This window comes from Sturnira hondurensis, unplaced genomic scaffold (assembly GCF_014824575.4).
Source record: "Sturnira hondurensis isolate 20B ecotype Veracruz unplaced genomic scaffold, ASM1482457v3 Scaffold0022215, whole genome shotgun sequence".
Lineage (NCBI taxonomy): Eukaryota > Metazoa > Chordata > Mammalia > Chiroptera > Phyllostomidae > Sturnira > Sturnira hondurensis.
The window spans coordinates 2,144,706-2,267,842 of NW_028094846.1; the positions used below are offsets into that span (position 1 = coordinate 2,144,706).

The window sequence follows — 123,137 nt, forward strand, 5'->3', positions numbered from 1 at the left end:
ATGAGCTAACAATAGCGTCGTTAAGCTTTCACCAGGTTGTAGCTGTCCTGACGTCTCCATGAATTATAAATGTAATTATCCCACAGACGGCCTCTTTCTCTAGGCGGCTCTTGCAACATCCTTTCGGCTCCCCCTCCCTCAGGGCGCACCAACCTCTGATGCCTTCCATAGATTGCCAGGCCCCCGCAGGACAGGCTGAGGTATACCCACTACCTTCCCTCAAGTTCCTGCCGAGCTCAGACGTTGGTGGGAAGCAGGTCCTCAGGGATTAAAGAAGGGCTTTAGCCTTTGCTTGCCTCCTTCTGACTCATGTCCCAGGAAGGGAAACTTTCCCTCTTGGCAGGAGGGCGCCTTTTCTCCTGGTGGCTGTGCAATTGAGTAGGCAGCTACTTTTAAGGGCAAGTTCACGCATGTCGCATAATTGATACATTTCTAAAAAGTAGCGAGAGTCCGGAACAGATCTACAAAGTAGTTAACAAAGTAGCGATATTTTAAGTGGAATGTAGCTTTCCGTGGAGGCGGTCTTCTGTCGGTTTCTGTCAGGCTCCTCGGGTCTCTGCGTCCACCCTACCCGCCTTTTTCACTTCTCCCAATGTCTGCTGGGGGGCGTCCTTGCCCCACGGCTCACTCTTCAAGGAAGGAGAAAGTGAGGCTTGGAGAAGGGAGGGGTCATTCCCCCAAGGTCAAAGAATGGATCAGTGACAGACCTGATCCAGTGTCTCATCTCAAAGCCCAGGATCTTTGTAATGTGAATAATACCTGTTTTTACAGAAAGGATTCTAATCATTTCTAATAGTCCCACCTGCATTTCCAAAATCGTCAGAGTATTTTATTTTTTTTCTGGTGATGTTCCCAGAAGGAACAAGCATGGAGAAGGAATTCTTCCAGAGCTTGCTTCCTAGTTGATCATTGCAATTTTTCACAGTATCCGGGGAGCAATTCTGGGACTGAGACCCTTCCCTGGACACCAGGCCTTTGTTCAGAGCCCTGACCCTACCTGGAGTGGCCATCAGAGGGCGCCCTCAGCACGCCCTCCCTTTCTCGCTCCCTCTGCAGGCTGGAAAGGCTGACTACCTGGGCATGTTTTGGTCAGGGCAGAGGACAAAAGCTCCCAGGGGTGCACGTGGAAACAGGTGAGACCTTTTATGACCCGTGCTGAGGATTCACGCGTGGTCACTTCCACTCACATCCACTGGCCAAAGCACGCGTGTCGCGTGGCCGGGCCAAGTGAAGGGTCACGGAAGCGCACACACCCTGCACACCTGAGACCTCAGCCGAAGGTGCTGCCCGAGAGCAGGGTGTGCTACCCCCGGGGCGCGAAGGGCCAGGGCCAGTGTGTTAGCCTGGCGCAGTCCGCGAGGAGCACAGCGATGGCGGCCACCCCTGTGGCTGGATTCAAGGGCAGGGGAGATGGAGTCAGGCCGTCAGCTCCAATAAAGAACCAAGAGGTCGATTTCTTGCGTGTTCTCGTATTTATTTATTAACCACCCACCCACAGAAAGGCATCCTACCGGACTCCCTCGAGGGCTGGCGCCAGTCACTCCCTGTTCAAACGAAGATGAAGTCTGATCTCATTGAGCCTAGAATCTCAGTGACTCGGCAGAGGCGGTGCTCCGACATTGGACATCTGGTCGACTCGGCGGTTCAAGATGAGGACGCCCAGGCAGAGACCAGGGACCCGACTTAACAAAGCCACGTACAGGGGGGTGTGTTCAGTGTCTTGTCCCCGCTCCGGCCCTCTGTCCCTCCTTGTTGACAGTTACAGACTTGCACAAAGGGGGTGGGTGGGTGTCCCAAGACCATGGCTGAGCCCATGGGGAGGAGGGTTCAGAGTCCAGAATTCAGGAGGGTCCCTTCTGAAGAGTCAGACCAATCTGTCACCTTCACCAAACGCAGTCAGGCGCCCCCGAACTTTCCTCCACCAGGCCTCTACCTTGGGCGCCCTGCAGCGGAACCCTCCTGCCCTTGACCGACCCAGCCTGGATTTGGCAAGAATCTCGCTGAGTCACCCCAGAGACGCCCCTACGCACGCCTATCTGTCTGATCGATCTCGCCCGCCACCTGCAAGAATCCTGTTAAATCGGTTCAGCGAGAATCCGGCAACCCTCGCGCCTCCCCTCGGTAAACTCTCACCGGCTGACCCCTCACTCCGTTGGGCCGTAACTCCCCGACGCGACTTCGCGTAGTCCCGAACTGAGTGGGTGGCTCTCCCCCATTTTCGATAGCCTGGGCGGACGCCTGCCTCAATAATCCCCGGAAAAGTCTTCCTTTCCGTTTTGACAAGTGTCAGAATAATTTTTACCCCCAACGCGTTCCCAACGCGAAACCCAGGTCCAGAAGCTCGTTCTGGAAGGAGAAGGGCTTCGGGCTTCTCCACCCACTTTAGTTGTCCTGTCCACAGGAAAAAAACATTTTTAACATCTCGGGGAGAATCCTTTTAGACACTTCCTCCGTCACCGAGATTCCACATCTGGGGTTTAACAGGCAACCACTGCACACACCAGGAAGTTCCTTCTCCCCGTATATTAGCAAGTTCTGCACACGTGTCTGTCAGGATACAGCGGGAGCGTCCCCAAACACTGCGCACACGCACCCCACCCGCCCCCACAGCCCCTCGCTGGGCTGCTCTGCACCGCGCATTTCTTGAAGCAGAAGAGGGTGCCAGGGTGCCAACCACGGGTGAGTGCCCAGGAGCACAGGGGCGTGTGCACCCGGTCACACTCGTTAAAACGCAGACTCGGTCGGTTCCTGCCGCCTCCACCGGAGGTCGCGCGCAGCCCACAGGAGGCCGAATGCACCCGGACGCGCGGGGCGGGAGGGGCGCGCGGGGTGGCCGGAAGCCACGGGACGAGGGTGGGAGCGGGCGCGTCCCCGGACGCAGCGCCTGGTGACATCAGCGCGCTCCGCCCCTCGCCTCCCAACACCCTCAGCTCGCGGCCGGACCCTCCCTCTCCCACCACGTGTCCTCGCGCTCCCTCCCGAGGGGCCGCGCGCTCGGGCCGCCGGAGAGACGGCCGGGATGGCGCTGTGACAGCCGGGCCGGAGCTCTCCGCGCCCCTCGCGCCCCGGCCTGCGCCCCGGCAGTCGGCCCGGAGGTGAGTGCGCGCGGCGGCGCCGAGCGCGCGCGTGGGGCGGGGAGGCGGGGACCCTCCCGGGGCCAGGCGGCGGGGCGGGGGCCGGGGCCGCAGCTGCACGGTCGCCGCCTTTGTTGCGGGCCGGCGGGAGGCGGGCGGCGCCGGCGCTCGGCAGGTGCGCGGGCCGGACCCGGTCGGCTGCGCGGGGGCCGCGGAGAAGGGAACTGGGACAAGATGGCTGGAGGAACCGGAGCGGCCCCGGGTGCGGGCGGCGGCCGGCGGCCAGGCCGCGGGCACCCCGCCTCCCATCCCCGACCCGCTGCCGGGGAGCCGGCGGGGAGGCCACGGCCAAGTTGGGGCCCCGGCTCTCGGATCTGAAGCCTGTTTCGCGCGCCCAGACCCTTCCCTGCCGCCTTCGCGCGTCCTTTCCGGAAATGTGGAAGAAGCCGACTTTGAACTCGAGAGCCGTGTTTTCTCCGGCCGCCGGGGAGGACGCCGCCCGGAGACGCGCCCTCACTGCGCACCTAGTGACTGCCTGCCCCCAGAGGACAGGAGCGCGTCCCTCTGTGCCGGCCTCCCCGCTCCGCAGGAGAGGGCACTGGCGCCCAGCGACGGCGAGGCAGCTCCCCGGGGCCGGGCCGCTGCAGGTTGGCGCACCCTGTCGGGTGTCCCGGCGTCACCCCTCGCTATGAGTCGCTGGCTCCAGAATGACCGTTTTCGGAGGGGTGGCGGTTCTGAGCCAAACCGCCCCCTGGTGCGTGAGCGGCCTGTCTGCGCTCCGACGCCTTCGGCGATTGGAAGCCGACCGCCCTCTGGACCGCGGCCAGGTTTGGGCGGCGCTGGCCGGGGGCATCCTGCCTTTCCCTGCGGTCTTCCGGGATGTTTGCTCACCCCGAGTGTGCCCTGGGATCTCTACAGAGCCGGTCTGGTCTCCACACAGAGCGCTTTTTAAATCTTTTACTTAATTGATTTTAGAGAGGGAGAGGAAGGGCGAGAGACAGAGCGAAGCATCGATTTGTGGCTCCAGTCATTTGTGCTTCCATTGGTTGAGCCTTGCATGTGCCCTGACTGGGGATGGAACCCGTAACCCTTGTGTGCGGGGAGGACGCTTTGACCAACTGAGCTGCCCCACCAGAGCCCGGGGAGCTTTTTAAATACTTGAAGGTCGCTAGGTACATTCTCTGCCTGCAGCCCTTCCTTACACCTTAATTAAAGGTGTAAGGAAGGCACCCTGGAAGGCACCCTTCGAGCCTCCTGGTGCCTGCCAGGCTTCCTCTGGGCCTGACTGTCCCCTGCCTTCATCCCAGCCAGCAGAGCTGGAGCTAAGAGGTTGTGTAGGCAGACCCCCCCCCCCCAATCCCCACCCCTTCAGGTCTGGAAGAGCTCATAGCAGTCTGATTTCTCCAAACGCATCCTGCTTGCAGACATGGAACCCACAGCCTTCCCTCTGAACCTGACCCTGAAAGTGGAGGAAGGGGAAGAAGAGATTCAGAGCCCGGAACTGGAGGATGGTCCCACAGACACGCAGAAGGTCCGCATCTGCTCCGAGAGCGCGTGGGTAAGTCAAGGTGTGGGGGGCCATGCAGCTGAGCAGCAGGGCCCGGCAGCCGGGCTTTGCCTGAAGCCCCACCCCTCCAGCCCCTGCTCAGACTCAGGAAGTAAAAATAGCCCAGCCCCACTCAAGTGTTTACGTGCTGGGGCTTTAAAAGGTGCTGTGGGAACTGAGCCGGTTACCTGAGCAGCCCACCTGCCCACCCAGGAGGCCGGGCCCAGCCTTTCCTGGACCCTGCACCCCGCTCAGGGCCAGCCACTTGGTTGGCACCACTGAGCGTTTGCGGTCTTACATTGGAGAGAAGGTGCTCTGACTTTGGTTAGGCAGTGAGGAAGGTGTCAGGGTGTCACAGCAGGGGACAGGGATCTGGCTGCACCCAGGACACAGTAACGACAAGTGGAGTCTTAGAGCCAGGAGGCAGCGTGGGGGGTCCGTGAAGGAAAAAGTACCTGGGTGGGGGGGTTCTTGCTGAAGGCAGCCCAGGGTGCTCGGGTATCCAGGGTTGGGTGGGGCCTCTAAACTGACTTAGCAGGATTCTTGCTAAAACTGAACGGGGCAGGCTGAGGACAGGAGGGGACCTCACCAGGAAGAGGGCTGGGGGCATCCTGACGCAAGGTCGGGTGAGGACAGAGCCTGTCACCCAGGCTTCCGACAAGACCTGGCTTCCCGGGGCTGGCGTGGGGAAGGCTGCGCTCCCCCCAGGCCTGGGCAGAGGAGGGGCTGGGGGGTGGCAGCTGGGAGTGTGGAGCACCCCCAGACAGACGGACAGTTATAAATCAGTCTAACTATTCACGGTGAACGGTAAATATTTTCGGTAGCAACAAGCTGGCGTTCCTTTGCTTCTGGGCATCATCAGCTTCGTCCCCTCCTGTGGGGTCTGTGACGTCAGTAGTCAGAGAGTACTTCCCACCTGAGGGAGCAGGGAGCTGATCCTTTGCCCCGAGGCGACACGTTCTGGCCGATTGGTCTTTAAACGCCTCCTGAGCCAGACCCTTCCGGGTTATGGGTGCTGCGGCACCTGTGTCCTTTCTCAACCACGTGGACCAAAAATGCAGCCTTACCCCAGGCTGTGGTTCGTGGGCCCAGCGGTGGAGGCTGCACCTGTGCCTGCCTCTTCCGTGTTTGTTGCCCACCTGTGCTCCTCCTGGCTCTGATCCCCTGCAGCTGGGGACACCCAGGAGGACCAGTGGAGCTCAGAGCAGGACCTCGAGCCGCAGGAGCCCTGGGCTTTGAGGCCAAATCAGCCCGCCCAGCTTATATGGGTTTCAGAATGGCGGACCTTGGAGACAGGTGCAGGAAAGTGGGTGCCCGAGGCTAGCGAGAAGGGTACAGGGTGAAGACTGCTGCCTGGGGAAGGAGGAGGGAAATGGCACAGTGCTGGGTGCTGTTGACAAGACCTCCCCGGTGGTGGAGTTGCAGGTCAGGTGAGGAAGACGGACGCCAGCAGAGGGCGTCGTTCGGGGTGTTGCGCTGGCAGCCAGTTCCTGGGGTAGGAGGTGCACTCTGGCTGCAGGGCTGAGGGCTCAGGAGGCTTGCCAGAGAAGGCAAGCCTGGGCCTGGCCCAATCCGCGGGCAGCCCTGCCCCCAGCCACCTCCGCTCCTGGGAACCTCTGTGGTTGTGCCTGGGGCGGGGGGTGGTTGGGGAGTGGAAGAGCCTGTTGGCAGCATCTTCTGGGTAGAGGCGCGGGTCATTACCGAGCATCTTCAGGGCCCAGCACAACCCGCAACAGAGAACCGTCTGGGCAGAAATGCCAGTTGTGCCCAAGCGCAAAGGCCCTGCTCTAGGGCATGAAAATCGGGCAGGCTGAGGACAGGAGGGGACCTCACCAGGAAGAGGTCTGGGGGCATCCTGACGCAAGGTCGGGTGAGGAGAGAGCCTGTCACCCAGGCTTCCGACAAGACCTGGCGGAGGGCGCAGGGGAAGGGCCCAGTGGAAGCCTCGAGGGCAGTGATCAGGGCAGGTCAGGGAGCCAGAACCTGAGCCGAAACCTGAGAAACCTGAGATCCAGGCGGGAAGAGGAGTGAGAAGTGGGCGGGGCCGGGCCCGGAGGGCGCGGTGTGCAGGGCGGAGCCGGAGCTTTCTGTCCCCGGGGGAGGAGCCTGCCGCATCTCCGCAGCTGCCTCCCCCGAGCGGCCGGCCAGTGTGCCTGGGCGCTGGGGGCGCTGGTCCTGCGGATAAGCCCTGGGGTGCTGGCTGCTGGGCCGCAAGGCTGCAGGAAGAGCCTCTGGCGGGCCTGGGCCGGAGTGGAGGGAGGGGGCGAGGCCAGGAAGGGTGGCCAAGGTGGACCGCGCGCTGGGCTGCCCGGCGTCTGAGTCTTGCCCAGGGCTGGCCCTGTCTGCCTCCGTTGTGCTCGGCCGGATAAAAGGCCTCTGTGGAGGGAGGGAGGGCCAACACAGCAGGGCCTGGCGGGAGCTGGGCTTGGTGACTGTCACCGAGGGCAGCTGTGAGGGAACTGACTGAGCCGTGCTCTGTGTGGCCCTGGAGGGTAACATGGGCTTGTGTGACGCTGCTCTGCAGCTCGGGCACCAGCGTCTGGCTGCTGCCTCACTGCGCAGGCGCCCGGATGGATGGACGTCACCTTGCCCAGAGCCCCTGCGTCCCCGAATGGACCACCCCTCTGAAATGGCAGGACAGCCAACTCTGGGTCCCCTGTTATCCGAGAAGGGAAGGGACTATAAATAGGTACAACCCAGATCTGGAATTTCCTCGGGAGAGCACAGGCCACATGGAGTCTTGGAAAAGCCTGGAAGGGGCGGGGACGTGGGGGCGGGGCTTGGGGACACTCGGGGACACTGCGGGCCAGAGGTCCATGTGGATGAAGTCTCAGGGCAGCGGGAGACCCAGCCGTGTGGCCCTCCCAGGATATCACACGCAGGGAGTTTTGTCCACTTTTACTCCAAAGTCTAGGCTGGCTCCGGTGTTGCATAAAACATCACTGTCAGTTGAGATTAGTGCAGGTGCAGTGAGAGAAGGGAGACTGAGAGTTTAGCTAATAAGGTGTTGAGGTGAGGAGCCCAGGCTCCGCCCTCAGTGAGCTGGTGTCCTGGTGGGAGAGGTGGACACAAGGTCCAGTTCTCTCTGGTGGGTGAGAGGATGTTCAGTGTGCTAAGTGCCACCGCAGAGGTGAGCCTGGGCACGGCGGGGAACAGGACATCTGGGCTGAGTCCCAGACTCAGGGCGGGGAACAGGGGACCTCCCAGAGCTGAAGACGTGTGTGGGGGCACAGAGGGCATAGGCCAGGTTGCTGGGGCACAGTTGGGCTTGGAGGTAGGGGACAGTGGAAGCCTGGCCACGAGGAGGCCGCTGGGCTCTGCAGGACTGGGGTCTGGGGGTCCGACAGTGCCCGGCCCCCTGTCTTGGCTGTGTGTCCTTGGCCAGAAAGAAGCCCTCTCTGAGCCTGTTTCCTCCTTGATGAATTGCAGTGGTTGCGGGGACAGAGAGTGAGCTCCTGGGGTGCTCCCTGCGTGTTGGAGCTGGGGGGTGGGGCGGGGGTACGTGGACTGGGGGCGAGGAGGAAAGGTCCACGCATGAATGACTGATGACCAGGTGCCAGGGGCAGTGGTCGGTTGCTCGCGTAGCTCATTTTCTAAGCTGGTGAGAATGTCATCCTTGTCACCACCTGGGCCCGAGATGAGCCTGGGAACAGCTTTGGAAGCAGCAATCGGAGGAGCCGGCCTGAAAGAAGGGGCCCCGTGGTTCCTCGCCGCCAAATGCGGTGACCTTTGGAGGACCTTTAGTGATCACAAGGCAAACAACGGAGTCAAAAGAAAAGCAAACAGTTGAATAAACAAGAGGAGGTTGGTGTGAGTGGCGTGGCCGCCTTTAGCTGCTGGGTGTCCCTCTGTGCTTAGGGCTTCTGTGCCTGGGTCTTGTCTGATGAGTGTGCTCTGGAATGTTCTTACACACAACCCTTTGTCCTCCTGCTCGTGCATCTGGGACAGGCTGGTCACCCTGCGGTGGCTGGCACCTTGTTTGGCTGCCTTGGGTTCAGGGTCCAACATGAGGGCCAGTGAGAAATTCAGATGAGTGCCAGGGAACCTCTGAGGTCCAGGCAGGGCAGGGATTTATCAAATTTACACCAAACCCAGCCCCGGCCGAGGGTCGTGACCGAGGGAGAGAGTGGGCCAGGATGTGGGGGTGTGGGGCCCCTTCTCGAGGGGGAGCTGGGTGTGACCGAGTCTGGCTCCGGAGTGAGGGAGGGTTACCAATTCCTGGTGTGTGTGTGTGTGTGTGTGTGTGACTGGGGGCTTTTCCCCCGAGGTGCTGCGGTCCCTGCCTGGGAGCCAGTGGGGGTGGTAAGCCCGCAGGGCACGGGGCCTTGGGCTCCGGTCCTCTTTCACCTCTGCGGCCTCACAGACGATTCCCCGGGGCAAGGCCCCTCCCGCAGAGACGAAGGTTCGAGCCGCCTGCCTGCACACCCCCATTAGCCCCTGAGAAAGGCCCGCTCTGTCCCAGGTGCCGGCCCTCTTCGATGAGGTGGCCATCTATTTCTCGGACGAGGAGTGGGACGTGCTGACCGAGCCGCAGAAGGCCCTGTACCGGGAGGTCATGAGGATGAACTACGAGACCGTGCTGTCCCTGGGTGAGGCTTCCTGTCCCCGTCTCCTGGAGGCTCTGGGCCCAGAGAATGGGCAGGGCGCCATGTCCCCTGGGTGGCGGAACCCACATCCCCGTCTCCTGAACTTGGCCTCTATGCCCGTTTAACTCCCTGTGTTATACTCAGGCAGGGGTACGAGTGTTGTGTCCTTCTACTCAGTGACCTGTGCTGCTCTCAGGACAGTCCTCATTCCACCCAGGTGTCCCCATCACCAGACATCACCTCAGAGATGTCGGCATGGGTCTGGGCCTCGTTGTAACTCCTGCCAGCCTCAGAAGCTTGGGGACACACCCCTGGGGAGCAGGGGACACACCCCGCTCCAGGCTGGATCGCCAGGCTGCCAGAATGTAACTGCGGGGACCGCCCAGTCGAAGGCTCGCTAGATCGCTGGCTGCTAAAGGCCACTGTTTTTGTGGCCGCCAGGTCCAGCCCTCGTTAGCAGAGAGCCGTGAACTCCTTGGAGAGGCCTGTTTCCCATCAGACATTCTCTATAAGGATCCCGAGCCCCTTTCCCCGTCTTTGGTGAATCTCCACAGTGAGAGGACGGGGTGGGGGTGGGTGCCCTAAAGGACTGGCTTTGGCGGTGCTCGGAACCTGTGTTACTTCCTCTGGACAGAGTTCCCGTTCCCGAAGCCGGACATGATCTCTCGGCTGGATGGGGAGGAGGAGCCTCAGAGTTCAGACCCGTGGCAGCTCCAGGGAGGAAGCTTCGCAGGTACCACGACTACCCGGTTCCAGCCCCCGTCACACGTGGGCTTCATGAGGCAGGGATTTACGTTTCCATGTTTGTTCTGTGGGGCGTGTGAGAGGGGGGCAGGAAGATTTGGGGCTTTGGAGTTTACAAACCTCCTTTCCAGTGCTGTGTGGCGTCGGGCGACTTCCTTGACCTCTCTGAGGCTCCGTGTCTTCCTCTGTCCACTGTGGGGAAGACGTGTCAAAGTGAGAGCCCGAGGAAGCCAGCAGAGGCTGGTGAGGCATCGGGCCCCGCCCGCGCCAGGCTGGCTTCACTTGCCTTCCTTCTGTGGGAAGGAAGGGTTGTAGATGCCACATCATGTTTATTCTAAGACCCACATCCTCGCCACCTCCCTGAAACTGAGAGCGCCTCAAACTCAGGGCGCATCTCGCAGCTGGTGACATCTTACTTTGGGTGAGAAGTGGTCATTTCCCGGAATCGTAGTCGGTCTCTGTGACCCCCTCCCTGCTGTAAACACGGTGAAACCCAGGTCTCGCACGCACTGGTGTGCAAGGCGTGGTTCACCCAGGACTCAGCCGCATTCTGTACTGCGGACGGTACTGTGGGTTATATTTCGCTTCTCGTCCACCCGAGAGTGTGACCCAGACGCGGCCCCAGAGTCCGACGTGACTGAGCTCTGCCCCTGTCTAGCTCCGCCCCCTCGATGCCCCTAACTTGTCACCTCCTCTGCAAAGCAGGGGTGGTGATGCGCTGGGGGGTGGCATCCTTTACGAAGGTGACAGCTCTGGGGGACCTCCGGGGGAGGTGTTCTTGGCGGTCCCACCCACAAAGTCAGGGAACGGGCCAGACTGTACTTACCGGCGCTGTCCCCGCCCCTCCCTGTTTGTCCCCCAGAACACGAAGACCCAGACGTCAAGCCCCCAGACTGGGCCGGCCCCGTGCACACTGTGTCCCTGTTCCCCCCGCCGCCGCCGCCACCCCTGGACGGCTTTGGCCTCCGCCTGCCTCGGGACATCGCCGACCTGCCCGAGTGGGGCGAGGGGTACCCCTTCTACATGGCCGTGGGCTTCCCGGGGTACGACCTCTCGGCCGACGAGCTGGCCGCCAGGTTCCAGTTCAGCCGGGGCATGCGCCGCAGCTACGACGCGGGCTTCAAGCTGACGGTGGTGGAGTTCGCCGAGAGCACCAACAACTGCCAGGCGGCCAAGCAGTTCGGCGTGCTGGAGAAGAACGTGCGCGACTGGCGTAAGGTCAAGCCGCAGCTGCAGAACGCGCACGCCATGCGGCGGGCCTTCCGGGGCCCCAAGAACGGGCGCTTCGCCCTGGTGGACCAGCGCGTGGCGGAGTACGTGCGCTACATGCAGGCCAAAGGGGACCCCATCACCAGGGAGGCCATGCAGCTGAAGGCCCTGGAGATCGCCCAGGAGATGAACATCCCGGAGAAAGGCTTCAAGGCCAGCCTGGGCTGGTGCCGGAGGATGATGCGGAGGTACGACCTGTCCCTGCGGCACAAGGTGCCGGTGCCCCAGCCGCTGCCCGAGGACCTGACCGAGAAGCTCGTCACCTACCAGCGCAGCGTGCTGGCGCTGCGCAGGGCGCATGGCTACCAGGTGGCGCAGATGGGGAACGCGGACGAGACGCCCATCTGCTTGGAGGTGCCGTCCCGGGTGACGGTGGACAACCAGGGGGAGAAGCCCGTGCTGGTCAAGACGCCGGGCCGGGAGAAGCTGAAGATCACGGCCATGCTGGGCGTCCTGGCCGACGGCCGCAAGCTGCCCCCCTACATCATCCTGAGGGGCACGTACATCCCGCCCGGGAAGTTCCCCAGCGGCATGGAGATCCGCTGCCACCGCTACGGCTGGATGACGGAGGACTTGATGCAGGACTGGCTGCAGGTGGTGTGGCGGCGGCGGGCGGGCGCCGTGCCCAGGCAGCGCGGCCTGCTGATCCTGAACGGCTTCCGGGGCCACGCCACTGACGCGGTGAAGAGCTCCATGGAGAGCATGGACACCGACATGGTCATCATCCCGGGGGGCCTGACCTCGCAGCTGCAGGTGCTGGACGTGGTGGTGTACAAGCCGCTCAACGACAGCGTGCGCGCCCAGTACTCCAACTGGCTGCTGGCGGGGAACCTGGCGCTCAGCCCCACGGGCAACGCCAAGAAGCCGCCCCTCGGCCTCTTCCTGGAGTGGGTCATGGTGGCGTGGAACAGCATCTCCAGCGAGTCCATCGTCCAGGGCTTCAGGAAGTGCCACATCTCGAGCGAGCTGGAGGACGAAGACGACGTCCTGTGGGAGATCGAGGGCGAGCTGCCGGGCGGCGGGGAGATGCCCGTGGAGAGCAGAGCAGAGAGCCGCTGAACGCCCACATGGCTGAGGTGAGCGTCGGGGGTGGGTGCCCCTTGTGTTCCGCAGGTGCCTTTGGCCTTGCTGCTGTTTTCCTGTCTGTGCCAGACCTCGGGGGCCCATGTGCTGTGCTGCAGGTGGTGACCGGCGATCGGGGTCGGCTCCTTCCTGGGAAACTCTCGTGTGTGCTTTGCTCGGTGGCCCAGACCTGGGGCACTCGTGAATGTTAACGTAACACCAGCAAGGGGACCATGGCCGGGGTCTTTCACATTGGCGCTGCGCTGCCGAAATTACCCGGCCCTGAAGGAGCGTGGTCTGCCTGCTGGGTTAACGCGATTTTGTCGGAAAAGCCCACATTTTGTTCCTGTTAAGAATCGGGGTGATCCTCCTGGAGCAGACAAGCTGTCAGACCCTGAACTCGGGGCTCACTCCGCCTGGGTGGTCCCACCTGGGAAGTGGGGGTATCGCTCACGCTGGCTTTTCCCAGTGTTTTAAAACATCGTCGTGCTCTTCAGCGTGACCTTCGCGGGGAAAGAGCAAGGAGCGTAACTGCTCACAGCCCTTGGTCGTCTGGAAGAAGGTGTTATAAAATTGCATCTTTGCGCCAGAAGAACAGCGGAGGGCGCACATCTAGGATTGGCGGGCAAAGGCGAGGGGTGGGGACTGGCCTGCGGTGCCCGGAGTCCAGTCGAGACAGGAAACAGCTGAAGCGGAAGAGGGGTCATGGGTTCTCCTGGGGAGGACAGCAGGCGCCACCTCCCCCCCCCCCCCAACACACACACCTTGAGTGAAAACAGCCCTGACAGCAGGAGACACGTCCAGAAAGGATAGACTCATGTCACCTTCCTGTCCCTCCAAACAGTGTCTGGCAGGCAGAGGCTGCTCCTCCTTGGACAGGGGGCCGAGCTGCCTTGAGTCGGCTTCCTGTTAAAGTGTGGTCGGGTGTGTCTGTCTCTTGGCTTCTCCCTTCAAAGGACACGCCGAGCGAGGTCTTGCCGCCCCTGCATGCTGTCCAGAGGGACCTCGAGTCCCCTGCCCCCAAGTCACGTCGAGCTCATGTCGCTGAACCCCATGCCACTGTGGGGTCCCTAGAAGGGCAGAGGACCAAGGAGTTCTTACCGCGAAGTCGCTTTTTTTGTTCCCTGCCCTTTCCCCCCTGGATCTGGCCTCCCTTCCCTCTCAGCACTCACTGCCACCGTTGGGGGTCACACCGTGACTTCTGACGAGTTTGATCCCTTTCTCACTTTACCTTTTCTTTCTCCTCATTAGATACCATTGTTGTGCGTTTTTAATTTCCAAGCTTGTTGCTGCCTTTCAGAGGACTGGGTCGGACACTGCTTAGTGGCGGAGAGGGTGATGCTTAGCTGCCCCCGGTGCACAGAGGCCCTGCTTGTCGGGAGGCCCAGCTCGGTGCAGCTGACCCTTTCCAAACCAAGGAGTCAGAGCCCGAGACAGGGCCTCCAGGGCCTCCAGGAGACCGGCGGGCATTGAACAGCCCCTTCTCGTCATTGGACATCTGACGGATAGAAAAACTACCCTTGCGGAAAGTCTGACGCTGTCTAAAGTCCCAGGTTCACTGACGCCTCGCTTCTCTCTGTCTTCCAGCACATGCCACTGTGTTTGAGACGGTCGGGAAGGAAAGCCCACGAGGAGACCGCCGCAGTGGGGGTGCAGAGGGAGCGGCCCGTCTGGACAGCGCCGCGCTCCCCTGGCGTCTGGCCCCACGCCCGTGGGCTGCCGAGCGTCTGGGCCCCTTCATTTCATCAGAGACCCGATTTGGAAAAGAAACTGCTTCTGCCCATTTCTCCTAGGGGCGGCTCGTGCGCCCACCAGAAGAGACCTGTAAATATGATGAACGGAGGTATTTTCTGGAGAAGAGACTGTTCACTCAACACCAACAAAGCTCGTGTGGGCTCCACTCCATGCCCCTGGCCCCCTTTCTGGGCAGAAAACCTCAAGTCATGGTCTTCTTCCGCCTTTAAAAAGGCTTCCAGGGCCAGAGCCGGCCTGTCCCCAGCGGGACACGACCACGGAGAAGGCCACACTGTAACACGTCCTCTGTGCCCCTCACCCAATTCCTGTTTTAGAGAAAGGAGACACCAGTGACGACGGAATTCAGACGTCCTGGCTGGACGCCAGCGGGTGGCTTTTCTGTAGGTTCGTGGGGGAGACCCAGGTTAACGCAAACGGTGCCGTCTTATTTATCTTCCCGATCAGGTTGGCAGCTAGACTTTTTCCGGGCCTCGTCGAATGGCCCCATTTTTCATTGCGATTCTGTTTAACGACCGGGTGGTGCTTGGCACACCGGCGCCGCTGTTTCTCAGAGGTCAGCATAAGTGGTCCGCTGTCCACATGGTACCAGGCGCCTCACCTCATCCGATGTTTGTTTCCTTTGTTCCTTTAGTGTTTTTCTCACGAGGGCGGGGAGAGGGTGTGGGCCTTCAGCCACAGCCATTTCGAGCCTTGAACCCGCCACCCTCAGGAGAGGCGGGAGGCCTCCGAGTTTTTACACTGTAGCGACTTGCCTCCCCACGTGGATCGAATGTCACTAAAACATTCCTTCGAAGCTCCCCGCGCCGCAGAAGGCAGGCCACAACCTCCCAGACAAAGCCATCGCTAGAAATGCCATCCCACTGCCAGCTGTGGGGACAGGCCTCCGCTGTTCTTCCCGTGCACCCTGCCCGTGCGTGTGCAACGTGGTTCTCGGCATCTTGACACACCTATTTCTACTCAGGTACTCATTTTCCTATCGGTGAACCACCGCTGTCCTTTTTTAAGACCGGTTTTCCTCCACGTGGGGGGAAGTGTCACTTAGTTTCTGGTATCGGAGGAACTTTCAATATTTGAACTGTTTCCCAAACTGGACTGTGAGCTTCGTCATCTCGAGTGGCGTCTGAACCCAGCTACTTGGCATTCCAGAAGTTTCCATTCCCTCCACTTCCACTTAAGGTATCTTTCGTGTTCCTGGCTGTCCCCCGCTGCTGTCCTGTTCGACTTGCTTTGGGAGCATAAAGGACTTTGGGACTTTGTGAGGCCTGATGCTGGGTGCCCGCCCTCGAGCCCCAGGGGTCTGGCAGAGATGAGCAGAAAATGGGTCCAGCTGCTGACGTGTTCCGCCAACACCTCGCATCCCGTGCAGGGTGCCCGGCGCGGGTCCGGCTCTCTAGGCACCTGCTTCCACGGACTCCATTCCGACCTCTGCCTGGCAGCCCCCACCAGCTGCTCTGCGGGGCGGCGGTGGCCCCAGACTGATGCTCGTGGAGACGTAGCCGCGCTCCCCGGTAGGTAGGTGCTGACCCCGACAATAAACGTGGATAAACGAGAGCGCAGGCTGTGGCGGTTTTCTTACGAACTCTTACACCTGCTTGTGTGGTGCAAAGTCATATGTTACACCACCCTGGTCCCCTCATGGTCCGTGGTACCAGGACGTCACCCCCCTGAGGTCAGAAAGTGTCTGCTATTGGGGGGGGGGACCGGGGGGAAAAGGCCTGTCCCTCGCTCAGCCACAGTGGGGCGGCCTGGGGAGCGGCACGTTCCCAGAGTCACATGAAGGGCGCCTGCAAAAGCACAGTAACTGTGAGTGAGGGAAGACATTTCTAGCACGCAGACGGGCAGGAAACTCAGAAATCCATTCCCTACGTTTCTTCAGGAAGGAAAAGCGTGATATTGCCGCCACCTATGTGCCCTTCAACGGCGCGCGTTCAGTGACATGAGCCCCCCGACGACAGGTCGCCGTGCCCGTAGAGCTGGTAAGCAGTGGTCTGTTTTCTGAGAGTGGCCGTGACCAGATTTTCCCCTTTATAAGCCACCAGAATCAAGTTCCCATCCAACCTGTCGGCCACAGCACCTCTCACCTCCTGGAGGCTTTCTGGATGGGGGTCCGAGCCGCGATGGGACAGGCCTTGACTGGCAGAGGACAGGGATCCCCCTGCAGGTCACTGTGAAGTCCCATCCCGGCTGCTAAGGCGATGGGGAGCATGTCAGGAGAACAGGACTTGGTTGGGAGCAGCTGTGGCTGGTCAGGGTGACCAAAGGTGCTGAGCCAGCGCTTGGGGCACCTGCGATAATGCAGGGTGGGCCTCATTGCACCTGGTTTTGCACAGCGAACCTGCAGCTCAGACAGTGGGGGAGGTTCTGGCTGGAAAAAACCAGCTTAATTCTGTCTGGGGCTACTGCGGGCCTCACGGCCTTGCTGCCTGTTAGAGTGTTTTCTACATGGTGCTTGGTACAGAGTCCTTGGCTGGCCCAGGGCAGTGGTGGCGCCAGCCTGGCTGGAACAGGTGACCAAGCCTCTCAGGGGCTCTCCAGAAACCGCCCCACGTGTCATACTTCCTACCTCCCTGCCCTCGAGTGTGGCCCAAATGAGAGGTGAAGGGAGTCCACCAGGGTCCTGTGGACCCGTGGAGCAGGTGGCTGGCTGACTACAGGGATGCGGGTCGGGTCCTAGAGAGGAACCCACCTCGCTGTTAGCATGTGGGTGGAGCCCGCCCTGGAGACCCCCACGGCCTCTGTGCCCAGGGCGTGTGAAATGTCTCGAATGCTTAGCCGCGAGGCCTGGGTGTGAGTTGTCCAAACAAGACCCCTGCATCTGGTGAGGTGCTGATTCAAACTCCTCGAACCCTGACCGCTGGGTCATCACCACCTTGACGTCCAGAGGGCCCTTCAGAGTCGAGCCAGCGACCACCAGGAACTCGGCGGCTTACTTTTCCTTGGTGGTCTTACTCTGTAGAGAGCACAGAAGGAAGAGACGGCCTACCTCAGTTGGAACATACTTTTTCATCTTTCTCATCTAAAACATTCTTTTGAAACATCTTGCTGAAGTCTCACTGCACAGGGCTTTGCAGGTTTCTGTGGACAGCAACACCCCTTATCTGTTTATTAAACGAGTTTCTCCCAAAAGGTTTATTTGTCACGTTTAAGGTACAGAATCGAATACACAGACCCACATACCGACCCACCTGTACCTATTTATACACCAATAACCCACAGAGTCCCATTCTAACACGGCCAACCCCTGACCAGCGAGCGTGGGTTGGAACGGTGGCGCGTACACTCCGACCTTCCGTGAATGCCCGAACTGCTGACCGCAGGTGGGAGTCCAGACTCTTCCACACCGTGTCATGTCGGGGACTGGGGCACCTGCGGATGTGGGCATCAGTGGGGGGTCCCGGACAGCTCAGTGTTGGGGAGTCACAGATTACAGGCGAATTTGTGGCTGCATCCCTCACGCCTGCACTGTTCAGGGCCGACCGCATGACCAGCAGCCCTCTCGGGGAAAAAGCAACGCATCTGGCATCTGTGGTAGACAGACTCTGTTCGCAGCAGCACGGCCAAACGCCAGTTGTTGTCCCTTTACCGTCTGAATAGGCAGAGACACATTTCACAGGAACAGGGGGGAGACTGCGCAGAAATGCAACCTGTCCACGTGGAGCACTCGAACATTCTACAGGAATAACAAACAGGCGGACCTGCCCACCACAGTCCTCGGGCACGTCAACCGCGGGAAGGAAACGCGAGTCAGGAGAAGACAGTTCATGAGGTGGTCCCAGGGCGTCACCTGCTGACACCTCGGGCAGAGCGCCCCCTGCAGGCTCTGCTGGGGACTCGCGCACACAGATGTGGTCCCCTGAGCACGCAGAATTGTGGCCACGGCTTCACGGCTGCAATGCAACGCAACGCAACGTGTGCTCCATGCCGCGTCTCTGGAGGAAAAGTCCTGTTTGCACGGTCCCGTCAGTCGGGGGTGCAGACGGTCCTCGGTGCGGTGGGCGGGGCTCAGCACAGCAGCAGCCCCTCCTTGGCGGCCAGGCGCTGCCTGTGCACCCGGTCCTGCTGCAGCTCCTCGTGGTTCGGGTGCCAGAGCTTCGTGATGACCCTCTCGATGTTGAGGGCGTACACGGTGTGCGTGGGGATGACCTCCCGGTGCACCTGGGGCAGACAGGGGCGCATCCTCAGTCACACTTCCAGAGCCACAGACCTCGCCCAGAGGACACACTAACCCGTGACCCTGGAGCCAGCACCCTGCGAATCCCAAACCAGCTGACGAGAACCCAGGAAACACCCAGGTTCTGAAACAGGAATGAGGGAGCGAGGGCGCTTTTTTCCTTTCTCTCGCTGGGAGGTGGGGGTGGGGTGGGGGTGGTGGGGATTAGAAGGGACCCCTGGGCCCAGGGTTTGAATGAGTTATAGACAGCAAATGGTCCAAATCGGAAAACAAAAGGCCAGGAAGTGGGCCGGCTCCTGAAGGAGCCGAGAGTTACCTGCAAAGCTTCGAAAAGGTCATACATGTTCACCGGAGGCAGGGACACCGGGAGGGTGTCCCCCGAGCAGGCCAGCAGCAGCGCGGCCTGCTGCTCGGCGTCGTCGGGGTGCGGGTGGGAAGCTGGATTCTGGCCGGCGCAAGGAGCGGAGAAGGCTGGGGGGCTGAGCACAGAGTGTTTCAGAAACAGTCGCGAGAATGTGGAGGAGACACCCCAGTAACGGGACAGGGAGACGGGGACTCACTCATTAAGGAGCTCTTCCAGGGAAGCAGGGACCCGTATGTTCTTTAGCTGGTGTGGAAAGGGAGTCTGGGGTTTTCACTTTCAAAGGCAGCCCATCCGTCAGGCAGGAAAGGAAATGTGGGGTGACTATTGACCCCCTCCCTCCACCATGTGAAAGCATCTACTACACTCAGCACACGCAGCCAGACCCGCCCTGGAAATGCTTCTGCCTGGAAAAGTGTCGTGGACCTTAACTCAGGAAAACTGCAAACCACGGTGAGAAGGAAGGTGGCTGGTACCGAACCTACAGAATCACAGAGAAGACGCCAGAAGACGCCAGAAGACACGGCCCTCACACGAGGGGCCATGGGCACAAATGCAGGGTTGGGGAAGGAACCGGGGTCTGGCCAGTTCCCGACATGGGCCCCAGACACACTCTGTGGGGAGGTGGGCCAGGTTCCTGTGCTTTCACACGGGACAGAACCTGCATGACCGGGAGGGTCGCAGAGCAGGGGCAGCCACACTGAGGAGGGGACGCACCTCGGTGCCCAGACGCAGCAGGTTGGGGACTCTGTCCCCAGATTCCACCCTGACAGGGAGCCCCCTTTCTTGGTTCATTGTTCTCTGCAAGAATGACTTACAAACGAGAACAAATGCTCCAGACACACAGGCCCGCAGGAGACGGAGACTAAGGCCTCACCTGTGTAACCTACACGGTGAGCCCGGGTTGGGGAGGGCCAATGGGTGCTGGCCCCAGCTGCGGGCCCTGGGGAGTCAACACGTCCCTCCATCCACTGCTCAGCCTCCCAGGCCCCTGCCTGTCACTCTTCACCAGCACCCCTCCCGCACTGTCTCCTGGACCCTGTCTCCCTGTCCCCGTAATCAGACACCCCGGGTCCAGCATGTGGGGAAATGTAGTCACTTTGGCTTCCACCAGCAAACTCCCGTTACTTTTCTTCCCCAGAGGCTTAAAATTTGGACAAAATATTCTGGGAAGTGGTGGGGTGGGCACAGGGGTGCAGGTGTCCCGGATCCTCTCAGACAGGGCAGCTGGGGGGGCAGGGCCAGGCGGGGGGCCGGCCTGGATCTGCCCAGCCGCTGCCAGGAGCCAGGTGGTGCCACGGGGTCAGGCCACTCCTCCAGGCTAACGCCCCGCCCACCAAGAAGCCCCGCCCCCACCCAACAACCCACCGCAGCACTTCCCACTGAGAGCACCTCATTCAAACCACTTGCAGCAGCCGAATTCTGTGGCTTTACTTCCGACAGGAAGGGCGCCACAACCCACCAGTGACCACCTGAGGCATGGGTGCGGGACCAGACAAAGCACCTCTCGCAGGGGTACCCCAGGCTCCCCAAATCCAAAGCCCAAGCCTTCACAGTGGCTGGCTTCCTGGGGCAGTGCGGCTGCCCCGGATGGACGGGTGCCCACCGCAGACCCCTGTACCTTTCTATCAGGCTGTTGTAGACCACCACGCTGTTCTTCAGGTAGGGCTGCGGGGTCACGCTGCTGCCGAAGGCGTACTTGAAGTGGCCGTCCCGCAACCGGTAGGCCTTCCTTCTCGACACAACTGAGGCCAGTATGTCTTTTAGGTGGTTCTGTAGAAACAAGAAAAATAGCATGAAGTCCCGCTTAAAAGCAAATCCTAACCCTTCCACTAACCCACTTGTGGCCCCTGGCATTTAGTGGCTGGAGATGGGGACAGGCCGGCACCTGGGACCGTGCGAAGGTCCCCGGGGAGCTGGAGCCAGAGCCAGGAGGGGGCGCCAGCGGGTAGGAAGGCGTGCTGCTTCCCCCTGTTCTATTTAAGATGAGCTTGTCCTACAGGACATTTGAAAAGGTTTCATGTCTCAAAACTGGCTCCTGTCTCTCAAAAAGGATTTTCAGATAGCTTGAAATAAAAGCATAAAAATAGGGGAATAATTTTCTAAGAAAAGGGCAAACCTTTAAAACGGGACAGAAAGTTTCGAGACCTAGGATTTACTGGTTGTGGTGCGCCACCCACCGAAGTTCTTCCCTGTGGCTCTCCCACAAGCCCGTGGACGGGGACTCATAGGACAGAAACGAAACTACAGGCCTCAACATCCCTTCGCCTTGGTGGCCGCCAAGCACGTGAGGGAGGGCCGGCAAAGGGGACAGCAGACTCAGTCCCAGCCACTGTCGGCCTGGGACCAGGGGTGGCGTCTCCGTCACCCCAGTGAGGGTGTCTTCCCCACAGGACTTCATGGCACGCAGTGTGACTTCCACACGCAGAAGTCACGTGAGGTTTGTAACTTAGGATCTTGGAGGTGCAGCTGAGGGAGGGGGACCCCGTGGCCCCGGAGCACCCGTGCCTGCAGACACAGGTCTTCTGTCCAACGACTACATGGAAACACGGAGCGGCGAACACGAGTGTGCTGAGCCCAGAGCCCACCGCGCAGACGCCCAGTCTGCCGCTCTCCAAGTGCCAGGGCGCGGCTGCACCCCGAGATGTTCATTCTTAGGAGCCTCAATCTTGGGTTCTACCCTGGGTGACAAGGCACACATCAGACCAAACCTAAGCTTGAAGAAACCAAGGTGCCTGATGACAACTCTGGGGTCAGAGTGACTTCCGGGGGCTTTTCTTTCAGCACCCACGTCCGACCACACACACACGCTGGCGCTCCGCCTCTGCGCACCGACCTCCACGGCGTAGACCACGGCCGACACGGCCTCCTCGGTGACGTTGTCCAGGCCGTGCTCGTAGGCCGTCACGATCATCCTGCCCTCCAGCTGGCCCCGCGTGGGCAGCATCATGGTGTGGGAGCAGAGCTTCAAGTCATCGTCATCTTGGGGGTCCTTCGCCACGAACTGCTGGGCCCCCGAGAGGGGGTTCTGAGGCTGGAACCTGTGCTGAGAGAGGCAGGGTTTCAGGGTCACCCATCGGGGGGGCGAGGTGGGGGACGCGCCGGGCTGGGCAGGGGTTAGAAGAACAAGACAGCAGTGGCGTGTGCAGGGTCACCGAGTCACACGTGTCCCCGGGGGACGATGGAGACATGTTTTGGGCGGGGGGGGCAGTATTCTGACATCCTAATCTCTGACATCTCTGTGATCACTGAAGAGACGGCTCTCTGCTAAAAATAACCACGAAAGAGGAGGAGGAGGAGGATGAAAACTATTTTCAAACAAGCAGGAACATGTCGAGTACACTTCAGGGAGGGAGGTTCTGAACGTGTCATCAGCCCTTTGGGGAAGCCCTGGCCCCTGGCTCACTGGCCCCAAGACGCAACAGCCGATGTGCCAGGCCGACGCCATGCGGTGGTGGCTGAGATGCTATTGTCTACTACAGTAGCAGTTTTCCTTCCAAGGCGTCGTCATTCTAACTTATAAACCCTTTTTTACTATCTTTTCCTGCTCATAAAACCTCCGCCTCCCCCTGGGAGCTTCAGAGAGCCCATTCTATCTCCCGTCCTCTGTGGGGGGCTTGGCCCCCAGCAGCTTTAGCTGAAGCCCAGCCCACGGTAGCAGGAATGTCTGAGGTCTGCATTATTACAAAAGCAATACCTGTATGTTTTTCCATTTTCCAGGTAAAAAACCACATTTTTACAAAAAAACAGGTCTGTTTGGACCAAGGGGACCAGTGCCCACCAGATTGAATATTAACGACATAAAACACAGAAAGGTAGAGATACGTGTTTGTTGACGCTAACCCACAAAGCTAGCCATGCCCAGTCAAAGTCTATAAAAGGGGTATTTGGAAGGAACTTTGTTCCCTAGTTAGAAACTGGAAGAAGTGAGTAACTTTGAAACATGCACAAATTGTACAGCCAAATGCCTCTGGGGCTTCTCTGCTGAGCCCCGAAGGCTCCAGCCCACAGGGCGAGCAGGGGACAGCAGGTCCCCCGGCCCCAAGGACATAAGTCGCTCCAGAAAAATATTTCAGGGGAGAAAGGACAGAGGCACAGCCATTGAGTCACTGCAAAATCATTAGGTACTCATGATAATATTGATGCTTATGCCAAAAAACAATGCAGGCACCTCACCGACTTCCGAGAGTAACAGCTTCCCCGCAACATGACGCCCCCTTTTCTCCCCGACTCTATTACCAGTAACTTCATGACCATTTAAAAATGCAAACCAGCCTTTACCAAGAGCCACCGAAGAGCAAACCTACATCAAATTTCTGGCGAACAGACGACAGCTTCTTCCTCCCCTTCGGTTTCCCAGGTTTGGCTGCGGGGGTCCCCGGCCAGGGCAGAGAGCCGGCCCCCTCTGGGGACAGAAAGCAAAAGCGTGAGAGAGAGCACAGGTAACCGGTCACCACTGTGTGTTTTCAGGGGGGGCTGTAAAAGGCATGTCATGCTCAAGTAGTGTAAATAAATAACAGGTACTTAAGTTCCGAGCGTCCCTACTTCTCCCAACCAAGTCTATTCCGTCCACAGTTTTCCCCAGCTCGGTGAACCCGGCGCACTGCCCTCCTCTGTCCTCAGGACACTGCTAGAGATGTCGGTAGGGAAAGTGAGGGGTGCGCCTGGCAGAGGTGACGGGGACAGTGAGTGGCGGACTAGACGGCCCTCTACACATTTCCAGGACGGGTGCCGGCCACGACCCGCGCTGGAGAACCGACACACTGGGCCTCGCGGCGGGCTGGCCCGGGAGGCGGGGGAGCCCCCTGCCCAGGAGAGACCCGGGGGGACATGGATTCGGAGAAAGTGAGTGTCGGGGGCACAGGGAGGGCTCTGTAAACACGCCCCTTCTCTCCCCTGAGGATGGGCTCCCACAAAGCAGATGGGCAGGGTGGCCTGTTCAGCAGCCACTGACCCAGCGGGCCATCTGTGACCTCAGGCACTCCGCCGGCGGGGGGGGGGGGGGGTGCCAGGCCTGTTCGCTGCCGCCCTCCCGTGCATGGACTGCGGTTAAAGGAACCACGTGCCTGGGGCTCACTGAGGCAGCTGGGCTGGCATCCAAGGGGCCCCAGTTTAGCAGCGGCCCTCTTGCCACCCCAAGGAGAAGGTCACTCTTCCCGGTGAACCTCCAGACTTCTAACAATAACCTGTAGCACCTTAGGCAAGACCAAGCTAAGCAAATGAAAACAGAGGTCCCAGCGGTAAAGAACCCAGACCACACAGGGGACCTGAGTCATTCCCAGCCGCTGACCTCAGACGGCGGAGAAGACACATGGATAAAACGAAAGGAGATTCTGAGGGAGCTGCGGAAGTAAAGACACAAAGGACAGGAAGGCTGAACAGGAGAGTTGAGGAAACCTCACAAAACGCGGCGTGGTGAGACATAAACCTTCCCAAACGGCTGCGTGGAGAGAGTTGAGCATGCGGGGGGGGGGGGGGGGGGGGGGCGAAANGGGTGGCGGGGGGGGGGGGGGGGGGGGGGGGGGCTGGGGCGCGAAAGCAGGCCGGCAGCCGTGAGGGCACAAACCACGAGCTCATCCGTGTATTATTATTGACCGATGGCGTTATTTTCCACGGGGACACCCTGCCAACCTGCTTTTGCTCCGGCCGGCGGTGTGCAAGGAGCCAGCTGGACCCCAGAAGCACAAAAGGATGGACGTGGTGGCCTCTGAGAACAAGTGTCGGTGGGAAAAAGCTTTTCTTTATAAGACCTTCTGTTAACCCTGAACATACAGTTTAGTGTTAACGGAAGAAAAAATCAAAGTAGTACGAGTCCACTATAGTTTTCTTGAAAAAATACCCCCCAAAATATTTTTAAGAAACACAGAAAAAAAAACCCAAACACCCATCATCCTAGCAACATACTGTTTCGATTTTTTTTTTTTTTTTTTACTGTTTCCATTTTGATGTTTGCAGAATGATGAGATTTTTTAAAAACACTCCAAGTTCCCCAGTTTTCTCCGTGGGAAGTCAGTTCTTCCTGCTCACCACTGCAAGGGTCTCAGGCACCCAGACCCTCCGGCACGAGGGGTGGGGGCGGGTCTGCCGGCCTTAAAGGGTTTCCCACAGAGACCTGCTCCGGAGGAATAGAGCTGGCCATCAGGGGACACTTGGCCAGCCACATGGGTGAGGACCACCAGAGACGACAAGCAGAGCTTCCCGGTGGTAGCTGGGCTCCGGCTGAGAGCCCACCCTGGGGCTTGCTGGACAGACAGACGGCCTCTGGTGTTTCCGTTTTTCCCCTTTGTTTTCTCTGAAGTCTGGTCCCTACTCCACAAAGAGAGGCGGATGCCTCCCTGGAAGGGTGTTGTGAGGACCAGTGTGACATCCGGCAGTGTCCAGTCACTCAGCAAATATTATTATTAAAATCACCTTTCCTGCCCCCCGGCCATGGTTCTAAGCCCGGCAGCATGCCGGCCTACATTCAATAATTCCGTTTTGAGAAAAGACACTTTGGATGTCGATGGAGAAACAATGTTGAGTTAAATGTTTCTTCATGTATTTAAAAATAACCAATAATGACATTCACCAGTATCAAAGGCTTTGTTCAAATAAAATCAGCCAGCTTAAAAAAAAAAAGCCCTGTAGGGTCGATGGTACTGTCTCTATTTTATAAATTAAAGCTTAAAACCACCTGATAATTCACTCCTTTCTCTAAGCTCAACTCGAACCCAGTTCTCGACACCCATCAAGCAGGGCTTTTACTTCCGGTCACGTGTCTTTTGGGCGCGTGGCACTTCAGAAAACGCCTGCCTGGGANCAAAGTAGTACGAGTCCACTATAGTTCTCTTGAAAAAATACCCCCCAAAATATTTTTAAGAAACACAGAAAAAAAAACCCAAACACCCATCATCCTAGCAAAATACTGTTTCGATTTTTTTTTTTTTTTTTTACTGTTTCCATTTTGATGTTTGCAGAATGATGAGATTTTTGAAAAACACTCCAAGTTCCCCAGTTTTCTCCGTGGGAAGTCAGTTCTTCCTGCTCACCACTGCAGGGGTCTCAGGCACCCAGACCCTCCGGCACGAGGGGTGGGGGCGGGTCTGCCGGCCTTAAAGGGTTTCCCACAGAGACCTGCTCCGGAGCAATGGAGCTGGCCCTCAGGGGACACTTGGCCAGCCACATGGGTGAGGACCACGAGACGACAAGCAGAGCTTCCCGGCGGTAGCTGGGCTCCCGCTGAGAGCCCACCCTGGGGCTTGCTGGACAGACAGACGGCCTCGGGTGTTTCCGTTTTTCCCCTTTGTTTTCTCTGAAGTCCGGTCCCTACTCCACAAAGAGAGGCGGATGCCTCCCTGGAAGGGTGTTGTGAGGACCAGTGTGACATCCGGCAGTGTCCAGTCACTCAGCAAATATTATTATTAAAATCACCTTTCCTGCCCACCGGCCATGGTTCTAAGCCCGGCAGCATGCCGGCCTACATTCAATAATTCCGTTTTGAGAAAAGACACTTTGGATGTCGATGGAGAAACAATGTTGAGTTAAATGTTTCTTCATGTATTTAAAAATAACCAATAATGACATTCACCAGTATCAAAGGCTTTGTTCAAATAAAATCAGCCAGCTTAAAAAAAAAAAGCCCTGTAGGGTCGATGGTACTGTCTCTATTTTATAAATTAAAGCTTAAAACCACCTGATAATTCACTCCTTTCTCTAAGCTCAACTCGAACCCAGTTCTCTTGACACCCATCAAGCAGGGCTTTTACTTCCGGTCACGTGTCTTTTGGGCGCGTGGCACTTCAGAAAACGCCTGCCTGGGAAGTCTGATCTGCCCCTCGCACTGGTTGGCTTCTCTGACCCATTCAAGGGGAACAGAACTCAGGGAACCTGACACCGTGGACCCTGGGCAGTGAGGGTTGGTGCGGGGAGGTGTGGGCAGGTGCGGGTGAGGGACCCACCCACGGGGACTTCTGGGAGTGAGGAACCGGCCCGGGGAGACCTTCTCTCAACTCTTTATTATGCAACACAGGCTAGCAGAGAGGGATGACCCAAAATACCAGCCGTTTTTAGGGGAATGTGGGCTTTTAAGAAATGATCATCAGAAACACCATAAACCCCTTTTTAAAAAAAAATTCAGCCCTGGCTGGCAGAGCTCAGTGGATTGAGCACGGGCCTGCGAACCAGAGGATTGCGGTTCGATTCCCAGTCAGGACACATGCCTGGGTTGCAGGCTGGTTCCTTGCAGGCCAACTACCAGCAGGGGATGCACGAAAAAGCAACCATACATTGATGTTTCTCTCCCTCTCTCCTTCCCCTCTACATATAAATAAATAGATAAAATCTTAAAAAAAAATTCAACTTAATCTACAGCAGGGAGTACTCTGAATCCACTGTTTAACAAGAGCCCCGGATAAGTTTTATCATGGGGCAAGTTTTTAATTATTTGTTTTTGAGAAATGGTTGATAGAGGTGGCTTGTACCATTTAAGCTCCAAAGAATCAGGGACCCTAGGGTGGGGGTTTCTGTCTATCTACACCTATTTAGGCTGACGCGATAGACTGAATCCCGAGCTTCCTCCCTTCTCCTAACAGGCTGCCATCCACGACCTTTTGCTTCCCCTTAATCATCTGCCAAACACACAGGCAGGAGCTCTCACCTACCTCCCAGGTGCTGACATCTCACTGGAGAACACACCTGGAAGCCCAGGTTTCCACTCCCTCCACGTACAAAACCCCTCCCGACACCCAGCCCTTCCCCACCTCTCAGGACTTCAGTATCTCAAATCCAGATGGGTGGGGAGTCAAGACCAAAAGTCAGCATGAGTTCAGGGAGATGGCCTGCTTTAACAAGGTTTTATACAAGAACATGCACCTACATTTTCTCCAAGCCCTTCAAAGAACGTTGCACTTGCAAACACCAGTGTGTTACTTCTGTCAAAGAATGTGCAACGATATAGCAACATTTCCTTTGAGCCCTTCAAAGAATATCGTGCTTACAAACACAGGTGTGTTCCAGGAAGCCGAAGCCCACTGCTTCGGGGCTTTGCTGCCCGAGGTCCTGCCAGTGTTGCTGCCCCCCTTACCTGGAGCGGACACCAAGATCTGACACCGAGTGAGGATCGCCAGGAGGAACTCGTTGTGCGAATGGACTGAAACAGAAGAGTGCCACAGGTCACACAGAAAATACTTACGTCACAAGGACACCACCGTTTCAGCCCTGCCTCTCAGGGTGTTGGCTAGCCCCTGTTCTGCCATTTTTACACGCAATTTTAAATACCCACGTCATATACACCACTAAAACCAAACTTTTATTTACTTTTTAAGTGAAAAGCCTTTAATGACTGCAAATCTGGGAAAACTCCAGAACAGCACAGCAATCCCCAGGGGACTGTTTTACCATTGTCCTGGGTGAGAAGTCTGTGAGCCTCGAGGTCAAACTCTTCTTTGCTTATCTTCTGCTTGAACCACAGCTTCAAGTTGGCCCAGTATCTGCAGAGGTAGACACAGGACTAAGAACCACAGGCCTTGCTTCCTTCCCAAGTTCACCTCACCTGCTCCAACTCCCAGGGAAGGACGTTTTACTCTCCCTAGTGTCCGTCTTCTTATCCATCAAATGGGAATAATTGCACCTTGCGCACATCTCTGTCATGAGGTGTGATGACACAGTGCATTCAGAGTGCTTGAAAGGTGTTCCGTAAGTGTCCGCTGCTATTATTCAACCGGAGGGTCTGTGTGCCTCCCGAAATTGCCGCCCCTGCTCTTCTCGACTGCGCCCGCGCCCACCCGAGCGCAAAGCCTCCTCCTCCAGGAAGCCCTCCTGGGGCGCCGCGCACCTCGCACCGGGCTTGCTCCCGCTCAGGGGGTCCCAGGGATGAAACGCGCTCTTCCTGCCCCACCCAGGGAGAAGCCCGGGTCCCCAGAGAGGCAGGGAGGCCTGATCTGCAGCACGACAGGCCAGGGGGCCCGCCCAGCGCAGAGGCCCCACCATCCGCGACGCCAGGCTGCCCAGCTCCCGGAGGCGGGGGTGTCCTCGGGCGGCCCAAGGCCGGAGAGCCACGCGCGGAGGCTCGGGCTGCGCCGCGGGCTCTTACTGTTTCACGTTGTCCCCCAGAGCCTCGCTCAGGTTCTTCTTAGCCGCCTCCAGCTCGCTCACAAAGGTCGCCATTGCTCCCAACTCTCGGCCCGACCGCAGGCCGCTCCGCCACGGCGCCCAGCAACCGAAAAACCAACGCGGCGGCGGCTGGCGCCGGAGGCCGCGCGCCCGAGGCCCAGCCCGCTCTCTCCCGCCCTGCCCCGCCCCGCGACGCTCAGAAGACGTCCGTTTGGTTGTCGGCTCCGCCGGCCTGTCTGAAGGGAAAGGGCGGAGCCAACTCCGCTGCCCGCTCGGCCCCGCCTCCGGCCCGGGTCACGTGTCCCCATGGCGCGGCGGGGCTGCAGCGCCGCCTGCTGGGCCGGCGCGTCCCGCCCTTTCAGTCTGTCACTTGCTTGCCCTGGATGAGAAGCTCACCCCCGGGGCCAAAAAGCTCGAGCAGCATCGATTGTATTCTTTCTCCGCTGTAGTTTTCGCGGAGCACTAATCATCTGATGTGCCATCTTTCTCTACTGGCATGATCTTGTTAATGTTACGTCCCCTCCAACTAAAAGGTAAGTTCCATGAGGCCAGGGCCTGCTGCTGAGCCTGGCACGGGCACTGTTGGCCGAGTGAATAAAGTAGTTATGAGGAATGGGGGGAAATGCACAGAGAAGAAAAAGAAAGGAAAAGTGTTTTACCACCTCCCAAACTCTTAGCTGAGCTTTCTCCACCACACACCATAATTTAGAATCATGCCCTATCTTCAGTTGTGAATCTTGGTGAGTTTCTAAACTTAATGTGTTATATGAATATTTTCCTCTGGCATTACATTGTCCTTTTAATCTTTTTTAAAAATCTTTTTAATCTTGCTTTGAGAGAGGGCAGGCGGGGGGCAGAACCAAAAACCCAGTGCGGTAAGAGAGAAACATGATCAGATATCAAACCCACAACCCTTTGATTTCTAGGTCAGCGTTCCAACCCACTGAAACACACCAGCCAGGACTTAATCCTAATTTTAATGCCAGCATAATTAAGATCGCTTTCATTGTTTCTCTATTGAAGGTGATACAGTAATAAACTTGATGCAGAAAGCCTGTGTAGAAATACTATGCGAAGGAAAGCTGTCCCAAATGTTTATTTTCATATGGCTATTTTACTTCTGTATCCCTAAAATCTTGGTCCCGGCTTGATTAATTCTTCCCAAGTCTGTATTTAGTGAAGTCCTGGTGCTTTGGGTGTTTGGGGCAGTAAGATTGGATGTTGATGGAGTTGTGAGATGTCTCACTGTGGAGACTGTCTTTATTATTTAGAAGTTTTATTGAAACACAGTTCTGTTCATGGGCCCAGCTTAAAACCCTCTGAAGCTGTGTAAATGCAGCCGGCCCTTGAACGGCATGGGCTTGAACTGCTGTCCACTTATTCGGGGATTCTTTTCAGTAAACAAACACAGCTGGCCCATTGTAGCCACGGGTTCGCATCTGTCGATTCAACCAACCACGGACGGAAAACAGTATTTTCACGTCCCCAACTGCCGACTCCCAACCAGGGGTCAAAAGTGCCGTTCTCCTCCTGCAGTTGGTGGAATCCCGGAATTTGGAGGATCGAGGGTAGAGTCAAAATTTAAACACGGATTTCTGAGGGCATGGGGGTGAGGGGCCCTCACCCCATCTTGCCCAAGAGCCAGCTGTGCCTAGTTTACTCAGGGTGCGACATAGCTCCACAGGCCGGTGGCTGAAACAACAGACAATTATTTGCTCGTGGTTACGGAGGCTGGAAGTGCAAGATTAAGGTGGCAGCAAACCTGTGGTTTTGGGTGAGGCCTCTCCGTCTGGCAGGTGGGTGGCCACGTCTCTCTGTCCTCATGTGGCCTGTCCTCAGGGGGGGCTGCTAATTAGCTTCTGAGCAGGAGAAGAGGCAGCCACCTGTGGGCACTGCCCGGTAGGTTCCCCCCAGGGTGTTTTGGTGCCTGGAAGGGAATCTCAGCAGCCGCTCCTCACACTTCTGCTGCCTGTTCTCACTCCAGGGCCCTGACCGCGAAGCGCCCCCTGGCTTCTATGGCTTCAGTAAGAACGCTCCAGTCTGGGAGCAGATGGCTGGAAGAGTTCCCATTAAAGATGAAGTGAGCCCTGGGCATAAGAGTATCAGAGGGATGTATGGGCCGTCCTTTACACTTTCCAAAACGCAAGCTGTTGAACTGCACACCTTCAACCCCCTGGAAGCAGCTAGCCAGGCGGCCAGTCGGAAAGCAGAAGAAGCCTTTGACCCCGACTCAGAATGTGGGCGGGGCTTCTCCAAGGCGTCAGAAAGGGCTTCGGTACAGAGATGGAGGTCAGGGGCTGGAGGGATCTTCGGCACTTGGGACAGCTGGCGCTTCGAGGCAGACGCGCCGTCACTGAGTCGCTAAGGGCATAACGAGACCGAGACCGTGCTGGATGGAGATGAGGCTCCAGGTCGCCCTCTGGAAGGAGGGAAAGGCCCAGGTGAAATCCAGCGGGTACCGCTGCAGTCCCAGCGCCCCATGCGCCCCCCGCTGGAGCCTGCGGCCATCGTCCACCCTGGTCAGACAGCGCGGGTGGGCTGGCAGCCAGGACTTCCTCCAAGGTAAGGAGCTGTCTTGCCTCGTTTCTTTTAAAAGTGGTACCGCTCTCGTAAAGACATCTTTTCCGGACGTCCTTTGTCCCCCTATTACGTCCTCAAAGTGGGTGTGCTGGAAGGACATGGAGACAGAAGAGCATAGTGTGGAAGGGCCAGCGCCAGCCGGTCGGCCTGAGGTTTTCATCCCGGCCTGGCTCTGGGACTCTGGGCAAGAGACTTAGTCACCCTGCGCAAGTGTTCTTAGCTGCTGTCATAAGAATTACATTGTAACGCACATCAGAGTGACCAGAGCCCTTGGCACAGTGCACCTGGTAAAAGTCAGTGTGACAGTTGTCATTCTGAGCATGTGCATAGCGATGTTGCTAATCCCCCTTAACACGCAGATCCCTTTACATGTTCTCTTCGGACAGTATGATTGGGGAAGCATATTTTCTTTTCAGTTCTTACGCCTCATTTCATTTTCTGGGTGTTTGTTTTTTACCCATTGGCTAGACTAGCACTATCTGATCGAACGGTCCTGTGACGGAGTGGTCCAGGACGGTAGCCCCAAAGGGCTGTTCAGCACTTGAAATACGGCCTGTGAGACCCAGGAACTGAATCTTTAATGATACTTAAACTTGAACACCCACCTGCAGCTGGTGGCAGCCAGACCTAAGGGTTCAAGGCCAAGCCTTCTGTTCCAGGTGCGTTGGTTGCCCTGGCTCTGACGTTTTCACCACCAAGTCTGGCTTCAGCTGTGAACTTGGGAGGATGCCCTTTACTCCTCGTGGGCTGAGTGTTTCCCGGTGAATTACCGAGTGTGTTGGTGTGTTTCTGTGTCTATTCCGAGGACGGCTTTGTTTTTCTCGTTCACTTTTTCCGTGCGTTGAATTACGCAGATATTTTTCTAATGTTAGACCGCTCTTGTATTTTTCTGGGGTAACTCCTCCTTGGTTGGGGTGCATTTTAAAAACACGCTGATGTATTCGATTTGGTAAGTCTGTGCTGATGGTTCTGGCATCTGTGGTCCTAAGTAACGTGAGTCCCAAACTTCTGACCACTTTTTCTTGTCTGGGTGTAAACATTGTGTCATGGAATGAGTGGGGGCGGGGTGGGGGTGGGGCTTTCCTACCTTTCCTGTTCCCTGAAAGGATGCTTAAAAAAGGGAGGGGGCTTTTTCATTCTTTGAAATTTGGAGAAAAATCTCCATGAATCCATCTGCCTAGGCTCGTTTGGAGAGCGGGACAGGTTTAAAAACTTTTTTCCAATTCAATTCTCTGGTTATTTGGTGTCTCATTTTTTTTTCTTGAGGTTTTGTTGTTCGTTGATGCGTTTTTATGTATAGGGTTCCATTCTCTCCTAGTTGTCTGCGCATTGGTTCTGGCTGGTGAGGACCGGCTTCTGGGGTCGGGCCTCTCAGGATGGTCAGCGCTGCACCTCTTTGAGAGTCTGTGGACCCTGAACACACTGTCACAATTTCCGGACACCTCGGAGGATGGCCTAATTTGCAGTGACTCCATTCCAAAGAAAGCGCAGGACGGCCACGTGAAGAAGCGAGGGCTGGATTGGTCACGTGTTCTCTCATTTTGGGCCCCAGCTTTCCCAGCACTTCTTTCTGAAGAGTCGGTTTAGGCTCCTGGATTGGAAGCCAGGGTGGGTGCGGGCCTCCTTCGCGCAGCTCAAGCTGTCGCGGGTCTGGAAGTCCAGGTCCGGGAGCCCCAAAGCGTGCCCGACGGGCTCCAGAGCAGCCCAGCATTCTCTGCCCAGAGACAGCAGACCCCCATCCGGGGCAGCCCCGGGACCGCAGCGACCTCGTGCAGGTGTCGGGGGTCCTCACCCCCCTCGCGCTGTTTGGGTCCCGGGACCCCTGGCCCAGCGCAATCTCACGCGGCGAGATTCGTGCGCCCTGGGCTCCCTCAAATGTGTGAACCCAGCAGTTCTGGCGATGCATGAGGCCCAAATCCCGCGGGGGGACCTTGGTGCCAGCGCCTGACTCCCAGGGGCAGCTTCGGGGAGACCTTGCGCCCCAGTTGCAAACGCCGCCCCTTGCAAGGAAACGGGCAGGTGGCTGGCTTTGGGGAAGGAATCTCTCTGCGGGTCAGAGCCGGGCCGTGCGCAGCGCTAGAGCTGCTGCCTTAGAGAAACCATGCGAAGGCGTAGAGCAGGTCCCCACCACCACCGAGCGGTCGCGCAGCACCTGGAGGAAGAGAGCCGCCCGGGCTGGGCACGCAGCTCCGCCTCGCCGGCTGCCGTCTGCTCGACCGCCACCAGGGGGAGATGCGCCCTTGTCTTGCGTCCAGGGCTCCGAGGTCTGGGTGAGCCGGTGGCCACCTGACCGGTGCGCATCCCTCCTCCGGATTAGAAGGGGCCCTGGGGGACCCCAGCCTTCGGACTCACCCTCCAAGGCCGTCCAGTGGTGAGGGTTCTCTGACCCTCCCCAGGAATGTCGGATGAGGGCGCCCACACCAGCGGGCATTAGGCCACCCTAAGGTCCCCAGCGGCGGGGACCTGAAAATCATCGCCAGATCCCAGACGGGGTTGTGACGTCCGGGAAGAACGTGACGAACTGCCTGCTGCCTTTGGGAACACTCCGGGGTCTCAGGACCCAGCGGCCTCGGGGCAGTGAGCCGAGTGCTGGAGGCAGAGTCCCCAACTCTGAGAGCAGGGCTCAGGAGAGGGAGCAGAAAGCCCAGTGAGGTCACTTCCCCACCAGGCCCTGGTCAGTAATGAATGACAGATGTCACCGCCTGCCTGCCTGCCCGCCCACTGGAGGCATGGCCAGAGGGCCATGGTCGCTGCCCAGGGTTTACAGAGTAACCCAGTGAGTCTGGAACTCGGCCGGATCCCACCCCAGCTGGTGGCTGTGGGGGCCCAGGGGCCTTTGGAAGGGGAGGGGTGTCTGCTGCCCATTTCGGGAACCTGAGTGGCCAAAGGCAGCTGGACTGTTGCTCTAGCAGAGAACAGTTTCTGTGTGCTTTGTCCCATTGTAACTTTGAGAATAGCGGTTTCTCATCTTTGGCATGAGAGTCACCTGGGGAAATTAGGTCTCCACACCCAGGCCGCACTCCAGACGCGTTCAATCAAAATGTCTGGGGAAGGAAACCCAGGTGCCAGCATTTTCCATGGCCCTGCAGGCGATTCCAAGGCGCAGTCATCCGTCCTGTTTCCCTAAAGCCCCAGCAGGTGCTTCACGGTGCAAGGCACCCGCGGCCCTGCCTGGGCCAAGGGCTGTGGGCCGGCGACCCCCAGCGTTCCTGCATAGGCCGCGTGCTCACCTGGCTGAGGTGAGGGAGGCATGTTCCTCTTGCCTCAGACGGTGATTCCGCAGGTTCACTTCATGAGAACGAATACGGGTGTGTCGGGGCCTTCCAGCGTGGAGGACAGCGGGCCTCTGTCACTCGGAGGAGATTGACCCTGGGCCTAGGAGCGGTCTCCCAGTGTGGCCTGTCTTCTCTGGAGACCAGTCCCTTTGGTTATCCTCGAGCTTTAAGAAAATTCACACCCGCCAGCCTGCAAACCAAAAGGTTGCTGGTTCAATTCCCGATTGGGGCACATGCCTGGGCTGCAGGCCAGGACTCCAGTAGGGGGCGCCTGAGAGGCAATCGATCGATGTATCTCTAGCACCTCAGCTTTCTCTCCCTCTCTTTCTCCCTCCCTTCCCTTCTCTATGAATAAATAAATAAAATCTTTTTTAAAAAAAGAAAAAAATTTACACCCACAATGTAAACTGCGTTTTCCTATAGCGCGGGGCTCCAAAGAGAGTCTGAGGTGGCCGGGCAAAGAGGGGCAGCAGCCGTGTTTAGGCGGACGTGGTGGCTGGGCATGGGGGGGTAGGGGTCAGCGTGGCCACTGGCAGTGTGACCACAGGCAGAGCCAGGAAGTGGCAGAAACATGGCGGTGACCCAGAGTGACTCAGAACCTCTGTGGACCCTGGTACCCCTGTGTGAGGTGGTGGGGGCAGACATCAGGCCTGTTGGACCTGGTGCCCAGTCAGGCCACACCTGTCGTGAGGGGCAGGTGAGGCCTGCTCCGGACCAGCTGTAACCAAATACAGCAACTCCTCCCTTAACGTGGCCCAGAGGTTCTTGAACTGCAGTGAAATGATGTACAAAGGAACCAGTTTTACTGAAGGCTAATTGGTAGGAACAGGAGTTAAGTTCTCAGCAAGGCTGTCCAGAAAATTTGGGGACCGCTGCAGCTCAAGGGTGTGTAGCTCAGGCTCCGGTCACCTTCCCATTCACAGCACAGCCCCACCCCCGCCAGTGCATCAGCGTCTCTTTGGCCTTGGGTGTGGTACAGAGGCCTCAGTGACTGCTGCCCGGGGACAGTGTCTGTGCAGCCTCCCCCCTCGACCCAGCAGCCTGGGTGGGGCCCGGAGGCCCTGGACGCCAGCGCACATCTCGTTGGGAAGCAGCATCTTTGAGCAGAAGGCTCTTCCCTGGCTGGCCCCTCCGTGAGCAGTGCTGACGGGATAGAGCGTGTGCCCCTGTTAATCTCTGCCGTCTTCAGGCTGTCCGGCCCGCAGCCTCCCGCAAACAGAACCCTGGGAAGAAGCGAGGCCACAACCCCAGCCAGAGTCGCTGGGAAACAGCTGTGACGCGGCTCTGCCCCTTTCTCAGAATCCACCCCACAGGCCCACAGGGGCCCGACAGTCACAGTTTCAAGCACTGGGTCACCATAGTGATGATTCGGGCTCCGGCTGCCATGGTGACCGTTCTGTGAGCTAAACAGTCCCATCGATCCTTCCCCTCCTTGCTGCTGTCTAGGAGGTAAACATGTATATTGTGATGTAAACATCATCTATATGTCATAAATCAAGTTGTTTTTTTTTTTGCTCAACAAATGTCCCGTCAAGCATTCGTGGTTTAAGGTGGCACAGTCCTGTGCTCTGTGACTGAGGCCACATACCTGTACGTATAAAGATCCCAAGTCACATGTAGGTTCCGAGGGACAAGTGACTCCCAGATGCAGGGTTTCCAGGAGCCGTGGGAGAGGCTGCAGCGTGGTCCGAGGCCCAGAGGCATGGGGACGACGTCACCCACATGTGCCCTCCTGGGAGACAAGGAAGCACGAGGGGGCCGGCTGTCCCCAGAACAGGAATGACAGAGGCTGTGGGACCAGAAGGGACCGTGTGCAATGTGTGAGCACTCACCTTCACACCGGGAGGTGTGGCAGCATGAACTTCCGGTGCTGGTTCCTTCCCGTCCGCCTAGGACAGCAAAGGAGGAAGAGGCAGAGAGGAGGCCAGAGACCCCCAGGTCTGTGGGGCTTCAGAAAAGAAGGCACCTCACCTAACATTGTTTTTCTTGAAACTGTCTAGAACTTGAGGCAGCAAAGTGGAATTATTAGGGACAAGCCTGGGGGTGGGGGAAGAAGGGACAGAGGTCAGAGTCCTCGTGAGGATGGCAATGGAGACGGATTCCTGAATTCAGAATGAGCAGGGTGTAACCAGGGAGGTGTCTGGGTATGTGGCAGGCTCTGGCGGGGTTTCCCCCGAACTGCTGTGAAAAGAGCGTCCTCGGTGCCCTGGGCTGGGGTCCTGTGCGTGAGGGTGGCTGGGGCCCCTGGATTCTTGGGTAAGAATCCGTTGGGATGCAGGGTGTGGCTGGTGCTGGGTTCCGTCTGCCCAGCCCCCCAGTTCCTGCTTCTGGTGATAACAACACCGTCCCCTCTCCTCTGGGGACACATGCAGAGCCACCGTCCAGTCCAGCACAGGATCTCAGCCTCCTGGGCAGAAGTGGACTCAGCACCTCTCCACCACGATTGGTGGGCATGTGACCCAGGTGGGTCGCCTGCCTTTTCCAGGACAGTGCCCATGAATAGGGCCCTTCATGGGTCTGGAAGACAGCGGCTCTTGGACTGCTAGTGGCAGAGGTCTGTCTCCGCCGGGGGAAGTGTCTGTGCAGGAAGACACAGAGGGTCTGACTCTGTCGAGGCCCGGATCTCCGTGAGTTCTCGCAGCTCTTCCTCTAGCCCTTAGCCGTCCCGGGATCTTTCTTTTCCCTCAGCTAAAGACTGAGCTGCCTGTCCGTCCTTGGCAACCAAACGGCTTTTTACTAATACCACCAGGAAGGAAGGAATGGTGCTTCAGTGCGACTTCCGTGACTGTCCTGCTCTCGTGATGGAACGAGAGGAGTTGGCTGCTTGGACCACAGCACCCACCCAGGAGAGGCTCGGGGGCGGGTGGGTGGCAGTATTGTCCCTTCATCACCAAATCATTCGGTTGAACAAAGAAAGGCCTTTTACAGGGACAGTGATAGACAGGAGTTGGCATACACATGTAATCTGTCCGCCCTCGCTCTGGAAAAAACGAAATGAGCCGGGAGAGTACGTTGGTGCCGCACAGACAGGTAAACCTGATGTAAGAAAACGTCCTCTGAAAGTGAGGGCTGTTTTGTAAAGAAGTGTTTCAATGTCAGGGACTATGGAACCTTCTCTGCTTGTTTTTGAAGACGGAGGGAGTGAGAATGAGAGAGGGAGGGAGAGGTTGAGACTGGGCTCATCTTTGCACAAAAAGCCGGGGACCGCACTGTTCGGTTGCCGAGTTTAAGGACCTAAGTTTTGCTTGTCGATGAGAGATTTGCTTCATTGTGATCCTGTAGCATCAGACTCCTGGCTGGCTTCACAAAGTGCTTGTATCGAAAAGGTGTTAAAAGCACATTTAAAAATAGCTCCCCCTCAAGGGAGGCACATGCCTCATTCCCACTTGGTCCCAAGCAAGAAACATGCGATTTTTCCCCAAGGGGCACCCACAGAATGATGCCCTGAAAACATAATATGGCAAGGTCTAAAGCTTGGAAACGTCACTTCTAAATAAAGGACTCCTGACGCACTTCCTTGATTTGTCCAGAGTCGATTCATACGAGGCTGTTTTGAGAATACATCAATTCAACTCAATATCCGAACCCTGGCAAGTTCGCACTGTTGTGCGTTAGCCGTGCCTCCGAGGGCTGCCACTAGGTGGCGCCGCAGGCTAACTCACTCCCCTTCTCGGAGCCCTGCTGGCTGCCTGGCAACCTGGTTACCTGGACACCTCCCGCCGGCGCAACAGAAAATATAATTTCACCTAAACAGGGGAATGAGCATTATTAGGGTGTCTCTGCCAGGACTTTTCAGAACCTCCAATCAGCCTACTTCTTGATTTCTTGAACGTATATAAAAATGACGTTTACACTAAACAAAGGGGGTATAAAATAATTTTTTCCCCCAAATCGTCTACTTCTGATCTGTCCTACAGGTCTAGCCCTTCCTTGCTTCGTGAATGATACCTAGACTCATACTTTCTCCTGTGTTCCTTGAACCCTCTGCAAATGCCTTATTTCTGTATCGGAATAGTGATTCTTTTACAAGGACCGGACCCTGAACCACATGGAAGGGTGGCGCTCCTTGCCCTCCCCTCTCGTGGGCTCACCTTGGTCTAGAGGTTCGCATTAGGGAGAGAAATGCATGTGCCTTCCAGACTTTTCCCCCCTTCGCCTTTCCACTCCTCCTCCACTCAATAACTCGTTCCTCTCGGGCCCCCCAGGGTCGTTGTGCACCCATGGGGTCCTAATGCGGAGACAGAGGAGCCAGAAAGGTCCTCCTTGGCCGGCACCAACATAAAATGGCCTCCTGCCAAACACGGGTTCTCAGTTCTGAACAAGAAACCACCTAAGGGGTCGAGAAAGCCCAAGTCACAGATCAGGTGCCATTTCTAGCAGGCACACGTGTGCGCCCCCTTTTTTAATAAGACGTTTTGAAATCCTCACCGAGGATACGGTTCTTGGTTCTTGATTTGAGAGAGAGAGAGAGAGAAACTGATATGAGAGAGAAACATCAATCACTTCCCTCCTGCACCTGCCCTGACCGGGGATCGAACCTGCGGCCCTTTGGTGCCCAGGCTGATGCTCCAACCCGCTGAGCCTCGGGGCCAGGGCTCACGTGCCCTTTCTGAAAATACACCAGGTGCCACTACACCGTCCAGCTTCCCTACGTCTTGCCTTCCCTGGGAAGTTCGGTGGCCTGCCGAGCAGTGGCAATGGAATTTATCCGGCGGGCAGCTCCTAAAATGCGGCGGAAACCTGGTGCTCCGTCAGTCCCAGTGTTTGCTTATTCCCCCACCGACAGGACCCAAAACAACCCTGGGCGGCCACGCGCTGTGTGACTTCTGGTGTTTCTGCTGGGGCCGTCGAACATCAGATCGCGGTTAGCCTTGTGTGAATGGTGACGTCTCGGCAACCAAGGGGGGTGGAAAGGGCTTTATTGAAGTGTCAAACGTGACAGCCCAACTCATTTGTACATTTGATACCAAGGAAAAAACCCTGGGCAGGTTTCATCGTGGATGCCACAGGCAAGGCAGGAAATCATATGGCAGGCGACTCTCAGGATGCGCCTCCTCCCCGCCCCCTCCTTGACCCTTGTTCACCTTCCCACGACGACGGAGGGTTCCTCGGGGTATGTCTGAGACCCTGGCCGAGGAGGTGGCTTTTTCGTAAAGCCACAGTGAGCGAGAAGGTTTGTCTTTTTTGGCCTCCCCAGAAGAAATCCGTCCAGCCGCACCGCTGACATACATGGCTTCATGGTCTCCCTCTGCACGGGCGGCTGGTAGTTCTACCGGAATCCCAAGGGCAGACGAGATGCCAGGCTGTTCTCTCCTAAGCAGGTCGCCTCCCAGCCCCAGAATTCCGAATCCAGGTGAGCTAGGACTGTAGCTCAGAAACGCTCCCTCAGGGAGGGCTCGAACTTCTAAAGCACGTCTTCCCAGACGCTCCCCACACAGCGCCAGGCCCTGTCACATCCCTCCTCGAGGGACAGAGCCTGGCAGGACGGAGCAGGGTGTCTGTGTTCACAGCTCCACTGCAGGTGACCCGTCGTGGCCATCAGGCTCACCTGTGTCTGGCTGTGCCGAGCATCAGCCAGACCCGGTCCCTTGGGGGACTGGGAAGAACCCTACACAGTCAGTGGGCCTGGCTCCAGGTTTTAAAAAGTCGCTTGACTTCAGCAGGTCACTTCGCCTTTTGTGCCCTCACAGATCTGACGGGATAGGGCACGTGGAGGTGGTGTGCAAACAGCAACACACAGTGAAAACCACGCAAGTGGGAGTGTTAACCTTCTCACCAGGCCCCAGGCGGAGCGAAGGCTCGGGGGCTGCTGCTGCTGGCGGCTCAGAGCTCCTCTCATCCCCCGCCCCCCCACAGTCAAGACCCCGGACTTGGGGCCTCACTGACCAGCTCCCCAGGAGGTAGGAGGTAGGATCCCGGCAGAAAGAAACTAGGCACTCGGAGCTCCGGGGCCACTGCACTGGGGAAAGTGGGTCTGTCTGCCCGGTCAGTCAGTGTCTGGAGTGTGGGCTTCATTTTTCTCACGTGCCCCACGTTGGCTTCTCAGGGTGGGGGGTGGGTGCTGACCAGCTGGCCAACAGTGTGACGACTTCAGAAAATGATTCATTTTTGCCGTTGTCCCAGTGGTCTCTTTTCTCCCTATTCGAAACTGCACTGAAGGACAAAGGAGGGAAATGAGGAAANCTGTCCGCCCGGTCAGTCAGTGTCTGGAGTGTGGGCTTCATTTTTCTCACGTGCCCCACGTTGGCTTCTCAGGTGGGGGGTGGGTGCTGACCAGCTGGCCAACAGTGTGACGACTTCAGAAAATGATTCATTTTTGCCGTTGTCCCAGTGGTCTCTTTTCTCCCTATTCGAAACTGCACTGAAGGACAAAGGAGGGAAATGAGGAAATTAACTGTAATTCTTGGCGTTGGGTTGGGGTGGGAGTGTCTAGGAGGGGCCTTGGGGAGCCCCCAGTTTTCCTTTTTCTCTGCTCCTTCTGCCACTGGACCCTGGTGAGCCAGTCACCACTGTCACCGCCAGGCCACTAGCCCCCAGGGAGTGGGAGGGACCTCACCGGGACGCTGGAGGAGAAGTTTCCAAGCCTGAGGAGGCCTCGGTCCTGCTGTTGGGGCCACACCAGGGCTGGGATTCACTGTGCACCTGGTGCCCGGCTCTGCTGAAATGGGGGTCACAGTGCAAGGCCCAGCCCCCGCCCCACCCCCTCCATCTCCAAGGCAGGCCAGGGGGCCGTTTTCCACAGCGGTTGAGTCACTTGTACGGCGACCAGCAGTGTTGGGAAACACTGACCCAGTAGATGGGCCGTGGACTTGAGGCTGAAGACCTAAGTGGATCTGTGACATCACTGATGGTGGCGATGGCTTCCTCCTCCAGCTCTAAAGAAAGGCTGGGCTGCAGCCATACCCACGCCCCAGCCTCTAGCAAAGGCTGCCTGCGGTCCAGTCACGCGCGCTGTGTGAGGACTTCATGACTGTTCCGTAGCGTTGGCAGGTGGAGCCGGGTGTTTTCAGCATGGCGTGCCTCGGACTTGTGTGGCAGTCCCCTCCCCAGTCCCCGTGGGCCCAGGCCTGTGCCAGGTGCAGAGCGAGGCTCCCGGGAAGGGAGGGAAGGGCCCGTCATCTCTGAGCCATTCTGTGTGGTGAGGGTGGCCGGCGACCCTTGGGGCTGCAGAACTGAGCCCAAGAGACAGAGGTTCCTGGGAGCATGTCTGGAGGGACAACTGGCAGGCACTGCCAGGCCCATGACAAATGTCCCCAGCTTCCTAACGAGCCTCTGCGTGGCACCACAAGGCAGTTCCTCTTCCAGGGGGCACTGCCAGCCACCTGCACCCACGCCCCCTCCTTCCGCACACCGATGACTCACTGTGACTCACAGGCGAACACAGCGGTGCCCCACTGGGCCCTCCGCCTCCCCCAGCCTCGCTCGCCTCTTTCCTTTTTGAATATTGGCTTTTCAGAGCATGGGGCGCATCTTTAACTAAGAGGGAAGCACAAATGCATACAGTGCTAAAATATCAAAATACACCCATTTAAATTTAAAAAATGCCTTTAATTCTCTGGGCTTGTTGTCGTTTACCCACGGCCATATTTTGTCTCCTGTGCAGAAAGCTCCCCCATTCTTTCTCGGGCGTCTTCTCTGTCCCCAGTCCCACTGCAGGGCCCAGGGGACAGAGCCCACGCCTCACGCTGGTGTGTTTTGTGCCCCAGTGAAACCTGGGGAGGAAGCTTCGTGGGCAGCTCTTCCTTTTCGGGCACACCACTCAGGAGAGAAGGAACTAGGGCGCGCCCAGAGAAGTCGGGGTGCGGGCGGCCACCTCTGCCTTCCCTGGTCCACTCAGCCTCTCTCCTGTGTGTGTACCCCGAAATGCCCACCTTCTCTCTAGACTGAAGGTGTGTCGGTCCGAGTGATCCGCGTCACTCTACAGGGGACAACCTGGTCCCCTCCCCACAGGTGACTTTACGAGCCCGTCACCGTCTTTGTATTTCTGTAGTCTGTGGTTTTGTCATCTTTGGAATCTCGGGTCTCCAGGGGAAATCTTTCTCTCCCCTGCTCTCCTCCCCCTGCACCGGACTGCACACGTCCCCAGCTGGGAGACAGTTGTCCCCAGCTGGGAGACAGTTCCTGTGGTCCCTGGAAGAGGAAGCTGATGGGCGGGGCTCCTCGGTGGGGAGAAGCCCAACATGGGGGCTCAGAAGAGAGAAGGGCTCCTGCAGCTCCCCTGTGTCCCCCAGGCACCCGAGCGCGCTGCACTCCCGGGCTGGTGATGAAGGAGCGATGCTTCTTCATCGCCTTTTCTGTCTGAACTGGGCCCAGGCTCTCCAAAGCCAGGGATGCCCGCAATTCCAATACTCAGCACCACGCATGTGGCTTCCGATTTAAGGCCTTGGAAGCACTGGCCCTAGGCTGGACAGTCCCCCCAGCTCTTCCAGGGTGGCTGGGCTAGTTCTCCCCCAAGCTGTGATGGCCGCTGACCCACCTGCCTCTTCTTGGTCTGACTGTACACGGATGACTGATTTGGGAATGTCGTGAATGACACGGGTGGTCCTCTGAGAAGAGGGTGTGGCATCCATCGGTGTTCCTGGAGAAGGCCGGGGAGATGCAGGAGAAGATGCTATGGTCAGAGGTTGCCCACAAATCCAAAGACAGAGAACGGACCAGTGTGGGAGGCGGGGACAGTGAGGCCAGTGTCCTCCAGGGGCTGGAGCCAACCACAATGGTATGGGGGGGGGAGCTTTGATGAAGCGTGCCAGGGAAAATGGAGACCGAGAGATGCTGACCGTCGGCTGGAGTCAGGGAATAGGGGCTAAACGGTGAGACAAAAATAAGGTTTTCCTTGAAGACAAACGAACGTGTAAAGCGTGCACCAACTTCTCAAGCCTCCCGCAGGAGTCCGCAGTGTGGGCTGAGCTCAGCTGGGCGGTTCTTCTGTTGGTCTTGATGCGCGGTGTGCTGGCGAGCAGCCAAGTGTGGGAGGGCAGTCCAAGAGGGTGGCGGGGGCATCGGGCCCCTTTGTGTCCTCACACAGGATGGCCTGGCTTGTTCACTGGCGGGTAACTAACTGCAGGGCTCCCCAGAGCAGCAGGAGGGGACGGGAGCCCCACGCACGAGGATTTCTCAAGTCTCTGGTGATGTCACACTTGTTTCTGGGCCCCGCCAGCCGGATCAGATCACCTGGCCAACCCCAGATTCACGCCCTTCCAGATGGGAAGGAAGGAGGGGCCACTTTTCGCCCTTTATACAAAATGCCAAATTGAGAGCTGTAGCTTTGGGGGGCGAAGCCTATCATGTAGGCGAGAGTGGGCACGGGAAGTTCTCCTGTCTCCCAAAGCACTGGAGCGACCGCCCAGTGAGGCCAGGATACACGGCCACGTCCCCGGTGTGCTCCAATGGCAGAGCTCCGATGGGGCCGGAGGGTGGGGGGTGATGCGTGGTAAACGCCCGGGAAGATGGCGTGAGTTGGTGGGGAAGAAGGCCCGCATTCCAGATACACGGGGGGGGGGGGGGGGGGGAGGCTTAGGTTCGTTTCTCTTCAGGTGGTCGTTGCNGGGGGGGGGGGGCGGGGGGAGGCTTAGGTTCGTTTCTCTTCAGGTGGTCGTTGCCTCCTCTTCTTTCCTCCTCCTTCCCTTTCACACTCGGGCTCCGAGCACTGGTCACGAGGCACCCGAGGACAGCCTGATCGGAGTGGGGAGGGGGGCAGGCTCCGTGTGTGGGACAGCCCAGGTGGGGGCGAGGGGAGGGCCCTGAGCGTCCGAGACTCGGGTGAGTGCAGCAGAGAGAGAAAGCAGCTCTGTCCTCCGAATGTGAAAAGCATCACCACGGAGACCAGAGACCACGGAGACCAAACATCACGGAGACAGCTTCCCCAGCAGGTGCGCTCCCCTCCCTGGAGTTCCAGCCACTCGAGAACCGTCGTGTGGAACAGCACACAAAGTCATTTCTGTGACCATCCAGCAGACCATTGTCACCAAGCTCACGGAAGGCCTTCTGACCCTAGTGAAACAACAGCCGACTGACTCGTGCGTGACCAGGAGGTGATGGGAACGAAAGGCATGCTGGGCCGGAAGCGGTTTCCGTTGTCTGCAGGTGGCCCCCCCCCGATGGCAGTGACAAGCCCGCTGTCCCTCGGGCGGCTGCATGGGTGGTGTGGAAAGGCGTCCTGTAGGGAGAGGTGTCTTCCGGAGCTCTTGCCCTGTCGGACTGGGAGAGGCGTCCTGGCCCAGCTCAGCAGGCTCGGCTGCAGGAGCTCTGTGGCTGAGAAACCCCACCGGTGGGAATATTCTCGCCCGCAGTCATTTCTGTGATGAGTTTCTCAAGCGGGTCAGCCGGGCACCGAGGTTTGGAGTCAGCCTCCCTCATGCGGTCCCCCCGTCCCTGGCCAAGGCAAAGATCGGCAAACCTTCCAAGGTGGTGGCCGGAGAAGGTCCCGGGCCTGCTGGCTCTTGCACGTGCGTCTTGTCCCGGTCACCCATGTCCGATTCCTAGTCATCCAGGGAGATGTCATAAACGAGCATCAGACCACCAGCGACATCCTGGTCGGAAAGTCATTCTGGAGGAGAACAGAAAGACCCCAGTGTGAGGCCGCCGGCTGGCTAGAGAACCCCAGCACCCCTAGAGAACCCCAGTCCTAGCAGCTGGCTCCGTGGGCAGAGTCCCCAACCTGTTCACGACCAGCCCAGCCACACTCAGCGTTTCACTTGGCTGGTAGCTACCATCCCTAAGTCTGGCTAGGTGCCAAAGCCAGCAAGCATCTGGTAAAGCCGAGTTTTACCAGGCACAGAATAACGGGACACAGAATAACAAGAGCTTACAGCGTCACACGAGCTCTGGGGACGGGGCACAGCGGACCTGGCATCCCCAGAAAGTGCCCTCCCTACTCACAGGATGCGGGTCAGTACATCTTTCTCTTGGGAGGGGAATGAAAGACCCTGGGCTGTTTTGGAAGGATTAATCATCACATCAGAACCTTTTTCTGTTCCTGTTTTCTCCCGTACTCTCCCTGAAAGAAAACATCTGGACTGGAATCAGGGAAACAGGATGGTGGGAGAGGCAGGGGGCTGAGGAGGGGCTTGGAGAGTGGGCGCAGAGGCCCCTGGCAACCCGCCGTGGACATCTGTGATTGTCCCCAATGTTGCTCTGAGGTCCAGAGCTCATATCTGGAGCCTGAGGGAGGCAGCCCCCCCGCCCCTGGGGCCTTTAGAGAAAAGGCAGCAGGGTCTGTATACGGCCCCTCACATGAGAGACAGTGAACTGGGCCGGGACCAGGCCTGCTTCCCACAGACGGGCGTCTCCACTCAGTGAAACATCAGAGGAGGAAAGAAACTGCGAGGGGTCCGAGAGCCACAGCCGCTCACCTTCTCTGGGACGTGGACTCTCGGGAGCTGGATACACGTCACACGCCCTCACCCCAGGGTGGGGAGGGTGCACATACAGGCATGTGCAACGCCTTCTGTAGGCAAGCCTCCAAAGCCCAAGTGAGGCCTGCGGGGGTGACGCACCTAGAATCCCTGATGCTAAATGCTTCTTAAAGCTGAATGTTTCCCTAGCACCTCTAAAGATCCAGCTCGCCACCTGCACACCTGGGACGCCTGCCTTTTCCAGCTCCTCAGACCGGGTGGCGCCCTACTCACTTCACCCGTGCCCAGTAGAGGGCGCGGGGGAACCAGCCTGACGCCTGCGTTGCCCGAAGCGGGCCACCCCGGCTCCTCCACTGACCCCTCTGGCGTCCGGGGGGCCACTGCTCTGCTCCCCTCCTCTGGCCACTCAGCCCCAAGACGTGACCCCGCTCAGGCTGCGCGCGCCTCCCCACCTGCTTCTTGGCGGGCTCCTTCTTCCGCCTCTTCTCGGAGGTGCTGTGGCCGGACAGGTCGCGGCCGCGGTCGCGGTGGGACGGCGCCCGGCTCAGCTCGTGCTCGCTGTAGGGCGGCAGCGCGTCGTCGGGGGCGTCCTCGTCGTCGCTGGGCGGGGCGCGCGCCCGGTAGGTGGTCGGCGGCGACCAGGCGTAGTAGGGGGCGCCGCGCCGGGCGGGCGTCTCCAGGCTGCCCCCGCGGCTCGGGTGCTCGCAGGCAGCCGGCAGACTCACGAGCCGCGGCAGCGGGGCGTCCTCGGGGGTCCAGGCGCGCTCGGCGTCGGCGGGGGCCTCGCGGCTGTGGCTCCGCACCCCGAAGTACCGCTCGGGCGAGTAGTCCTCGGGAGGGCCGTCTCCGAAGAGACCTCCGCGCGCTCTTGTCTCCGCGCGCTCGAAGCGGCTCCCGGGCCGGGCATCGAGGCTGCCGTCCGCTCGGCGGGACCGTGCGCCGTAGGAGTCGGCGAAGGCGGCCAGCTCGTCCATGGACACGGCCGGCACGCCCGTGGCGAAGCTCTTCCGAGACAGCATCTCGGACTTGGAGCGCTGCTGGCTGCGGAGCCGGGACACGGGTCAGGGGGCGCGGAAGGCCAGGGACAAGCACCTCGCGTGCCTGGGCCCCAGCCCTGGTCCCAGCCCTCCCCCACCTCTCACGCGCAGGGTCTCCCACAGTGAGGGGGAGGCAGCCGGCCGCCTCATGGGTGTTAGGCATCCGGATGGAGGGCACGAACCCCCTTTGTGGTCCCTGTGGTGAAGCCGCCCCAGCGTTATCTGTGACCCCTGGTGGGGAGCCCCTGGGTCACTGCTCACACCCTCAAGCCCCCACGGGAGGCGTGGCTTGCAGGTCACACAGCTGTAGCCAAGGAGCCTCTGGGCCACTTAGTGATGCCCAGACAGGCCTTTTCCTCCCTCCAAGCTGACCGACCACCGGGCTACCTCTTGGGCGGAGGCCAGAGGCCCCCCACATGGGAGGGTCTGAGACAAAGGCAGTGTCGGCCGTCCTCCAACGCCGACGCCAGGGGGTGTGCGCGGGTGCCGTCTGGTGGGAAGCGGCCCCACGTCTCCGTCTCCCACATTCACTGGCTCAGTGGCCTTGGGTGAGCCTCCCTGTAAGCTGCAGTGTCCCCAGCTTGAAATGGGGACATTTACAGTACCTGCCTTGTGGAGTTACGACAACCAAATGCAACCAGAGGGTGTGTTTGGCCTTTAACTTTTCCCGTGTAAATGATCAAACAGGATGGCGATGACGGGTGGGGTTTTTAGAGGCCATGGGATGAAATGTACTGCGGGGGCAGGGCATGATTAACAGGGTTCATTTAAGGGGTCTAGAGCGCCCACCTCTAAGGGCCTGGAACGGTGACTTCTGCACACAGTCTCATAAGTGGTCCCTTGCTTAATAATCGTGGGAAGGGGTGTTGTCATAGAAAGGGGAGGTGGCAGGGTAACAGAGGTGTCACAGGGGTGAGAACAGACCTGGGTCCACCCTGCCTCCCGCGCCCGCCCCTCGTGCCCAGCCCGAGCTGCCCCCCACTGCCGCCTGCACCTGTGCCTGAAGCTGTCCCGGTCCTCTCTGTTGTACTCCACGGCCGAGGGCCCGCGGCTCGCCCCGCTGCCGCCCCCCACGACGCTTGACCAGTAGTCTGCGTTGCTCTCCAGGTCCCCTGACAACGGGAACTGCTTGCTCCGCATCTGATGGTAGGACTGGCGGAAGCTGCCGTCCTCCTCGTGCAGGGAGCTGAGTTCCGAGATGGCGTTGTTGTCTGGGGGGGAAAAACAGGTGGGACAGAGCTTTCCACGTGCTGGTGGTGGTAGCTGAGACCGGGAGCCTTGGGGTCCTGCCGCCCCAGGGCCCCAGTCTGGTCCTGCCCAGGGCGGGTGTGAACCTGCACGAGTGGTGTTTGTGTGCCCAGCTCAGCGGGAGCCGGCTCCAGCCCAGGCTCCCTGCCGACCAAGTGGGAGGCTTCTCCGTCCCTGCCCTCGGAAAACAACTATTATTGCCCCTCCCAGGGCAGGCTTCCCGGGGCTCGGGCTCTCGGCAGCCACCGCCTCCTGGGGTGTCATCTTTCTTGTTTGGAGGTCCATCTTCTCCACGCGTGATTCTGTATGAGCCATGATGACTCGAGGCACGTTGAGCCACCACAGGGTGGAAGGAGGCAGAAGCCCCCCCAGATCACAGTGTCTTCCCCACTGTTGTCGGCCCAGTTCTGAGATGGGGCCTCCAGGGCCAGTGCCACCCCGGCTGTGGAGGTGCCCCCGCCAGCCCCTTGCAGCCGTGGCCCTGCCCACAGGGCAAGGGGTCCACGGGGCCAGGGGATGGGCATGCCTCGAGTATGACTGGCCACCCCTGTGCAAAGCTCATCCAGGAGCCTGGAACGGCCTTTCCGAATGGCTCCAAGTCCATTTTCAGGGCCGAGGGAGCCCCTGCCCCTCCCCGGGGAGTTCCAGGTGTCTGTGGCCATGGCAGCTGGGACAGCTGTTTGCAGGTGTGGGAAGGAGGGGGGCTGGCTGCACCCTGGCCTCTGGCCTCCAGGTGTGGTCTGGCCCCAACCCCAAAATGTAAGGGGGTGGAGTGCTCACAGCTTTCTTATTGCCTAAGGTGGCCTTGTGCAGAAGCATGTGGTGGGGGAAAGGACCAGAATAGAGATCTAGAAAGAAAGGGAAAAAAACCTATTTATTTATAGAACTTCGAAATGGGTTGAATTTCATTTTACTTAAAAAATAAATCTAGTGACTCTATTTGTAATGTAATTCAAGCCATTTGTTTTCTAAAATCCCTTGGTTAGAACTTCAAAATATTATCAGAATCAACACTTAGCACACATAAGGTCTGCCTGTTGAGCCAGAGGTAAGCCAAGCTCGGTGTGGGAGGTGCAGAAGTGAGTGGGCCCGGCAGAGACACGGCTCCTCTCAGGTCCCTGCAGCCCACTCTCCCCCAAGGGCCACAGGGCCCCTATTTCAGGGTCCACCCGCAGTCCTGTCACTACGGCTCCGCTACGCCACTGCAGCGTGGGCGGAGTCACAGATCATATACTCGTGTACGTGAACTGGCTTGTCCGTGGGCCAGTAAAATTTGCTTATGGGATCGGGAGGCCGGACTTGGGTGCGCTGGGACCCCAGATTAAACCCATCCCGAGAGCAACCCCTAATCACAAGGGGCAAGACAAGTGGGGGTCGCACAGACCTGTGAGCCCGTGAGCCTGACCTGGAACCCCCACTTCTTACGGAATGGGTCCCTCTCTCGCCACAGCCTGACTCTGGGATGAGGTCCTCGGGACTGTTCCACTTCTGTGCCCCACCCAGGGCTGCTTTGCCCTTCAGAAATGGACCCTCTCCAAGTCCAGGGAGCAGTCGCGGGGCCTCATCTCTGTGCCTTTGTCGTCATGACAACCCGCTGGTTCCAGGAGGTGGGGCTGCAGTTCTGGCATCGGCCCCGAGTCTAGGCACTGGCGACGCTTCTGCACCTCCCTCCGTCCCGTCCTCCGTCACACGAGGGAGGGAGACTCACACCTGTGTCTCTTCCAGATCCAGCTCCCTACGGTCCCAGGAGCTGGCAGGCCATGCTCTCAGAGCAGAATGTGCCGCAGAGCCACCAGGCCGCCCAGCGGGCACAGGACGGTGGGCGGGAGAGCTGGGTTCTAGTCTCATTCCATCACTGCCACCCTCTGGTATCTGTGTCCTCATCTTCGGTCCAGGCCATGGCCAAGGTCCCCTCGGACATGGAGATTCCCTGACCGGACGACCTGCCAGGGCCTGGAGGCCATTTCCATCCCTTCAGACAGGAGACACCACCTAGTTTAACTTCTTCTCTGTACTGTGCCAGCTACCGGCCGTCTCCACAGGCCCCTTCTCCTCGATCACCGGCCAGCTCCCTGTCCCCCTCCAGGGATCCATGACAACACGGTTACCACCAGCTTGTCAAGTGCGGTGGCATCTGCATTCCTGACATTCCAATCTGGAGACGGTTTTTTATAGCCGGCGCGGTGGGAGGCGGCTCCGACAGGATGGATTTAGAACCGCAACCCGGGCGGAATCTGTCGTCCTTCGTCTGAACGAAGCTGCTTGTGGCCGCGGCTCACGGTTCCCCCCCAAACTCCATTTCGTTCCTCGTCGGCTCCACCATGACAAGCACGGTGACCTCACGGCCACTCCTGGCCAGTGGTGGGCCAGTCCATGTCAGGCCTGGCCTGAGCTGCGTGTCCCCACAGCTGGCCATTGGGAATCGGCCCCAGAGAGCCCGCAGCATCGGCGGCCAAGTCTGCAAAGACCGTGGAGGGCAAAGGGCTGGGCCCTGTCCCCTACAGTCTCAGTCTTTAAAAACGTTTTCTGACAAGTGGGGCGGCCTCTCGGCTGGCCCGTCCACCTCTGCTGCCGGGCGCCTCACAGGGGCGAAGGCCTCTGCCTCACCAATTCCCTTGGCCCGTGTATTCCGTCCCGTTCCCCAGGGCCGCCCTGCTCAGCCGGTTGTTCGGCGCGGGGGCCTTTCCTGCTGGAAAAACTGGACCCGAAGCTTCCACACGTGAGTCGTCCCCTGGGTTTATCCCACAGGAGGTGGTAGGAAAAGCCCGTCTCAATGAGATGCTTCCACCCCCGGGAGTGCCGAGCCCACCCCGGCAACACCAAGACCCAGAAGGAACCTCGGGGGGACACCATGGCCCTGTGTTTCCCGCCAGAGTCCCCTTGTCCCTCCCTCCCGCACACTGGAAGCCACTCTTTTCAGGGGGGGCCTCACCAGCACCCCTGCCAGTTCTGACCCTGAACTTCAAAAGCTGCCCCCATTCGGTGCCGCCCACCCCCACGGCCCCGTCGCCTACGAATCCCGTCCCAGACCCCGCGAAACGCGGTGCTCACAGCGGCCTCGCAGCCTCCTGGCGGGGTCGAACTGCGCCAGCTCCTTCTCCACGTAGTACAGCACCTTCATGGAGTCCCGCTCCTTGTCGGCCTGGATCCGGTAGCCTTTGCGGACTGCGGAGGGAAAGGCGAGACAGTGAGCCGCCACGTCGGGGGGGCGGGCCCTTGTTCAGGTCCCAGGTAGAAAACATTGTTCCCAAGGGAACAGCCACCCAGACACAGGAACCTACGTCCACACCCGGGAGGTGCCCTCTGTCACCGACTGAGTCCTATCATGGGGGCTTTTTTTAGTCTTTCGGTAACCCCCGCTTCCAGTCTTCCACCTCCCACAGCTCCGCTTAAAGAGTGTCCCCCTGGACCTCGGGTCTCTCCAATGACACAAATAGAAAAAGAGCACTTTCCAGACTGAGGACCCAGGTCACTGTCTTACTGAGCGTCACACCTCCCCTCGGGAGCACCTGCGTGTATGACACAGACCCCTCAGCCTCGGGGGTCTTGACAAAGGGGGCCCGAACCCCTCTAGTGGCCTGGGAGATGGGGTACCGGTTCCATAACCAGGGGTGCATGGGCACGAACAGTGAAACATTGGGTTAAAGGCTCTGTAAGCGTCGGTATGGAAACGACATGCGGAGCCCGTGGGTCACTCAGCAGGGCTCCTCGTCTCCTTCAGCCTTTTCCTTTTAGAAAAGGGGATGTCGTGTTTTGGGTGCGAGCGGCCCAGCCTGCTGCTGTGTGGTCGCGAGCAGGCGTTATTTTCGGGGCCCACTAAACTGAAGCCTCAGAGATAACCCCCTTCCTACATTCCTGTCCCTCAGCCTGTCCGGGCCCCCCAGTGCTTAAATATGGGTCCAGTCCCCCACCAGCCCCCTCGGCCCGAGAGAGAGGGGGGAGGGAGAAGGGAGGATGCGGATGGGGCGCAGAACAGCAATAGTGACAGACGACACTGGGGGCACTGGACAGGTGCTGGGCGCTGGACGTCTTGCCTGTCCTGGAGTCTAGGGTCCCCATGGGAAGGACAGACGAAGAGGACAAGAAGAACCCAGAGTAGGGAGGGGCCTTCAGTGGTGAGGGCACTGTGGCCTGAGGCGTGGTCCTGTCTTCCTGTCTCCCGTTGGGACAGTACCAAGAGATGGCAGCAGGTGACCCGACTCCAACCTCCCCATCACCACCGGGAGGTGGACACGAAAAGAAACCACAGGGCCACCTACGCCCCATGGCTGTGCGACCACCCCATAGACCGAGCCTCCCGCGGGCGCCACGTCCGTGGGAAATTAAACTAGAGCTTTCCGCAGCCCTGGGCAGTCCTTGCTCTTCTCAGACTGTGGCGTTACTTAAGAAAAAAAATGAAGGAATCTCAGCACACGCCCTTCAGCGCCTCCTCCTCCCCGAGGTGACATCCGTCCGCAGTCCGTTGGCAGAGGCAGTTATTATCGGAAACGACTCTATTCACCAACCACGTGGCCTTCTGCCTCTGCACAGGCAGTTCCACTAACGTGCCTCACCCCCCCCCGCCCCCCGCCAGCAGCCGTCTGCCCTGTGACGGGGGGTACACAGGGCTGGGGGTGGGGGGCCGGGTGCCCCGTGGACAGGCCACTGGCTGATCGGGGGACCCCCAAGTCAATGGGGACCCCTCTAGGACTCCATCTTCAGGCCCACAAAGGGCAACTAACGCTTCCCACCCTTTGAATAATCTCTTAAAGGGAGGAAGACAACAAAGCCCAAATTGGCGGCACCGAGTTCTTTGTGATTATCGGGGACAGCGCAAATGCCACCTTCTCTAACAGGCGTCCATTTTCCTGGCTAGAGAGACTCTAGCTCTTCTCCGTCCGTCTCACCCCTAACTTACGTGTCACTCAGTCTGAGTTCCTGTCCCCACCCGTCATTATACTCTGGTTCATTTCAAACTGTTTGTGTAAATGCGTGATCTTCCCACAGATTCTTGAAGGACAGGAATAACTCTGGCGGGGGGGGTGGGAAACGAAACCTTAGGCCTTCGCTTGACACACAGTAGGGCGTGCATGGTGTTTGTGGAGCTGAACTGCGGCCGGGGCGGGGGTGGGGGGGCCAATTCGCTCTTCAGAAAGAGCATTTTCTGCCGAGCTTCCCTCTCTAGACGGACGAACTGTCTCCTGAGGACAGGGGCAGTTCTCTGTGTTTACCGCCGCGTCCCCAGTGCCCAGAGGGAGTGTAGGGATGTTCGCTTTTATGCCACAGTTTTAATTAATTTTTTTGAATTTCTCATTGTTAAAGGGTTTGAGCTAACCCTTTTAGCCCTAGGAAGGCTCCACTATTTCTCAGGGAATTTCTCCATCACAATCAAAGGAAACTTGTAAAACTCGGCAGGGACGCCCCTAAGGCAGGTGCCCCCAGATACAGCCCCGTCTGCTGCGCCCCAGTGTGACGGGCTGAGCGAGGCTGTCTGTGGGTGACTCGGCAGCTGCCAGCCCCGCCCCCACCAACAGCAGCCTCGCCGTGGGCGAGGCGAGGTGGAAATTTGCATGTTCCGTGTGTGCATACAGTAGGCATATATATAGATGCACATCCTTATTAGTTCGGGAAATGACATTTCAAAACCCTACCTGCCTACTCGTTTTTTTCTTTTTTTGCAAGAAGGATGGTGGATTGATCATAAAATGGAGGAGAGCGAGGGAGGAGTAGACAGTCAGGGGAGGACTCCCTTCACCGGGGGGAGCTGGGGCTGCGGGGACAAGGAGAGATGGGGGACAGTCAGTGGCCTGGAGGTCATTTGGAGCTGTGCTCTGAACGACGTGGTGTCCAGTTAGACGAGGGGAGTCGGGGAGGGGACCACAGAAGGACCGAGGCCCGGCTTCTGCTTTGGGCTGGTAGGTGGACGGTGGCAGCTGCTACTGACTTGGGACAGGGACAAGCTGTTGTCCACAACGGCAGGTGGGTTCGGTGTCCCAGAGGTCGGGTTTGAAACGCCCGCGGGAGAGCCAGGTGGGGATGTCCTGAAAGCGGCTGGACAGTGGGACGGAGGACTGGAGGAGAGGTCGGAGTCACCAGCAAACAGATAAGGGCAACAGCCTGGGAGCCGGTACCGTTTCCCAGGGAGGGAGTGGTGGACCGAACAGGGCCACCGGCCTCCGGGCGACATGAGAAAGAGGAGGCGATGTTGCCGAGGGCAGTGTCGGGGGGCGGGTCCGAGTGGCAGAGGGTTTTGAGAAGTCCCAGAGGCCAGGGGGGAGCAGGGTCCATTCCACTGAGCGAGAGGGTTTCTGGGTGGGGACAGCAGCAGCGGGAGGGCAGTCAGCTGGGGCGGGGACGGGAGCGGAGGGCGTGGGGACATCAAACACTCAGCTCTTTCAAGGAGTGTGGCAGTGAGCCGGCGAAAGGGGACAGGGAGGTAACATCAGAGGACCACAGGGTTTTCGCAAATGGTTCCATTTCAGTGGGAGGGGTTTGAGCACTTTCTTTTAGGGTTTTACTTACTTATTTTTAGAAAGCTGGGGAAAGGGGGAAGAAAGAGAAGGAAAGAAACATCGGTATGACACAGAAACATGGATCAGTTACCTCTAATGCCCTGAACTGGGAACCTGGCCCACACCCCAGGCATGTGCCCTGACTGGGAATTGAACTGGCGACCTTTTGGTTTGCCAGATGACGTCCAAGCCACTGAGCCACACCAGTCGGGGCTGAGCACGTGTTGAATGCTAACAGGAAGGAGCTGCGAAGCAAGGAAGGCTGGAGACGTGAGGTGGGACCTAGGTCCAGTGTGGACGTTCCGTAGGAGAGGACCGTGACAGAGCGGAGGAGACGGACCCAGAGCCGGAGGAGGGGAGCAGGTCTGTCGGGTAAGAGAGGTCTCCACCGGCCTCGATGCACGGTGGAAGAAGGAGCCGGTGGCCCTCGCCTCTCCCCACGCGGTAACCAACTGGCTGCCCTACACACAGCTCACCGAACACGCCTGTCCAACTACATAGCGTCCTGAGGGGACCTGAAAACTTACTGTTGCCAGGTGGCCACCCCAACACCGAGGTAGCACGTCACCACGAAATGGGCCAGACTCACATCTTTGTAAGTCACGTTTCTGAACATCGCCCACATGCATCAGAGAACAACCTACATGGAACACTGGTGTCATCAGTGGTGGTGGCAGTGCGACCACAAGGACAAAACGTGCCTGGCGGGGACCATAAAGAACGAGTCTGCCCTGACCCATGAGCCGGAGAATGATGGTGCAGCCGGGCTGGCCGTGGCGGACTTGGTGGTGCATCAGCCTCTCTCCCTCACGGATAGAGCCTTGAATCTTGTTCACTGCCAAGGTCAATAGGAAGGGGCACGTGACTCGGTTCTGGCCGGGAAGACCGCAAGGAGTCAGCGGGAAGGAGCGGGACTTCTAGAAGCATCCATCCCCTCCCGCTTGAGAAAAGCAGCACAAGGAAGACAAGCGCCTGCCTGCTGTCTCCGAACGCACACTGTCCCTAGAAGGTGGCCACGGCCCGGGGTAATGGGAACGCTCGGACGGACAGCACAGGAGGGAAGGAACGAGGCCCTTTGGCGAGGCCACCTAAGCTGTTCTGTTAGCCGGCCCCAGGGCCACCTACTGGGGGGATTCTTGCCGTGTGAAATAATAGGTTTTTCTGTTTTTGAGGCCACCTCTCACTGCATCCGGTCCATGTGGCTGGACGGGCCCACTCGACGGCCCTGCAGTGAGCAGGTGCTGGGAGAGGTGGGGAGCAGGAGAGGGGAGGGTCTGCCATTCTCGGGAGAGGAACCATTTCATGACGAGGCTCCCTAATTAAAAAGGATGGGGAGAGCCCTGGGGGAAGAAGGAGAAAGACTGGGGAGAAGGGAAGCGGCGGGCAGAGCAGGAGCCGGTTCCACCAGTGTCCCTTTAGCCCATGCCATCCTCTGGGGAAGCGGGCTTGGTGTCTTCTCTCTCCAGTCCCGTGTGTCCCGATCGTTAGCTTTTACTCCTCAGCCTGTGACCCCCTTCCCGGTCTCAGGCGTGGGGGGATTCTACGCTAGTTCCAGGGAGAGAAAACACCCAGGTGCCGCCCGCTCCCCGTGGACGCCCACCCCTCCCACGGGCGGCACTGAGGGTTCATGGAACAGGCTGGGCCGGGTACCCCCAGGGCAGAAATGTCCGCTCTCCCACCCTGGTGGCCCAGCCACATCTCGGGACATGAAAGTCACTTGACTCCGCTACTCCCCATGGTTCCCACCTGACTACCCTGTAACTCTGTTTGGGCACCTCCAGGGAGGTGATGCTTGCACGCCCTGCCACCCCTCCCCCCTCCGCCCGGGCCAGTAACCGCAGCTCCCTGTGTCCTGAAGGGGGGGCCTTCCCAACGAGTTCGCCTCCGTGTGTCTCACACACCACTGGACGCCTTGGCCCGTCTCCAGGTCCCCTCCCCTCCGTTCCCCGAAGCTGTCATGGTGGGGGACGGCTCTCCCCGAGTGTCTGTCTGTCCAGCTACCCACTGGTTTCAACTCCCAGTGTCTCCGTTCACAGGCTCCCATGTCCTCCCAAACGACTTTCTTCATGTCTCAGTCAGGGGTCTGACTCCACTCTCCCCCACTGACCACCTGCTTCATCAGCCTGTCACCTCCCCACTCAGGACTCTGTCTGCTGTGACTGTCACCTGCCACTGTGCCAAGCCCCAGCTGTTCTTGGGGAAGGGGGTTCAGGGCTCCCCCATCCTGTGGAGCCAGACAGAGGAGCCGGACACCGTCCAACACACACATTGTGTTCTCCCAGCTCTGGCTCCCGCCCCCTGCCTCCTGGGGCTGCTCCGTGCCCCCTGCTGGGTCCCACCTCTTCCCTGAAGACTGGGCAACCATGGAGCCCGCTGTCCTAGACTCTCCCAGTTCCGTGCTCATTAGCACCTAATTTTTCTAATGAAGGTCCATCCTTTGTCCCTGCCTGGACCACAGTGCCAGGACGTAAACCATGTCCCAAGCTTCTGAGTGCTCCTCGCTGTGTCTGTTAGCCCCGACCTTGGGCAAGGATGAGAACAGGATTTACTAACTTCTAGAGAGGAGACAACTGTCCCAAAGAGGCATCCCTGAGCACATGGCTGTGACCAGCGTGTAAGGTGGGGAGGGGTGGGGGGAGGACGGTCCAGGACCACATTTACCACTGCGGCTTCCTCCAGTGGAGTCACTTGGAGCCAGGGGAGGTGGGTGTGGCTTGTCCATCAGCATGCCGGATGAAGGGGCTCCTCCCAAGGGGACAGGGGGGATGGAGTAGGGGCCGGGGACACGGGACACAGAGGGAGGGTACCCGGCCTTTGCTGCCTTCCCTGCTGCATACACTGTGGGGGGAGAGGAAGAGCAAGAGAGGTTATACGGCCCCGCCCTCCACAACCCTCACAACACACGCCCCCGAGGGTGCACTTCAGGGAGCTCCTGGGTGTGTGCATGTGTGTGTGTGTGCCCACACATGCCTACGTGCACGGGTGCACATGTGTGCATCTCTGTGCAGTTGTGCGCATTGTGTTTGTGTGGGTGCACACACACATGCCTGTGTGCATGCACGTGTGCATACCATGTGTGCACACCTTTGTGTACACGTACATGTGTGTGTCACGTGTCACACCCATGTGTATATAGGTGCACGTGCCTGTTCCATGTGTGCACACACACACATTCTCACATGTCTGCACTTGTGTGCATGTATGCAAGCATGTGTGCACACACACCAGTGTTTCCATGTGTCTGCACTTGTGGGCATATGTGTGGGCATGTGTTTGCATATGGTCTGCACACATGCACATGTGAATGTATGGGCATGTGCACACACGGGTGTGTATTTGCACGTGCATCTGTACTTTGTGGGCACACGTGTGTGTGTACCTGTGTTTCTTGTGTGCATGCATGGGGGCATATGTTTCCACGGGTGTATCTGCACCTATGTGCACACACAGGGCATGTATTTGTGTGTGCCTGCACTTGTGTGTACATGTGTNTCCTGGGTGTGTGCCTGTGTGTGCAAGTGTGTGTGTGTGCCCACACATGCCTACGTGCACGGGTGCACATGTGTGCATCTCTGTGCAGTTGTGCACATTGTGTTTGTGTGGGTGCACACACACATGCATGTGTGCATGCACGTGTGCATACCATGTGTGCACACCTTTGTGTGCATGTACATGTGTGTGTCACGTGTCACACCCATGTGTATATAGGTGCGCATGCCTGTTCCATGTGTGCACACACACATTCTCACATGTCTGCACTTGTGTGCATGTATGCAAGCATGTGTGTGCACACACCAGTGTTTCCATGCGTCTGCACTTGTGGGCATATGTGTGGGCATATGTGTGGGCATGTGTTTGCATATGGTCTGCACACATGCACATGTGAATGTATGGGCATGTGCACACACGGGTGTGTATTTGCACGTGCATCTGTACTTTGTGGGCACACGTGTGTGTGTACCTGTGTTTCTTGTGTGCATGCATGTGGGCATGTGTTTCCACGGGTGTATCTGCACCTATGTGCACACACAGGGCATGTATTTGTGTGTGCCTGCACTTGTGTGTACATGTGTGGGTATGTGTGCCCTGTGCATGCGACGTGTACACCCGTGGGTGTGTTCTCCTAGGCCTGAATCACCTCACAGACACATTCTCCCCCGCTCCCTGGGGCTCCTCCAGCTCCATCGGGAGCGACGACATCAGGAATTACGGTGTTTAGTACCAAGCGACCGCGTCATCAGGCGGCACTGGAAGCTGTGACAGCCGCCCACTCCCAACTGCACTGCCTGTAGGCGGCCTCTGCTGGGGCTGCCGGGGTTGCCTGCAGGGGGGCGGGGCCTCTTCCAGAGAGGCGGGGTAAGCAGGAGCTCCTTGCACAGGGCCCTCTGTGAGCCCGAGAGGAGAGCAGACCCCTGACTCCTCCAGAAAGTGCTTTATTCCTGGGGGCGGTAAACATACACGCTGTCGCTCTCCTACAAGAGGTGGCAGGGCTCCAAACTCCATGCCTACCTGGGCGTGGCCAGTCACATGAACTCGGGACTCCCAGAAGGGGGACTGTCCCTCTACACATCATTTTGGCACGGGAGTGAATGAACTCCATCCCTGGCTGGGTGGTGCCCACGGCGGTGGTCTGCACGCTCTGCCCAGGAGGGAGGGGGTACAGGGGGCGGGAGCATGACCAGAGGCGGCTCCCTTGGGTGTGAATGCCCCAACCTCGCCATCCTGAACCTGCCCTTCCTGTCGTCATCGTGTCAACGAGCACTCCGAACACCGGGTGACAGGTGTGGACAAGAAGCATGGAGAGGTGAATGGTGGCGAAAGGCAAATGAGGATGGTCAGCTCTGGGAGGCGGGGCTCCCGGTGGGGGGCGGGGTCTGGAATGAGTGGCGGCCACAGGCCCCTCCCCAACTGCCCCTGGGCTCCGTACTCACAGGCCTGCGGGCAGCAGCAGGCGTCGGGGCAGCAGGGGCAGCGCACGTAGCAGCAGCAGCTGTGCGGGCAGCACCGGCACCAGCAGATGCCCACCAGGACGAAGAAGAGGAAGACTCCCAGGATCACCAGGCCGACGAACACCCATTCTGGAAGGACGCACAGAGAGCGCCGCGTCAGGGCGGACAGGCATGTGTGTGGGCGTCTCCCCGCGGGCCGGGGGCCTGGGGAGGAAGGCACCTGGTTGCCTGGCACAGAGCCCCCAAACCCAGGGGCCCTTGGGCACTGAGATATGTACACTGGCCAAGAAGAGGGACGTCACCTCACCTCGGTCCTACGGAGAATGCATAGTGACCAGCACAGGTCCCAGAAGGGGGTGACCCCTCCAGGGGAGAGGATTTGCCATGTCGACCACAGTGTCCGAACAAGCACGTGACAAAGGGAGAAAGGCTTGTGCCCGGGGGAGGGGGGCCTTGTTGGCTGAGCTCTCAAGTGGTGGGGTCTGTGGACACACATTTTGGGGAGTCTCGTTAATCTTGTCACTAGAAGTATAAGTCCTGAGAAAAACTTCTCCATGTCCACTTGGCCTAGATCAGAACACACTGAGGTGGTCCAGGTCCCTAGGCGTCATCCATTTCCTGCCCAATGCCCCTGGAACGTCTGTCCTGAGTTTAGCGTCATGGCGTGTACCCGTCCTGCAAACCATGCTGAGAGACAATGAGGGATGGGGGGTTTAACCAGAGAAGACGCTGTCCCCACCCCTCACTTTTGGGACTTGCTGTAGGGCCCGACACCTGTACCCACCCCATGCCAGGAGACCGGGGGGACCTCTGATCTCCCTTAACAGCTGCAAGATTAGAGCCATTTGTTTGATGGAAAATAATCTACCCAAAAGCCCTCTGCATTGGACTTTAAGTACGTGCTGTTTTTCTTAAGTGCGGGTTATTCAATATTCTTTCAGTTAAAAGGACATTCAGTGACATTTTTATTATATAAAGGGTTTTGTGATGAGGGTAACATTAGGGGACCTTCGCTGAGAACGTAATTTCCCAGAGAGAAAGCAACTTCTGTTTCCTGAACGTCCCTCCTCACTCATCCTCCTGAAATGCTGAGTTCCAACTAACCCGGTCATGCTCTCTTTAGAGAGGCAATGAGAAGACCTTGTGCCTGGCTAGGGTGGCCGGAGAGCCTCCTGCTGAGGACAATGGATGGCTCAGGGCTGTGGCCTGGGTCTTAGAAGTAACATAGTCACAGTGTGTACCCTGAGATAGAGGGAGCCCTGCGCACGGGATGAGCTGTGGGTCCGGCAGTCAGGGAGAAAAGACTGGCCGGTGACCTCGCACAAACACTGTAACTCGTGAAAGGGCTCTCCAGTCAAAGGGAGGGGAATCCCGGCAGCCAGGACCAGATTAAAAAAATACAGTAACTCTTTCTTGGGACTGGGGTACGAGATGTCTAATTTGAAGAAGCAATGCAAGGTAACATTGTTTCTTTCTTTCCAGGGGACTGAGCGGTACAAACTGAGCCAATTCCGGGGGAGAAGGGGGCTCACAGAGGGACACCTCCTTGTGTCCCTGGACTCAGCATGAATAAGAGAATGTCTGTATTGCTGGTCAGCAAAGGGGACAGAGCCAAAAGAATTCCTGGAAAAATAATGAGTGAAGCTCAACCGGGAAGACTCGGGACGTTTCTTAAACCTTGAATCAAGTCAAAAGCGATGGCCAGGAATGTTTTGTCTCTCTCTGTAGCTCTGACCCACCAGGCAGCTCTTAAACCTTGGGCAAAACCCCTCCACAGCAAGACGGAACCTGCTCCTACTCCCCGAGATAGGCTGTGCCCTCCCCCGTGGTCCCTTCTGGTCTCTCTCTGAGCCTCCTTCCGTCATGGACTACTGGGCCACACCAAACTCCCGTTGGCTTGTCCAGGCTGGTGCATTCAACTCAAGCTACGTAAAAAGTCAGAGGTGTGCATTTGGGACACGGGTCCTTGACCTACAGTCTGCAGACACTCCCCAAGGACTTAGGGGCCCCAGAAGGCCCTGAAATTGTATACAAAGCAGACCAGGTATGTAGATGTGTACCTCCAAGGAGGGAGGGGTACATGGCTGGAGTTATAAATGGCAGTTCAGAGTAACACAGTTGCAGACTAAATGAATGGGTAAACGTGTAACTTCGGGCATAAGGAATGCAGACAAGTAATGACTCGGTTAAGGTGCTTAGAACTCTGTGTGTGGCTGAGACACCGAGGTGGGCAGGGAGGGGGCTGAAGAACCTGTGGGCCTGGCACGGGGGAACTGGGTCCCCCTCAGCCCATTTTGAATTCCCATTATTCTTTTAGGGTCTAATAACAGGAGATACACAATTCAAAGGCTCTCCCAACGGGCTTAGTTGTTCATCCTGGAAAGGACCCCAGACACATGGAGACACTTGTGTGAATAAACCGAAGGGAGCAGTCAGTGACTAAGACAGAAGCAGACAGATGGAGGGACAGCGAAGCAGGCAGATACGCGAGTTCGGGGACTGAGTACCTGGCATAATCTCCACAGCAAAACTGGGCAAGAGGTCAGCAAGCAGCCCTGTCCTGCCTAGAAGAGGTGGAAGGGGAAGAGAAGGAAAGAGGTTACTCCCCAGGAGAATAGCCTGAAGCCTGGCCGCGGTGGGCGCCGTCCCCACGCCGGACACTGGTCCACGCTCACGGGGGCACGCGGGGCCCATCGCAGCAGCAGCTGGGCTCGGTCCAGAGAATGACCTTCCCGGCCGGTCTCCGGCAGCCGTGTGAGTGGCCCGGCGCCCCACAACCGGGGGGAAGCAGTCAGAGAACTTCTGCTCCAACTATTTACAGGAGGAGGAAATCTCTGCTTTTAGTGGGAAAAACCTGCCGGAGCAGACCGACACGCACCGTCTCCACTCACTCCACTTCCTTCTCTGCACACTTTTTTGGAAAGTCCAACCCGTCTGCACCCAGACACATTCAACCTACATTTCCAAACATCCACAGACACCCCTAAGTCTGTATAAAAACAAAGTACGTGGTAGATTTTAACTTGCAGTTTTCTCACTACATGATTCTGTTTATGGCCTGGAGATCATTCAACGATTAAAATTTTCAAGAGCAAGGAAAGTAAGCTAGGTCGGCCACGCATGCCCCTACGCGCCTTCAGGCTTCAACAGTCCTCTGCCCACCAGTCTACCGCAGGGCTTTCCCACAGGGCGCCCACAGGGGGCGCTGTGTGGACCCAGGTGCCCTGTGCGTGGCCTGGCAGAGACGCTGCAGGGGCCGGTGCCCGCACAGGTGGCCCGAGGCTCCTGCTGGCCAGGAGCCCTTCGGGAAATGGGTTCCCGAAGACCTGGGGAAGAGATCTTCCCCAAACCAGCCTGACCGATAGCAACCGCTCTTGGCACGTTCTCCCATCATGGGGAGTGTCAGGGCCCCGGTGGGACCTGTGCCCGCGCCAGACAGCTCCGCGGTCTGGCTTGTAAACGAGGCGCCGTGGGAACCGGCGAGCCAGCCACCGCCTTCCAGGTTTGGGCTGGCCGAAGGTCCCTGTGGCCCCCGAATGCAGTGTATCTGTGCGCGTGACATGCTTCCAGAACCGTAGAGCGACAGGTCATTCTCACTTTTTTAGTAATCACATCAAAAGAGGAAAAAGCATGAAATGAATGGTGTTTTTTACTTATAGCCCAGATACTGACACTTCAAAGGCTTGGTCTATCAGCTCCATGCTGCTGGGGTCTGGTTCATGCATGTCAGGGGGCATTGATTCCATTCCTGGTGAAATTTGTGGGTGGGGCGCAGAGAAAAAGTCACTCGCCTGTGTGGTCTACACTTTGGGCTGGAAGGTCATGGCCGGGCACTGTCCTCTCCTCCCTCAAGCTCCCCCCGCTCCCCACACAGAAAAGCAGCTCCGAAGGGGGGTCAAAGAAAGGGGAGCGGATCCAGGCCACCATTCAGGGGGCGATGCTGGACCAGGGCAAGGTGTTTTAGGGACTCGGGGGAAAGGGGTTTTTGCTTCCTCTGCTTTTTCTCGGTTCTCCTCCACTATCCCAGGCCAGTGTGGTAAATGCGTGCCGGCCACCTCTCCCACAGGCCCTGGTGATGGTCCCGCATTTGAAAGTTTGTCAGAACCGGGGTTCATTCCAAGGGACAGGAAGCACGCAGCGGGGCACTCAGGCCAGCGCCGGTGTGGTTGGGGGCAGGGAGAGCTCCCTTCCGTCTGCAGCCTGTCGTGTGCGGCCGACATGCTCAGAACGGTGCAAGGCCTCTCAGAGGGCGGGGGACGTGTGAGAGCCACGGGAGGCGCTGGGAAAGGCGTCCCCCGGGGGGGCTCCTGCCAGGCTTCAGCCTGAGCCTTCACGAGGGGCTCGGAGGGGCTCCCACGGGTCTGGTCCAGTTCTCTAGGATGGGAGGTCAGACGGGGGTTTGGGGCAAGGTCTGGGCAGTGATCAAGAGCATCCCTGGTCTCCTCTGGAGTGTTCTCTGTACAGACGTCTCTTGGGAACGCAGCAAAGCGGTCGACAGCTGGCTAAGCATTTGGGAACCTGGGATCTTGGATCTACCTCTCCTAAAGGCATAATTAATATTAATTTCCAGCCAAGGATCAGGAAATCAATACACACTGTTTTTAGCAAGCCAGTTATCACGTACTTAAAAACCCTGGACAGTCAGCACTTCAAAGTGTATCTCTTATTGTATCCAGTAAAAGAAGTTTCTCTTGCTTTTACGCTCTCGTTCTCAAGCCTACCAGTGCTGAGGCCTCTCTAGACTCATTAATTACACTCACAATAGAAATAGTATCGATGATACGAGCTGCCGATCTGTGCGTTCCCACAGGAAATTAGCCGTGATGGTTATTAACTGTAAGAACCCAGACATTCAAGGGGGAACAGTGCTCAGACGTGGCCTGCGGAGCGTGTTGTATTGGAGTGAGCAGCGGACGGGGGCTGGGGGCTCAGCGTGGCACTGCCCGGCGTTTCCATGGTGATGACTACAGGCAAACCACTTCCTCTTCCTGGGCCTCAACTGCTCTCCTGAGCCAAAGAAGTGGCCTGTACGTGGGGAGACCATTTGACTGGGTTTGTCGGGGACAGTCCTGGTTTACCCTGGTTGTCCTGTAGTAATTATTCACAGCACCCCTTATTACTCCCGGTATAGGGAACCCTGTCCGGGACATTTTTGGTTCTCAAATCTGATACTCAGCGACTAGGGTTGCAATCGTAGCTCTCCCAGTCTGTAGGGACCAGCAGGGAATGCAAAAGTAAGGGACGCAGTCTGGGGGGGGGGTTGCAAACGGCAGATTATGCCTCTGGAGGGGCTGCCACTGCCCACATCTGGCCAGCTGTTAGCTGTTGCCCCAGACAAGTGTGTCTTCAAGGTTAACCAGACCCCAGATTTTTTACGCGAAATATCCTGATGTCTGAATGTTTGTGACCAATTCAAGACTTTTAAAGAACACCAGATAAGCTGTACAAACCGCGGCTGGGGCTGTCTGCAGCCCCGAGATCACGCACCGCCAAGCACGCATGAAACACGAAAACTGGATTCCTCCACAGGCTCTGGTGACCTCCACGGCCTTCGGACCCTGCTTCTTCACCAGGAACATTAGTGCACATAAGTTCTAGACACCCAGGGCCCAGTCTGAAGGTGTCACACCCCACGCCGCTGGCTCCTCCCACTTCCAGGGAGCTGGAAGGAGCACGGGAAAAGCACACTAAAGGGGCTTCCGTGTTTTAGATTTTTCTTGACATTTGTAATTGAAAAAACTAAAATAAGGAGAGACTGTCAGGAATGCAGACAGGGGACTCAGAGAGTCTGTTGCTCCAACAGAATGGTGGGCGTCGGGCTTCTCGTTCTCCTGGAAACCACAGCCCACGGCTGTTTCAGAAGCAGACACCACGGCTTCCCACGGTGCCGGTGTGGCCGGCCCCTGGCTGGCCTGGTGATACACTCTCATGGTCCAGAGGGGAAAGTCAAAGGTCTCTGGAATCGAGACCAGTCGGAGTCTGGGGAGAGCGGACAGGGTCACCCCCATCACACCCACAGCGGACAGAGTGAGGATCTCCGGCTTTGATGCCGTGACCTACATTCCCCTGGACTAAAGGCATTTTAACACGTGGGTTTCCGCTGGGATCCTGTTTCTGAAAAGCATTCTGCTTCCATCTTGTTGCCCGGAGATTCCGGAGAAACGCCGCTGCCCATTGGAAATGCTCTCCCCTTCCTTCCTGTTCCAACCGGTCACGTCTACTGAAGACCTGCCCCGGGAGCATCCCAACAATCGGAGCAGACAGACACACGGCCGCTTTCACCAGACTCTGCCAGCACCACGACTCACGCTCGTCCCCCCAGCGTCCAGTGGAGGAACGGCGGTTCCACGTCCCTTGAATGTCTGAGGAAGGGGTGAAGACAGACCCTGCCAGCAGAAGGCCCTGCTTTCTCTTTTCGTAGTTCAAACTGCTGGTAGAAAACACCGTTTGCCTGCAGGGCCTCCGTTCTCCCCGAACCTTGCAGAACCCAGGACTGCTAAAAAATTTATTTCCCTATGAATCAACTGAACGACGCAGGCATACTAATCCTTAGTACAGGCGCACAGGGGTGCCGGTTTCACACCAAAGTGTCACACGTGTCGTAGCCCAGAATATCCACAGACCTCAGGTTGGACGATCAGGGCAGAAGCACATACTGCGGATTGAACAACCTTCACGTCGTCCCTCCACCGTCCCCTACGGCAGTGGCCACCCTGAAGTTCTCCCCGAGTTCGTATTCCTCGGAACCACTACTTGTGGCGTGTCTCCAATTCATTCACTCATCCTCACTCATTAGTTCAATCAACAAAGGCTCGCATGTTGGGCCAGGCACGGGCCTGGAGGGGAACAGGATGGGACCCCCAGACTCGAGACACTCTGGGCTAGCCAGTGCCCCATGTCTGGCATGTGAGTGTCAGAACCCAGTGTCAGCCGTCCACTTTTTGTCCCAGGACTTAGCTGAGGTGAAGCACGTTCTCCCTGCCAAAAGCAGAGGTTTCGTCTGCCTTTCCTGCATTTTTGACCTTGGCTGCCCCCTGGTCCCAGGGCCTTCCCCCAGAGACCTGGTGTTAGCGCTGCACTGTGCCCAGCAAACCCCGTCCTGGCGACATTTCCCCGAGATTCTAAGACTCCCTTCATGGTGGGCCAGGCCCCCCGAGGCAGGACCTACTCCCCTTCTTTCCCAAGAGCACCGCTCGCCCACGTCCGACTGTCCCGCCTTGTTCAAATCCATACCACACACAGCCTCCGAGACTGTCCTGGGCTGACGGCCCCGCGAGCCTGCTGCCCAGGGAAGGAGTGTCTGCCAAGCTCAGAGGGCCACCAGACACGCCCGCAGGGTGCGCCTTCACACAGGGACAGAAAGCTCCGGGGCAGAGACTGCATTCGAGGCTTGGCGTCCTCAGCAGTGGGACCCCTCCACCGCTCCCGTAGCGAAGCCCCACTATGGGCCGTGCTGGCTTCTGACAGGCGTCGGGTCTGAGGCACCTCCACGGAGCTACACCAGCCAGGGCACGAATGTTTCTTTTCTAGGTGTGTGAGGAGAGTGGACGCCTTTCTCCGGCCTTGGAAGCATAAACTTGTTTCTTCGGCTATTTGGAATTTCAAATAGATTAGAAACTTCCCCAGGGCACACCCGTTCCCATTGTTGTTCTGTATTCCCATGGCAACCATGCAGTGATCAGAGCGTGTGACTCTCCTACCAAGGGGGCGCCAGCCCCCTCCTTGGATGTACATATTGATAAACTACGCATCCAAGCCCTTCTCGCACATCTTCTTTCTTTTTGTGTCCTTCACATTTGAGTTCGAGTTAAGTCGTGTGAATAACTCCGACGCTGAGCTCTCTCCATCCAAGGGCTGAGTGCTCTGAGCCCGTCTGCTAATGACCTCTTGGGGCTTTGGGGCGGTGACTGTAAGGTTGGCCCAAATGCTATTCGCAGAGTTCTAGAATCAGATTTGATAGAGCTGTTTTCAGGAACCCAAGGCTCGGAGAGGTTACCGGTTTGACCCAGGTCCACAGAGAGGACTTGTGATCAATCGGGGAACAGAACCTGGGTCTACTCACCCCATTCCTGCGGGTTTTTGCCCCCAATACCTCACTCCCCCTCAAGACTGGCTTGTCCTTTATTTGGACCTGTGCGGCAGCTGCTTCCTCATCCCGTCGTCTTTGCAGTGAGCGCCCCTCAAATGTGTCTGTGGCATCATCGCCCCACAGACTGACACACAATGACGAAAACCCACTGCCGAGTGCTCTGCCTTCGCAAAGTGGGGCAGTGACCCAGCCCCTTGCCCTTGGGGAGTGGACAGATGTGAAACGTTATCAGTAATGTAACAGCTCGCGGTAGCCTGGGGCAAAATGCAGAGGACAGCCAGATCTGCCCCCCGACTGATGTGGAGCAGGGGGGGCTCACGGAAGGAGGAAGCTGAGCTACCGCTGGGTGTGATTCCGGGGGGATTACATGAGCGTGCTGGGCTGGGCTCCAACGTCGGACGGCTGCAGGCACCTTAGATACAAAGACACCAAGGATGGCTCATTTCCTTAACCAACAAAGCCCCCACCTCTCCATGCGTGGTCACGGGGAGGGGGGCAGACAGGGAGAGCACACCCCTTGCGGCGGGGGCTGTCCAGCCTCCGGGGCCAGCCCCCTCTCCGTGCGAACGCAAACCTGCACCTTGAACAGCGGCAGCTGGCTTTGGGGGGAAAAGGGGTGGCTGTCCCCTGAGCAGCTTCCAAGGGCTGCCATTCTTTCTGTGCAGGGCTGAGCCGATTTCTCGGTGACACCCCCTCTCCCGCGTGCAGGCCTCCAGCATCTGCCCCCAGATCCACCGACTACAATGATTCTGGCGGCTGACCTAGCGGCTGCAGCCCGCCCGTCACCACAGCAACCACGGCTGAGGAATGCGCGCTAATTGAAGGCCAGTTTCCTCCCACCGCCATGAGCAACAAGTGAGGCGGCTGGAGGCCCAGCGCTCTGCCGAGCCTGGGGGCGGGGCACCTGGGACCGGGACAGGGCGCTGCAAAACCCCATTCGTTCTCTTAACAACCCAGGCGTGGAAGAACCTAAACGGACGTCCCCTACCCTGCAGAAATCTTAGCGCCCGTTTCTCAGCGAGCAGATGTGCAAAGCACCGCGTGTCGGCTGGCCCCTGGCTTGGAGACTTGCGCAGGGCAGGTTCCCCTGAATGAAACGAAAGGCCAGCGATGGCGAGGGCTCCGCAGGGGCCGCGAGCCGCTCCAAGCTGCTCCCAGCTCCTCTGGAACTTCAGTTCTTGTCCATCAAAGGGGAACCTCATGGTGGCCATCTCTAAAGATGGGGTGACCGCCACACCACTTGGCCTAGACGTTTCCGGTTGATGCAGATGTCCCGACATGAATTAGGAAGTGCCTTCCCTTCCTGCTCTTGAGAGTCTCTGGTTCAGACATAAATCACAAAGTTGCCCTGTCTAGCCTTCCCAGGACCACGCTGATCCTAACACAAGTCTTAGATGCTCCCCAACACCCCCCAGGCTTCCTCCAATGGCCTGTGCGTACCCCTCGCCGTTAGGTCGTGAACACCCTGCAATTAACAGAAAGCCACTGAGAACTGTGGGCTTCCAACAGCAGCCAAAGCATGCTGGGACAGAGCGTCCCGAAACCTGCGGGCAGGGAGATTCCCAGGGGCGGATGGGGTCCCGCCGGCCGGGCACTGCACAGCGGTCCCCGGGAAAACGGGACTGTTGGTAATGGGATTGCCAGTTCACAGCTGCTGGCTCAGCAAGGCCTGTCTGTGGCCTGGCTGAAGGAAAATCGGCAAGGGTCCTAGACACAGAATTCCCTGGGGAGGTTCCCTTGCATTGGAGGTATCAGGGCCGGCAAGGAGAAGCGGGGGATGGGAGGGTGGGACAGGGGAACCACGCACCCCTACTGCGCCCTGACCACACGCCATTCTGTCCTCACGACAGGTCTCCTGCCTAACTTTCGTTCACCACCCCCACCCTGCTATTACGGACAAGGAGACTGGGCTCCACACTGACCCGTCCATGGCTGTGTCGTGCACTGAGCCCTGGGGCATAGCACCCCAAAGCCTGCTCTTCGAGGGGCACCTCATGCAGTACTCAGACTGACCTGTGTTTGGACAAGTCAGGATTTCACGACCCTGGCACTGGGGTCAGTTCAGGCCCGATACTTCTTTGCAGGGTGTGGCAGGCTGGCTGTCCTGTGCACTTCAGGGTGCTGAATAGGGAGTGCCCTACCTGGGGCACAGCCAGCACTGCTCCCCGACATTTCCCAAGGTCTCCCGGGGGCCAAGCAGCCCCCTCTTGAGAGGCGAGAGCCTGGATATGTAATACCCATGCAGTTTTCACCTCTTCTGGTGTTCTCCGATTGCTTCAGAAATAGAATCTTTCGCTTTCCCAAAAGGCAGTGGTTTTTGGAGGGACGAGACAGTGTCATCTGTTGACTTTGAACCCTCCCTGTGCCGGGCACTTTGCAGGCAGAAGTAGGGGTGGGGTTTAAGTGAAAGAGCCAGGCAGCCGATGAACAGTGGGGGAGGTCCGCAGGGCCCTGCGGATGGAGAGAGGGGCCTTGACCCAGTCCCAGGAGGCTCCACAGCGCACTCCCCCCACCCCCCACCCCACGATGACTATCCAGGCCCATTTCGACAGTCACTGGCGGAATCAGGTTTTAGCTGACGCCTGGCTAACTTTTCCAGCGCTTCCTTCTCCTCCTCCTTCTGGTTCTTCTCAAAACCAAGAGGCAGCTAGGTCAGCCCAAGGCCAAGGCCAGGCTCCAGAGAAAGGGCAGGGAGGATGGGCAAGGGGCTGACAGTTTCTCTCTCTTCTGTCCCCACTGTCTCAGCTCTTGTAGGAATCCGAAGGCCCAGGTAGAGAGAGAGGGCTTCCCCCCTCCTCCAAGAATCAACCCCAGTTTCGGTCTTTTGTGCAGGGGCCGTCCTCTGAAGCAGCACAAAGTGCTTCAGATGTGTAGTCACATCTACGAAGGAGAACATGGCTTCAGCCCACTCGGAAGGTGCTCCGCAGAAAGCACCCCGATTCGTGGCCAGAGAGGGCCTCCGTCATCACCTCTCCTGCTGCTGGGAGAGGACTTCTTCTCTCCTCCCTGCCAATTCTAACCCCCTCTCTGTTGGTAAATCTCCCAGCTCTCCAGCAGCCGCTGCTCTCAGGGATCAAAGTTTGAGCAGGCGACAAAGACCTGTGAGGAGGCTGTTGCCATGGGAACTCTGGGAGCCCTTTTAATTGGCAAACCTCCTTGGTTAGCAGCACGGGGCTGGGCCGGCAGAGAGGATGGGGGAGGGGAGCCTTGGCAACAAGTAGCCCTTTCTAAACAGCAGAACAAATGTGGGGAGGGATCCCAACAGAGGCGAGCGCTGAAGCATTTCTGCATGGCCTGGGAAACATGTCCCCCCCCAGCCCCCCAACAGTCCCCGGGGCACAGCCAGTGACCTGAAATAACTGCGAAATGACATGTGGGGTTAGGTGGGCCCTGGCTCATTGGGGCAATCACTTTGTACATTATATAAATGTCTGATTGCTGGGTCGTACACCTGAAATCAGGATCATAGTGTATGACAATGGTCACAGGGGAAAAAAAGCTTTTAATCCCTAATGCCAGTTCTGAGATGTCCCCTCCAAGTATTCCCGGGTGTCTTACTGTTTTTAACATGCATGGGCAGAAAGGGTCTTTTTAGACCAGAGTAATGACCCCAGGCACAGGCATGTGAACAGCTTCACTTGACTGAATTTGTGCATGCCTGTCCCCAGGTGCCACGCGCTGCACTCCTGGGAGAGTCACAGGAGGAGACGGAAGGAAACAGGGATGCGTGCTGGGGAAACTGAGGCAGTCCCGGGGCATGACCTTCACAGGGAGGAATCGGCCTGCTGAGGTTGAAGGTACCAAAAGGCTATGAAGCCTGGGTTCACTGCAGAGACCCGGTCTGGGGACAGGGGGGACACAGAGGGTCTTCAGAACATGCCGCACACTGACACTCGCCAGGCTTGAAGCTGGGAAGACCCAGGGACCTCTTGGTCCCCTAACGCAAAAGTGCCCCTGACCCAGGTCTGTCCCTTGCAATCAAGTCCTAAAGACCACAGCAGTCTGCCGTGGTCACGGATCTGCCGTGGTCGGGGAGATTTCAGGAGCTCTATTCTTCCTCCATACTTTTCTGCTTTGTTTGAAATTTTTACAAGAAATGTGCATCGTTTTCTTCTAAAACAGAACGAGACAGCAGGATCTGAGGCCGACCTAGCCCCATACGGAAAATTAATTCCGCAACCTGTGGACTTTTTAAATAAAGTCAAAAGCCTAGGTGGGACTTGGAGGCTGTCTCGACTATCCTCATATCCTGTTCCTTGTTGAAATCCTGTTAGATAGGGAGCACCTGTAAGTTCCCTCAACTGACCACAATTTCCAAAACCTGTCGCTTAGTGTTAGCAAAGTCTCCCTTAGCTGTGATCTGAACACGCCCGGGTTCACAGCCTCTTCGTCTATTCCCCGGCCAGAGGCAAGAACGAGCATCTGGCCCCGTGTCCACTGGCACCTCGCCCTCCTTTTTCTGCTTAAAGGCCCTTAAAAAAAAAAAACAAGCGACATCAGGCGGAAGAGATCCGTCCCTCGTCCTGTGCAGAGAAAGAAGGGCAAGGTGAGCTACTTTCAGGTTTTGAAATAATGACCTCCCGGCCTGGGCCTTCCTGGACAGCACAGCCTCCCCTGGCGAGCCGGAGATGCCCGAGGGGACGTTCTGCCTCCCCAATGGTAGCCCGGTTCCAGGTTATACACAGCGTGTCCTGGACCCACGTCTGACTTCGGGGCGGCAGGTTTCTGGACACTCCCACCTTCTGCGACTGCGCTGGCTCAGCCCTCCAGTCCCACACGTCTGTCTGAATATTTCTAAGGTCTGTGTCGCAGTCGCATCAATGCGCCCGTGATGCCGCGTGCCTACCCAGCTTCAGAATGGCTGTACCGTCCGCATCGCCACAGAGAGGTGGGGAGGCGCTCCGTGCGGTTGCAGTGGTTGGAAGTGAGTCCACCGAGGCCCTGTTTCTCTACTCGTTTGTTTTCAGGTACTCCGGAACCCATGCGTGGGCGGAGGGGAGCCCGTGCTGGGTGCAGAGGGAGCCATCCAGGCAGGAACAACTAACTGTGCCTTGGAAGTGAGGGTCCCGGTCAACGGTTACGGCAGTTTTACCAAGAACCAAAGTGAAGTCCTGAAGCCGAGCCGGGACAAGCAAACGTCTTCCTGTGACTTCGAGCAGCGACCAGACTATGGCTTCTTCACAGACACACGTCGGGGTCTCGTGCGAGGGGATGAGGCCAGGGACCGACGCACTGGGGTTTGGTCGTCAACCCTGCCTGTTCACTGGGAGAGGAGCCCTAAAACCTGCACATTAAATTCTTATCTTGGAGAATGAGGAAGATAATTCCTGCTCCCCCACCTTGCAAGGTCAAAATAGGGACATTTGGGGGACGACAAATTGTTCGCCGTGCACATTCATATGAGCAGGTAGACACGGCGACGGCCACGTGATAATCCGGGACATCTCGCCTTCTGTCTCCCTTTTCTGTCACAGTGCCCCCGTTTCCTCTGGGACATCAATTCTCTTCCACAGCCTGAGAGATCAGCCTCCAAGAGCCCTTGATCTTCCAAAATGGGCCAACTAGACTCTCTCTCCTGAGACTGATTCTTAAGTGGGAAAATACAAGGTCAGAGAGAGAAACACCGGTTGAATTGATTCACTGCCCATCAATTCTCACTGCACGGACCCTGGAGCACCTCGGGCAGGACAGGCACCGCGCTGTGATCCTCAAAACATTCTCTCTGGGCACGTACAAAATAGCAAGAAGCGGCCCGTGTCTGTGCCAGACCCATCCTCTAAAAAGTCCCCGTTCTCTTCCTCTGCGCAGCGGGGAGCGAAGGTCTCACCGCAGCAGAGCTGAACAGCGCAGGCCCTAGACCAACATCCGGAAGGGAGCGACCGGGTGGGCCTCCCACCCACGCCTCCGACGAGATGCGGTAACCAGCTTCCACAGTAGGTCGCTGAGGTTTGGGGGCTGCCTTTACAGAAGTTAACAAGTGTCCCCTAACACACTGCTATCCTTCTCCGAGACTGATTTTTCCAGTCTTCCTTGCAATGTTGATTTCCTTCCAGCAAGTCCCTTTCGGCTTCAGTTAACCAGCAACTAACTCTGTCACTGCCACAACCCTCGATGGATTCTATCGCTAGTAATAATTCAAATGCCCGGAGAGAGAATGAGGAGCAACGAGATTGAACCACGTGAGCTCACCTGCAACTATAGACGTTTATAGACACTTTATCGGTGAACAAACACAGGCTCCGCACTGATGCACATTTAGAGGCATGAAGTGAGTATTAGTTATGCATTCTGCCCGTTTATCACTGAAAACACATGCCCTTCAGCTTCTGTACAGTGGAGACCCGGCGGGGCAGGACCAGCAGGAAGACCCACGAGAGTGGGCCCTCGCCTTGACGTGCCCAGAGGCCAGCGCTGCTGAGAAGCTTCCACGGTTTGGGGACAAGGCCACGTGCAGTGCCCACATTTCCACGCTCACGAAGTGAAACCAGAACACGGGACCGACGGGGTCTGCCCTTGGCCCTCTTCGATTTGCAGAATCCTCCTGGGTGACTCACCTGGCCGTTCGCGGTTCTGACTGTCACCCTTGGTTCCCACACCATGTCCTCTCATCCTCGTTCCTCTGCTGAGTCACACGTTTCTAACTGGGACTCCACCTGGTGCCCCTGACACCGCTCACTGTAGGCACGTCAAGAGCCAAACTCACCCTCCTGCCCCAAGCCTGCTCCCCAGCCTGTGTGCTCTCTGAGGTGGAGAGCAGGTGGCTGCCCAGCGGGCCAGGGGGCACGGTGACCTTCTGACTCATCTCGCCTTCCCCCCCCCCTCCCCCGTCATTTCCTTTTACACTTTAGTCACTGAGACCCAGCACCGCCTTCTCAGAAACGTTTCTGTCACACATTGTCTCTTGCCCACCCACCCCTCTGGTTCAGGATCTTACAACCTTTCATGCATGTGACCCCGGCAGCCTCCCAAGGGCCCCCTCTCTTCCGGCACTTTGTCTCCAGGGTTCTGTCTGCCCGGCGGCCAGTCACTGCTCCAGCCCTGAGGTCTGGTCTCATTCTCCTGCTAACGTTTCTCCACCAGTCCCCAGAGCCTTCGGGACAAAGTCCCAACTCCTCAGACCTCCGTAGGAGACACTTAACCTTGCTCCGTCCCCTTGTCCATCTTCACCTTTGCGTGTCTTGAGAAAACAAAATTCCTCCTAAGCTGGCCTCTGATTTGACCCTCCGACTCCGCTTTCCTTACTGACCGGCTCTCTGACTTTCCTGCCAGTTTCTGCTCCCCGCATTGTGATCGTCCCCAAGAAGAGCTGACATTTCAGTGACCATCGGCAGCGGGGTGGCTCTGTCTAGCTCAGACCTACGTGCAGAAGACCGCCATGGATTCCCCTGGCTTCCTGGGCGTGAGCAACACACTGCGCGGCCGGCCCGGGAGCCCTCTGCTCGGCGCATCCCTGGGAGGCCAGGTCCTCATTCGTCCAACGGAGTCACGTCACTCACGCTCTCCTACTTTTCAATGCGAGAATTTCCGAGTTGACATGAAGCTCCAGGGTCACTCGGCTAAAGGACCTTTCCTAGGCACAGAAGCCCGCTCCCACTCACCAGGGAGTTGCCAGCCTCTGCCCTCGGGACAGAGCCATTGCTGCCCCCAAGAAGGCGGTCGGTCCTCGGGGGTCTCCACTCGTTCACAGCTCCCGCTCTGCACCGGAATGGACACCCTCCATGGCCACTTGTGCGCCTGTTCTCACTTTACCTGGTCACTCCACAAGTTCCCAGTCCCTCTTCCACGCGATTTCTCTTTGGGAGACACCGTCCCCCACTCCCTGTTCCCAGCCCTCTTTCACTAGGGTGGACCCTCCAGGCCTCATGTGACATTCAGTGGCTGAGCCAGGGGCCCAGGCATCTGGGGGGCTGAAATCAGCACACCTGGCCCAGGCATCTTTCCCCACCCCGCACCGAGGTCTTCATCTGTGAGGCTGACCTCAGACATCAGCTTCCCTGGGCCTCACCTGAAAACAACACCTAACACAGGCCCACCGGACAAAATCACCGATACTTGGAACTTCTAAATCAGTGACACTATTTTGAAACATTCTGTGAAGGCAGTCGAGACGACGGAAACTCCAAATTTTGCATTTGGGTCCTTGACGCATGCAGAACGACCCGTAGATCTCAAACTAACCCCTTTAAAAAGCTCACACAGCTAGCATTGCCTGGAAAAGTTTACACGGCTCCACGTCTGGGGCTCTGAACTTCTCTGATCCCTGCGTGGCCGCCTGTGAGTCCCCTTCCCCTGGCCCGGGCCCCACCCCTGTTTATCTTGTTGCTTCCGTGGTCTCCCCTGCCCTCCTCCTGTTCACTGGGGCTCCCCCTTCTCCACCTCTGTGTCCCAGGATGGCATCCTCACCACGTCACTCTGCGTGTCTGACCCAGGGGGACGCCCTTCCCACACTCCGCCCCTCCTCCTCCTCCGAGACAGCTGTCTGTCTTCATTCCCCCAGGATTGCCGAGCTGGGGCCGAATGACTGACGGGAGTTCTACTTGTGGCCTCTCCTCCGGCCCAGCGATTACCTCCCCCTCGGACGCCTGCGCTGGCCGAATAACCGTCCGCAGTCAGCGGACTGCAGGCCCAGCGCCCACTTGTTTCAGGCCTGGCCATTAGCAGATGTGTGATTGGGCAGAATTGATCTGTGGATTCCTTTTGAGTTACCAAGTCTCAGCCGACGCAAAATCTGATTTCCCTGGGTGTTTTTACAACATCGGTGGAAGCCCTTTTTTTGTGTCTCCGTTTCCTTGTCAGTATCTGTCAGATTTCCCATTCCTTTGCAAACCACGGCAGGGACGACTTTACTCCATGGTGCACACAAGGTATATATGTATCTGACGTAAGTCAAGGCCCTAATAAGGGTGGCTGGTTAATAAGCAAAGGCTTAATTATTAATAAATAATTACTGCCTTAATCCATTCTGTGAGTTCAAAAACAAAGGCAGCAGTACTGTTGATTTGCCAAAATCACACAGTCCTTGTGGAGTAGAACGAAAACCCCAAAGTAGCAAATTCTACTTTCTCCTGGGCGCCAAGTTTCCCGGGAAACGAAAATTAACCTTCAACCTCACTTGCCTTTAAAAGAAAGCACTGTAGCTCTCTTCCCAAATTGTCATCACGTGGGCTCTTGGCAGCTCCAAGCCACTGTAATTTCTTTTTAAAAGTGGCTTCAAGTGTTTACCTTTTCCCCTACGATTCACGTGGTTTCTCTTTTCATCCCCACGTTTTGTTCTAATTTCCTCGTTCAACCGACATCTCCAGGACTCGAAATATGCGCACAGTCTGCAGTACGTAGAAGGAGGTCATCTCCCACTGACATTTCTCCTACCCGCGAGAGAGGAACGGTCCCTGAAAGTAATGAGGGTTCATTTGGGGGAGGGAAATGAACATTAATAAGGATTAGATACCTATTTGGCTCTGAGCGTAACTCAGACACTTCAAGGTTCCAAGAAGTTCGCCTTCAGATGAAAGACCGCCATATCCTCTGTAGTGCTTTCCCTCGCCACTGTTTAATATCACACACACACACACACACACACACACACACACACACGCTTCAGTTCTCGGCCATCCTTCCCGTAGTTGTCCTGCGTGGTGCTGACCAATGGGAAAAGGTTCCCCGCGTCTCTCCGAGGAGGTCCTGACTCACCAGTGGGTTCCTAGCTCTCCCCGGTCTCTATCCTGCTTCAAAGGCGCCTGGCCTTTTCTTCAATAATTGGCAAATAAAAGGATAAGTAGAGCTGAGAGTGGAGAGCCGCCAGGGAGCCCGGGTTAGTGGTGCAAATGGAAGGAAGGGAGAAAGAGGACACAGCTAAGGAAGCAGAAAAACCACTCAGGGCGATGCTGAAAAGAGGGCCCCAGCTTCCGAGAAACAAGACGGAGAAATGCAGCCCCGGCCCCGAAGTCAGGCCCTGTCTGTGCCGCCTGCTGGCACGCGCGTGTGCACAGGGACCGGGAAGGGGAGGAGGCCGCGGCGAGCCGGCCCAGACGGGAACGTGGCTGACGGCCTCCACTCACCCAGCACCAGCAGCTCCACCGAGTCCTCGTTCTTGCCCTCCAGGTCGTCGGGGGTGGTGATGATGCAGTAATAGAGTCCGCTGTCGCCCCACATGAGTTTCCCGATTTGCAGATCTGCGTCTGTCAGCGGGAAAAGAAGAACCCCGTCCTGAAGCAGGCCCCGGAGAGGACAGCTGGGCCCCTCGGGGTGGGAGGGGGCCCCTGGGGCGTGCCTGCAGCTGTCTGTTTCTCTACCTGGAGGGTGGCCGACAAGATGTTTGCTTTATCGAAAACAAACAGAGGAAGGAACAAAACCTAGCATCCCTAAGGCGAGAGACTCAGAGCCCCCGCAGGACCTGGTCCTGATCCCAGCCCGGTCCAAGCAGGCTGGTACAGGACCCTGAGACACGCACCCCGGAGAATTGCTCTGGGCTCCTGCCAAAGGAGAAGGCTTCACAGGACGACTTCAAAACAGATAATCCCACAGGTCACGTCAGACTCCCAGGGCCTCGTCTTGGCCAGAGCTTTGGGGGCAAAGGGTAGACCTGAGACCAGACCTCCTGGGGTGTGGGCCCAGCAGCCGCCTGGCTCCGGAACTCCCTGGTGAGCATCCCTTCCCCTGGGGAGGGCACCTGCTTCCTGAGCTTGGGGAAGGGCCCCAGACGGACGCCAAGGTGCGCGGTAGCTAGGTAGCTACGTGGGGAAGTTCTCTCACTAGAACCTACTTCCTCTCGGTTCTGATGACGAGCTCCCCAGACCGGAGGTCGGGCTCAGAAAGAGCGTTTTCGAAGCTCCTCTCTAGATATTTCCCAACCCACCCCCCTCCCCTCGCCCTCCCTCGAAAGCAGTATGTGAGGCTTCGTGACACCTCTGTGCCCCCTAAAACCCACATCTGGAGGGGCTGGAGGGCCGAGAGGCTGGCCAGCGCCCCGCGTCTGGGAAGAACAGTGCTAAGGGCCCTCCCGCTGCCCAGCCTCCGCCGGGAGGCGGCATTGCCTACCGTGCACGATGGTGATCTCTCGGCCCCTGTAGAAATCGCCCAGGGTGATGGTTGAGCCCTGTTTGGAAGCGACCACCCGGACGGTCCTCCTGCTGTCCAAGCAGTCCAGGTAGGGGTCCCACTCCAGGTTCCTTTTGCTGAGAGACTGGGCCCGGGGAGAGGACAGTGCCAAGGACTCCCCCATGCGGTCCTGGCAGTAGGACTTGAACTTCCACTGCACAACCGCGGGCTGGTGGGAGGAGGTGGAGAAGCGGCAGCGGAGCAGCGTGGGTTGGAAGAGCATGGCCACCTTCTTCTTGTCGGGCACCGTCACCTGGAGGCCTTCCGCCAGGGCTGAAACACAGAATGAGGGTGTGCAGCCAGCTACGGCATCCTGGACGGTGCCATGCGCCACGGGGTCAGGCTGTCCCACCTCACCCGCTCACCTGCCCCTCCCTGTTTTCTCCAGCACTGTGAATGGCCCCCGTAGCCACCCAGCTGCCCTTTCCAGAAACCCACCATTGTCCCCAGTGTCCAATCAGGCACTAAGTGACGTCAACCACGTGCTCCTTTGACATCGATAATATGTCTGCCCCTCCATTTCAGAACTTCTTCTTCATCTCTTCTAACACTGCAGGGCCACTTGTCTGGTCTCTTGCTGGCAGCTGCCACAGGCAGGACCTTATCTCGAGTTCAGGGGGCCTTCTAATCCGACTGTTAGGGTTCTCCTTAAAACCCTTCACCCCTGCCCTGGCCAGTGTGGCTCTGGGGGTTGGGCATCGTCCCATAAACGGAAAGGGCGCTGGTTTGATTCCCGGTTGGAGAACGTGGCTGGGTTCTATGTTCGGTCCCCAGTCGGGGTGCATACAAGAGGCAGACGGTCAATGTCTCTCTCCCTCCCGTCCCCTCTCTCTAAAATCAATAAGCAAGTCCTTGAGTGAGAATTGAAAAAAAAAACAAAACCACAACCCTCCACTGCTCCTCCATGGCCTCCCACATTCTCAGCAAGACGTGTACGGCTCCTCTTCCCTCCTCATCTCACTTCCCGCAGCGCCTCTGAGCACCAGCCTCTAAATACCGGCTCCCCCCGGGGCTGCCTTGCACCCCCAGCTTGGGGCATGTGGTGCTCCCTAGTTCTGGAACACTTCGCCTCGCTTCCTGGGAAACGTCCTTGCCCTTCTCCAAACCCACTTCACCTCCTCCCTGTGCTGTCAGCGTTCCTGGTGTCCTCCTTCAGACACTCCCCCCGGTGACAAGGATCCTGGCAGGGATCGGTTTCCACGCCTGGCACACCCATTGCACCGGTCCGGTGAGGAACGGGTCTCGTCTTGTCGCCCTGGCTTGGGACCCCATAGGCGGGCCACACGTGTTTAATCAAAACAGACGGTGAAGCCAGGGTGTGTGACTTCAGGGGGAAGTGACTTCCCTGGCAGCTGGCGCCCAAGCAGAGGGGACGGAGATGAAGGGGAAGGAAGACTTTGAGAGACGCGGAGAATTTCCGATCAGAAGCAGTAGACCGACTTCAAAAGCTCTGAAGGGCAAGCCGGCTGGTGGGAGAGGTTGAAAGGAACATGAGATGTTTAAGTGGACGCCTGAGGCTGGCTGCCCGTGACAGAGAGGGACACTTCAGCCAATGAAAGACCGGGTGGGGGGAGTGCTGGAGGGGCTGAGGACCTCCGTGAGCTCAATGCTAAGAGCTAGANCCCCACAGTGACAAGGATCCTGGCAGGGATCGGTTTCCACGCCTGGCACGCCCATTGCACCGGTCCGGTGAGGAACGGGTCTCGTCTTGTCGCCCTGGCTTGGGACCCCATAGGCGGGCCACACGTGTTTAATCAAAACAGACAGGAAAGCCAGGGTGTGTGACTTCAGGGGGAAGTGACTTCCCTGGCAGCTGGCGCCCAAGCAGAGGGGACGGAGATGAAGGGGAAGGAAGACTTTGAGAGACGCGGAGAATTTCCGATCAGAAGCAGTAGACCGACTTCAAAAGCTCTGAAGGGCAAGCCGGCTGGTGGGAGAGGTTGAAAGGAACATGAGATGTTTAAGTGGACGCCTGAGGCTGGCTGCCCGTGACAGAGAGGGACACTTCAGCCAATGAAAGACCGGGTGGGGGGAGTGCTGGAGGGGCTGAGGACCTCCGTGAGCTCAATGCTAAGAGCTAGAGACCCCAGGCAAAGAGGATGTGACACCCTCAGGTGAGTGGGCGGAGAGTTGAGCGTTTCTGGCTGGATCTGAGGTTAGCAGCAGACACAGAACTATGATGAGAAGCAGACAAAGGGACTCTGAATAGACAGGGGTTGGGAAATGAATCCAGGAGCCCACCAAGCCCGCCTCGGGTCGCCTGGGCGGGTGGACTAGAACCTACGCAGGAGAGGACCAGCCTCATGCACGGGTGCCCGCACTCACCCGACACCCTGCCGAGCAGTCACGGCCGCAGCTCTAGCACGCACTTAGTGCGGGATGTCTGTGTAAAAGCACCTTTGACGTGGGCAAGGGGCCCTATCTGGACCCTCTTTTCTGCTCTCCAGGCCAGGGCCTGTCTTCGGCCAGAGCGCTCTGAGGAACTAGGTTCGAATGCCGATGGGGGGAAGGCTTTCTGCCCTCTCTTGGTCCAGGAAGGGAACACGACAGGGTACTTGCGGTTTAGCGATTCCCCAAAGTGTCTGAGCCTACCCAGCGCTCAGTGACCACCTGTGGGGCCACTGGAGGAACGGATCAGCCGTTCAGGGACTGGTCATGTGGGAATTTCTAGGGCTCTGCGGAGAAACCGTTTGTCCGATGCATCGTGAATGGCATGGTGTAGGTAGCCAAACAGCATTGGTGCCGGAAGACGGGGCCCTGGCTGGGGTGGCTCAGTGGAATGAGTGCCAGCCTGCGAACCAAAGGGTCATGGGTTTGATTCCCAGCTAGGGAACATGCCTGGGTTGTGGGCTAGGCCCCCAGGAGGGGGCTCTCGAGAGGCAACCGATCAATGTTTCTCTATCTCCCTCCTTTCCCCTCTCTCTAAAAATAAATAAATAAAATCTAACAAAAAAAAAGAGACAGGGCCTGGGATCTTATCTGGCCATAGAGCACGTGAGGCGAGGCCTCTCCACCTGTAAAATGAGCCTCATAATTCTTGCTCATTGGGTTGCTAACCAACATGACCTCGTTGGTCACCTGCTGAGAGTGGCCCTGTGACTGTGACCTGTGGCGGGCGGTTCTCAGACACTACTCTGTCCCCTGCCCACAGTTCTGAGCGTCCTGCCTCTTGATGACCACCCACCACTGGCAGGTCTGACTACGGCCAGACTGTGCAACCCATCCCAGCCAGGGGCTCCCTGCTGCCCCCGCAAGTGGGGATGTGGCTAATGCATTCTCCCCGACTCTTCACAGTTCCCCTCAAATTCCGGCACATTAGTCTTTTTAACCTTGTCATTCTTCAAATCCTATTCAAGTCCCAATTTCCCGGGCAACTACAATGGGGCAGAGAGGAGAAGTGACTTCGGTTAGCAGGGGCTGAAGTGGGGTGACCAGTGACAGGCACTGTTCCCAGCACAGTGCTGTGCACTTGACCCCGCCACCTGTCGGCTCTGCTACCCATTCAGGCGCACTCGGGAACTTGCGTGTGCTGGCCTCCCTAGGATAAATAAAACCAGCTAAGGAGGCAGGAGGCGCACGGAAGTGTTGTTTTTCCAGAGAGCGAACTGTGGCGTTTGGTTCATTAGATGAGTAGCAAGGACAACCTCCCTCCCAGGGCTGTGCTCCGCTAACGAACGAGAGGCGAGCCGCTGACCGGGCCACTGGACTCCTTTACTTATTAAGAGAGGTCACTCGGTTCTCAGCTAAGAGAACGACATGGACATGAACTTACGTCCTCGAAAAAAGGGAACACGCTTTCAGAAGCATCTGCCCCCTTGCAGCCTGACAGCCAGAGGCACGGATCTTGGAGCCTAAATTAGAATCCAAGTGTCACCCGCTCCTCCCTTCAAGAAACCCAGCGAACGCCGCCCGGGGGAGGAGTTTCGGGTCCCTCTGTGAAAGCAGAACAACACTGACTGCTGCCTGGAGTCGGCAGGGGCGGAATGCCGTCTCCTCCTGCGCACTCAGGGTCGCACCGTACAGAGCAGGCGCTCAGTCACTGCTGTGCCGCTCTTTGCCAGGTCAGCCTTGACCTCTGTGCGGCCGTGAACCTGCAGCCGGGGGCGCACAGCCAGCAGGGTGTGCGATGCTGAGTCCACGGGGGCAGACCGGCAGAACTGGCCGGGAAAGCCGGACTGGGAAGCCTGGCGCTGTATGCGGCAGTCCTGCGGGTACTCGTCCTGGCTCCGCCGCACAGGTGCCCCGGGAAGTTGGCGGCGGAGGGTGACCCCGGGCGCCTCTGTGTGCACATGCGCAGTCTAATGGGACCCCAGGGACTCTGAGCTGACTGATTTGGACAGCTGGAGAGGGAGGGACTAGGAATTGCGGGGGAAATGTCCGTTTACCGGGTCTGGGAGGGACAGGAGTGAAGGGTTACAGAGGAAGCTGAAAACGACGAGGCCTGCTTGAGCTCCGTGAGCGTCACACCGTAGGACAGACGCCACTGATTCCCACGCCTACCTGGCCAAGTCTGTTAGGAACGCCGTTCCCCCTGGGGAGGGTCTCCCCCTGGATCGCAAGTGACGGCTTGGGTCCCCTACACCCTCTGAGCAGCCTGCTTTCTCTCCACCTGATGTGCAACCGTGTGTCCCACTGGGATCCAAGCCTTGCTCGGAGCTCCCACCAGCTCGCCTGGGCCCTGATGCCAGTCCCCGTCCTGGAGCTCAGGTATTGTTTCCTCTGACCCTCAGGCGAGGCTGATCCGAATCTGACCCTGTGATGCTGCTTCCCGCCCACCCCATTGTGAAAAATACCTCTCACCAGGCCCCGTCCTGCCCCCAGAGTGGGCCCTTGGAGACAGGAGCCGGCTGGGGTGAGGCCTGAGACAGGAAGGCCGTGTGGACACGACAGGCACGCCTGGGACTCAGGGAGCCCTGAGTCTGGGTCCCACCTCTCACACATTCTTCGTTTTTTCTGTTTCAATAAAAACCTGATGCTTTTCAGGATGGAGTCTACAGAGGCTTAGAAGGATGTCTTTGAATGCCAGAAAAATACATGCACAATTTCAGCCGCTGTGAAGTAATTACTCATCTTGCGAGCAGCCCAAGAAGCCTCCCTCTGTCCCGTGGTTGCAACCACCAGCTACGTCCCAGGCCTGCAACTCCCGTGGGCTGTATCTGCATGTTTCACAGCCACTCTGAATTGAGCGTGTCTGCGCCTCGTTCATCATCTCCTTTCTTCCTACCTTTTGCTTATGAGCCGGTTCGTCCTCTCTCCCAGCTCTCCGCTGGGCTGCCCCTGGCCTGCTGCCTCAGAGAGAAATCGGAACTTGGGGGATTTCCTCTCCAGCCCTGTCCACCCTTGGCTGACCACTAAGGCTGAACTGCTCTCAAATCTGCCCCTTCTCTGTCATCCCTTACATCACAGCAGGTGGCCGTCCCCACCGCTAGGTAATAGTTACAGAAGGCTCTCCACGGGTCAGAAATTGTGTGGAGCACTATCCAGGTAGTATCTCAAAGAGTTCTCCCCAAAAAGCCTATAAAGTGGGTGTTGTTATTATACCCCGTTTAGAGGTGAAGAAACTGATTCTTAGAGAACAGAGGTCTCTTCCCAACATCTCCGAGTTAGCAAGCGACAGTCAGCTGGGACACTGGCGCTGGCGGACTGGCTCCGCAGCTCGGGGCCACCACCCACACAGGCCCACATCGACCGCCTCTGTAACAGCCTCTTCTGGGGACCCTGCGCCTGGCCCAGCACTCGCTCCACTTGCTTTCTATCAACAGCACTTTTTAAAAATTTTTTTAGATTATTTATTTATTTATGTATCTTTAGAGGGGAAGGAGAGAGGGAGAGAAACATCAATGTATGGTTGCCTTTCGTGCATCCCCTGCTGGGAGTTGGCCTGCAGGGAACCAGCCTGCAACCCAAGCATGTGCAACAGCACTTTTAAAGACACTTCGAATGGCATCTGTCCCCTGCGTAAGGCTTGTGTTCATTCCCATTTCTTCTGAGATAAAACCAAATGCCTTGACGCAGCGCCTGAGGGCTTCTCCCTGATCTGTCTCTCTGAGCACGTAGGAAAATACGGTCCACCCCGATAACTATAACCATGTTACTCCCTGCACCCGGGAGGCGCCAGTGCCTGCAAGGGTGCAGGTCCTGGGAACGCAGGCAGAGGGTCCCGGAGCATGGGGGCAGGGTGCACGCACAGGTGGGCGCTGCGCGAAGGCGGGGCTCTGGGTCCAGGAACCGGGGGCACCATCACGGACTTCTGCTGCCAGCTCTTAGAGAGAAACTGACAGCGGGCAGAAAGAATGTTTGTCCCACAAGCTAAGGCGTGTGCCCTGGGAAGCCTGAGTGAGACGGCGGACAGGAAACCAATTACGGCGAGGGGGGGTGGGGGACCAGACTGTGCAGGGCACGTCTGTCAAGGTGGGATCCTGAGCGCAGCGGCAGGAGAGGGCGCGCCGCGGGTTGCAGGCGGGGCTCTGCATTTGCAGAAGTCCTGTGACCCGCAGTCGGTTCCCTCCGCTTTTATCGTGCTTCTCAGCAAACCTGCCCTAATTCAAATCCCATCGGAAATGTGTTTCTGTCCTCACCTGAGGATGTGTTTTTTTAATCACTTATATTTTTTTGAGAGAGAGGGAGGGAGGGAGGGACACATACATCTCTATGAAAGGGAAACATCGATTGGCTGCCTCCGGCACACACCCTGAGCAGGGATCGAACCCACAACCTCTTGGTGAATGTGCAGATGACGCTCCTACAGAGCCACCGGGCCAGGGCCAGAAACATTTTTAAAACCCTACGTGAAGTCCTGGAAAGAAAGGTATAAAAGACCAGTCCTCAATCCTGAGAACTTGCACATAAACTCGGTTTCTAACTCGAAGGCCCCTGAGGCCAGGGACCAGGACGTGGTTGGCTCGGACTCCTGCTCAGCACGGCAAGGGCGTGGACATCGAAGAAGCCCACATGTGTGGAAATGCATCCGGGAGTGAATGAACCTATGAAAGGCTGCATCCCCGGCGCAGAGAATGGGTTCTGGCCAATCTCCAGGACAGCTGCCTAAAGGAGAGGGGTGAGTGACAGCCCCATCTCAGCCCCGGGCCCCAGGCACCCGGTCCCCAGGTCAGGCAAGCTCAGCCCCAAGTGCCTGCCTGGACGGCAGGAGCAGGCCCTGGCCCAATTCCCGTGTGCCGAGAAGGATTCTGTCCGTGAAAGCTGTGTTCTTGGGAGGTAACAAAAGCGGTGTCTGAAGCAATGCTGTTCTTATTTTAGCACTTTTCATTTTTTCAAAGCAAGTTCCTTTTCCCTGCACGTAGTAAGCCATTCGTGCCAGCATCCTTGGGAGGCAGGGCAGAGAGCCCAGCCCCACTGTGGAGAACCAAAGACCGCTGCGAAAGGTCATGGAAAATCAGCCCTGTTCTGGGCAAGCATTTTTAGAAGTCGTGTGTACGGCGCACCCACGCCCGAACTCTTGAAGGCCCAGAAGTGGGATCTGACCTGAGAACTGCCCATTTCCCAAGCCCTGACCAAGTAGCTCGGTTGGTTAGAGTGTCATCCCAATATGCCAAAGTTGTGAGTTCAATCCCCAGTCAGGGCACATACAAGAATCAACCAGTGGATGAACAGATAAGTGGAACAACAAATCAGTGTTCCCCCTCCCCCACCTCTCTCTCTCAAAATCAATGGAAAAAAAGAGAAGTTCTCATTTCCTAGCATGTCTTTGCCTTCAGACCTCTAAGGTTTCCCCCCGATTCACCCTGACAATATAAATCTCTGCCTTCCCATGTGTAATATGTCCCAATTTCCTAAGATGTTGTTTGAGGGGAAACTGATGGGCAGGTTTTCTAAGTGTACGATGGATGAGGCGTGTCCAAGCATCTCTTCCACGTTCGGTCCACAGTCCGAACGACAAGGAGCGGAAGCCTGCCTACCACAGGCGGGTCCCCTGCCCCCAAAATAGCAACCATTCATCTTCCTGGAATACACGGGTGAAAAAATCAACTAAAATAAAGGGTTGACAAAGAACACTAGGCATTCATTCCCTTGGTGTGCACCTAATAATCTAAGCCCAATGCTGCAACTTTCCCATCGATTCCTCAAGTTAATCAATTTCTTCCCAAATAAATTCCCTTCCTGCTTACATGGGCCAGAATCAGTCTCTCGTCTGCCACCCTGACACCTGATGTTAGGGTTAGGGTGACCAGATGTACCATGCGGAGATTTAACAAACTACGACAGCATTCTTGCACATCTTCTTCCCGAGAGACCCCGCACGTGGCATCTCTCCCCTTCTCCGCGGGGCTATGGTAAATGCGGGCGCTGGCCCTGCCTATGCCGATTTCCCTCATGGCCTACTTGTAGTTTGCAGCCAGCACGCTGGTGCTTTGCACACAGAGGGTGCCGCTCATTAAGCGCATGTTCTGCGTGTCCGGGGGAGCCATGCTGGCCTGTTCCCTGCTGCCACCGTGCAGATGAAAGCCGGGGAGGGGCCTACATCCTCCCTGTCTGTGCTGCCTCATCTCCCAGAGATCTGAGGTGAGCTCCTGTCAGCTGGCTCACCTGCTGTTCCAGCGGGACCAAAGCCGTCCTAAAGAGGTCAGTCACTGCCCCGCAGGACACAGCCACTTTGGAAACGGTCTTATCCAGTTCATTCAGGTGGGTCAACTTGCTAGGGCGGGCCAGCTGTCTGCACGGAGAGAACCTCCAGAAGAAAGCTCTCATCAACCTTTGCTAACTCTTTTTTTTTTTAAAGATCTTATTTATTTACTTTTAGAAAGAGGGGAAGGGAGGGAGAAAGAGAGGTCCTTTGTACCTTATCCGTGTTTCCAGTCCAGCTTTCTCACCTCAGCTCCGCGTTATGCTCCTCTGGATGTTATACAAGCCCTTCCAACTCCTCACTCTGTAGATGGAGGTGCTAATGGTCCCCTTCTGTCACTAACAGAGCTTCCAGGGTTTAATCAGGCCCGCAAGTACCCGCCTCTCTTGCAGCTAATTGTGGCCTTAAGAGTAAGCTCTTCGGGGTGGTNTTGGAAACGGTCTTATCCAGTTCATTCAGGTGGGTCAACTTGCTAGGGCGGGCCAGCTGTCTGCACGGAGAGAACCTCCAGAAGAAAGCTCTCATCAACCTTTGCTAACTCTTTTTTTTTAAAGATCTTATTTATTTACTTTTAGAAAGAGGGGAAGGGAGGGAGAAAGAGAGGTCCTTTGTAACTTATCCGTGTTTCCAGTCCAGCTTTCTCACCTCAGCTCCACATTATGCTCATCTGGATGTTATACAAGCCCTTCCAACTCCTCACTCTGTAGATGGAGGTGCTGATGGTCCCCTTCTGTCACTAACAGAGCTTCCAGGGTTTAATCAGGCCCGCAAGTACCCGCCTCTCTTGCAGCTAATTGTGGCCTTAAGAGTAAGCTCTTCGGGGTGGTGGGGGGGAGACTAAGCTCTTGGATCCTGTCTCTTAAGATGAGCTTTATTTTTTCCATAAAAGACACACTTTTCATTTTCACCAATAACCTTATTGATTTGGATATTTTGAGTATGTTGGCTATCTCCTATGGGGGAGAACATTGATCGTTCACAATTAATGTCTCAATTTGATCACAATCAGCGGGTCTACCCGACCTTGGAGCATCGTCCAGCGAGAAATCTCCAGCATGAAACTTCGCAAACCGCTTTTTACACGTTTGATCAGTCACAGCACCTTCTCCACACACGGCATTAATTTTTTTGTGTGTGTTTCAGGTGCACCTTTAGCTTTCTTGATATAACAAAACATACTAGGCCAAAAATATCGTGTATTTTCTTCCATCCTCAATATTAAAACGATGACACAGAACTTCACCGATTTTAAAGGTTTTTTTTGAATGCACTCTAATAGGGCAGCTGTCACACTACAATCTAACAACATTGTATAGAATGAAGTTGCAGACAAGTAAATGCTCCTACATCCGTCTTACAGAAAAGAACCAACGGGCTTTCTGGGCAGCCCAACACCAGCACTGCAGTAAGGCTGCTGCAGCCTTACAGGGGTCTGGGGAGCGGGCCAGCCGGCAGAATCGGCAGAATCCTGTGAGGCCAGAATCCAAGCAGTGATGGAGATACAGAAGGAAGCCCCTTGACCTGGTCCAGAGAGAAGCATCCGGCTGGGGGAGGCTGGGGAGTGGGGAGAGCTGTCAGACGCTGCGGAGGGAAGATGCTTGGGGCTGAGCAAGGTCCCTTCCATGGGGGGCCGCAGAACAGAGGAGGGGGAGAAATGGAAAGGCATGCAGGACGGAAAGGAGACAACGGGAGTGAGGTGCGGGCCATCTCTGAAACCGCCTCTTCCTTCTCCAGGGTTCCCAGCACTTTATCTCTCCACAGCCACGTCTGTCCTCACCCGGTCTACCCAAATGCCCACCAGACCATGTAACAGTCTGGACGCCTCCCTGCCCACTGCAGGCTGGGTCAGCAGCCCTGCAGAGCTCCCCTCCCCACCTGCAGCACGCCCGCAGGTCCCCATTACTGCTTCTGCACACGCTGATCTCAGTCTTGACACGGGTGTGTCCGCCACCGGGCTATGAGCTCCCTGAAGGCAGGGACAGCGTCTGCTTCCTCTGTTTGCCCTACATAGTGCCTGGATGTGGTAGGGACTCCGCCACTGACTGTGTGTGAATAAACGTCTCAACAGGGCCAGCACCTCTCCTGGGTCCCCCTCAGAGCCCTGCACCACCCCCAGGTGTGGGCTGGACGCACGTCCCTCCCACCGGTGTGGCTCCCTGGCTCCCATCACAGGACCTTTCCCTCGCTGCACAGACTGACACCCTTTGACGACAAGGGTTGTCTTCTACTTCTTGGTTCTCAGCGCCTGCCCCAATCCTTAGAAACCCCACGACCTTCCCACACGCCTGCAAGAAGGATGAATGAATGAACGAATGAATGAAACCAAGAGGGACCCAGAAGAAACGCTGCTGAAGCAAGCAGTCTCCACCAGAACCGGAGAGAGTCACCAGGGAAACACATCGCCTGCTCCCGGAGCACGTCCCCCCCCAGGGTCACAGCCCGCGCCATCCACCTGTGGGGACAAAGACAGAGCGGAGCGTCCTGCCCGTCTTCCTGCTCCGCAGCACCTGTTGCTACACTGGCAGCCGGCGAGCATCTTGTTTTGCCGGGACCAACAAGGACGACCGACAACAACAGAACACAATCTGTGACGGGAAGCGATGCCCCCGTGACAATGACGGAGCATCAGGCGGAATCTGCAGTGGAGGGAGAGCCAGCGTTTGAAGCCCTGAAAGACCAGGAAGGAGCTGCGAGAGCCGGAGGAAAACACTGACGCCTTGATTAGAAATTGCTCAGCCTGCGTTAAAAGAGGGAAGGGGAAGAAGGCGGGGGAGGGGGGCCGGGGGAGGGGACGGAGGGAGAGTGCGTGGTGGTTTTTTTGTTGGGGCTTTTTTTCCTGGCTCTCTGACTCATTTTTCATCTGTCCTTCCCTCCCTCCCTTCCACCACCCCCACAAGAGAATTCATTGATCGGGCTGGGCTGAAATGTCTTACCTTTCCCTCCCAGGGTTTCCGGGGGAGGATGAGTCTGAATCCATTCCCTCTGTCTGTCTTCCCCCGCCCCCTCCCCCACCACCATTATTGGTGCCCCCACTTGCTCAGGGGCTGGCAGGGGGGGGTGGGGGGAGGCAGAAGCCGGGATCAGGGGATGGCGGTGGGTGCTCGGTGAGTCCCAGGGAGCCAGCCTCACCTGCAGGGCACAGAAGCCCAGGCGTCTGACAGCTGGTGGCCCTGCTCACTAACCTGTTGCCAGCGTCTAGGCAGGGGCCGCTTCTCCAGGTGCAAAAAGAGGAAGGCGCAGATAAAGCAGCCGCCCCTCACAGCACAAAAGAAACAAACCCCCCTTCCACAGGAACCTCAGAGAGGCAGCTCAGGAGACCGCCAATCCCACTGGCCCTGGGTTGAGAGAACGGGGCTCAGGCCTCAGCCCCACAGGCATTTGTTCACAGAGCTGAGCTGGAGGGCCTGGGTGCCCGCCAGAGATGTGAGTGTGAGCCATCTATCAAGGGCCCTTTCCCTTCTGTCCCCACTCCCTGCAGAGCTGGAGACCACCTGACTCGGGGACCCCTCCCCAGGTGCCTAGCTGACTTCAGGGAAGGTGTGATACAGGCTCAAGGCCAAGGCTGCCCTGGCATCTGATGATGGAGAAGAGGCAAGTTGAGGACATTCAGAATCAGTGAGGGGGAGTGGCAGGTCCCGGGAGGCCAGGGAAAGGGGGGCGGGACATGGATCAACCCAACCCTGAAATTAGAGATGACTCACATTTGAATAATGTGGGAAGGAGACAGTCAGCTCAGGGGCCCCTCCAACTGGACCCAGTGGGGGGCCGGGGCCAGTCAGGGCCCTTCGTGTGGAGCTGGAAACCCGGAGGCAGTCAGAAACCTGCCACCGAAGCCCAGGGAAGCAGGGTCTGCCTTTCTGAAGTGAATCCTACCCTCTTCTGCCGACCTGCCTAAGATATTGTGAGCGTGTTCCCCCTTTCCCGCTGACTTGCTTCTCCCAGTCTTTTGGTACGTGGCCCCAGAAGGGACAAGTTTTCATTTTTGGGGGGTGGTATGCTATTTTGCATTTTCTCTCCTGCCCTCACCTCGTGAGTGCCCTCACCTCGTCCTCACAACCTGTCTGCTCCCTTGTCCCTTCCCTCCATCTCTCGGACTCCACGGGCATTGTCTCAGGCCCATGCAGGCCACCTTCCAAACACCCTGGCCCAAGCAGGGCTGCTTTGAGACTCAGGGCTGGTCCCCCTGTCTGGCCCCCTGGCCCTCAAACGTGCAGAATCATCCGGTGGGGACAACTTGTTAGGAACAAGAGCCTTTGCTCTTGGGTAGGAGAGGGTAGGAGAAAGTTCATGAGGAGGGACCCCCCCCAACAGTGGGCTCAGCTGGAGGATGTGACAGGCTGGGAGAACCCTACCTCCTGAAGATTATGTGTACTGGGGGGATGGAAACCTGTTTACTGGGGGGGAGGGTCCTCTCTGATTGTGGGACCACTCCCCAAACGGCCCCAGTAAGAGACAGCAAGGCCCTGAACTCCAAACCCATGGGGCCTCTAACCCCCTTCTTCCCCCCACCCCCTCCGGCCCCGAGACCGCCTCTGGTTCCCGCCTCTGGTTCCCGGCTTCTCCAGGGAAGAAATTAGACACTCCTCCACCCCCACCCCCAGAAAACCAGTTTCCTTAATTAATCAGTCTCCTCTGAGCTTCCGTTTGGTCCAGCCAGGCTTCCCCCAGCGCTGCAAACTCAGGAAGCTCCGCTGTCTGGACCGGGAAATGCGCGCCGGGAAGGAGGGACGGTCCCCTGTTTGCAACGGGTCAGACACCTGCCTCTCCATGGTCTCCCTTGTGTGCGGGCTCCCCCCTTCCTCGCCCCCATCATGCTAACAAGCGCAGCCCCTCCCCCACCGGCCGCCAGCCTGCCGGGCGCCTTCTGCACCAGCGGGGGCCGTGGGGGTGGCGGGGGCTGAGCCCCCCGCCTCCGTGGGAGAATGCCGGTAAAGTTCCCGGGGTCGGCGGGAAAGGCCGCTTACCCGTCAGCCAGAGGAGAGCGATCCACGCCAGCGAGACCCTGTCCATCTTCCCTAACTTCCCATCCAGACCAGCGAGGGCGCGAAGTGGGACGCGGCACCGGCGCGGCGATCTGTCTGTGCGACAGGGAGGCAGAGGCGGGGGTGGCGGCGGGCGGGCGCGAGCGGCTGTCCGCGTCCCTGGGCGCCGCCCCGGGGGGACCGCGCGGACGGGCCCGGGCGCGCTGCCGTTCGAGCTCCCGCGCCCGCTGGGGCTCCGGCTCCGGCTCCGGCTCCCGCTCCCGCGCGCCAGGAGCCCGGCGGCGATTCCCCGCCCCGCAGCGCCACCCGCCGCCCGCCCCGCGGCCTCCAAAGTTTCTGGGTCACGTGCCGGCCCCGCGGCCAGCGCGGAGTCGCCAAGTGCACCGGGGGCACCGGGGGCGGGCGCGCGGGGTGTGCAGAGCGCGAGCCAGAATCGCGGTTGGGGACGCGAGCGGGGGCGACGGGACGTGCACAGGGCTCGGGCCAACGTGGGCTGCGAGAGGGGGACAGGTCGGGGACCCGCTGGGACTTGGGGGGACTTATCAGAGAGGCCCCTAGGCTAGGGGTTGGGGTGCTTGAGCTGGACCCCCGCCGCCCCCCCCTTCCCGTCTGGTCTGGTCTGGGTCCCCTCCTGATGGGCAGGAAAGCAAGATGCTCTGCAGAACTGGAAAAGGTGGTCGGGGATCCCGCGTCCTGATTCCCTCCTGTTAAAACACGACCAAGGGCAGGCAGCTCTTTAAACAGCAAAAATGGAAAATTAGAATGAAATAAACAATATGTCCGCTCCCGTGGGCCCAACATGTGCGGCTTCTCAGCCTTTTGGCCAAGATCAAGGGCGTTTGCCCAACACGTTACAGGTTGCAGGGCATGTTCCCACGGCTTATTTACATGTTATCAGTGGATCTGTGCCTTGTGAGTGAGAGAGAGAGAGAGAGCAGCCTGTGTGTGCGGAGAACATGGATGTTCACAAACAGTGTAGTGTCCACTAGGTGCTAAGAAATGAGGGAGAGGGATCTCCTGCCCTGCTGGGTCCTTGAACCACGGAACTCCGGGGTGGTAAAACCCGCAGGTGCGTTCCTGGAGACACAGAGAAGGCGCCCTCGGAGCTTAATGACTGTCTGATGGGAACAGGGAGGAGAAGCGACCCTCGGAAGTGACGAGAATCGACTGCCCAGTGGTCTTTTATGGCTGCTTGGCCTCTGGAATGCCTGCATTTCTGAGGAGCACGGACCGGGGAAGCCAAAACGTCTGCAGCCATTTCTGACCACCACAGCCCGAGTACAGGCCCCATCCTGTGTGGCCAGGGACCCCCTTCTCTCTCTCTGAGTTTTTGAATCCTGGAGCAAGTGAGCCGAGAAGAGAGAGACGGCTGAGAATGGTTTTGCCAACTGCACGTGAGGGGCGGTGGCATCTAGGACTCAGGTCCCGGGTGCAGAGGGCAGGCCACCAGACTGCTCCAGGTGTGGTTTTTGCCACGTCTTGGCCGTGAGCCCCCCCCCCCCCCGCCCGGGGTTCCAGTCCGCTTCCTGCACCTGGCTCTTCAGCCCCCTGGCAGCCTTGCAAGCTCCTAACATGCTCTCATACATTCTCCCCTCGCTTGCTTCGGCCAGAGATGATTTCTAATGCTCGCAATTAAGAACACTGGCTAATGCCCTGGCTGGTGTGGCTCAGTGGATTGAGTGCCGGCCTGCAAACCGAAGGGTCACCAGTTCGATTCCCAGTCAGGGCACATGCCTGGGTTATGGGCCAGGTGCCCAGTAGCAGGGCGTGGGAGGCGACCACACGTTGATGTTTCTCTCCCTCTCCCCGTCCTTTCCCCTCTGTGTATAAATAAAATCTTAAACACCAGCTTTCCCTTTCCTGCATGAAAAAAACAAAACAGAAAATAAGACTGAGACAGGTTCCTAGGTTTCCCATTCGGCCCTAGGCCTAGGTGTGTTACCAGCGCTCTCATTTCGTCCTCACAAGGAAACTCGGGCCCCGCAAATTTAATTAACTTCCCTAAGATTGGGTAGCTAGGAAGGGGCGGGGGTAGGATTTGAACCGAGCTCTTTCGACTCCAAAGCATATGATGCAAAGCATATGATGCCCTTTGCATCCTGAAAGGTGCACCTAGACTGGAGGGTTCGCGTGATGATGGATTGGTATTATGCTCCGCCGCTGCCCATGTGTGTGTACACACTCGCTGGTGCATGGGCACATGTGCACAGCGCACAGCAGAGCTGTGCAGATCCTTGAATAGCCCTAAGGATCCAAGTGTGCATAACAATGGCATTTTATCAAAACTGGAACATCACAGCTGGGGAGATGGACTGAGACAAAGGACACTGGCTGTGTGGGGAAGCAGACAGTGACTGTGTGCTCCCAGTGTGTGCCTATGATATGTGTGTCCACACAGAGCTGGCGTGAGTCACAGAACGCACGCAGGGCCTCATCCCCCACCCCAACCCCGTGGTTTCATTTTCCGAGTAGCACCCAACACTCCCGTCTCTCTTCTAGCCAGGAGGTCCAGTTGGTCCACCTCCCGAGTGGATGGGGCCCTGGCCCATCCCCGGGGCAGCGGCGAAGGACTGGGTCTCAGCGCGTGCCCCTCCACCACACACATGCTTTTGGCAAGGTGGCGCGAGGTGCAGAGGAACTTCAAGGTCATGTCTAGTGATTCTGAACGTGAACCCAAAGGATGGAGTGGGCGCAGACAGGGGGACTATTTTGCTGCATTGGTGGAGATGGCAGGGTGGTTTTGGGACGCGGAGCATCAGGAGCACCTTAGCGGGTGTCCGAAATGCAGATTCCCAGACTCTGCTAAAAGCTGCGAGGTCAGAAACCCTGGGGGCACCCTGCAAATCTGCATTTCAACTGCCTTCCTCAAATGCTTCTGAAACATAGGTGTTTGCGAAGCACAACCTAGTCGCCTAGTCACGTGTGTGCCTGGGACGCTGTCGCGTTGTTTGCGAAGGAGCCTCAGAGTCCAATCCACTTTCGCTGGATCCTGAGACACAGGCCTTGACGCCCAGGTGCAGATCATCTTCACGGCCGAGGGAGGCTCTGGGTCCCCAACCCTTCAGACTCGGCACTGCAGACAGAGACAGGTGAGAATGTAGCCCCTCCCTCCTGGGACCAGAGCAGGGCCCAGGAAGCCCCTGCGTGGCAGGCGGGCGCGTGCACTCACAGGCCCCTCCGTCAACGTGGTGTTTCAGAACAGAATGAGGACACGGAGAAAAGAGAAGTGAACCGAAGCGAGGAGACCTGCTGGTAGCCGGTAGCAACCACATGGTTATAAATATAACGCAGCTGAAGCCTCGCCAACACGTGACTTCCCTGCCGGCGCCGGGCGTGCACGCACACGAATCCTGCTTACCGTAGGCCTGCGTGAAGCACGCAGACAGCATCCCGGCGCCTCTGCTGCGTGCTGATCTGACTTCCCGCAGCGATCCGGGCCGGGTGACTGCCAAACGGATACCAGGTGTCCCTCCCCTTCCCCTCTTTACCATTAAAAAAAGGTGTATTGAGACATGATTCCCATATCATGCCATTCACCCATTTAAAGTGAACGATTCAATAGTTTTATATGTAGCCAGAGTTTCTGTGCTGTGGTATCTACTTATGTTATTTTTTTAAGTTTATGGTCTAAGTTTTGTTCACCTTTCCTTCCCTTGTTGAGTTTGTCTTCCCCATCCCCCGATCTTCGCAACCACCTGCAGGGAGTTAGAAATTTAGAAAAACCTAAATTACAGCAAGAAATTAACCAACAACAATCACAGAAATACCAGAGGCGGTGGGCACCTGCACCGAAAACTGCAGGCGTTTCAACCCAGAAGCCTTTCCCTACTGAGGAATAAGTGGTTTCATTAAGAAAATGCCTCCCAGAAAGGAAATGCAAATGGGAAGGACAGGGTGCCAAAAAATGTTAAAAGCTGTCCTGCCAAGAGTGTATAATAAGTAAAAGCCTGGGAGAAGGTGCTGAAAATTCCACATTCTCCGAGCAGACTCTCAGCAAGCGCCAGGCTTCAGATGGAACGGCGGTGGCACCCGCGCTGAATTAGGTGGCATCCGGCTGCCCCACCCCCAGGCCAGACCCCAGTGGTGAGTGGCCACCCCTGGCGTGAGCTCTCCAATTGTGCTGTCCCCACAGAGGTCCAGCCATGGGAGAACGTGCAGACAAAAGAGCCTAAAGTCACAGAAGAACATGCAGTTCTATTTAGGGTACGGTCTCGAATACGGGAAATGTTTTGGAGAGTGACAGTGAAAACAGTGTTAGGAGCAATGGTTATTGCTGATGAGCGTTGTTGTTCGCCTCTAGTTTCTCCTTTATAGTTGTCTCTGTGCTGTGGTGTTTCTACAGCGTAGGAAAGGTCAAGGGATGAAAGCTGTACCACAGTCTGCTCAGCCTCTGGGACACCCCTGGAGGAAGGAGACAGGTGACAGGCCTGTATCTTCAGCCAGGTGCGGAGCCCCCAAACAGACACCTGCTCTCCTTCTGTCTCAGTTTCTGGCAGTTGTTACCATCCTTTGGAGACAGGAACAGTATTGACCGCCCTGAGCCAAAGAGCAGATTCCTGGGGTCAGGTGGCATCCTTCCGCCCAAAGGGGAAAGGTGAAAGGTAAAAGGTGGTCTATCTTCCTGTATCTCACCCAGGTGCTGGGTGAGTGATTCAGCCGGAAGACTGCGTCTCAGCCCCAAGCGTTCTGCAGGTCTTCTGCCTGGCACAGGTCAAAGACAGATCCGACCGAGGGGAGGGAAATGAGCCAGAGCAAATATGTCATCCGATGACCTCACCCCTGGAAAACGAGCCAGAGAGGAAGCAGCCCCTCCAGCAAGAGAAGGGGCTCGTGGACTCTCAATGCTAGAGTTAACAAGTGGCAGCCTTGACCTTGGCATTGGGGTCATGGGCAAGTCTCACAAAAGCGTTAACTCTGTCCACCTCCCCCGGTGGTGAGTGGGCGCCTTCCATGCAGAGATGATCGGTGTGGATTTGTCTAAATACACACTGTTCCAGGATGTTCTTTGTGCTGTTTCCTCCTCATCTCTTCTTTCTTCCCTGAATTCATTATTCTATTCACGTTTCGTGAGCACCTGCTTTATTCCAGAATCTATGCTGTCTAGAAATTCAAGACAAATAGGAATTTAAAGATGCGGTAGTCACAGTCCCTCATGTCACAGAGCGTCCCATTGAATGGTAGCTGTGTGTGTGTTGGGGGGAGGAGAGACAGATGTGTGATCTTTAAATGTGATGGTGTCAAAGGACCTGTATTAGGACAGGCACTGGGAATGGTGGGGGAAAGGGGGAGGGGTCTGGTACCCATCAGGAGTGCTGCTCAGAGATGCCTTCATGAAAGGCGACCCCTGAGCTAGGTCTCATTTTTTTAAATCCTCACCTAAGTCTACGTTCATTGATTTGAAAGAGGAAGGGAGAGAGAAAGAAACATTGATGTGAGAAAAACATCAATTGGTTGCCTCCCGTACAGACCCTGACCAGGGATCGAACCTGCAACCTTTCAGTGTGTGGCACGACACTCCAACCCACGGAGCCGTCCAGCCAGGGTCTTGAGCTGAGTTGAAAACGTGGTCTGGGCAGGATTTCTAAGAGCAGACCTGGATCTGGAGGTAGTGCAGATGCCCACGTGACAGCAGAGGGGACAACAGGGTCTCCTTGGGAACCCGGCCTTGCGACGGGCACAGTCACAACGAGGCCGGAAAGGAGGCTGCCGGCCGGCCGTGGGGAGCCAGGCCACCCCATCTGGACCTAGGCCCACAGGCAGGGGACCACCAACACGGATACTGCAGTGGAAGAACAAGAGCAAACTGGGTTTCAGCCGAGCGCTGCTGCCCACGGGGCGGAGGACGAATTGGTGAGGCAGCAGGCTAGTATCGTGCCCTACCTTTCCCAGGTAAGGGCTCGTGACAGGAGCACCAGAAGGGACAGCTGAGCAGGCCAGCGAGACTGCAGGGCAGCAGGAAGGAAGGCAACAGCAAGTGAGAGACAGACACCGCAGGGAGACACAGAGACAGAATCTACACCCCTGCCTGGAGCCCGCCCGAGCGCCAGCCAGACTCCTGGTGGGGCCACCTGGGAAGGAGGCTGGGCATTTGGGCCCTATCCAGAGATGGTGGGGGGCTTGGATACGCCCCTTGCGGCTTTGGCGAAGCTACCCTGTGCTGACCCCGCCAGAGCATTTCTGACGACCAGCCTGGACCTCTAGCAGTGCCATAGCGCTGGTCTCAGAGCGGTCGGGCCGCTCGAGGGCCGTGTGGCCGGGGAATCTGCTTCGCGTACTGAGCCTCAGTGTTCCAGTCTGCGAAGTGGGGGCATCGTAAGCCTATTTGGCAGGTGGTTGTGGAGAGATGAGGTAACGTTGGTGCAGTGTTTAGCGGGGAGTCTGACACAGCAGCGTGCAAGGCTGTGGGCTGTTTTGGTGCTATAATTAGCACAGGTCAAAGGGCGCCTCCGCACAGTGTCGAGGCCTTCACTTAAACTGGCATCAGGGAAAAAAGCGTTCCTAAAATACTGGGTCTTCTTGGGTGGTTTTCACAACACTCACTCAGCTGAAAATCGCACCTTCAGACAGACTCAGAGAGAGAGCAGGCTGGCAGCTCTGGGGGAGGGTGCTGGGAGACAGGGATTGAGGAAAAAAGAGAATTCGTGGACACAGACAATAGTTGGTAATTGCAGGGGGCGGGGGTGGGTGGAGGTAGAGAAAGGTACAGAGGAGATAAATGGAGATGGAAAAAATTAAATTTTATTTTTACAAAAAATAGAAGCCATCCCAATCTCCAGTGGCTTGAATTTAGATTCAAGTTCAAAGTCCTTACCGTGGCCTGTACGCCCTACGTGACCTGGCCCTGGCCCCTCTCCAATTCCCGCCCTCCTTGCCCCTGCCCTTGCTTTACCCCACAGACGTGCTTTGCCACTCCCAAAGCCTGCACGTGCCCACCATGGCCCTTGCACTTGTACTTGCTCTTTCTTCTGCCTGGCATGCTCTTTGCCTGACATCTTCCTGGTTTGCTTCCTCACTTTCTTCCGGGGTTTGCTTAAATTCCATTTCCTAAAGTAGGGCCTTTTCTGACCTCCCTAAAATTGCACCCTTCCTCGGTTCCTATTCCCTGAACTTACATCGTTTTTCCTCACTGGACACTGTCCAATAGGGTATTCAGACATTATACACATATATACACATACATATACATAATTGTTTACATCTCTATGGCATTTTCCCCCACCATGTTATAGGCTTTTTTCTATTGAACTTACTATCATGCCCACAAAGAGTGTGACAGTCAGCAGACTTCCTCCTGGAAACCCGGTGCCCTCTCATTTTCCTGGTCTTTTCCCTGCTTCCTCAGACGTTCCTTCTTAGTCACCTTCCTGGGCTTCCCTCTCCTTGCTGACTTCTCAGGGTCCCATCCTGGATTCTATTTTTTCCCCCCTTTTCACTCTCGCCCTACACGGTCTCATCCAATTCCGTGACGTCAGCCTCTTTGCGGGGCTGACTTCCAAACTCCATCTAGCCCAGAGCTCCAGACCTGGCCAACTGCCTGCCTGACACCTCCCTTGGCACAGGCCCTAGGTATTTCAAAATTAACGTGATCCCAACTGAGTTCTCGATCCTCCTCCCCCTGCCCATCAGGCACCCCAAACCCAAACCTGCCACCCTCTAGAATTCCTGAATGGGAAGATCAATCTGGTTGGAAAGATGGAAAAGCTGTCTGGTGCATGTAGGACTTTCCTGAAGACTGAAAAAACCCAGTGTTATCAGAGGAGAGGAGCAGGTCATAGATGTGACAGGGAGTGTTGGACCCTCTTTGTCACTGCACTGTCCTCCCTCCCCCCATCCTCATGATTGTGGAAAGAGGCGCCACTGGCTGCTGAGTTACTCAGATCAAAATCCTAGGACCCCGACTTTCTCTCTCGTCCACTTCCAATCCATTGGCTCGTTGTTTTTCCACAAGGCAGATTGGAAGGTGTCCTCTTCACCCCGTATCTGCTGCCCCTTCTCTGTCTGGGTCCCCCTCTCCTCTCGTCGGACTCACCCGTGGAGCTTTGAACCTCTTCTCCAGGCAGCAGCCAGATGGCCTCCTTAAACTGCAAACCCCATCACATTCTTTTTAAACCCTTAAGTGAGCACCCACACACTTAGAGTGAGAGGTGAGCCCTGGCGCTGGCCACGCCCACAGCCTGCTCACGCCATCCAAGGCAGGTACCGCTCCCCACCTGACTGGACCCGCCGCAGCAATGCCACCCACGTGTTCTCAGGATACGCCAGGCTCTTCACGGTCCGAGGCCTCTACAGACTGCGCTCTTCCCTCTTTCTGGGATGCCCCTCTTTCAGGTCTTCACATGACAAGCTCCGTTCTGAATGCATTTATCCAGCAGCCTGAGGCGACTAAAAAGCTGGTCAAAATACATGAAACGATGTTTTCTGTACACTGGATTTGAGGGATCAGAGGTGAGTAATCCCTGAAAGAACGAAACCGACAAAAGTGAGCCCCGTGACTGCCCGGGTTGCTGCCTGGAAAGAGTATACAGAAGGCAGTACCAAGAGGGGTGACCGGGACGAAGCCCCAAGGTCTTCCTGGGCTAAGGAAGTGGCGGCGGCTGTCTAGGTAGGCCACAGTGGCCAGCGTTCGCAGGGTGGAGCGCCAGAGGTGGGTGAGCAGCCTAGAGAAAGGGCGCTGGAAATCGGCAGAGGAGGCCCTCAAATCTCCAGCTGAACGCTGATGAGCACGTGTGTGGGAGGAGACCACGCCGTGCCAGGGAGAGAACCACCTGGGAGGATCAGAGGAACAGCCCTTGAAATTTACTCAGGGCCAGACATAGTTTGTTTCCATCAGCCAAATTCGTGGGTGGCCAGGCAGAGTACTCAGAAGGGTGTCGTATCAGGAGAGGAGACCATTAGCCCTGCGATTCCAAAGAACAAAGCAGAAAAGCTAGCTGCGAAGGAAGGGAAAGCTAGACACAGGCTGTTTCCAAGCAACTCTGCCCAGAGCAAAGCACAAAAATATTTAGGAGACCACAAAAATACGCAGCGTTCCACGTGGTGAAATTTAGTTTGGTGATCCAATCAAATATCATCAAGCTTGTAAAGAAGCAGGACAATACAACCCCTAATAAGCAGAACAATCGCTCTGCAGAAACAGAGCCAAAAGCGGCACAGATGGTGGACTGGGTAGACAAAGACATGAAATAATCGTAACTACACGCCCTATCATAACTATGTTATATAACATTCTAAGCACGTTCAAGTACAGGAAATACAGACCATGCTAAGTAGAAATCTTGAAGATACAAAAAAGACCCCGGTGACATTCTAGAGACGAAAATTAAATGATCTAATATAGAAATACACTGGATGGGATTAATAGCAGATTAGATACGGCAGAATAAAGATGATCACACATGAAGGTGAAATGGAAACTGCAAAATGAAACAGAATAAAGAGACTGAGGGAGAAAAATGAACAGAGCCTCAGTGAATGTGGGTGACTTCAAGCCACCTCAGGGGGTGGTAAGGAAACTCTGGGGGCCGGATATGTTTCTCACCTTGATGGCAGTGGGTGCTTTCACGGTTGTGATTTAACTTATGTTAAATCTTAGCAAGTTGGATACTTTAGGTACATTCGATTTATTGTATTTCAGTTATGTCTCAACACTTACAAGAAAAGTAAGGGGGAACTAAACTCCCAGATATGATCAAGCTGGGAGGTGGAGGTGAGGTGGTGGGTGCCTGGGTTTGTTAGCAGCGGGAAAACACCACCGGGTGTTAGTTAGACCTCTGTGGAGACGGACTGGGCCTCGCTTCAGTGATCTCAGTACTTGAGTTCTGGATAAGAAGAATTCGGAGACAAGACTCGGAAAGTCACAGACCTAGAAGACATGGGCTCAGGACACGAGCTAGAGAGGCAAAAGGAAGGCCCTCACAGCTTAGGGAGGAAGAGAGAGGCAAGGGAAACATACCTGGGGGAGGGGATGGGGAAGGATGTGCGTGTGTTCCATAGAGAGCGCCACCCTGGGCCCCTGTACCAGCCAGTCCTATAGCAAGGACTTCTCTCTAGAGACCTCAGGGGCAGAATCCCATGCGGGGCAGAGCATGCGTGAGCTTTCCAGGTGTGCCCCGGCTCGTGGTCTCCACTGATTGGTCGGCACCAGTGTAGCTGGTCCCCATGGTGGGATGGCACTGCTCCATCTGATTTGGGGGCCTTTGTGGACCTGGATCGTGAACACTGCTGAGGCCTAGATGTCACCTCCAGTGGGTAATGCTTAAGGGAATGGTCCTGCAAGGGCTTGTAGTTTTGCCTGTTGCTAAGCACCCAGGGTTCTGTACCCTGGTGACCACGGCACCCGCCTGTCGTTCCCACTCTGCTGACGCCTGTCTCACTGCCGGCTGCAGGTTGGGAAACCAAGTTGGGGAGAAGCAGTAATTTTCTCTCTTTTTTTAAAAGATTTTATTTATTTATTTATTTATTTATTTATTTATTTATTTATTTATTTTTAGAGAGAGGGGAAGGGAGAAAGAGAGGGAGGGAAACGTCAATGTGTGGTTGCCTCTCACATGCCCCCTACTGGGGACCTGGCCCACAACCCAGGCATGTGCCCTGACTGGGAATCGAACTGGCTACCCTTTCGTTCACAGGCCAGTGCTCAGTCCGTTGAGCCACACCAATCAGGGCTAGAAGCAATAATTTTTAAAGCTGTTATTAATGTTTGGGAAAAGAGGATAAGAATCCCTATTTACTGTATAGCTTGTTATAAAAATATATTAAAACATGTATGGGTAGCCACTGACTGAAGCAAAACTGAATGTAACCAGTGGAAGGGAAAGTACAGAGATCGGCAATGTGGCTAAGTACACCAGACTTGCACAAAAATCAGTACCTGCTCCCCACACCAGCAGTAACCAATCAGAAAATACAACGGAAACAAGAAAGTTTTCATAGTGGTTTCTGATACGCTCTAGGAACAAAACTAACAACAAAAAATGAACCAGAACTTAAGACTATATCTACAATATTCAAAGACATTATTTTAGAGTTCCTAGATTTTTTTACAATCCTCATCAAGGATATGTTTATTGATTTAAGACAGAGAGAGAGAGAAACATACACCAGTTGTCTGCAGGATGTGGCCTGATCGGGGATTGAACCCACAACCTAGGTATGTGCCCAACCTTTTGGGGGTATGGGATGATGCTCCAACCAACTGAACCACCTGGACAGGGCTTCAAGGACATTATTTTAAATCTTAACCTCTTACTGTTAGAAAGGGGAAAAAATAAAATATTGGTTGAGTCACTTGTTTTTGTATTTCTTATAAGTTTCTTTTTTGTAGGTTTCTTGAGGGAAAACATCTCGTTTGCACTGTTCCCCACTCTGTCCGCAATTACACCATTCACAGCGGTGAGCACGGTTGGTCCCTTACAATCCATCAATCGCAAACCAGTACGGACCAAAGTACTCGCCAACCCTCCTTTCCCTCTCTGCTTGGACCCAAGTCACGCAACAATACCCACAAGTTCCTCCATGCCTACCACGTGACAACGCCCCCGCCCAAGACTCGCCCCCGCCCACGACTCATCCCAGCCAATCAGAATGCTTCACACCAGCGTCCACGCTCCAACCCTACTGCCGCACGCGGAGGGATCTTTCCTGTCTGACTTGTTTTTTCCGCCAGCGCGGCCAATGCGGCTGCGCACCGGGTCCTGATTGGCCGAGAGTTGCGGGGCCGCGCACGCAGGCACTGCCTCAGTTATTAAGGGCGGGACCCCGGCGCGGGCACCGGGTCCGTCGAAGCCTGGCCGCACTCGCCATGCCAAACCGCAAGGCCACCAGGAATGCCTACTACTTCTTCGTGCAGGAGAAGATCCCCGAGCTGCGGCGGCGGGGCCTTCCTGTGGCTCGCGTGGCGGATGCGGTCCCCTACTGCTCTGCCGACTGGGCAGTAAGGCTGGCGTCAGCGGGCCGGGCAGTTGGGAATTGGGAGGGCGAAGCGGAAGGGACAGCGGCCCCGTGGCCCCTGCCGGGGTGGGTTGGGAGCCCCTTATGCCCGGTCCGGGGTAAACTGATGCCTGAACCCCGGCCCGCCATGGCCAGGCGTCCGCCTGCGGGCCAGGGCTCCGGGGCCTCACCGCTGCTTCTCTCCGTTTCTCCCCTGCCGTGTCGCCAAGCTCCTGGGCCAGGATGAAAAGGAGAAATACGCAGAAATGGCTCGAGCGTGGAGGGCCGCCCAGGGAAAGGAGTCTGGGCCTCGGGAGCAGCAGGTAAAGGTCGCCAGAGAGCAGCAGCCACCTGTCTGGCACCCAGGCACGTTCAGCAGGTGTCGGATGGGCGAGTGGGGCAAGTCAGGGCGGCCCGCCCGAAGGCCTGGGTTGGTTAGTGCAAAGCCGGTTTTCATTTTCCTCCCTGGTATCTGGAGGCCTGCCTGTTGCCAACCCAGCAGGCGCCCGAACTGGGGCGCACGCTGGTATCATTTGGGCTGCGAAGGCCGGGAGATCCCCCTGGGGGACCCGCGCCCAGTGAGTGAACTCTGATCCTCTGATCGGCAGCGGGCATGGTGGCCTTTGGGGCCTGTACCAGGACCTCCAAGTGTCCCTTTTAACTCTTTGTGATGAAAGAACCTTTTTTTCCCCCGGGTGTTTGAAAGTAGTTCAGACCCGTCTGTCTTTTTAAACGACACCCGGAGCCAGGCCCCTGCTTTGTTTAAAATACTGACATAACAAGACTCGCAGATGTTGGCAAATATGTACCTTACAGGTAAGTGTTCAATAAAGTGTATTTGGGGGGATTTTTGTGTAGTTAGAACACAAAAATACTAAATAAGATTGGCCTTCCTGATTTGTGTCAAGGAAGTGCAAGGTAATTGCGTTTCCCCGCTCCTGGGTTCTTTCCGTTCTTACACAGTGAAATTCCATTTTTCCTTCCAACTGCCAGCATGGATTGAAATTCTAGAGAGGTTTGCTTGTTTTGAGAGACTTTCATTGTGAGCCTTTGTTTGAGTAGAAGCTCTAATCAATTAAATTTGTACTTTTTTTATACTTGTGAGCCTGGGTATTTTCCTCCCTCTTACAGTTTGTTCTGTTTCCCTTTGAAAAGGAAGCCCTGCTGGCCCTGTACCTCACTGCCACTCAGAGTCGGCTTGGTCTGGTTTTCACTTGCATTGAAAGCAGAGGGTTAGAGACTTCGCAGATGGTGTTCTTTGGGCCACTGGGCTGGCACGTGCTGTCGACTCAGTAGAATTCGGCAACGTGGCATTTGTTATTTACTACTCCCCTGCGGTTCAGGGTATTGAGATATTTTGCGTCATCTGCCCTTGCGTCGCTGTTGTCCACAAATGTGTACTCAGTGGGTTTGTTGGCCTGGAGATGTTACTGAAGTAACCTGTGTGCTGCTTTGCTAAATTTAAGGGTGTGGGGTAAAGAGCTCAGCAAGAGCGTGCGTGGCGGTTCCTTCTCTTCCCCTTCAGAAACCTGTTTGCACCCCGCTGCGGAAGCCAGGCCCGCGCGCACCGGAGCCAAGCGTTTCACCCCCGGATGTGTCAGGCTTGTCTCTGAAGAGTGATCAAGGTAGAGTCGCCCTAACGCGTTTTCTCGGGTACATTTGGGGGCTCGAGACCCTGGGCTGTGATGAACGGTAAATGTGTGGTCTGTTCGTTTTGACCCTGCGTTTCAAAGTAATTGATGACACGTGTGGAAGTGCAGCGTCAGAGTTGTAACAGGTTCAGCCATTCGCTTTTGGGAGTAGCCCTGGAGAGTTTTTTTGAACAAACATCTGTTCTGTTGATTTCTACCACTTTGTGTTACTAAACATGCTTTATGGATTTAGGTGTTTATAACTAAGTACTGAAACACGCAGAGACCTAAGTACATTTAAGTTATGAAGGTAAAGATGAATTTTCTGCCTCAGCCCAGAAAAGGACAGAGCTGGTAAGAACCATTGCTCTTCCTCTGGCTGTTTTTGTTCGTTGTGGTCTGACTTTATGGAAGAGTAATAAACTCTTAACAGTCTTAAATGTAGCCAGTCCTCATAAACAAGGCCCTTCTCACATTTTTTTCCATAAGACAATTTATACGTGGTCTCAGGTGTGTTGGTAAAAAGTAAAGGGTGAACTAAATTGTCTGTAGTTTACGTCCCAGAGACTTTCTAGACGATTCTGCTGGATTTTGTCTCCTGGACCCTTTTATTTGTCGGCCCTGGGTCTCAGCTTTCCTTACCGCGTTCCTGAGATTCAGGGCGTGTGTCCCACTAACTTATATAGAGTGGGCTGAAAGTCGAATGACTGTCGCTTCATGCAAAGCGTGGTCACTGCTTTAATCCTTGGTGGGTGTGACTGGAAAATGTCCGATTTCTTCCCTGCGCACAGCGGAGCCGCCCTCTCTCCCAGCTCCTTGCAGAATGTGGACACAAGGAAAATGGTTCTAAAGGGTTTGCTTTTGGACAAGGGGTAGACGGGAGGCCATTCGCCCTCTCATGTTGCGTTGTGATTTTTTTCTTTAGCTCTCCTTGGAGGTGTCTTTTATTTTTTGAACATTTTTAGCCACGGCGAGCTGCCCCCGCACTGCGCACAGCGCTTCCTGCCCTGCGAGATCGGCTGCGTGAGGTACTCCCTGCAGGAGGGCATCATGGCCGACTTCCACAGCTTCATCAACCCCGGTGCGGGCCCGAGGGCAGGTCTGGGCCAAAGGGCGGGCGGGCGTTAGCGTGGCCACCTCGGCTAGGCCGTGTGTTTTTTCAGAGCTGAAGCTCTGCTGAGTTCTGGAGGCTCTTCGGTGCTTGAGTGAAAACTGCTGAGAACTTGTTGATGCTTCGGGGCTCTGGCCTCTGACCCCCAGCGAGCCTGTGCCCTGGGTGGGGAGTGCGCTGTGGCCTTGCAGCCCGGCGTGTGCCTGCCCCCTTCCCCCCGGGGCTGCCCCTACGGAATTTTCTAAAAGCTGCTTCTGCGGGGCTCTGCTCGGGGGTGTCCTCACCCTGTCCCTTCCTTGGCCTGCCCGTGTTTGTAACTGGCCATTGCTCTGGACAAAGCAGGGTGCTGGACCCTCCCGACCTGTCCTCCCGCTGCCCCACTCACCACCAGCAGCTCATGACAACCACCTGGGGTGTGGGTAGTTCTCATGAGGACGGACAGGGGTGCAGGGAACACGGGACCTTCGATGGAAGCGGGGACCCAACTGTGTGGAGAGGAGTAAGGGACAAGAGGTTGGGGGCAGAAGAGCTGCTCCAGTTTTGTCCACTGCTTTACGGCTCCTGGAGACGGCCCCACGCCCGCTTCCTTGGCTCCGGGTGATGGAGTGCTCACCCTGCGCATGCCGGCGGGGGGCGGGGGGGGCAGGCTTTGGCTCAGGATGAGCCCGGAGCTGCTCGTCCTGCGTGGGTGTGAGGCTTAGAGAGACCCCTCTGCTGCAGACCTGGCCCTGTGAGGGCCCTGGACCGCGGGGCCCATGCCTAGCCCCCCAGCAGGGACCCCTGTAGCACAGAGGTTCTTTACCCAGCATTTCTTTTCCTGCAGCAGTAACTTGCCTTTACAGTAGCTTGGACAGCACAGTAAAATTCTGTGATAGTTACCTTACCGTTTGTTAAAACACGCTATGGAATAGGGTTGATAGCATGTGTTTCCACGTGGCGGTAACAACGTCCCGCTTGTCCCAAGGTGGTTGTCCTGGGGGATGTTGCTGCTGAGGGGCTACCAGAGGGCTGCCAGGGCTCTGCTCTCAACCAAGTGTTTTGTGTTGCAGGGGACATTCCACGAGGGTTTCGGTTTCACTGTCAGGCCGCAAGTAAGTATCCAGATGGTGGGCACTAAGTGTGTGTGCATGACCGGTCAGGACGCTGCTTCAACCAGACGCATGGGTGTCTGTTGAAAACCGGCCCTGAGTTAATTGTTGCAGACTGTTTGTAGAGGTGGTGGATGGTGGGTGGGATCCCTAAAACCTTCCACATTGTATAGACTTGGGCCTGTGCCCTATTTCCTTCACGCCTCCTTTGGCTTCCGGATCGGCGCTTCTCCTGGCCAGGTGCATGGGTGAGTCTTTTAAGAGGTATCAGGTTATCTGGATTTAGGGCAGTTTACAGGGTGTCCTTTCAGAATTAAGAAAAAAAGATGATGCTTCAGAAATGACAGTTTAAACATTCAAAGAAGCTATAGTTAATTTTTTAGGTGAGGAACACGGACTTTCATTCTTAGTGTTTCACAACCGAAGGACGTGACTGTGTATACCTAGGCTTGGGAACCGAAGTCTTCTGTAGAAACTGCATTTTAACTGGCTTCCTGATGATTGGAACGGAAATCATGGTAACAGGTGCATTTTCAAGTTTATATCGGGAGGTGTCGGCATGTGACTAACAGTACCTTCACCTAACCACGGCGACACCTGGGCTGCGGGGGTGTTCGAAGTTGGAAATACGTCTTTCAGGTCTGCCACGACCGACCGTTTTGGAATGCTTAAGTGCCGTTCTGGTTCACTTTGGTCGTGCCTTTGAGGTTTCCACGCTCAGCATGATATGGACACCACACAGCAAGTGGGCGGCAGAGCGAGAGCACGTGTGCAGGGCGGGCAGGGCCTCCGGGAGGGTGGGTTGGTTCTTCAGTGAGTGAGGCCGAGACGACTCCACGTACAAGTCAGTTCCAGGTGGAAGAGAATTTGGTGATTAAAAAACTAAAACTCCAGAAGAAAATAAAGACTATTTTCACAACCGCATTCCCATTAAAGACTGAGATTGGTGAGCCTTGCCTGTTTCGTCCTTAAGGTCACTTTGTTGTCCCGAAAACTGTGTGTTCAGTCCTTGGACTCGCATTTGGGTTTTTTAAATAGTTCTGCTAAAATGATGTACTCATTTCCTTGAACAGAATAACCCTCAGTGTTCTGGCGTCTCACGTTTGGTAACCCTGGTGGAGGGTTTCTCTCTGGCTCTGTTACAGACGGGTTGTCTTGATGGCCAGTCAGGTTTCTGGGCATCTTCGTGTGTCTGGCCGTTTTTCACCGAGTGCTAAGCGTGTGTATGACATCGTGCCTCCCTGACCAGAGAAGGCATCGCTCGGGCACAGCTGGGCTCACTGGGCCGTTCAGTCCGATTTCAGGTTAAAACTGGGCACAGGCCTGATGGAAGTCAGTCTGCTGCTGGTTGAGCTTAAGGTTAAATGGGGGGAAGCTGGACAGATGACCACCAAAATATCAGTAAAATGGCTAATCGACTTCACAGCATAAACAGTGGGAGCCAGAAGACAACTGAATATTTTTATCACAAATATTTTATATACACAGTAGTACTGGAGTATTGTTTTTAATTCTTACTGGCTCTTAGTCTCCTCCAGAATTGGTGAACGCCCCGATTACCAATGAGCCCGAACCCCAGGTTCAGCCCAGGGTTTCTTCCTCTGAGACTCCGGGCCCGTCCCCGCACCGTGCTCCTCCCTCCCCGCAGTGCGCACACGCGGGCGCCAGGCGGCGCGCCTTCCCCCTCGTCTGCTGTCGTCTGAGGCCAAACTCTTCCTGCATCACTTTTCGTAGTTCACCGTTTGACACTGAAGTTTGTAACTTGATCTTCTTAGATACAGATGTGATTGTGTACAGTCTGTCCAGGACCACCAGTACGTGGAATATTATTTTTGGATCGGTTTCTCTTTGCTCTGGTTTCCATTCTTGTTTTGTTGTGCACTTATTCCCACGGAGTGCTGAAAAAAATTATTTTAAAGCGACTTGAGGTTTACAGTGATGTTTCCTTCTTTTCATTGGTTGGTGCTTGCATGTGTCCTGACTGGGGATTGGACGGTGCTCTCACCAGACCCTCTGCCCAGCAGCACATCCTGTCCCCTCTTTCCACAGGGGACACCCGAGGCCCAGCTCGCACGCCAGGCCCCGGCACTGTGAAAGCACGCCTCTCACCCAGTCACCGTCCTCTCCTGGATCTGGCACGTGACCCTAGGGAACAGGTGCCCCCAGGCCAGGCCTCGCTCTCTGGAGTTTATGTTCACTTCCATTTTCAGCTAGTGATTTCTGGTTACGCTGTGTTCTTTTGATACACCTAGGCATTTTACATTTTTATGGTCAGTTGGTCTGAATTACCTGGTCTATTTTTTGCTGGAAGTGGAAATTTTAAAACGTTTAAAAGCTGTCGTCGTTGCTGAGTTCTCCGGCCTCACTGACAAACCAGATGTGTGAAAGGCAGCGTGGGAACAGCTAGAATGCCACAGGCCCGGCCACATAAGCCTGGATTTCAGTCCCATTTCCTCCCTGTTAGCCAGCTGTTGACTTAGGACAGACGACCCCCTTATCTGCAGGGAGTCCGTTCCCCGCCCCCGTGGGTGCCGGGACGCAGACCCGTGCTGGAGCGTGGTGCGTGGGGCGGGCACACGAGGGGGGAGCGGCGGTGACGGTGCAGCAGGACCGTCTCAGCAGCTCACTTCCGCTGTCTCGTGCGAACGGCTTCTCTCAGACCCGCTCTTGTACTGCCCTTCGTGGTCTTTGCGATTTTTCTTCTCTACAATTTTATGGGTAGAAGATTCGTTCTTGTGATCTTGGCAGCCTCAGCGTGCAGTGTTTTGTTACTGCGTCAGGGACTGTCACCTTCTCACTTAAAGGAAGCACCTTCTAGCGTCCCTGTGGCCGATCTGAACCGCTGGCATCACTACTCTTGTACTTGGGGGTCGTGAGTAGGTAAAATAAGGGGGACTTGCACACCAGCGCTGTGGCACTGGGACAGTGGATCTGGTCACTTAAACTGCCAAGTGACCATGGGGCAGTTCATGTGCACAGAGGGCATACGCCGGGCAAGGAGTGTTTCAGTCCTGGCGGGACAGGGGTCACTGAGGTGTGGTCACGCCACCTGGGGCCGTGCTCTGCCTCAGACCCCCGGACTGACTGCGGGGTGGCCCTCTCAGTGCCATCAGACTGCAGCCAAAGCAGGAACAAGCCGTGGCAGTGACCACAGGCGGGGGACTGCTGAGGCTGCAGGCGACCTGGCCCTGCATCCCCACACCGTCCCTGCTCCCTGGTGCTGGGCTTGGTCAGATTTGGAACCCCAGCCTCTCTCCACCTCCTTCAGGTGACGCCAGTCACAAGATCCCTATTTCGAACTTCGAGCTCGGGTGTGACCAAGCGACTGTGCTGCAGAACCTCCACCGGTTCATCCACCCGCACCAGGGGAGCTGGCCGCCTGTCTACTGCAAGGTAAGCACCCGTCGGTGTCCATTCAGGTGTCCGCTCAGTCATCAGAGGACCCAGGACAGGCGCCCAGAGCACACATGTGCCAGGCCTGTGCACCAGCTGTGTGGTAGCCGTGCGTGTCACTGCAGGTCCTTTGCCGCGAGCCGTTTCAAAGGTGATTCACTCCTGAGGGTTTCGGGGATCGGTGCGAGTTTCTGCTCTGGCAGACCTCGGCATTTAGCGCCCCCTGCCGGGACACCTTCAGGGTCCCTTCCCCCGAAAACAGGGGGCTCTCTGTCCCTGCCCCTCTTGACAAGACCGTCTTCACTCAGAACCGTTCCGCAGCCATCCCTCGGTGCTCTCCCAGTCTTCAGAGTTTCTTTCTTTTTATTCCTCTGAGCCTAGGCCAGGAGCTCGAGGACTGGTTTAGCCTCACTATTTGTTACTGTAGCTGCGAATAGGTTCTCTTACCTCTTTCTGAACAGGGATGTCTTTCTTTTTCTGTCCGAGTCTCACTGGCCTCTCACGAAGCTCACACAGTCTGTGGACAGGCCTGTCGTTAAGGGCGGCCGCCCTCTGGCACGTGTTGCTTTTCCTGTCACCACAGCTCTCGTCCAGTTGCCATGGCCTCTGCAGCCTCCCTCTCCCCAGCCCCCGCCCCCCGCCTGCCCAGCCCCAGCCCGAGGGGACTGCGGCAGTCCGAGTGACCCAGGGCGGGAGAAGGTACAGGTGCACATCTCTCCCCACAGTCTGACGACAGAGCCCGTGTCAACTGGTGTCTGAAGCACATGGAGAGGGGCTCAGGTGAGTGGACGGCCTGCCCTGAGGCTGCGGGCCCCGCCCGTGCTCCCCCGCAGACGTCCACAGTCTGCGCGGCTGCAGGGGCTGACCTTGTCTGTGTCCCTGTGTGCCGATGAAAGAAACCAGGCAGGACCTGGAGCTGCTCGCCGTGGAGGACCTCGTGGTGGGGATTTACCAGCAGAAGTTCCTCAAGGAGCCGTCCAAGACCTGGGTGCGCAGCCTGCTGGACGTGGCCATGTGGGACTACTCGAGCAACACCAGGTGCCCGCGAGGGGCGGGGCGGTGGGCCTCCGGCCTGATAGAGGGCTGGCGGCCGGGGGGTGGGGGGGGCACTCTCCGCCCCTCTAGCCCTGATTTTCCCGTGAGGCCCTGGAGTCCTTGCGTTTCCCTGAGGGGAAGACCCTACTGATTCTGACGGGTGGACACGAGGCCACTCCCTCACCCACTGGAGACCGTGACCAGTGAGACCGCCACAGTGCACTGTCTCCTAGAGTTTCGCTGCTGGTGGAAGAATGTTTAGTGTTTCATTACCAGAGTTCTCGCATTTACGTGGAGGACGTGTGGAAGTGAGATAAATTGGCGGGGGTATTTCGGTTTTGGTACAGTGTCAGGCCTGAGTTGCGAGAGCGGTATAAAGGAGCGCTGCAGGCCGTCCTCTCAGGTTCACTGACCGCGAGCAACGCCCTTCCCCCGCAGGTCCCCCTGGAGGCTCGGTGCCGCCGGAGGGGCACGTGTCCAGACGCGGTGCTGTCGCAGCCTGATGGCCACATTCAGGTTGTGCTGGTTGTGCCGGTAGCGTCTGTTACAGTAACAAAAAAACCTAGGGGTCAGCCCAGGACCACATGTCGCGTGCGGTCATCGCATCTCTTCGGGCGCCTCCGACCTGCGACAGCCCCACGTGCGCTTTCGAGACTCAGCATTTGGGCCACAGGCAGGCCTGGTCCCGGCACCAGTCGCATTTCCCAGTGCGAGCTGCCTGCGTGTCCTGGTGACGCGGTTGAGGCTGTGTGTGTGTGCGTGTGCGTGCACACGCGTGCATGTGTGAGAGAGGCAGCGCAGAGTGCTGTGTCTTCTCGCTGTGCCGTCCTGGAGGCGTTTGCCGGGTTACTGATGCGACTTCAGTCACCTGTGGGAGGCAGCAGCCACCGGGTTTCCCCAGGAAGTGCACGGTTTTCACCATGTGATGTGCTCAGGAGAGGCTTTGACACGCTGCCCCCAGCACTGGGTCTGCCAGCCTCCGCGTCCATTGGGGGTTTTTGTGCGAGTCCGTTGGGACCGTTTGTGGTGTTTTCTGGCCCCATCGTTCCCATCTCCTGGTGCTCCTTCCACCCGCGATTTTGTTTTATGAACATGGACTCTCGGATTCCTCTTCCATCTGTGGGCTGTCACGTCACTGTCAGCTGACGTTACAGCCAGTGGGCGTCCCTCCAAAGCAGTGGTTTCCATGTCCTTTGGCCATCACCTCGTCCTTCTTTGCGCTTCTTCGCCTCTGGCCCGTGGGGTCCCGGCCCACCCGTCACTTGCTGGGCCGCAGCTGTGGGTTAGCCGCTGCTCCAGGAGCCCCAGGTCTGCAGGTGGGTGCGGTGCGTGGGCCGCAGGCGCAGGTGCACCCACTCCCGCTGGGGCGTTGCCAGCCCAGGCGCGCGCACACCCTCTGCACCGCCTCTCTCCCCGAGAGCCTAGACCGAGCCTGCAGGTCCAGCCTGCCACCCCAGGGGTCTCTGGGTTCCACCTTCCTGTTTCTGTGCGTCCCCGTCTCCGAGCGAGAAGCCTGGCGTTCAGGGTCTCTCCGTGTTTGCTCAGCCCTGGGACAAGCCAGAGGTCGTTTCTGGAGAGCTGAGTGACACAGCTGTGAAGAGGCTCACGACCCTTGGGAGGGTCCCTTCGGTTTTCAGGCTGCAGGTGGAATGTCGAAGTAGATTGCTCAGGAGGCACTCGGTTGGGTTTTCTCCTTCCCTTCACAGCGGTCAAATCACTNGAGCGAGAAGCCTGGCGCTCAGGGTCTCTCCGTGTTTGCTCAGCCCTGGGACAAGCCGGAGGTCGTTTCTGGAGAGCTGAGTGACACAGCTGTGAAGAGGCTCACGACCCTTGGGAGGGTCCCTTCGGTTTTCAGGCTGCAGGTGGAATGTCGAAGTAGATTGCTCAGGAGGCACTCGGTTGGGTTTTCTCCTTCCCTTCACAGCGGTCAAATCACTCTTTGGAAATAGAGTTAAGTCCATTTGCTGGTTGTATTCTGTTTTTTGTTTTCTTCCGTTCTTGGCTTTATCTTTCGACAGTGAGCGCGTTAACAGGGTTCAAACAACGAAGTATACTGAGAAGTGTCGCTTGCTTCCGTCTGGCTCCATCAGAGAGCCCCTGGGTCTTGTCCCTCGTGTAAACGGCCTTGGGGAGAACCCACATCGCTGTGAAGCTGCATTCTCTCTGGAGAACACAAACTGTCTTTTCGTCGGGTGTTTGTTCAAGTCTGTTTCTGTGTCTTTCGAGTCTATTTAAATGCTTTTTCTCCAGGCCACCCATCCTGGGACCGGTGTGCTGGCGTGGGCGGGTGCCCATGTCCTCCAGGGAGAGTGGCTCTTTGGGGTGTTCTGGCTCAGAGGGGTCACTGTTGGCTACTTCATCCCCTCAGGAAGTCACACCTTTTACATAGCTTTCTAGAAATATTTGAAAATCTGCAAAGAGGTAGATTCTTACGATTGGTAAAATTTTCCTTGTTTTCATGGTTCTGTCTCATTTCCTGGTACTAATGCTTCTCATTTTTTCTTAAACCAGGCTAGCTCTGGAATTATCTGTTTGGTTTTTTCTAAAATAACAGATTTTAATCGATTAGATCTGTTTTTTCCACTCTTTCATTAATTTTGGTTTTAATGTATTTTCTTTGTACTTCAGTTCTTTTTCTAGTTTTTTGGGCTCAGAATTTAATTCTTCAATTTGTTATTTTCACTTTGAAAATTTTATTTTTCAATGAAGTTTACTTCCACATGGTTTTGTTTCGGTTTCGGGGAACGGCTTTTGTTGGTAAGTGTTTGGTCGTGTGAGTTTTTCTCTGACTTGACTTCCGGTGTGCCCCGCACACTGACTCTCAGTGTTTTGTCCGGGAAAATTCTGCAGTTTCGCCTCTTTTCTCCAGGAGTTGGCACGACACAAGGTTGGAACTGCCTGATAGGCCTCTCTGGGTTTGTTAGTGAACGTGGGCACTTTCGCTCTGTGATGGGCATGTCGCCCGCCCTCGACAGAGGGGACCAGGCAGAGGGGCGGGGGTTGGGCAGGGAGCAGACAGGCCCTGGCACAGAGCGGCCTGCCCCTCAGGGAGGATCGGAGAGACAGGCAGAGAAACTTGGGCTGGTGACGGCCAGGATGTGGGTGTGTCTGGTTCCCTGGGTTGTCCATTAGACTTCTGGGCTGTGGGCGTGGCCCTCCTGGGTCGAGCTTGGCAGCTCGGCCACGTTGCGGGCTTTCCCTGGGTTAGGTGCAGGTGAGGAAGGGACACTGCAGTGAGGAAGGGACACTGCAGCGCGGAGGCGGCGCCCCTGTCGTTCAGTGCGGTCGGTGGCAATGTGGAGACAGAGCCAGGGAGTGGGAGTACAAGCAGATGAGAACAAGGTCACCTTCAGCGGTGCAGCCGACTGTGGACAGTGCCAGCTGGTGCTGTGCAGTCCTCGTGGACTCGATCCTTCTCAGTGGACGCATGGGCCGTCCTGATGCTGGTCCACCTGCGCTGAGTCGGGCAGGGACTGGAGTGCCTGCAGGCCTGAGCAGCACTCGACGTGTGGGGAGCCCCTGGCCACATGCAGGTTCTCGGCCCTGTCTCGTTCGGGGTCGGCTGGGTCCCTGCAGGTTTGCAGGCGTTTTCCCCAGGGATTGGGTTTTTGTAGGGTTTTGTTCTGTGGTTCGTCTTTTGTGTGTTGAAGTCCTGGGATCCATCGTAGTGTCTCCTTTGCTTTGGGGTCTGGTGCAACATGCAGCGGACCCGTGTACACGCGGGCAGTGGCCCTGGGGCTCACGCTCCAGCCGAGGAGCGGCACCGACCGGAAGTCTGGAGCCACTTGGGAGAGTGGGTGTGGGAGAGCGCAGGTTGGTTCTAGTCCATGGCTTCATTTTAGAGTTTCATGAATCATGTTTGTGAAACCCCTTCCTGGAAAAGCAGTGGGAAGTTCCTTCCTTTATTTCCAGGCAGCCTTCCCTTTAGTGAGACAGCCTCCACTCGGTGCAGAGCAGGCTTCCCACGCTGGATGGGCCAGCCTGCCTGGGACGGGACAGGAGCTGCCTGCCGCATCTGCGAGGCCTGTCTGATGTAGACCACGCACAGGGGGGACAGACCACACGGGCTGTGTCGTGAGAGCCTGTTGCAGGCCCAGCATGTCCAGCCCTTCCTGTCCAGCATGCCCTCCTCGGCGAGGAACTGACTTGTCGGGAACTTACAGTCTATTGCAAAGGCCTACGTTTCTTTTGTGGGTTAGATTTTCTGTGCTCCCAGTGCCCAGGACAGTGCCCGGTGACTGATGCACCTGCAGCCGGTGTTAGTGGAGGGAGGGCGTGGGGACCTCAGTTACTAGCATGTGTCTCAGACACTCATTCTAGTTCAAGGTAAAACTGACCTGTTTTGGTCAGTGTTGTGGGGCTTGCATAGCATCATGAATTCGCATCCAAGGAGGTAACGTAAAAAAACCTGTATTTCATGTGTTAAATTAGAAACTTTTGTGTTTCAATACTCGTGTCAGGTTTTCGTCAATAATCCCATTGAGGCGAAGTAGAAGTTGGGCGCATAGGAGCCCGTGAGTGGTGCCCCTGAATCGGCCCGGACGCTCATGGTCTCTCTCTGGCAGGTGCAAGTGGCATGAAGAGAATGACACCCTGTCCTGCGCGCTGGCCGTGTGCAAGAAGGTCGCGTGAGTCACCGGGAGGCACCGCGGTCCTGGCCCTGTGCTCGCTGTGCGGGCGGCTGGAGTAACTCACTGGTCACCTCTGTCCCCACAGCTCTTTCAGAGCCAAGCGGGTTTTTTCTCACCACTCATCACTCTGCCACGCCCCTCCGGGTCTGGGGGGGTCGCACCTGGCCGGGTCAGGGAGCCTCAGAGGCACTCGCAGCATTTCCCCCAGGCTCCTGCGGGTGTGACCTGCTGCTGTCACCAAGGCCAGCCCTTCCCTGCAAGGTGCTGGAAGCACACCGCCTCTTTCCCGTGTTCTGCGGCAGAGGCTCCCAGACCCCACTTTCCGGGTGCTTGGGGGTCCCTCCCATGCTGTCGTCATGGGGCCTGAGGGCAGACCCCTGTCCTAAACTGTAGCCTTATTATTGTTGCTGCCTCTGCCCAGCCCTCAACTCTGGATGTCACCTCTGCCCTCACTCATGTTCCCTCCCGATGAGGCCGATGTTCTGTCTGTAGTCAGAGTGCTGGGCGTAGAAGTGCCCGACAGTGCTGACTTAGCCCTCCCCATCCCGCTGGCGTTCCCGTGCGCCCCAGAACCTCTGCCAGCCTGGTTTCCCAGTTCGGTGCGGTGTGTTCCCCAGCCTTTGATGCTAGGAACTGTCAGGGGCCAAGTCCGTGACCAGCCTGTCTCTGCCCGCGGCAGGTACTGCATCAGCAACTCTCTGGCCACGCTCTTCGGCATCCGGCTCACCGAGGCCCACGTGCCGCTGCAGGACTACGAGGCCAGCAGCAGGGTGACGCCCAAGATGGTCATCCTGGACGCCGGGCGGTACCAGGTGAGGGGCTGCCGGGGGGCTGCCCTGTGTGGTCAGGCCTGTGACGCCCCCTCCTCCTGCACACGGTTTTCAGAGCGCCAAGGAGCATCCAGCGGTTCGAACCCCGGGGGGTCTTGGTGCAGCCCTTTTCCTTCCTAGTGTATTTCCCCATTGTCATTAACAAAGTGTTAAAAAAATAAAATTGGTCATGTTTTTATACAAGACACATCCAAACACTTACTCCAAGAATTGGATATCTGGAGTAGACAGTACAACTTTCAGAGGTGTACAGAGGTGTCTAAGGCTGGATTCGGGGAGTGATGAAAGCGCTTTCATCCCCCTACCGCCTGCCTCCCCTCCTCGCCCTCCAGCTGGCTGCTGTGCTGGGGGTACCCTCCACCCCGCCCCGCCAGTCAGGAGTGCAGGCAGGGCTCCTGGGTGTCCCCCAGGGCTTTGCTTCGTCCAGGCCGGAGTCACCTCCTCAGCCTCCCTCTTCACAAGTTGGTAGGTGCTGAAAAAGAGCAATTTGAAATTGGATTCGATGGTCCAGTAATAAGAAAAAAGCATTTCTCCCCGTTTTCCCCTGTTTTTATAGAAGCTGAGGTGCAAAAGCCCAGGATTCTCGCATTTCAACTCTTCTCACCAGGAGCCGAGAGCACACTCGGCCACCGGTAAGTGGCCCTGTGCTATGCAGGTGCACATCCAAGGGTCTGAGGGTTTGAGGGTTTGAGGGTCCGCCGGGCTCCCCACGCAGCGAGGCCCCAGGTGCTGCCGGCGCCCAGACGGAGGCTCGGCGTCAACCTTGGGAGCCAAGGCTCTGGTGGAACTGGGAGTTTTACTCGCCATCAGTACCTTCAGCAATGTGTGCATTTTTGGGCACTTGGCACGGTTTACCTCGTCGTTCAGACGTGTTCAGGGCATTGAGGAGCAAGCCTGTCCCTCCTGTGGCGGCCGTTCTGTGGTGCTGGTAGGACGATGCCGGGGATGGGACACTTTAAGGCCTAGGGACATGAAACCCGGTGGTGCCCGAAGGACCTCAGTTGTGGTTGCCATGGCTAACATCAAGCAGGAGTGCCTCGTCAGCCTCTGCGGTGACACCGCGGTCCTGTCTGGGGCGTGGGGCCCGGGGCAGGCCCGAGGGAGAGTGTGGCCTGTGTGCCCACTGAGGGGTCACCTTGTGACGAGACTATAAAGGAGTGGCTTTTCTTTGCCCACGTCCCCAGATGACAGCCCTGCGGGGGTGAAGATGGCGGGCCCCGCCAGCCACGTGCGGGGGAGAGGGATCACGCGCCTGCTCGAGAGCATCTCTAGCCCTGCGCCCCGGTTCTCCGGCTGCGAGGCTGCCCTCCCCGCTCCCATGGCCCCGAAGGAGGGGTACAGCCCTTTCCCACCCCTGTCCCAGTGACGACACTCCCTCAGTCTCCGGCAAAACAGCAAGCCTGGCTGCCCTTCCGACTGCAGTCTGCCGGCCAGCGAGGCGTGGGCGGTGGCAGGCGCCGCCCATAAGGAAACGCTGCCTCGCACACGAGATGTCGCTGGGGCTGGAGGAGGCTCGGCGCGGTTTGCTTCTTTCCCAGGCTGTGTCCCCTGCTTGAGTGCGCCATGGAAGTGCCTTCGCAGCTTTGAGCCCCATGGGAACAGAACCGGCCCTTCCAGAGTGTGCTTGGGGATGTTGTGTTTTTATCTGCTTTCCTCACAATAAAGGTATCGAGTATCTTATGAACAGTTTTAAATAGCGTTCATTTATCTTTTCCCATCACGATGTGTAGAACCTTGCTCTTGAGACCTGCTGGCTGTTTTCATTGCAAATATCTAAGAAAATTAGCCTTTAAAAAAACAAAGTTTTGTTACTTAAAGTCTTTGAAATGCGCTGACTTTGGCAGAGTCATTGGGAGCTTGAGAAGCCACAGTGGGATTAGGTAACGTCCCCCATGTCACATGGCCAGGTAGGGACCTGGTTCCAGCATCCCGACCGGAGTGCTCACACGTGCCATGCAGAGGTCACGCTGAGCCCAGTGGCTACCCTGCTGGTGGCTGGCTGGCACTGGCCCATGTCCTCTGCCTGGGCTGGTCTGTAACCCTGAAGGAGGAAAAGGGACTTGGTAACCCTCTAGCTTGGACCTCGGCTAAGACCACATGTGGCAGTGGCTGTGGTGGCTATGGCAGACTACACTCAAGTTCAGGCCTGCTGGCCCCCGACTCCTGATCACAGGGAGTCACTCGGGGTCTGCCGTGGGGTGTGGGCACCTCTGCCCACCATCTTCCCTGTTACTGGCCACTGAGTGCCTAGTTGTGCACAGATGTGTCATCCTGTGGAGTCCCTGTCACCCGTCTGTTTCACATGCACACACACACACACGGCTCAGGGACGTGGGTCACAGAGCATCTCTGTGGGACCGGGAGCCCGGCCCAACCCTGGAGACTGTACTCGTTCACCTGCCACACGGTCTGCTGCCACCTCCTGTGTTTCCGACGTCTGGTCTTCGAAGGAGAAAGTTTGCAGGATTTCAGTTTGTGTCGCGTTCCTGTTGCAGGTTTTGTAGAACTCTCATGCCTGAGCTTCAGAGTCTGTGGGACAGTGACTGGGGTGGTGGGAGGTGCCCGGGAGGAGGCCTGAGCCCAGAACGCCCGCCCGTGGTTTCGGGGGCCCATGCGTGCTCCGCCCAGACTGAACCCTGCGCGTGTCGCCCACTGCTGTTGACAGAACTTCATGGGCTGCGCGGTGCGTCTGAGGTTCGTTGCGTCAAACCAGCCAGGGTAGTCGGCAGTGTTTGGGGGAAATACAGTTAGGCGTTTGTTTTGTTCCTGGTTATACCAGAGATTTTTTCTTCTGTGCACTTGACGTAAGTTTCAGAAAGTGCAAAGTAAAAAGTGATGGGGCCCCAAAGTAAAAGTGATGGAGAAAGGGGTGGGTCTGCCGTCAGGGGAAGGTGTAACACAAGTGTTCTAGCACTCTGAGTGCACAGGATGCCAGGAGGTCCCGGTCAGCACACCTGAACCGGCAGTTTGTGCACTGCCTTCATTTCAAACACACGTGAAGTGTTTTTAGAATGGTAATCTCAGTAAATCGCGGGGTGTGAACAAGTCGTGTTTTCTCTGCCGTTCAGTTATTTAAGAATAATTTTTAAAACCTCATGTATGTAGAAGTCACAATGGAACTGAAAACCAGCTTGTAAGTAAATGATAGTGGGAGTTCTGCGTAGCCCGTTAGGACTTCTGAGAGGGGAGGTACGGCTTTAAGTAGTTGTAGCGGACAAAAAGAAGGGCTGAAAACGGAGCAGCAAATCAACATTTCAGAAAGTTAGAAAAACATTGGGAATTAGTGTAACGTTGCCAACGATAATAACTTCTAAGTTAGAACAAGAACAGTAAACCCGTGGAAGACGGGAGGAAGGGCAGGGTTCAGTGCCCGGTTGGGGCGAGTACAGGCGGCCATGGTCAGTGTCTCTGTTCCCCTGCCTCTGAAAACATCTTCTAAAAACTGCAAGGAAGGAGAATAAGGAGCAAACACTATCAAAACAAAATGAACGTGGCACCCGACAAAACCCATGGGCTCTTTGAAAAGACTGCCCCTGGCTGGTGTAGCTCAGTGGATTGAGCTCGGGCCTGCGAACCAAAGGATCATGGTTTGATTCCCAGTCAGGGCACATGCCTGGGTTGCAGGCCAGTTCCCAGCAGGGGACACACGAGAGGCAACCATACATTGATATTTCTCTCCCTCTCTCCTCTTCCTCTCTAAAGATAAATAAATAAAAGACTGTAGAATAGACAAAAACTGCAATGCACTGAGCCAAGCAAAAAAGAAAGAAGGCACAGACCACACTAGGAATTAGGGGCATCGCCCAGACCAGCAGAGGGGAAGGAAGTGAAATAATACTATGAATGTTCATACCAATAAATCTGAAAACTTGGATGAACTGGAAACACTCCAAAGGGTGTAACTTAACCAGAAGTGCCTCGAGAAGGAACATATCCACATCCTCTGTGACAGGAACGGGAGCATAAAACCAACGTCCCCAGGACACGTGGCCCAACCCAGGACACATGGCCCAACAGGTGAATTCTACGTAGAATTCTGTGCAGCTTCCTGGGAATGTATCGTTCCCATATATACAAATACGAAACAGACTGTGTCCAAACTGGGTTGATCGAGGAGCGCGTGAGTGATTTACCCTTAGAACATCAATGACTGTCACTTGTCACAACAGATTCAAGGGACAGTGCGTCACCATTAGAACAGGTGGAGAGAGAAGCACTTGACCAAAAACACCCATTCGTGACACGGATTCCAAGCAAAGCAGAAGTGGAGTCAGCGTCCCCTCTGCCTGATGAAAAACATCTAGAGACCCCGGCAGCGGGCGCAGCCTCCGGGGGGAGCTGGCGAGGCACTCGCTTCACAGTCCGGAACAAGACCAAACGTGCCCGCGGCTGCTTTCACTCCACGTGGCGCGGCGGGCTGGCGCGTGCAGCGGGAGGGGGCACGAGATGAAAACAGATTCGGGGAGGAACCAATGAAACTGTCGCCATGCACGGAGATGGCTGTCCATACCAAAGCTAAAAAACCTGGATAGTAAGATCAATAGAAAATGAAAGGCGTTTCATACACAGACAGTTAATGGTTTAGAAAACAATTTTTAAAAGAAAAATAACCCAGCATTTACAGTAGCAAAAATCTTCGAGGTACCTAAGAATAAAACTGACAAAAACACAAGGCCTGCATTCAGAATGTTATAAAACAGTGGAAAATCAATGAAGACTTAAATCAACGGATACCTGTACCGTCGTAAAGATTTATTAAAGATTTCAGTTCTCCCGGGACTGATCTGTAGATTGAAGGCAATTTCAGTGAAAATCCAAGGGTTTTTGCCCTGACCGAGGTGGTTCAACTGGGACTCACTGTGCAGAGCGAAAGGCCGCCGGTTCAGTTCCCAGTCCGGGCACGTTCCCAGGTTGCGGGTTCGGGGTGCATACAAAAGGCAACTAACCAACGTTTCTCTCCCTCTCTCTCTCCTCCCTTCCCCTCTCTCTAAAAATGAAATCGTTTTGTAAAAATCCGAATTTCTGTGGGACTTCACAAGCTATTCTAGGAAGAATTAAGGCGTAGAAAAGCCAGCACATGCCTCCGGGGACTGGCCCCCCTGCTCCCCGACTTGCCCTCCCACGAGATCTTCAGTGTCTTTTTAAAAATA

The 123,137-nt window shown here is 56.9% G+C and overlaps 4 protein-coding genes across 9 annotated transcripts; 2 read left to right on the plus strand and 2 right to left on the minus strand.

Moving 5' to 3' along the window:
* The first annotated feature begins 2,905 nt into the window (after positions 1-2,905).
* Positions 2,906-15,587, plus strand: POGK (pogo transposable element derived with KRAB domain). 3 transcript variants are annotated; one of them, XM_037034996.1, is made up of 6 exons: positions 2,906-3,095; positions 4,499-4,632; positions 9,083-9,209; positions 9,841-9,939; positions 10,813-12,295; positions 13,869-15,587. In XM_037034996.1, exons 2-5 carry the CDS (start codon positions 4,501-4,503, stop codon positions 12,276-12,278), a joined length of 1,824 nt encoding a protein of 607 aa, XP_036890891.1. In that variant the 5' UTR covers positions 2,906-3,095; positions 4,499-4,500; the 3' UTR covers positions 12,279-12,295; positions 13,869-15,587. The 3 variants fall into 3 exon arrangements, with proteins under 3 accessions (XP_036890891.1, XP_036890893.1, XP_036890890.1); XM_037034998.1 differs by lacking the exon at positions 2,906-3,095 and adding an exon at positions 3,231-3,721; XM_037034995.1 differs by lacking the exon at positions 2,906-3,095 and adding an exon at positions 3,736-3,901.
* A 1,563-nt stretch (positions 15,588-17,150) lies between these two features.
* TADA1 (transcriptional adaptor 1) lies at positions 17,151-28,806 on the minus strand. 2 transcript variants are annotated; one of them, XM_037035084.1, is made up of 8 exons: positions 28,638-28,806; positions 27,944-28,035; positions 27,630-27,695; positions 22,876-22,973; positions 21,405-21,614; positions 20,190-20,341; positions 18,524-18,686; positions 17,151-18,191 (listed from the first exon to the last, which is right to left on the minus strand). In XM_037035084.1, the coding sequence occupies exons 1-8, from the start codon at positions 28,709-28,711 to the stop codon at positions 18,039-18,041; spliced, it is 1,008 nt and encodes a 335-aa protein (XP_036890979.1). In that variant the 5' UTR covers positions 28,712-28,806; the 3' UTR covers positions 17,151-18,038. The 2 variants fall into 2 exon arrangements, with proteins under 2 accessions (XP_036890979.1, XP_036890980.1); XM_037035085.1 differs by lacking the exon at positions 28,638-28,806 and having other exon boundaries at positions 21,405-21,609.
* Positions 28,807-44,089: 15,283 nt separating this feature from the next.
* On the minus strand, positions 44,090-92,627 carry ILDR2 (immunoglobulin like domain containing receptor 2). Of its 2 annotated transcripts, XM_037035145.1 has the most exons (10): positions 92,323-92,627; positions 78,718-79,050; positions 77,739-77,858; positions 62,099-62,155; positions 59,574-59,720; positions 57,304-57,480; positions 51,203-51,316; positions 47,898-48,114; positions 46,319-46,907; positions 44,090-45,058 (listed from the first exon to the last, which is right to left on the minus strand). In XM_037035145.1, exons 1-10 carry the CDS (start codon positions 92,366-92,368, stop codon positions 45,023-45,025), a joined length of 1,836 nt encoding a protein of 611 aa, XP_036891040.1. In that variant the 5' UTR covers positions 92,369-92,627; the 3' UTR covers positions 44,090-45,022. The 2 variants fall into 2 exon arrangements, with proteins under 2 accessions (XP_036891040.1, XP_036891041.1); XM_037035146.1 differs by lacking the exon at positions 62,099-62,155.
* An 11,447-nt stretch (positions 92,628-104,074) lies between these two features.
* MAEL (maelstrom spermatogenic transposon silencer) lies at positions 104,075-119,442 on the plus strand. Of its 2 annotated transcripts, XM_037035137.1 has the most exons (12): positions 104,075-104,272; positions 104,499-104,591; positions 105,794-105,893; positions 106,825-106,980; positions 108,060-108,101; positions 111,367-111,491; positions 112,217-112,271; positions 112,388-112,529; positions 117,092-117,154; positions 117,837-117,969; positions 118,544-118,619; positions 119,172-119,442. In XM_037035137.1, the coding sequence occupies exons 1-12, from the start codon at positions 104,141-104,143 to the stop codon at positions 119,351-119,353; spliced, it is 1,299 nt and encodes a 432-aa protein (XP_036891032.1). In that variant the 5' UTR covers positions 104,075-104,140; the 3' UTR covers positions 119,354-119,442. The 2 variants fall into 2 exon arrangements, with proteins under 2 accessions (XP_036891032.1, XP_036891033.1); XM_037035138.1 differs by lacking the exon at positions 104,499-104,591.
* The last annotated feature ends 3,695 nt before the right edge of the window (positions 119,443-123,137 follow it).

What these genes read in the sequence shown, in the direction of transcription:
- TADA1 (XM_037035084.1), bottom strand. Translation starts at nt 28,711, where the DNA reads ATGGCGACCTTTGTGAGCGAGCTGGAGGCGGCTAAGAAGAACCTGAGC. An exon ending in CTGTTCGCCAGAAATTTGAT is followed by an intron (nt 21,615 to 22,875) that starts GTAGGTTTGCTC and finishes TGCCTCTCTCAG; the next exon opens with CACAGGTTCCAGCCTCAGAA. An exon ending in CCGTGGTCTACGCCGTGGAG is followed by an intron (nt 20,342 to 21,404) that starts GTCGGTGCGCAG and finishes TTGTTTCTACAG; the next exon opens with AACCACCTAAAAGACATACT.
- MAEL (XM_037035137.1), top strand. Translation starts at nt 104,141, where the DNA reads ATGCCAAACCGCAAGGCCACCAGGAATGCCTACTACTTCTTCGTGCAG. An exon ending in ACTGCTCTGCCGACTGGGCA is followed by an intron (nt 104,273 to 104,498) that starts GTAAGGCTGGCG and finishes CGTGTCGCCAAG; the next exon opens with CTCCTGGGCCAGGATGAAAA. An exon ending in GTTTCACTGTCAGGCCGCAA is followed by an intron (nt 108,102 to 111,366) that starts GTAAGTATCCAG and finishes CACCTCCTTCAG; the next exon opens with GTGACGCCAGTCACAAGATC.
- POGK (XM_037034995.1), top strand. Translation starts at nt 3,763, where the DNA reads ATGAGTCGCTGGCTCCAGAATGACCGTTTTCGGAGGGGTGGCGGTTCT. An exon ending in TCTGCTCCGAGAGCGCGTGG is followed by an intron (nt 4,633 to 9,082) that starts GTAAGTCAAGGT and finishes GCTCTGTCCCAG; the next exon opens with GTGCCGGCCCTCTTCGATGA. An exon ending in CCAGGGAGGAAGCTTCGCAG is followed by an intron (nt 9,940 to 10,812) that starts GTACCACGACTA and finishes TTTGTCCCCCAG; the next exon opens with AACACGAAGACCCAGACGTC.
- ILDR2 (XM_037035145.1), bottom strand. Translation starts at nt 92,368, where the DNA reads ATGGACAGGGTCTCGCTGGCGTGGATCGCTCTCCTCTGGCTGACGG. An exon ending in CTGCTGCTGCCCGCAGGCCT is followed by an intron (nt 57,481 to 59,573) that starts GTGAGTACGGAG and finishes CTCCCCCCACAG; the next exon opens with TGTATGCAGCAGGGAAGGCA. An exon ending in CGGGACAGCTTCAGGCACAG is followed by an intron (nt 46,908 to 47,897) that starts GTGCAGGCGGCA and finishes CCGGCTCCGCAG; the next exon opens with CCAGCAGCGCTCCAAGTCCG.